The following is a 144,179-nucleotide window of genomic DNA, read 5'->3' on the forward strand; positions in this document are numbered from 1 at the left end:
ACTAGGGTGTATAGAGCTAAGTCACATGTAACTGAAGTTTGGTCAAATGAATCCTGCACATTTTGACTCAAATGATAATCGACAGCTGTTTTTATTGTACATTCTCCTTCACCTAAGTATTCAGTAGCTGTACCTTTGCATCAAAAGATCACACCATGACAGCAAGTAGTTCCCTTCAGATTAACAATGCGAAACATAACATTTGGGGCATAGATTATACGAAGAACCCTGTCTCAAGGTAGATGGAGTATCTCCAAAACACTGTGGTGCATTTAATTTGGCTGAAAAAGGGGTGGTGAGCAATTTAAGTGTCATCATGAAGAAACAATAACCTATTATAGATGCAGACAAAGAGGAAGCAAAAAGAATTATTTTCAGCTTGGAAAAAATTATACAGATAGTTGAAGGTATAGGTATAATTGTAAGTATAGATACAGATAGACTTTGGAAAGCTGTTCTTCACCAGTGATAAGAAAAATATTCAGGTAACAAACAAGCTTCCATATGGCAGAAGGCCAGATGATTTTACCTTGGAAACAGAAACAATATTGAAAATTACATATGTCATATACCTGGATACAATTCCACTGTGAATGAATTCAACCACCAGGAGCTATACAGTCTAGTTCCTCTGAACCTGAGTAACAGCTGCCCACTGTTCCTAGTGCTGCCCTTCAGACGCACTGCTATGTGTGCATCTCCTCTCTGACACCATTCTTAGGCAGTCTCATTTCCCTAACACAGCTTTTAAGAGCCAGGAGTGATTTAAATGCTTTTTTCTCAGTCCTAGCACTTTGAATTGTAGAACTGTGATTTTGGAGGAACTACATGACAATAAAGCAATTAATATGTTTTTTCTGGTCATATTTATCTTCTGCAGACATGTTACGCTCAAGAACAAAATAAAGGATCTTTCTGAATAACAAAGCCTGTCTTTAACACCTTTGTGTACCCCAAACCTGGTTAAAGCCTGTAAGCCAGACAGCTTTTCCAGCTGGCTTGCCCTTGCACTATTGTTTTAGAAAATACACCAATCTCTCTCTGAAAAAAAAGCCACATTTCCTCCTTTTGTATGCAATGTACTCTGAGAGGGAAGAAGCAGAACCAGGACACAGCTCTATACTTATTTCCCTTCCTTACCAATTCTCCCCTCACATTATCTTCAAGGTGGACACCAGTCAAGGGCAATGGCCCTGCTAATAGAAACCTCCTGATTTCAAAAAAATTGAAAGAACAGTTGTTTCCCTAGTTAGACCGTCACCTAGTTCCAGATATAGTGGGATTCACATACCCAAATTTTGACAACTGCAGTGTAGGTGTCTACATGGGAGTTAGTCACTTGGCTCCCTTTACAGGGAGTGATAGGCTCCACAGCGCACAGCTCATCTCCTAGGTGAGATGGCCCTAACCATGGATCTTCTTCTCCCTGATCAGAGCAGAGATCCAGGTGATTACCTCACATGTAGATGTCTAAAGTAGGGTGAGATGAATTCCCCGCATCTGTCTTAAATGATAGCAAGCCCCTAGAGCATAACAGCCTTTGAAGACTCACAAAAGAAGACAGCTCTTATAACAAGCAAATCTCAAATCCATCACAGTGTTGAACACTATATAAATCTGTAGCATGCAAGCTATTTTTAGTGAAAGCAGGAAAAGCCCTACTGGGCAAGACTAAAGGTCTGCCTACTCACGTTTCTGACAGTGGGCAGTGGCTGATGCCCAGGAAGGATATGAGAACACTGCAAGCAGGAACTGATGCTCCCCTGGCAAACTGCCAGAATACTTGGAGTCCTGCATCTCGATATCTTCCTGAGCCAGTGGCCATATTTTTTTTTTTATTTAATGACCCCAGATAAATAATTATTTAATGAATATGTTATTGGAAGTCATATATACTTGCAGCACCTACAGTGCCCTGTGGTAATGAGGTAAAGATTTCAATTAGAGGCTGTGTGAAGCCTCACCTCCTCTTGTGCATCCTGAACGTGCAGTCTGATCATGTTGTGCGGTGACTCTTTGCTCCTGTACAAAATAAAGCAAGGCTATTCTGTTTCTCCAAGCCACAAACATGAGTTTGTAGACTTTCATCATGCCTCAAACCTCACTGGCTATTTTCAGGGCTGAACTGTCCTAGCACATTTACTCTCCATGTGCAGACACCATTACATCATCTTTGTTATCACTCTCTCTGAATGTTTAGCTTTATTACATCTTGCTGTGCGAGCTAGCTCAGAACTGCACTTTCTAGATTGACTGCTGGTGGCAGTCAACAACACTGCAAAGGGATACAATTTTTTTATAAATAACACAACAACATGTGGTGTGCACTCTGTTAAAATAAACTGATTTTCAATTGATTAGTTGATCAGAAAGGTAAGGGAGCCCTTATACTCTGGAATAACACTTCAAGCATGGCATTATTTATCCTAATGCTTCGCTTCCTTGCCGTTACTCTCAGGTCTGGATCTTCACTAACTTTTTCCTCTCTCTTCCCCGCTCCCTCTCTCTCTGCTGTGGTTATTTTTGCTTTCTTGATATACAAGAGTTCCTTGCCTATCATGTTATCAAGAAATGTGTTTGTCTTTATACATGTTAATACATTAGAAAGTGCTTCTGACATAGTATGTCTAATAATTGTAAGATTTCGAAAGCAAAGATGGAAAACCACCAATTTGTTTATTTAATACATGCCTCAGAAGAAGATCTTTTTGGCTGTCCCCCAGTGAGAGTGGATGAGGCAGAAACTTTGGGATAGCTGAAGAGGAAGGAAAAGAAGAGTAAAACTTTGAATGGACGAATATGCTTCTGAAGGGTTGGAGGCATATACTAATCAGATCATGACCTTCCTGAAAGTCATGTACAGCAAACTAGAGAAGCTGATCCAAACCAAAAATAAGAAAGGAAATTTTGTTCCTCAGAACAATTTATGGATTTTGAAATTATATTTGTCTCAAATTATAATGAAGTGTAACACTCCCAAAAGTTTTAATAAAATAAAATATTCAAATTGAAGCAGAAATATTTTACGTTATTGTTTTAACTAAACATATCATCAAAAGAAAAATTATATCAAAATAAATGTATTTAAACTGTTTTAAAAATTTACTTTGAAAATGTAGATGAGCTTTAAATGTTTCACAGTTTCAACTTTGCTATGTTCAAAATCTTCAGTAGGAAAGAGCTTCTTGAACAAATTCTGACCAGCCTCACTCAGAAGAATAGGGAAAGCAGTTTCAGGATGGAAAATATTCAAAAGCTTAAAACAGTCCCCTCCCTCCCTGCGTCGTCCCACAGGTGCAAGCAGTTTCTGATGATCTTTGATGCTGGGCTACAGTAAGGAATCCAAATAGGGTGACATTAATCATCTGTGCTCTGGAATTGTGGACCTCACTAGCTGTGGATGTCATAAAGCTGAGGGATGAGTTGCTTAAATTTATAGAGCAGGTGCAAGCATTAACTAAACTTTTCAGTAGTCTTACATTTTAAGATGGGAGTCAGTGATCTGATTATTTTTCTAGTTTAGTAAATCAGCAAGTGACTTATAGTGTCCTTTTATTCTTTTTTATTCTCTTATTTGAGTGAATCAGTGAAAAGAACCAATATATATTTGCTATATATGACTTATTTTGACAGAAGTCAAGCAACAGAGCACCTTCAATCTAAGAGTTTCTCTTCCGTGAGAAATTGTGATAGTTTGCATTTGAGTTTTTTCTGACACAGAACCAAACATGACCTGAAACTTCCTTCAAAAAATGTAATGTTAATAATTCAGACTCATAATATCACTTTAGAATCATAGAATTGTTTAGGTTGGAAAAGACCTTTAAGATCACCCAGTCCAACCATTAACCTAACACGACCAACTCCACCACTAAACCAATTAAGGGTAGAGTAGCAATTTCATGTTTCCTGGCTTAGTGGCTGGATTATTTTTTAATGAAAGTAAAAACTAGGAATCATTAAGGTTGGAAAGGATCTCTAAGATCATCAGTCCAACCATCAACCCATCACCACCATGTCCACTAAACCATGTTCCAAAGTGCCACTTCTAACTGTTTTTTGAACGCTTCCAGGGATGGTGACTCCACCACCTCTCTGGGCAGCCTGTTCCAATGCTTGGCTACCTTTTCCATGAAGAACTTTTTCGTAATATCCACTCTAAACCTCCCCTTTAACATTAATAGCCAGAATAGTGGTTTTGATTTTTTTTTAAAAAAAAATACTTTAACCATTTTAGTTATATGTTATAAACTGTCATAAAATCAATTTTAAAACCAAAACCATTTTGAGAAGGAAAATCAAAAACAAGTCATTTCAATCAAAACACTCTTGCAAATAAAAACTGCAAGCTGGAACATTAAAATCAATACCAGTAATGCTACAAGCCTCTGGTAGTTTTCCTCACAAAATAAAAAGTCCCTTTGGGAAACTCTTTCAGCTTGGAAAAGCTGACAGTTTTATTCTCTACCTTCCCAAAATTAGTTCTCTGATGGCACCAATACTTTTCTCCCCAGGGTGCAGTAGTTTTATTCAGCAAGGATATGTGACAAAAATCCCACAGAAACCAAAACCCATATGACGTACCATTTATAAAGATGAGGTTTGTGTATCTGAAATCCAAACCAAGGAGCTGTGCTGTATCTGGTGTCTACGACCCCTCATTATTTAGTGACTTCAGCCCATAACACAAATCACTTCTGCAATCCGAAACCCACAAACATCACTCTGTAAAAAACAAGCAGTGGTGAAAGCCAGCAGGCAGGTGCCTTTTAGTTGTGTGGCATCCAACAAATACACGTTTCACTGATAGGCACTTGTAATAGACAAATTCTTATCTGAGCTTAATAAATAAATAAATAAATAAATAAATAAATAAATAAACCAACCAACCAACCAACCAACCAACCAACCAAAACAGCAGTCATCTTATTAGTGCATATTTTTTTGCACAAGGGAAAATAATGAGAAGGTAAAACTAATTATTTCCAGGGGAAAATACTCAAGCTAAACCACATTATTTGCATATTATTGTCTCTGCAGAGGTGTAAATTGCTGTCATCTTGGGCTTTATATTGTACTGATAAGGTGCTTCTAGGAAAGGGAAACTAGGCAGAAAATTGGCATCATTATGCATTTCTGAGATGTTTATATTTAATCATTACAAACAGCCAATCTTTGAATAATAAACTGGGGGGGATTAAACAGTCAAAAATAAATGTCTGCAGCTGCAGGGTTATGAAAACATCATTTGATGAATTACCTTGAAATGGAAAAAAAGACTCATCTCCCCACCTTCCCAAAAAAAACCCTAACACAAAAGCCACCTCAGCATCAATAAAATTAGAAGACAGGGAACTGGCAATAAATGAAGACTAAAGAAATTCTTATATAGTAGATCCATCTGCTTCCTTTTATAATGCAGGGACATTAGCAGAGAAATTTAAAGGCAATGAGCTTTAGAGAACTTGAAATTTGGAAGGAGCAATTGTAGTAGGTCACATTCCCACTTTCCCTGAAAACCTCTGTAAGATCCTCCACAAAAACAACAAGTGGTGGAGGGTGTTACTCACAGGAATTATGACTTGAGGTCAATCTCAGTTAATGCCTGAATTTTAATTAATCCACACTACACTGCAGTTGCCTCTTCATTTTACTGAAACCTTGTAACGAGGCAGTTTTCTCATAGTGAGAAATTAACAGTAGGTTAAATCCACTTTTACATAGCATAGCCTCTTATTAATTCAGCTGATTTACATGTATTACTAGCAGATATATTCATTTTCCCCTTTCTTTAGTTCAGGAACTTGAAGACCATCATACCCTAAAGAAGTGGCTGTAAACCATACATCTTGAAGAGACTGTGTACCTGACAGGTATCTCTGCAAGGGTTTTTCAACACTCTCTTCAGTACTGTACCTTTATTTCATGATCAAGTTCAGTCTATATTTTTTTTCAAAACACACTACACGTCAAATGTTTTTGATGGCATTATAATGGCATTAATGTAAGAAGTTACTATGATTTAGCACGCTTGTACATGGGTGCATCACCTTGATGCACCACATGGGCTGAGATCCATAGCTACAGTTTTTTTAAAGAAGAAAAGGAAGTTACATGTATGAGGAATTAAATCAAGAAAGATCAGTATAAGCTGTGGTGTGTCAGTTCCATGGTTTTTTTCTGGGGCTTTTTTTTTTATTTCAGCCAACAAGGTGCTTTATTTCTCCTTGAGGTTTTTGCTATGTGAGCATTAAAAGGATCTAATAGTAATAACATAAAGCCTTAATAGCAAAAAAATTTCCAGTTGATAGTATGATGCACAGTTGTACCTCACACTTTATTCTGAGCACTTTAAGATTTCAGGGTATTCTCTTGTTGGTTTTTGGTAGCTTGATCTGAACTGTAAAAGTTTATACACATTAAAAGAAGAGAAAGAATTGTAGAGCTTTTGAATATGTCATCATTTTCCACTATTTTGTTAATTTAGGAAGTAATTAAAAGCTTCATATTTCATATTCAAATTTTATAAATTTTCAGTTTATACACTGAACTAAAAGAAAAATTGGGGTTTTTTTTCTCTTTAAGATCAGCATTTCGACAGTTTCTTCATTGGTGTTAGCCTTTACGCAGTGATTCTAGGAACTGGATATGGTACTATCAGTCTGATTCTCACTTTGTTGCTTTATGAGGGAGAAATTACATGTCTGTTAAAAAAAAAAAGTATTTATTTCCAGAGATTGAAATGAAAAATATTGCTATCAAATAATACAACTAACTCTTTCCACTAGCACTACAACTGCTGCATATATAAAATTTAAACAATGATATTTCATTAATATTTTTTTCATTAGCAATTTTTTTTTTCTGTAAATTTGGGAAGAGGCAAGGTGTTAAATTTTTCACAAAAGACAAAAGTTAAAAAGTTGTAGCTCTGAATAGAAGAGAATGATAGTGTAAAAAATATATATTATTACCATTTTGACCAGTACGACATATTTTTGCTACATATGCACTTTCTCAGCTGCTAATCTCAAGAGTTTTCAACAGTTAAGCTGATGGATGAAGGAAAGAAAGGTTGCTGGACAGCCTGGTAATCTATCCAGAGAGGAAGGAACACTGTCAGTCAGGGTTCAGGTATTGGAAGGGCTTTTGACCAGCCAACCATCTGTACATGTCCAGAAGGCCAAGTGCTATTTTTCCCCACTACTCAGTTCATGAGAATGAAACCAGCACTGTCAAGACAACTGTTGTCATAGAGAAATTTCAGCTTTGTGAACACTTACTATGTTTCTATTGTGTTCAATAGAAATGTACAGAGTTGTGTAAACAGCACCACTACTATTGAAATGAATAGCACCACTCCCAGTTTCACTATCCACTCCTGTATCCTACACCATTACAGTGCTATTGTAGGCTGCACCAGAGTTGCAGCAGTATGATAGGTAATTAATTCCCCAGATGAATCTCCCATACTCCTGTACATCCCGCTGGCCATGCCTCCGCAGTGGTGGGAGTTACATTGCCACTGTCCTTTTGGCTGGAAGTCATGTATGACCTCCTGCCCGTATGGAAACACTGGTGCCTGACAGCAAGGGCTTGCTCTGCTTGCCATCAGGGAGTGACAAGCATTGCTCTCCTCTGCCCACATACTTACTTTTATGGTACTACACGCCTTAACTGTGTAGCCCCAGCGTAGCTCTCCATTGCATCCTGGTTGCCTCAGACTTGCCTCAAAGGCAAGTCTGGTACTCCTTCCCCCATCCTCCAGCCCACAGCCTGGTCTCCTCTGGTAGGAGATGAAGGTGCTGGAGTCACACATGAGCTGCAGGACGCTCCAGGAGCTCCCGCATCAGGGCCAAGCAACCTGGGCATGTCACACCATGCTGTCGCATGTCAACACAGATGTGAGCTTTGAGGCCTCTGTCTTTTTCCCAAAGTTAACTGACATTGGTAAAAGGGCTCCAAAATGGGAGATGGGGGGAGACAAACAGACATGTACAAACACACACACATGCACACACGGGGATCACACTGTTTTCAGGGCAAAGCAGCCTAGCAACATACAAATGGATAGTCCTTGTAACTCGAAGCTCTGTAGTAAGGTGTTGCAGCAAACCACACTGGCTTACAGGGGCTTTGACTCTGCTCAGTAAAAGGGATGTGAGAGAGGGATTTCAAAGGGATCAGAGAGCTGTATTAACATCTATCTTGTTACGGTCATAATGATGAAATGCACCCTTGTGCAGCAATGGCTTACATACTGTCCACAGCAATGCAGCGCCTGGGGGCTAAAGGACTACGTTCCCACATAGATGAGAAACAGTTGATATTTTTTCAACATGGTAATTGGGAAATGTGTACTTCTTCTTGGGAAGTTATACCTTCCAGAATTGGCATAAGGAATGCATCTGAGTATACCACTGAGATTGTGTGTGAAAAGGAAAGCTACTGCAGCCTATTTTTTTTTTTTTTAATCTGTGTAAACCAAAGCTAAGATATGGAAAAAGTACAGAAAATGTGAATAAGTGTCCTTGTGCCTAAAGTAAGGAATACTACAAAAAGAACATTGGAGAAGCACGTAAACACACGACTATCATTTATTGGTTCTCTCCCTTCCAAGAAGAATAAAATCTAGAATGAAATATGGTCGTTCTGCATGCACTGCTTCAACGTCACATAGCCTGTTCTGTCCTACACTGGTTACTCTCTCCTGAGAACAGCAATATTTCCCTGAAGAAAAGGAAATCTCTGTGAGGAGCTAGTATCACTTCTCCCTGATGTGGCATCAAAAGAAATGTCAGTGAACATGAGATGATGCTAGGAAACACAGTATAGAAGAAGTTAAGAGGCAGGAGAGTAGGAAATATCTTTGAGGGGAAAACGAGCTTTTCTTGTGCTGCATCTCCACATGATCTTCATCTGTGAGGACATTCACGACCAGCAGACTTCCAAGAAGTGATAGCTCACAACACTATTGTAGACATGGAATATGTTAGCTCTCTAAAACTTACTGTTGGATGGAAAGAGACACTCAGTATTACCAGAGAACAACTTACATGCTGATATACCACTCAGTTATTTCTCATTTTTCTTTCAAAACCTTGATGAAAATCAAGTACAGCTCATCCAATTAAAATGTCCTCCATATATATTTTAGCACAAGCAAGCCAGACAAACACTCCCATGTACAAACACAAAAATATATATGTATTTTAATTTTCATTTGGTCATATTTTATTTAACAGAATGTCATTCTTCCTCAGTAACGAACAATGATTTAAAGTAGTAGTACTCTCCAAAGCAGCCCATTGATCACAGAGAACTGATGATATTTAAATATACAATGTAGAGAGTAACATGTTTCACAAAGTTGCTTAATCTTCAGATTTTAGGTTGGAACACAACAGAGCAAAAGTAACCATCTTACTAGGTCCAAGAATAAAACTCAAACTGACAACAAGTTGTGAAAAAAGAATAGTTATTGAAACTATACATAGAGAGAACATGATTGATAGACTTGTCCTGGCTTTACAAATCTCAGACCCCCTGAGTCCTAACAGTACTAAACAGAGAAACAAACAAACAAATTTTATCCTGAGGATACAAGCACTGTTTGCAAATTACCCCTGTAATTTAATTTTTTGATTTTTGATATGGTGCTATAGTATTTTCCGTAAGGCTCCAAATTAGATCGTTGCATGCGGAAAAGATGTATTCAGTGGTTACTGCTATGCAAGTACTACAGATCACGGGAGCCTTAAGGCACAGAGAGCCAATCTAGCAATTTTAGATGTCACTACAACTAGCTGCTAATCATTATTCTCATCAAAGAGTTATATTAATCGATTATGTGAGTGCTTTTACATTTGCATGAGTACAGAATCAAGAGTTAGCATGAGTTGTGCACAACCTTCATTGGGACAGGAGTACTTCCATAATCTGCTGTTGCTTAAATGTTGGGGCAGTAGTTCCTACCTGAAGAGTGATAATTAACAGTCAGGGGAACGTAACATCTTAAATCACAAGAGCTGTCTCCGCTGACTCTCATCTACACCTGTGCAGACTCCTAGCCACAGTCTTTTTATCAGTCCTCTATGATGAGGTCAGTTATTGCTCTCATATTCCATTTCACCCTGTTACCAGAGATTTGTATAAGGGAAATATTTAAAATAGTGGTCCTCAAGCTCTGCAGATTATCAGGGTGTTGGGTTTTTTTACAGTTTTCTCCAGTTATTCATAAAGTACGTACAGAAGACAGGATGTTGTTGAATGCAAGAGTGTGGAAGAAGAAAGGATGCAGAGCTGGGAAAGTTTTGTAGGGCACGTTTCACACAACAGTCCATAAGGTGAAAGAGCTAGAGAACCAAATGATTTAAAAGAGACATCATTGTCAAGTTGAACACTAATTAATTGCAAGCCAATTTTTTTTTTAAATAGTGTCAGGTATTCTATATGTACCTCTCTGAATATATTCATAGTTTTAGAATCACATTTTCTACTATTTAATTTCCTTCTGCCACTGTTGTGTAAAAGATGAACATGAACCTCAGGGAAAACCATATTTAAGGGAAAATGATTATACACTAAGTCCCATCAAGAATACAATGCAACCAAACCCTGAAACTCTTTCAGTTATCATAATCTTAGGCATTACTTGTAACAATCACCAATTTAATATTTTTAGACGTTAAGTGTAATGCTTAAAGTTGTCAGTTTCCTTTAAATCATCTCCACTCTGAGTGACTAATGGCTGCAATTAACATAACCAGCAGAACTGTTTAAAGACACAGGACACAGATCACCAGCTACAGCTCAAAGGCTGCATAATTAGCACAAGACACTGAGGTGTGCAGGGGAGATTCCCACATTGCTTACACTCACAGCCTTCTACACAGAGTAGGTGCCAATATTCATGTCAGGGCAAGACAGGCTTTAATCTGAACAAGCGCTGAATTCTTCCACAAAACTATCTCTGCAGCAGGGACTCGCAGAATACATCCCTCCCTTCTCTTCCTATGGACAGGTTGGTGAATGTTATCTTTCCAGCTCCTGCATGCTGCATGATATCCACATCCCAAGAGCCACCGTTGAAACAGCAGCAGCAGCAGAGGCAGTTCAGGCCTGGCATATGCATCAGGCTTAAATATATCGGAAAAAAATTTGTGTTGGAAAGAGAGAAAGATGTTGTCTCACCTTTCTGATGACAGATGTGTGGTGGGGTTTTTAAGTCCTCTCATATTACAGAGCAAGTGAAAGCCTCCCTCACTATTACATTAAAATGATTGATCAGTTCACTCCAACTCTCCATTGATGTTTTCTCCATAGGCCTCCCACCTTTCCTTACGGGAGTGCAGCTCCTTTCCCTCTCTCCCTGCATGACTTCTTCAGCCAGGCAGGACGTGGCATTTCACATATTCCTTCAGGCACCGGGTCTGAGTCAGCCCAGTGCCCATCTCCAAGTGAGGACCTGGTGGCATGCACTGATCCATTAAATGATGTTCACAAGCTCAGCTACTGCACCTACAATTTCACATGGTAACTCAAGCGTTTTCTAAAGATTCAGGCAACTCCACCATGGCCATACAAGGTAGACCATGTGAAAAATGGGAACTCTGCTCATAATGTAGTTGGGGACACAAGACAAGCTACAGATTCACTTCACTTCTTGGAAGTGTTCATACAAGTTCACTCACATCATTCCTGCCATGCATATAGCTTTCCGCTGAAGGCTTGCTTCTGGTTTTTATTTTAATTATTGTGTTTTATCATCTTCTATTATCTTTTCCCTTGCTTTTTTCTGCCCTTAAATTTTTATTAACCAAGGGACCTGATTTGAGATGCCTGCCTTCAGGCACTGCTGTGTGTTGCCGATGATGCGACAGCCTCTTTAAGGAATCACAGCAGCATTTCCATATCAAATAAAAATCCTAATTAACCCCCGCTATTTGTCTGCTGCAAATTGACAGATATGCCAATTCTCTGGAAGTGAATTCTCTGCTAACAGCAAAAGGAAGCTTTGTCACACCTTTATTGGAGAGGACTACTTGTAAGTGACTGATTCGGAAACAACAGAGCTGCCTGACCACAGTCCCCACAGACAAAATACTTTGGCCATGTTTTTACAAAAATGTGTGCCATAAGGAAGCATCAGCATCTTCCCTTGGAGCTGTCTCTATTTTGCCTGTGTGCAGTGCTTCTCCTCCATTTGGATTCCACAGCAATCGACTCAGATTTTGAACTCACTGCAGAAACTTCTCTTTTTTTCTCTCTTTTTAAACTCATATCATGCAAGTCTGACATGTCTGTCAACAATCAAAGCAGCTTACACACACAAAACACAGGAGAATTAGTGACAAAGTAGTGGGAGCTTGTGACCTACGTTTCAGCTTCACCACTGCCCAGCATACCGCAAGTTGTTATTTTTTAACAACTTTGCAAATCGTGCAATCCATCAGGGGTCAATGCCATTTTGTGGCAACAGACCCATATGAAGGGAACGAATTTAAGATCCCAAAAGCTGATAGGAAATAATTCCCACACAACTGAAAGCTGAAATGCAGACTGAAGGGTATGTCCAAGCCAATGTGGTAAATACAGACCCTTGACACAGGATCATTCAAGGTTACAAGGCAATACAGGATGTGGGGTCCTATCTACCCAGCTTGCACTTTCATTTGTGGCCACTTAAGCATGCCTTTAAATAAAATGCTGACGCTCTTTCTGTAGTTAATGGGAAATAAGTATCTTTCAAAGCCCTTAAAAGGAGATCCTCCCTGACCAAGTTCAGAATTCTTTACTGGGCAGCCAAGATTTCCGTTTTGGGGGTCTTCAGAGTAAACTACCTTTTTTCAATCAATTATACAGAGAAGAAAGGCATTTCATTTGGGGGCATACTCCCTTTTTACCATTTCCTCAGCAGAAATAGTAGAATATACAATCAGATTTAACTCCACAGGAACGCAGATCACCCCTGTTTTGTAAAGGTCTCATGGTGACATATTTAGTTGAGTTTCTAAAGACACTAGGCATGACTGAATCAACAGCCACACATTCTTCTCACACAAAATAGGGACACATTATTTTCTCTCCAGCAGTTCAAACCAGACTAAGTGATCAAAGTGTCATTTTTGCCATATATAAACACAATGTGAATGTCTTCCATTGATATTTTAATGTCTCTAACTGCTTGTGTTTCTGTTTTGCTACCTGAGAAATGGGATAACTATTATTTTCTTGATTTCATAGTGTGCTTTGAACTTTGTGGGCAAAACTACTACTCTCAGCACCACAGATACATGCTCATAAGCTACTTGCAAAATGCCTTTCTTTAGAAGGACATGATACAGCTAGCCACGTGATTAAGTGATTTTTCAGTACAATCCTTTGAGACTTTTGCTCTTGCCTTTCGCATTGATACTTATCTTCCAAATTTGTCCTGGCACCCAATGCTGTCAGTAGCTCAGCAGGACATTCCCCATAGGCAAATAAAGATTATCAAAATGAAATTCAGTGCCCTCCCCAAATCCTATTTCAATATTCTAAACAAAATCCTGAACCCTGATTTTGAATTTTTCTCTCTTCCACACTCTGTCAAACATGACTTTTTCAAAAATCTTGATGAATACACACACTGGTAATAACAGAAACAATATGATAACAGGGACATGACCAAAGCTTATTGCAAAGTGATTTCCAGGTAATTCTAAATGGTAGTTCTTATGACACTTGGCAGACTTTTTAATTTCCCAAACAGAACAGGTAAATAATAAAAGGCATGAACAAAATACTGTCAGGTTACAATTTTGTCAGGTAATGTGCTTAGGCTTTGCTGTGACTGTGATTAAATAATACAAAGAGCATTCCATGCAAGGTACTGATCTAAAACAATTCTTTAAGAGAGACTTTAAAGTGATTCTGTTCCTCCATATATCAATGACCTCTTGAGGTCCCTTCTACTCCTATTTTCTTTAATCCATGTTTAGTTTATGTATGTCTCTACAAATATCTTTTGTGACTAGGCATAGCATGTTTGTAGAGTGCAAAACATCTTTTTAAATATGCTATACAGTAAATTTACATTCTGTAAAGACATCTTAAAGCTATTTTACAACTAATAACTATTGGGAGCCTGTGCATTTGTTGGAGCTTAGTGGGACTGACTACCTGTCTTTATAAGTCCAAGAGACTATTGACACCTCTGATTACAGGAGGAAGGCTTTGGGCATGGAAGTTTCCATAACTTTTCCATATATTTTTAAACATCTGTTTCATGGAAGAGACATCATGTATAAGGGGACATTTTTAGATCTTGTCAAAGGCCTGAAACTATCAATTTTTACACTTTTTTTTCCTCCCCCTTTCTTCTCACTTGGTTGCTTGGACAGGTGTATCCAGCTTTTCCACTAAGTTCCTCATATTGCAGGATAATTTTTTATATGCGTATTGGCATGCATAATTACAACAAGGTTTATTATACCCAATACACAACAAAGGTAAGAAATTAAGAGGAATTCCTCCCAAGCATTTGAATTCTACTTTTAGCACTTCAATTCTGCTATAAAAATTAGACATCAATTCCTATGATAATAACGATTGGAAAAAGTTTTCAATCCAAGTTTCATCTATTAAAAATTGACCTACCTATAAAAATTTTCTACAAGAAGCAAGGGAAAGGTGGAAACCCTTTATGTACCCTGATGTGTAAAAGAGACATGCCTTCAAAGAATACTGAGAGCATGTAAAGTATAATTATTTTTCTTACCCATTTTCATATTCTTATCCAATGTCACAACTGCAGTTACCAGTGCCAGAATTTGCTTCAGCGAAATAAAAGCTGCAGCCAAGAAGACCTGTAGCCCAACTCCTTAACAGTGAGGATCTTATTGGAAAAGTAGGTTTGCTCTTGGTGAAAGATGAGGTCCCAGTTACACAAAATTATAATATATTCTACTTTCACTTTCTGGAAAGAATATATTAATACTCATTAACTTGAAGCTGAAATCAGGCATCAGAAAACATTACATAAATTACGGCTAAGTGCATAAATAAAGGATTTGCAAACAAAACAAATTTATAAGCTTCAAAACAGATTTTAAGCTTCATACAGTTGAGCAGATACACTTTCCTATGAAGATGCTCTGTGGGGATGTAAGAGGCATTTGCATTTTCTGACCAGACAGCTGGTGTACTCTAAAATGAGCATTGTGCTGGTTTACACCAAGGTTTGGCCCATGTATCCAAAAGCATCCATGAAGATTTTGATCACCACTGTGTCACAGTTTGCATACATATGGAATACTGACTAAATCCTGAAGACCTTACAAAGAGAAAATTTCTACTGATGTTAGAGTTTTATCCGATAAGGATTTAAAAAAATCAGATCAATGGCAATATATTATTCTACTAACCATAAGTGTGGGCATATATAACATACATTCAAATATGGCACTTTTGCAAACCCTAGAGGCACATCTCACCTATCCAGCATGATGTTACAAGGTATGTGAAAAACAGGACTGCATAAAATAGTATGTAAGAATTCATCAATCTTTCAAGTCTCTCAAACCATAGAAGTAGTATTACAACAGTTTCTACTACTGAAAACTCGTAGGACAGACTAAAAAGATGTTCAGGCTCCATATCTTTTCTTTTTGCATTTCATAACACATATCATGAAAATAGAATTAGGAGAGCAGAAAGGCGGTGACTTGTTCAGACAAGTTCCTACAATGCAATGGCATGTTGGGGCATACACTATTTATCAGCATTTCTAATGAACTGCGAAGTAGGAAAGCTGTATCTGTGTGCTGCCTGGGCTAATCAAGGGTGACGCTGGAAGAGGCAGGGGTGTCTCAGCCCTGAGAAACGCCAAAGCTGCCACTGCAGCAGTTACAGCTAAACTCTGAGATGACACACTTCCAAGATTTCGCTCTCCGCTCTCTCTTAACTCATCCCAGCCTACTAAATCTTACAGCTGCAATCATCCTGGGCGAGGAGAGGTGACCTACAACCGGTGACCTTGAAACTTCAGTGATCACTGGAGTGATGGAAGAAATTCATTAAACTCTGGCGCATGGGAGGCAGGGGTGCTGTGAGCTATCTCCTCCATTGTGGTCAGTATATTCTTAACTAATCCCTGCATTGCCCAGACATGCTCTTACAATACCTCTAACTATTCGGATGTCTTGGTGGGTAGGTACCCTGTGTCTTCTCACTCTGATTGCAGAGTTAAGTCCTAATAAGAAATGGCATTCTTGCCTCAGGATAAAACAGGCTGCACACACATCAGCCAGCACACAACAAAGATGACACAGCCCCTGGGTTTCAGCTGATTTACCCAATCCCTAGCGAAACCTGTTGCCCTTTTGAGGTAAAATGTACTTCTCTATTATGGCACATGTTCAATATATACAGTTACACTACAACAAAAACAAAAGTGTCCTAAACACATAGGTTGAGATGTTTGACTGCAACTTATTCATATTAATCCTTGCTTGGAGTGGGATGCTGTTGTTCTATGGAAAGTTTTACTATATTAATAATGACATTGTCTCAATATACGATCTATAATATATCTAAGTACATTGAATAGGTATGATTTCTTGTATAAACCTTCAATTAAATATACTTGTCTAACAATGTCACCTTGTATGCTTGTCAGAGATTGGTAAAAATATATATATGTATCCAGTCTCCCAGTGCACAGGATTTAGTGATTAACTTTTAACCTCTGCTGCCAGGCTTTACTTTCAAATACCAGTTATTACGCTGTATTTAGAGGACTATTTTCTCATTCCAGGAGAGAACAGAGTTCTGGAAAAATTCTTGATGTGCACCCAAAATGCAAGAGAAGTAACTCCAATGTGTCCCACACTACAACACCCATTTAGGGTAACAAGCCAGGTTGCTTGCGAACTGTAAATGAAAAGTTAAGGAAGAAACCTCACAGATCCATACAGCCAAACAACAAAGCTGTCAAAGAGTTGGTTCCAGCTCATCTGTTATCTTTTTCACAATGCTACATGGTTTATGCTAAATCACAATCCTAAGCTATAACATTATTTGGGAAATCAGTTCCTACAGTTAAGAAATATTCAACCGATTACAGCATCTCCAAGTTCTTATATTCCCTCTTTATCTTTGCACACTACATGAGCATTGCAGAGAGAAAACAAAACAGCAGTCAGTATGCTAGCTGCAGTATGGCTTCCTATGAGAAGGCCAACATTTAATTGGCTTTGATATTTTATCTTGTCCAGTATGTGTTTCTCTGTGTGTATCTGTGTGCGTGTGTATGCGCACACACGTTTTCTTCTCTTTTTTTATGGTGCACTTCACTGACATATTTAATAGTCACTCGTTTCCATAGCATTTGTTTACCATAACTTACAAAGTCAAATTGAAGGATTATATTGTATTTACAAACAAGTTGGCACTTACAGAATAAATTATTGATTCCTCTTTATTTTTATTTCATTTTATTTTCCTTTTTTCTCCTCTTCTTTTTCACCCCAGGGCATCCAGAATTCAGGCAGAAGAGCAAAACCTGCTGCCTGCTGCCATTATGCTACATTAGCATGAGTAAATAGGATTCCAGCTGGTACGCTCTTTCCCAATGGTTTGCTTGTTGCTGAGAGGCAGTGCCTTCCACCTCAGTTCATGTCCGATGCTCAGGAACTGTTAGTCAAGTGAAAGCAAAGGCTGCATATTTTCTTCCTCATTCTTATCCATGCGTTTCAGCACCCCAGGATCCACAACCGACTGAGACCTGCAGAGGGATAACGTGTTTATTTGACATTTCTAGATCAAGACCAATGAGGGTAAACCTCAGCTTTCTTTTGTTTATTTTCATTTCTGCTAGGGCTTAAAAATAATGGTACAGCATTACCCAAGCATCTGATAGTTGCAAATGGTCAGCAAATACCCTCACGGAGTGATTACATGGCTTGAAAGGGCTGGTTTGTGGATATAGGAGCAAAAGGTGGAATAAAGTGGATCCTCTTTTTTTCAGTGAAATAGTAAAGCAGGGTGTATCCTCAGCACACAACAGCAGGCAAACTAAGCTGTCTTTTGTACTGACTTAAGCACTGACCCTCTCTACCAGAAGGTTATATGGCACTGGGCTGGTAAAGAAGGTACAATTCAGGCACCCAGCTGGCTAATGGCACACTGCAATTAGTGGCACGTGTTAGCTGGAAGCACAGGTTGTTTCTTTTCTGAATAGCACTTAAATGCAACAGTGCAAGCTCCTAAGCCCACCCTAGGGAATCCTGGCATGGCCCACAGGATTTCTGGAGCAGTGGACACATCTGTCAAACTCACTAATCAGCTCAACTAAACAGAGCAGAGAAGGATGGTAAGGGCAAATTCAACGATGATTGTAAAATTTCTCCAGATTCTCTATTCAGCACAGGAGCATAATACTGGTAGTGGTACCCTGCAACAGCCATGTGAGAGGGAAAAAGAGGAAACCCCCATCTCCAGCAAAACCAAAATGCTCCATTAAAAACAAAGTCTGAAGTGTTAAGATGGGGTCTTACATCACCTATGTCTCAGCTTGTCAAAAGCAGACACTTCTGGGGTACAGTTAAAGCAACCCTTGTTAGACATTTCCTTTAGTGAAATGAATCCCATGCTAGAAATGCCTATTTCTCTTCCTTTCTGTAAAAATTTGAGATGGCTAGAGCATGTGTACATCTCTACAATGTAGGCATCTATTTTTGATCAGTGGAAGCACACTGTGACTGCAGCATTGCTACAGATTTGCCCATTTGGAGGGCTACAGCACAGAGAAAATCTGTTATGAATTCTGACCACTTCTAACATAAATACACAGAGTCAATCCCACACTCTTATAAAGTGGCATCATCCAGTGAAACAAACAAATGAGGCTGATAGCAAGAGACAATTTGATCTTTCTCAAAAAATCTAAAGAAAACCTTCAAAAACTTAGGAAAAAACATCTGAATTAAAGCCTAAGTGAAAACTTTAAACACAAAAATATTTTCTAATAATACTTACCACATTCTCTTACTAATGCTAAAATCAAGAAAATTAGCTTTAAAAATCCAATGGTCTCTCTTGTGATAAACATAATTAAAAATTTTTAATTAAAACTGTACAATAACCCTCATCTAGAATGCTGGTCGGTTCCTCAGGCAGAAAACTAAACCACTGAATTAACATTGCTTTTTTAAAATCTTCACAAGCTACTTTGCCAATGCAAAGTTGATGGAAAATGTGCTGGTAGGAAGCTGCACTCCTGGAAAATCCAGTTCATCAAGATAAAAAATGCTGTGGAAGCATACTAATTTGAAAGAATTCTCAACTGAATGTAAGTACTAATAGGAGACTGAGCCTTTTCCTAGGCTGCCAATGTCTGAGCAGCCAAGGTTTCCAGTGCTCAGCTGGGGAACTGGAGGGAAGCTGGAAAGGCTGCAACCCTGGCCTCAAATTCCCAGGCAGTTTTGGCCACAAATTTCCAGGGCCTCCAAACTCCCTGATGCCAAGGCAGATGTGAAAATGAAACTGCACAAGGCCTGATCTATGGTTTGTAAGCTCAGAAGCTTAATTGCCTTGAAGAAGGAGAAATAGTTTTCATTCAGTTTTAAATCAACATTTTCTGTCATGTTTCATTCCATTCAGCAGCAATTTATGAATGAAGGTACGCAAAAGGAAAAACATTTGTGTAAGTCTATAGCACCTTCTATCTACATCTCCCAAATAACTTCGCAGATGTTACTGAATAAATTCTCACAAAACACAGTAGGGCAGAGTGGTACTACAAAGCCCCACGGCAGAGGTGAGGAACCAAAGCCACACAGAGATACTTTGCAAAGCTGATCAACACTTCAAGCATTGGAACAGGCTGCCCAGAGAGGTGGTGGAGTCACCATCCCTGGAAGTGTTCAAAAAACAGGTAGATGTGGCACTTCGGGATATGGTTTAGTCTAGTCTACCCTTGATTGGTTTAGGTGGGCTTGGTAGTGTAGATTAATGGTTGGACTGGATGATCTTAAAGGTCTTTTCCAACCTAGACGATTCTATGATTCTATGATTCTATGAACACAGACACCTGCCCTGCGGGGTTAGGTGAGAAGAGGATGCAGGTCTCCAGCTGGGTGCCTCAGCCGTGAGAGCCACGGGTGGGCACAGCCACAGGCTAAACCTGACTGCTGAGACAGCTGCAATGGTGCCCCATGATGTAAACACGTTCTCCCCAGAGGTCTGTGCTACAGGTGGGATTAATTCCTCCTTATTTCCACCACCATCCCCATGATCAGCCTTCTTTTCAAGCACTGATCATCCAATTCACCAAAAGTTCAAGGAGATCTGGAGGAATGTCGCTGGTTCATATCGGGGCAAAAATGAGTAACAAAGAAGTGAATTCGCAGCAGGATTTTGGTTTAAGAAGGATATTCTTTCAGAGCAATAAACTAATTTTAAAATGGCAAGCCAAATTAAACAACATAATTGTTGGAGATCTGCTAGACTCTTGTGAAATTTGTTCTAAGAAGTTAAGCACTTTTCATTGACTTACTGTCATGGGTTTTTATGTTAAAAACCTTCTTCTGCACTAATGTACCACACTGAGTGTGATTTTAAACTGAGAGAAACAATCCATCAGGTGCCAAATTCAAGTTAAATTTACTTTTTAATGAAATAGGGTTTATCTGTTTTACCTTAACTTTTCTATTTCTGTTTTAACACAGTCTGTGCATTTAATACATCAAAGTCCTGGACTTTCTGTCCATCTTACTAGTACTCCCTTCTAGTTGGTACTAGCACCGTAAGTCTACTTAGTACTTTTTATATCCAACAGCAGGGAAGAAGGATTCCAGGAGGTGCTGCAGACACGCAAGCTGAAAAAGAATGCGAGGAAGGTAAGGAAATTTAAGCTCAATAGTGTGTAGGTACAAATTTCAACATGCTTATTTTCTGCAGTATGTCTCCTATGTCAGCTAACCCAGACTGAAAGAATGTCATTTTGAAGTTTACACTGAAGTGTAATTCTACATGAAGGATATTTCAAGCACAGGTTAGATGAGAATAAAACAGGCAAGCATGAGAAAGCGTTCTTTGAGAAAGACTGAAGAATCTGGTCAATCCACTGCTTTTCCATTTAATAATGTTCTTGCCCAGGATAGTCTGGAAAAGTCTGCTTCAAAGGGTCTTGTCACAGACCTTCTCATGTTTTTTTGTTGCATCCTTGGATGAAGCTGTTTACTCTCATGACTTCATTTTGCAACCGTAAGACTTCTGCATTTCAGCTCCTAAATTCCACCCTTCTCTCCAAGACAACTTGTCTATTGTCTCACAATTCTTGTATTACATGCAAATCATATATAAATGTATTGCTCACTTTTCCCCTTCCCCTGGCTCTTTGCTGTCCCATTTTCTCTGTTACTTGTGTTAATTGCATCTTTGTCATATGGCTTCAGGACCTTTTTTAACTTCTTATCCCAGTTCATTCCCATCCAGTCCCTTGCTATTTCCCGCTTTCAATGCACTGTAGGTTTTTTTCAACACAAAATCCTTAAACTTCACTGCTTTTTTTCTTTTTTTATTCCTATGCCAATCTCCTGTTGTCTCCTCTCTATTTCCCAAAAAATATCTCCCTTTCAAATCACACTGTCCTCCCCAACCTATGCAACATTTTCCAGCCAAAATCATCTTCCTGACTGAGGAGTCTGAAAATATTTTATCCTGTTTGGTCTGCTTCCAGAGTCTCTCTCCCCTTCGAATCAAATACCATCTCCTAAAACTGAATTCTCAGCTTAGCATATTCTGACTTAATTTTAATGACTTTATAGATTGTTTTCTGCTCTGTTTGTTGTCTTCTGATTCATTGCTAGGCCTACGCCTTATGAGCTGCACTCTGACTTTTGCTTCCCTCCTTAACCTTTTCTATCACCCTGCTGTAATCTTTCCCTTTTTTCTTCTACTGCCCTGGCAAGGTTGGACCAGGTTTACCCCTCCCAAGTGAACCACCTCACTCCTTCCATAGTTACTGGAGAGGTAACTAACATTTCCCTACACTTTATTTTGAATTATAAAATGCAGCAAGCAATTATACTGTATCTTCTCAAAGAGAAGAATATCAGAAAGCCAGGATGTTTACCAGTCCGGAGCATAATGATTGGCACTGATTTCTGTCCTGGTTCTCCTCATTACTTTTTCTCACATAGTGTGCAGTCACTGTGACTGACAGTTCAGATGCTGTAAATGTCCTGGCACCTACAGGCTGGTGGATACAGGCACTGGGCTATGGGATGGAGGAAGCTAAGAGTTATCATCACCACCCAGCTGGATAATTGGCCCCAATTATCCTCTGCACCGAGACTCACTCCAGATAGCACTGTCTCTCTAATACTTACTGTAGGCTGGGGTGGGATATCAGCTTATTGCAAATACAGTACTGTATACATTACCTATATGGCACCATGGAAATAATTAGCTGTACTGAGCTCACAATTCACATGGCTAATAATGGACACTATGGTCTAAAATCAACAGTGATCTTAAGAAAGGAAAAAAACCCAGTCCTCCTATATAATAAACTGAGGTAACTGCCTGCAGCTTCAGAAAAGAAGAGGAAGACAAGTGTTAACCTTATGGCAATACTAGAAGACCACAGTACCTTTAACCCACCTTTTCATGGATTTGGGAGAGAGGTCCTTTTCTATATCCTTTGCAGGAGCATTGTAGGAGTCCACGTTGCATTCACTGTCATCATCATATTCATGGTCAAGCAGTGTTCTTGCCCATGTTCCCATGTCATAGGGGGGCAACATTCCTCCAAACTCTGAAGGCAGGATCTCAGGGTGTATTAGCTGATGTAGGCTGTTGAGGTTATTACCATGCAGGAATATCTGTATGTACACATGCAGGTAAAAACAAAGCTGTATCACAAAAATCGTCAAAGGCCAAATTACATCATCATTATTAGAGGATATTGTACAGTTCCAATATTCTAGCTGTGTTCAGCTAACAGAGATGGCTACCAACACACACATCGCCTCTGCCTTAAGCATGGTCATACTATATTCATAAACCTACAAACTGATTAACGCATAAATGACTTTAAATGTTTGCAGGACAAGAGGCCTAAGGAGGGTAAGAACTGACGTCAGGTAACTAGATGGACTGAAGATTAGACAGACTGCCTATCTCTTGTTATTTGCTTTCCCTAATCCTGTGAATTAAATTAACTGAATAAATTAAGACCATAAATAATAAATAAAATTAATATTCACCATATACATTAAGGAATATGTATTGACTTTCAGCATCTAGCCATGAGTTCTATAAATAATAGTTCAGTGTAATGAAAACTCCACTGGAAAGATTTTCTTCCTTGATATAGTGGTACTAGTAACTACCATTCATACTTGACAATATATGAAGTAAGTAATAACAACACAATTATTTCTGTGACAACAATAAGGGAATAGTTGATGGACTACTTGATGTTTTCCATCAGTGTTTTGGTAGACTGATTTATTTTCAGATATGCTTTACATTTATATAAATGTATATGTTCATGTTTATATTTAATCTTATTGTTTCTCCTCAGAGACCTGGAATGTGTGACCAATGAGCACTAGAAACAGAGCACCTCTGGATTTGGACAGCCTTTCCCACAGATACTAGGGACCTGCAGACCTTCCACTGGGAGGAAATGCCTGCTCTTGCGTATGGCTACGCAGACAGCTCACAGCAGCTATTTCTAGACTAGCAAGTAAGATGGGTCAGGATTCATTCCCTGGGACTAAGAGCAAGTGCCATGGCACAGTTCACATCCATATGGTTAAACTCCTTTCATCTCCAGAACAAGCTCACCTCATTCATACTGCTCACTGCTCCATGCCATCCCAAATTGTTCCTGGGCAGCATCTAAGAAAGCACCAGCTGGCACCAGCCAGTGCCATCCCAGAAAGTGCCTGTACAATTAAACAGGAGGAATGGCAGCGCCCAGTGCTTTTTAATTTACTAGTGCTGAAGTAACCAGGAAGGCAAGGTAGGATGGTGCCTCTAAACAGCTGTACGCTGCCTCTCGTTCCCCACAGGGCAGGCAGAGGTGCGTGCACAGCCAGACATCAAGCGCTGTCAATTCACATCCCACTTCACCTTGCAGGGATTTCTCTGGACAACTATACCCCTGGCATGATTTATCAAGGGTTACACTCAAAAGGCAGAAAGACAAAAAGACCAAGCATATCCTTGTCTTGTATTGCTTATTTCAGCCCATCCTCCAGTCAGCTGTGGAGACAGGAAGCTTAATATGACCGTGCAAACCCGATAATGTTCTTCCATCTCAGAAAGGAATTTATCCTTGTGTGAGAGAACAAATATTAATGGCAAAAGTAATCTGTTTTATGGTGCCTTTCCAACTGAATGTTTCACTTCTTAACAACTGTTTTTATACATGCCTAGTACTACATTGATCTGAATATAGATATCTGTTGCAAATCTACCAGACATATTAAAAACATACAAAATAATTCAGAATAAACACAACAGACAAATAACGAGCCTGATAAAATTCTGAAGAGAATTCTGTTGGGTCTGAGGTTTTTTCACAATCATTTGTTCAGTCTCTTATGGTTTTTTTTAAAGCTGATTTTAAATTTTATGTGCTGGGCATACCTTTCACATCTTAACACTAAGTTTTGGACTCTAAATTGGTATTTAACCACCTGACTACTTCTTATACGTATTCAGTATATATGTGAACAGTTGTAAAAGGTCAGCATTTCTGAAAATATATGCCACCGATTCAGGTGTCTAAATAAAAATTTAGGTGTTAACTGATAAACGCCCATGTTCAACTACTTTGTCACTTACTTTTAATGTTGTAACACACCCATGAACTGTACTTTAATCCCTGGTTATGCATACGCAGCACTTGACTTAAAAAGGCCTCAAACATTTCTGGCACTATAATGTTCTTTGTTGAAGCCGTAGTCAATAGAGTGCAACTGAATCCTGCAAAATGGGGTTTCATTTGCATATTTATAACAGATATTACATAAAAGCCTTTGTGATCTATAGTTCAAAATCTGTGAATACCAGAGGCCTCTCAAGCATAATCTGTCAGTAAAAAACAGCTAAACACCAAGGATCATTGTGGCCTTGTAGACTGTGTTTGAGGAGAAAAAATACAGAGTTGCTTAGAGAGCTGATCTCCCCCCCGCCCCCCCCCCCCCAAAAAAAAAAAAAAAATATCATCATATTCTTTGTAGCAGCTTTGTATGTGATGCTGATTGTGTTTTCCTGGATGACAAATTTCCTGTTACAGAAATAATATCATTCTATGTGCTATCACCACCAAGCTCTAACTTAATTGCACTGATGCAAAGGCTACAAATTCAGCGACATCTCGGAGACTGCTCATGCTTATGCCCAGATGCATGCACACAAATTTCCTTTCATTGGCTTTCATTCAAATCAGTTTTTTCAAACTACTATATACCAACTGTGTATTTTAGTTCATGCTAATATCAAGGAAATAACACTGGGAAAGGACTTCATACTCACTACCTCTGTTCTTAAAAGCAAGACACAAATAATTTTAACAGAAATTGAATAGAATTGAATTTAATAGAATCATAATAGAAACTGTAATGTTGGCAATATTTTTATATAACCCAGGAGACAGCATATGCTTACATTTTAAAAAACATTTAAGTGCGCGGCTTGACTGTGTCCTTAAAAGATAATGCTGTATATGTTTCTAAAACAGTTAAAGACACTCTTTACAATGCGGATGTATTTAAATACTTTCCACCAATAGCAAGCTGATACATTGTGTATATCTACTTTATTAGAGTACAATACATCTGCTGACTACAACTGTCAGGCAATGGACAAGTAAACAGAAGAATACCCTTTTTCGTGTCTTCTCCTTTAAAAAGGGCCGTATAACTGTGTAGAGGGCATGGATATACCACGGCTGATTGACGAAATGTATTCCTCCAAACCGAGCTGGAAAGCTATCCTGTATGTCACAAAACAAATACATACTATGTGAGTTGACTCTTAACAGAAGTTTCACATGCAGGAAATCATTTTTTTTATGCTGATTGCTTTCATTTTAATAATAAACCTTAAACAAGAAGAAACATTCTTCAAAACTGTGTCCTCCCAGCTGAGTTCCAACCTTCCACACCAAGCAGCAACCCACCCTGGACAGAGTGCTGAGGAAGGGTGCTGAAACAGCTATGGTATTCAAATAAAGGCATGGCATTTCTAACCTCCAGAAATGCTTTAAACGTTTATGATTTGCCCATAATCCACCTATGCAATGTATTTTTCTCTTTTCCAGTTCTACAGATTTTATTCAGTTTTAATAGTAACCATCTCAATTCTTCCACTGTCATTGAAGAGCATTAGAAATGTCCCTCTTGTTTCCACCTTAAAAAGAAAGTGTAAATCTAAACTACTATGCAAAATGTCTCCAATATTATTCATATCTCATAAAACTGAGAATGCATTAAACTTTATGCATAAACTGTTATGCAATATCCATGACAGTAATTCTTATCACATAGTCAGAGGCCTTCTGGGAGATTAAATGTAAGGATAGAATATCTGTATTGAAGCAATGACTTTTCCTTTTTCCCTGAAAAAGACAAGCAGCAGACAACTCACTAGGAAAGATTCTGATCTGCATTCTCAATTTCTAAGTCAAGAGAATAGACCAGAGGGCTTGGCAGTTCGAAGAGGGCAGCCACTCTGTCCTGGAATACTATTGCCAAATTCATCGCGTGTCCTCATTTTCTCTTTGCCTGGTTGATCATACGCTCAAACAATGCAATAAGCTGCTGCCCTCTCCAATGTTGCCTAGAGTTACAGCACTGAGCAAGGACGCAAGAGGTGTAAGCAGGCTTGTAAACTGACGCATGTCCCCTTTTGTTTTCACAGGTTATGTCAGAACTTTCTCCTTGTTTATGTATACAGACATTAAATTACTGGCTTTCATTTGAACCCTTATTCAACAGGTGGTCCATTCTAGGCAGTCAAGGCAGTCACTTAGATCAAAAACAGGTTCCTCACAGAAGCAGCAACTCCCATTTGACAACACAGGTAGAAACAAGGACATGCTTCCCAGCTACATCTCCTCCTCCTGTGTGGATGCAGTAAAGGCAGCTTCAGGTCTATGTCAGTGGGATCAGAGGCTCAAAGGGAGGCAATCAAATGGTTAGACAGGGTGCTCTATGCAAACAGACATATTTTGCCTCCTCTGGAGACAAGACAGAAAGCTATATTGAAGCATCCAACAGTCTAGATATAATCCACAAAGCAGCATTTGGAGCATACTGATTTAAGGTCATAGAGCACACAGTAAAAAAATGGTCAAGAACAAATCATAAGCTGTATCAACCAATCAAGAACTGTCAGATAAAGAAGTCAGGAACTGTAGGAAGGAAATCTTTAATGAAATGTTTCCAGATAGGAATATACTTTGAAAAAGTGCATGTGCCAAGCAACCTCCTTAGTTCTGCGAATGTGTACAGAGCTGTGGGAATAATGAAGCCTGAAGAGGTCCCTTGCTCCTCTCAAAAATACCATTCAAATACTGGCAGGCACTCCTAAGGCAGGGACTCTTTACATCAGGGTGCCACCTGCCTCCAAACTGCAACGACTTGATGGATTACCAGATGAAATATTTTCCATCAAGGAGCAATGCCTTACCAACATTCTGCAGGGAAGATGACAGCTACAACACACACCACTAACATCTTGCTGGCCACAGCACTACAGTCAATGCAGTTAACCGTCTATTTTACAGATTTTCTCCAGAAATGTTTGATTAACAACACCCTTGAAATAAAACAATCCTATTGAAAGACTGTGTTACAGAAGCCTCATCTTGCTAAACACCTAGTTCCTGTCAGCACTGACTAAATGTCAAACAGGATGGTTCATAATTTGACATGTAATTCACCCTGTTCAATATCATAAATCCCCAAACACCATTTTGAGAACACAACCTCTGATGTACAAAAGGTAGTAAATTACATCCCTATCACAGCAATCCAACGAATCCATTAGGAAGGATAAATCACTGGGTGACACCTTAACCTTTAGTTGGAGGAGATACCATTACAGGAGATACAGAAGGTTGTGTTTATCATGGCTGCTGCTTCAACAAAGAAGTCCAGTGCAGCATGCCATGTACCATGCGCAAAAGACCATACACTAGAGCTGCAGAAGACATCTTTTGCTAGTTTAATCTGGATGTCTTTGAAGATATCTTTGGAGTTAACACTGGAATGGTGTGTTAAGCCTCATGGGGGTCAAACACTTTGTATAATGTAGGCACTATGGAAGACAGCAAAGCAAACCAGCTGTTCCTGGCTGCATGCCTTCTTGCATGATTTTATAAGCTTTTAAATTAATATAAGTGCCTGAAAACTTACACATACCAAGTTATGAAATGTTTGTTCTTATTGCTTAGAAGATGTCTCACACAGAAACTGAGGACAATTTGTGAATGAGAAGATCTCAATAGGCAAACTGGTATTTGTATTCTACCATGGGCTCAGAATGGATGGCTTTGTCAATACTCAGTTATTTATGAAGATATTAAATTTCTAGCAGGTAAAAGGAGTATCTTTACAAAGTACCACTTTGACACTTGCACTACCTTTTTCTGCATCTTGGAATCCATTTACATGGAGGGTCATGAATATATGTGGAATGACTCTCAAACAGAAGATGCCACTTAATATTAAAAGCCAATTTGTCTCAGTGTTTTTCAATACTAAAGGTATTTTCCAGAACTGACTAAAGAAGTTGGGTATTTATCAATTCCTGTGACTGAACTGAGGTGCCCAAATTCAGGAGCACTTCCTAAGGTGTAATTAGGAGCTCCCAAAAATTGAGCGTGGAAAGAGAAAGGGTGATTTGGTCAGAATGATCCTGCATTGTACACAGTGCTGGGACTAGAATTCAAAAGCTGCAGAATGCGGATCCAAAACCCAATCTCAACAGCACCTGGTGAGAAAATAAAAAAGCGGAATAAGCAACTACAGATGCTGGAGAAACAGGTGTCAGAAGGTTGTCTGGCTCTTCTCAGACGTATCTGACTTCCGCATGGGGATTTGCCAGACAGATGGCCATCCTACACAAACAGCAGGTAGGAATTTCTTCCAAATCGCTGATTCTTGTGGGTTTTTACATAGATTAAGTCACAAGTGTGGTGGCAATTGCAACTGCCTCTGTAGGCATATTGCACTTCAACAGAAAAGTCTGTAACCCATGAATCATATGAATTCTAACTAAAAGGAATTCCATGCCAGAAAACAGTAAGAAACAGAAATCAGTCATGAAGTGAGCTGTGCATTTGACTGGAAAAGTAATAAATCTGATGGGGTATTACCAAACCACTAAAAAGAACTAATTATATATACACAGTGTGTGGATTTTTTTAGCGTTCACAATAACCTCTGATTATGCAGCAGAACACAGCCTAAGCATGCCTCTGATGAACACAGTCTGGGACACGGCCAGTTCACAGACACAGACAAGCAGGTAGTTACTGCTAGGGACCACAGTCCTTGTGATACAAAGCTTACACGTGACAATTAATAGTGTGCTGCCAAGGAAGAGGCAGTCCCCCACACTACTGTTTGCAGGACAGGGTGACTACCAGTGCACGGCAGTAACTGACCTCTCCTCTAACATCTATATAAGCCAGCACTGGAGAATGACCCCAAGCAAACTGCCTCACTGAGTTTCCATCTCCAATGACATGGTTTTGCTCACTCACAGCACAGCAGTTTTACCTCTCTGCTGTGCATAATTTATACAACCTGTCTCCACAAGCTGCTTCTCCAAGGACCCAGCTGCTGTTGCCTGCTACCACCCTTGGCACATGCTAGGAAGCCAGGTTTCTACTTGTTGGGTACCACATCCCACCCTGTGCTGGACTCAGCCATGACCTGAGCCTGAACTCTCAGGGTTTCACAGAGGGTCCCGCTCTCCACTGTGGCCAGCAGAAACACTTACAGCACATGCAATAACAGCAAAGCCAGTGTATGACATTTTCAACAGTACCTAAGAAAGGAAAGTGCCAAATTCCTACTGAAAATCAGTGTGTCTTCTTAGTGGTGTCAGAACTGTTATCATAGAGATAATAAAAATGACCCACCTTTTTCATTGATACCAAATGCGAAAAATTAAAGAACTTCTTAAAGCCCACAGTATTGTCCACTCCGTGGGTATCATTTAAACCTCTGAAGTCTACTTTTAAAGTATTAGCTCCCCCAGCTGAAATCAGTACTGAAGTCAACTGTGTTTGCACAACTCTTAGAAGTGGAGTCTTAGAAAATGCTGGGACCACTGTGTGCCCACAGATGCATTGGCAGCCCAGACACATCAGGTCCTCACAAGCATGCCACACATCACCTGCAAATAGCCCATGTGGACACACCTTGCCACATCTTTTTAGTGGTTTGGTAACACCCCATCAGATTTATTACTTTTCCAGTCAAATGATGAACCAAAATGTATCTTCATGATGGAAAGCTCCACTAGAAAGACACTGAAACGTTCTGTCTGATGCAAGATGCAGCACGACTAAACTTAATTTTCAGCATGTTAAAGAGGAAGCTATGGAAGATCAGAGAAATAAAAGCTCTGATTAGAAGGAATATTTCACTTCCTTAGTACTACAAGAGTTGAATTACCAGAGGAACAAAGAGCCTTCCTCATCAGGAAAGGAAACCCAAGTCTTGCTCCCAAACTGTAACATTCACTGAAGGTATGAAAGACCAAAGCATTTCTAATACCAAACCTCCTACAGGCATCCATCCATGACAAGGGTAATAGCAATGTCTCAAAACAAAGTAACTTGTGTGTCAAGACTGATCACCTGTGCTCAAGGCATGTCCTTAGACTGGGACTATATCCAGTGGTGTGGTCGGATAATAAAGAGATTGAAAACTGTATTTGTGGAGTCTAAAAGAATTTGAATTTTTGTTTATGAAAACAAATACTGGAAGGCAGATGCTATCTGTAGACTCACTAGGGAGAATAAATGAGAGGTGAGGAAAGACCCTTTCAAAACAAAGGACAGCACTGACACCCAAATGAGAAAAAGCTCACCATGAACACAGCTAGACTAGAAAGTGGTAGACAACTTTGAATCATCAAACATCCAACCAGTTTGGGGGGGGAATAAGCAGCCTAAGTCATTTTGAGACAAAGATTACTAAATTATGAGGAAGTTGAGTTTCAGGTTGTCTGTAACAGCAGGAGACTTCACCTCTGTCCCTCTGTGTTAAAGCTCTTTAAAGTTCAGATCCAAAAAAATTTTCAGGTTTCAATGGTGGTGAAATTTTGCTTGATCTCTGGAATAGCTGTGCTGGTGATTTCCTTCTGTAAGACTATGACATTGTTCTCTCCTAGCTTGAGCTTTTTATTTTTATTGTTGATGTTAAACCATTTCTAAGACAAACAAAAAGTGCCCAAATAAATTTTTGTTACTGTGTTCAACCAAAGGAATACTACCTAAACACAACTTAACGTCATTAAGTGACATTCCTACAAAATAAGATTTAATTATCTAGAGCTGGGTGTTGTCATTTTGCTAAGAAGCTTCCAGTGAAACGATTTGACTTCTGGCAGTCTTCCTTTTCATTTCTATTAGTCATTTTATCTTGCAGCTCACCTAGAAATATGTTAAATTCAATGAGATGAGGAGAGAGATGGTATCCATCCAGTGAGAATATTGCTCTTTTTATTGAAGAATCTGTTTTAATTTCAAATAATCTTCCATCTTTCATTTCAATATGCTACTCATAAAAATTATATATTGGTTAAATTAGTTAGGTGGATAGGAATTTAAAACCATCTGACCACATGTGTCTGTATGTGTGTTGGTTTTGGCTGGGGTAGAGTTAATTTTCTTCAGAGTAGCTAGTATGTACCTATGTTTTGGATTTGTGCTGAAAACAGTGCTGATAACACACGGATGTTTTAGTTGCTGCTGAGCAGTGCTCACACAGAGTCAAGGCCTTTTCTGCTTCTTACCAGTGAGTAGGCTGGGGGTGCACAAGAAGCTAGGAGGGGACACAGCTGGGACAGCTGACCCCAACTGACCAAAGGGATATCCCATGCCATATGATGGCATGCTCAGCATATAAAGCTGGGGGAAGAAGAAGGAAGGGGGGGACACACGTTTGGAGTGATGGCATTTGTCTTCCCAAGTAACCGTTACGTGTGATGGAACCCTGCTTTCCTGGAGATGGCTGCACACTTGCCTGCCAATGGGAAGGAGTGAATTAATTCCTTGCTTTGGTTGTGTGCACAGCTTTTGTTTTACCTATTAAACTGTCTTTATCTCAACCCACAAATTTTCTCACTTTTACCCTTCCAATTCTCTCCCCCATCCCACCGGGGAGGGGAGTGAGCGAGCAACTGTGTGGTGCTTAGTTGCCAACTGGGGTTAAACCACAACAGTATGTTTATATATAAAAATAATAAAATAAAAAATCTACATATAATTTGTGCTTCCACTATTTGGATAAAGGGCTCAGATCACTCTCATTTTTTTAATTAGTTGGGCATGATAAAGAAAATATTTTGTATAAAACCTCTCATTTGCAGTTGGAATTACTTTATTTTTGCAAATTAATTTCAAGAGGTTTTGGCCTGATTTTTTAAAAAGTTTTAATTAGACATTGTGTGAAATTCTTTTAGCAATTTTTGCTTGTTTTGACAGGGGCTTGGGGTTTTGGGTATTTTTTTTTCCTTGGCTCATTTGTTTAGTTTGAACCTGGAAAAATGAAGGCTTTAATTTTAAAGAGGAAATGAAAAATGCTGTTTTCCAAGGACAATTCTGTCTTCATCTACAAACACTGTCTATTTTTTAATTCTAAGTAACACTTCATTTGGAATGTGAGATATTAAAAAGGGGGAAAAAAAAACCCAGAACTTTTTCACAGCATGATGCTGTTTCCAAATTGGCAAAACCAGAAGGACAGTAAGAAAGATGGTAGAAGTAGGTTCTTCTATACTGTTTTCTTCTCCTGTGATGAAAATCTTTCTTTACAATAGGCAATTATCAGATGGCGATTTCTTCTGCAGAAATTCCCATAGGGGGAAAAAAAATCCATTTTCCAGGCAGTTTGTGAATGTCTTATTAGATTAAGATTACAGACAAATGGAAAAAAACCACTATCCTGCAAACTGCTGTGCATAAATATGGTAACTATATTTTCATAATGCTGGTGGAATAAAAATAATGCCAGTAACTACTGTTCATAAAAATGCCATACTCAAATTCCTGAAGACAAAAGTCTTTGGCCGGGGACTGTATAAGAGGAGATGAAATGCCACACCAGCATCTCAGCTTGTACCACCCTCATCCTGAAGTCACCCTCTTTTAGTCAGTGAGGCTATCCTGATGCCCAAACAGCCCTTGGTCTCTACTGAGACCACTGACCACAGGATTAATATCATGATGCTTTTCATCATGCAGAAAGTCTCCCAACAGCCCAGAGGCCATTTCAAAGAGGAGCATCAGTTACCAGATAGCACCCCGCCTTGTGCCTGACTGCTCCCAGATGTGAGTAGGCTAAATAGTACCTTATCTAGAATTGTCTTAGGGGAGCTACACTTATTGGTTCTGTTTTATTCAACCAAAATGTGATCTCTTGTGCTATCTCACATTTCCTTCATAGCAGAAGGAAGGAACGGAAATTTTAGGATAATGTTAAGACAAGGATTGAAAGGAACAATAACAAGGCAGAAACCATAGAAATAAGATAAATGTGAGAAGCAGAGGGAAACAGAAGAGACTAAATTAAAATTAATTCAGGGAGGGATATAGAGAAATTACTATGATGCGCAAGAGAAAAACATATTCATCATGTTCCTTTTCTAGCCTCTCTTCAAAACTTGCACAGAAAGGCAGGGAAAGAGCAATGTAAAGTATTGCTACATGGAGGACCTGTGTTTTACAGTCACATGTCAAGACTGATTTTGCAGACCTAAACTAAAATAAAACCTATGGATTTTTAATTGTGGATTGGCTTCAGCCAAAATTTGCAAGAACCTGCATTGAACTAACTATCCTTAATGGTATACCTGTACAGGCAATAGGGTGCACAGCTCTGCAGATGGAGAGGGTGAACAGAGATACTGTACAGAGGTAAAAATGCAAGTTTCTTTTTTGTGGCAGCTTTCAAACAACATTGTGTGGTTTTGCAGTGCCAACAAGTTCCGGAGTTAAAAGATACCAATTCTCCAACCAGAATATTCACCTTTTTCCCTGGAAAAGGAGAACTTCTAAACTGTTGCCTACAAATTTATTATCCAAAGTTCCTCCAAAAATGCAACTCTCAGTTCCAGACAGGATGCATTAAAATTGGATTATCACTTTATCATTTTCAATTTACAATAATACAATAGACTGAAAACTGTAGTGATTCAAGACTTATTTCATGAGTCATATGTTTCCTCATACTATGAGGAATCAATCTCTATCACTGCAGTAGACACTAAGAGCAGTAATCAGTTTAGCCATCCAATTTTAATCTATCACTCTATGCAAATGAGAGTCCTGAGAATTGAACTGAACTGTAAAATTGGAGGGATAGTGATTTAAGGAAAATCAGCTGAGGACAGCCACTGAGATCTAGAATGCAGCATAATTAAGCTTTAAATTACTTGGGAAATTGAATAACTGACTTGAGATCCATTAATAAGTATTATATTTTATTAAAAGTAGAGGTATCATGAGCTATGCAGCATACAAATTTTCAAGAGGTCAGTTCCCAGCAGTACAAAACTACTTCCAGTTCCAAAAAGTGTTCAAATGTCTTTGTGATAGTACAGAATGGAGATTTATTTCAGCCTTTCAGCTCCAAGAAAGCCTCAGTCTGAACTGCTCAGCTACATTTTATCGTTACAAAGGTGTTTGAAAAGATATGGTTTCCTACAAGGTAACTCCACCTCAGCTTCCCTCCTCTTCTGCACTCCTGAATGACTGCTGGTGGTACACAAATGTAAAATGCTCCTGGGAGGCCAGGGAATTTCAATATTGTTTGAGGGAGAATTGTCATTCCGGTTATTACTCTGGAGGATTGTAAATCACTGTTGTTGAATCGTAACTTCATGCATCAATCCCCTGTCTTTTTAAACCCATATAAGCATGGCTGTCTCTGTGTTAGCTGCTACAGAAGAAACCCTGCCAGTAAAAAACAGAGATTCACAACAAACTGGCAAATAAATAATTATTTGCTTTATCATACATATCTAGGACAAAGCCAATATGTTTATTTTGCTATCAGTATGTGTCAGTAATGAATAAATGTGGTGGTAGAGTCTATCCTAAAATCACACTTTCAGAACTCTTGAAAATTCATATCCAAGGAGTTGGAAGATCAAAATCAGAAATGCAGATCTCTTCTTGCTAAGATAAAAGTGGAACCCATGTGACTCTTTTCTCAGCAAGAGAAAATAACAGTAGCCTCATTCCACATTACATGGATACCCACAGAGAAAAAGAACTGAACTCCAAAACCATCCAGAGTGCTGGGTCCAGTGCTGAGCTCCCCAGTACAAAGCAGACAGGGACATACTGGAGTGAGTCCAGCAAAGGGCCTTGAAGATGACTAAGGGATTAGAGCATCTCTCCTATAAGCAGAGGATGAGAGAGCTGGGAATGTCCAGCATGATGGAGAGAAAACTCAGGGAGATCTTATCAATGCATATAAATACCTGAAGGGAGGGTATAAGAAGCCAGAGCCAGGCTCTTTTCAGTGGTGCCCAGTGGCAGGACCAGAAGCAATGGTCGCAAATCAAAACACAGGAGGGTCCTTCTGAACATAAGGGAACCATGTAAGAGTGCACAGTTCTGAACAAGTCAGACACTGATGAAAAATTTAAAATCACTGAGGTTACATGAGGTCTTTTTAGCTGATATTTTCTAAAAACACTTCACTTCCCAAAGCTGTGCTATTTTTGAAGTTCATCATCACCCAAAGCAACCAATGTGATGGCAGACTTTTCAAACTAAATAAAAAACTGATTTGCAGGTAGATGTTAATATTTACCCTATGTAATGCACTCAAGCTGCTTGGCTTGCTTGAGAACACTCATCTTTTCATCACAAGTGACTGCCCAAAATGTGCACAGCTTACTTCACCTAAACAAAGGCTTACCTTACTTGAAAACCCTGAAGCTTCATGCATCACACTCTCTGAACCAGGATTTACAAAACATAGCCACTGCCAAGCTGTCTGCACAACACCAAACAGGCTTAGTTTCCAAAGGCTGGGAACGAGCTGCTCCTCCTGTTCTGGCTCAACACCCACCTGCGAGCCCAGCTTTTCAGAAATGTCACAGAGGGCAATGCAGGCAGCTCACAGAGCAGGGAAAGCCTGCAACACTCAGATTAACTCCATTCATTAATAAGACCTCTAGGAAAGAAGTTAAATTTCCATTTTGAGACTGTTTACTGCTACGCTCTTAGCTCTACCTACCTAATAAATGGCGGTTGCATCTGAAAGTATGCCTTTTTCTAAATATAGCATTGTTTAACAAAAGATATTGCTGTTGCATATGTAATATCTTCAAATGTTTGTAACTGAAGTTTGTAAAATCATTATTGCTCTACTGTTAAAACTTTTTTGAAATTGTAGCATCTTAAGTCCAATGCAGTATACTAAAACAGTGTAACCTATTTTTTACAGACAGCTTAAGAATGTGCACAAAAAGATCCTACTTCCCTCTCCTTCCTTTCTACTTTTCCGACCTGGCCACCTTCTGATTTGCAGCCCTATTCTACGGCATGGCTTAAATTTTCTGCTTTCTTATATTACTGTCACTCCCATGTAAGTGGTTGATGCTAACAGGAGAATTAAATCCCCAGTACAGGGACGATGACATATGGTATGCCTGAATGGACTTAATGGAAGAGAGATACACCCTGTTAGCTGTCACTTGGTTCCCATCCATTAGCACCATACACTGCATCATGCCATGCCATCCAGCACATATATGCTATTAGTCACACAACCGTGCATCCGTCATCCACTTGTCATTCATGCTACAGCTGCAAATGCCCCTGCTGTGACCACCATGTGTACCTCAAAAGGAGCCTGAAAATACAGAACTCCTCACTTCAGTGAGAATATCGTTAAACATTAAACCTTAAACAAGCTTCTACCCTGCTTAACTGAGCAGTCAAGAGTCATTCCTCAGCAACTAAGAAAAGCAATGTATGACAAGCTGAAGCAAAATCAGAGCCAATGTTAATGCAAGTAGACGTGGCCTTTTCCAGCCTGTCCATTCACAAAAATACTTTAAACAAGCAAAATCTTCTGTTAGGTACTAACAGGTGTGGGGTCACAGCAAGAGACAAATACAGACCCGAAGTGTACAACATTTGCTAGACATAAGGTATTTGCAGCTGCCAATGAACAGAACCACATCAAAATCAAAAAATAATGTGTCAAATAGAGTGTGTGTCTGCGTCTGTGTATAAAAATCATTACACCTCAAACATCAAATTAATCTCTTAAATAATTTATTACCATGGATAATTTGTCAGTTTCCAGTAGCCCATTCACTTTAATTTAAAATAGATTGAAGAGCTCAGACTATCAGTGTAGGACAAAAAAAGAAGGCAATTCCTATCTAGGAACCAAAATAATTTTTTTGTGTCCTACTGGTAGATCAATTATGCATTAGAGCTGCTGCTGCTTGACTTTTAATCCACATTAGTTCACAGACCTTGAGCAAATTTGATGTTACCATATTAAAAAGGGAAAGCACTAGAATAAGCTATACAGAAAAAAAAGGAAAACAGATCAAGCAAGGGGCCAATTAATCAGCCAAATGCCAGCAATGGAGAGACAGGCTGCCTACTGCCAGCACACAGGGAAATAAGAAATGCGCAGATAATTCATTTAAATTCCCTTAAATGTAATAACTCCCAGTTGGAATAACCATGAGATCACCTTTAATATGTTGCATTGTTACCCTTCTTTTTGGCAATTCAGGCAAAAAAATCTGCTGATGCGTATATATGTGTACATTGTAGTACTATAGATCTATAATACCTGTTCTCATTCTGAATGAACAACATTTCGAGCCGCATTCTAGATATCAGACACCAGCTGTATGCTTAGCCATTTAAAGATCCTGGCTGTGTATTTACTGAAACGGATAATTTAAAGCAGTACTCCAGTCAGCTTTGTTTGTTTTGGAGCCTAGCTGATAAATCTTCATACATAGCCAAAGCGTTGAAAAGTCTTCCATTTTCTGAACCCAAATTCCTGCATCATCATATCCACTACAGCCTTTCAGCACTAAAATTAAAATCAGCATGAATATTTAAGTGCTTTGTGATAAGAATGCAGCAGCTAAATCTGCCAGTATACAAAAGGCAAAAGCAACCTTAGAATTTGAGTTCACTGAAATAGAGGATGGAGGGGAGGAAAGTAGATGTAAAAAAAAAGGGGGAAAATTATCTCAAAATGCTTGCTAGCTATTACTACTGCCCTAGGAGCTGTAGTTTGAGTGCTCTAAGCTTCCATTTCCTTCAAAAGACAACGTTATTTGGTTAAAATATTTTTCCAAAATGCACAGTAGTATCTCCTGGAGACAGGAACAGATACAGCCTAGAGGTAAATGGGGACATGAGGTGTCTGAATGTTCCACTCAATACTGGCAGCCTTCCCAAACTGAAACATTTCGGTTTTGACCCATTTGATATTTGTCTACGGAAAGAAAAAATCTCTAGAAGAGAGAGACTTTACGTAAACATTTTCATTTAGTCTTGATGGAAAATTTGTAACTCTTCTTAGAAAGGCTGTAGTGTCAAAAATTATAATGTTTCTGCTTAAATTTTTAAAAGAACTACAATGCCCTTGTTTGTGTGCGCATGAATGCTATACTAACAGATTCCACTCTGTTACTTGCCGTGATCATACAAAATGCAAGCTTATGCCAGGATTAGAAATTGAATTTCATGCAGATCTGATGTGGAGAGTTACATGATGAAATAAACTACAGGCAAGCACTATCCATGTGTCCCAAGACATCCTCAGTATTCAAAGAGATTGCTTTGTTATTTTGAGCTGTTACACAGCTGGAAACTTCATCACCCAGTTCTGTGACTGTGACAGACCTCACCTGCAAAGCGAGGCCATGCAGGTTAATCTCCAGGTGGCAGCCACAGTGCTGCACAACGGTGATTGGCACTTCAGTAACTGGTTCCTCTGCTTTGGACTCAACTCTGCCCCAAAGCTCCAGCACAATTGAACAGGCTTGGTGTGCTCGCTGGAGCTGCCAGCTTTCAGCAGAAAAAAGGCAACTGAGGTCTCGGTCACTTCTGGTTGTATAAAGTCCCATGGCACCACTGTAGAAGTAGTATTAACCCCAATGTCTTGGTCAAATAACAACTCAAGTAATCTCATTCCACCTATCTAAAATGTCTCCATACTTTCAGCTGACTCCAGCATTTTTACTGCAGCATTCAGCTGCCTCAAAGTGTCACCAAGCATTGAAAAACACCAGACATGACAATTTATTTGATGCAAGATGTGATTGTGTCATCACTACTTAACATTGAAAAGATCCATAAAAGTTAATAGCAAGTGGGTCTGCTCAGCTCATTCTGGTCCTGCCCCACCAGCCTGCAAGGCTGAGTGCAAAGATCTCCAACGCAATGCTCTTCATATACAGCTCACTTGAGCTCACTTGGGACTTGCACTAGTTTGACTGCATCAGGTGTACTCTACAATCGGTGCCTATGGAGACAGGTCTTGCCCTATTAAAATGTACCGGGGGAAATACCAAGATATGCAAAATAATGTTTTACAAAACCCAAGCAACATCTACACCAGGCATTTAACAGTACACTGAAGCACTTATATAGGAGAAACTCAATTATCTATACTGTGAAACTGTTAGAGCAAGTCAAAGCCACCTAGCACTCTCCCAAACAATTTGGAAAGTAGCACAAATCAGGCATATTCCCAAAACACTCTTTGGATGTAGCTATCTGTTTAGGATAACAAAACTTTAATAGCCAGGACGTAGCCATTCCAGCAGTAGAGAGCAGCCCTGGGTATGTCTAGTTTAATTAGTACAGACATAGTTACACTCTCTTAGAGACATTCTCCACTGGCAGCTGCCCGTTATCAAACAGCAAGAAACCCATGAAAATATGAAGTAATTTAAAATTATTATGTCTCATACAGAGCAAACATATTCACTTTCAAATGTAAGCTATAGACCTTTTAAATTCTATTGATTACACAGATTAAACCTTTTAAATACTACTAATTAAACAGAGTGGCTACTCAAGCACTATGAGGTCTATTGTGTAAATATATATTAGGGAGTCCTGGGAGCTGTTCCCACCCACTGTAGTGACCTCTACTGAATACCTTTTTTTTAAGAAAATTAGTATCACACAAACGCTTCTCTTCGTTTTGTCTGTGGCTTAAACTTCTGTTGTCCACATTCTGTATAGTTGAAATGCAGACTAGAAATGGCCGCAAGGTACAAACAATTCTCCAAGCAAAATGCTTTATAATTATTACTCTCTTATCCATCAGGTCTTCGCATCCCAGTTCCTTTCCTACAAGTCTGAGCAATGTACTGTATATTTAAGGTAAGTGTTAAGTAAGTAAGTAAGTTCTGTCCATATTCCCATTAACCCAGTAGGTAACTCAAAAGTTTCAACCTTAAAAGACTGGGACCAATAATGAAATTGGTACTTGGGGAAAGTGAGGGAGCCAAAAGAGCCCAGCTCTGAACATCAGCGGCAAGTGAGGAACACCAGTGCTTATTGGCCAGCAGATCTGGTGAGAATATGCGGGGGTTTTGGAGGACCTCAGCTACAGCAACGTAACTAGCTGCTTCTGAGGATCTGGACTCTGCATCAGGTGAGAATCAGGCCCAGACTGATTACACAATTAACAAATCCAAAGTTAATAATAAACTACATGTAGGGCTGTAGATGTTGACACCAATAGTTATTTCTGGTGGTCTTAAAGGGTAACTCATCCGGGCCGTGAGATTCTCCTTTTTCAAAACAACCTACCTGTCTGGAAACAGTTCTCCACTATTGAGTATCTACTGAATGCTTTTTCTGTATAAGAGGCTTCATAAGCATAATAATAAAAACAATTTATCCCCTATCATGAATAGCACAGCCCCAATGGGAATAGGAGCTAGGCTAACAGAGAAGCTGAATTTGGAGTAAATAAATAATGTGATCAAGACCTTTTCATGGTTTTGTATTTCACAGAAGAAAAATCAATTTACAAGTATTTTATTTTTTGGAATAAAGCTCTCCCTCATTGTGTTTTTTGACACAAAAGTAAATACAGGTGTAGATGCATTCACAAAAAATTAAATTATCTTTCCTGAAGTGCTATTGTTAAACAAGTGGTGACAGATTAATATAACCCAGTATCAATGCAAAAAGCTTGCAATGTGCATTCCACTAGAGCACCAAGTTTATAAAATAAAAGCATTGTGGCATGATTAGAAGGCTGTATATAGTTTTATATAGTCCACATAAAATATGATTCTTCCCTGATCCATATCTATCATACTGGGGTGCATTTTTCAGTATTACACAAAGCAGTAAAAATTACAGATGCTATTTACTATCAAAGCACGTGGACAAGTAAGAGCATCATCTACCATTGCAGCAGATAAAAAGTATTCCCAGTGAAGATCATACTGTGTTGCCCAGGACATGGCTCCCAGCCAGGTAGAGAAGATATTTTTTTCTTCAGATGTGGGATCTGAAATAATGCCTGAAGCAACAATCAAACTCAAAACCCAAATTCTGAAATTCAAGCAAGTAACTCTCTGTGCAACCTGGCATGCCTAGCTTTGTTTAAATCCACATCAAATTGACACCAACTCCGGTGATTTCCGTGGACAGGCGACCGCTGCCAGCTCTACGAAGCTGCAGGGCTTCAGGAGTGCAGGAGGCTGCACCAGAGCTCACAGATGGGCATAGGGGAAGAGAAAGCATAAAGATAGATGTCAGACAGAGAAAGACACTGGCATTATGGACAGGAAAATTCAGACCTCCTGTACTGGAGCATCTTGTGTAGCTCAAGAGGATGGAAAAAGGTGGCAGAGGCTTGGATCAGTTTTGGTGAAAGGCACCTGCACACTCACTGCAGGTAACCTTTGAGCCTTTTCTGCAAGGATGGAGACCAGTGTTCATTACCTTAAATGAGTTAACTAGAAATGTGATTGTTAAAACTAATTAAAGATGTTTAAAAGCTGGGTTTGACTCACTGTTATGTAATACTAAGGGAAATGAGATCTGGTTTAGGACTCTGAAAATGAGGGCAAAACAAATGGCACACACAAACATGAACCTCTACACCTGAGTCCCACTCGACAGCCTGGACCTTGCCTGCCCCCAACAGCTCACCTGTTACCTGGGAAACAATCCGGAGATTTGACTTTTCAGCACCAACTCGTCTAATTGTACTCCTGATGATGTTTTCTTGTGGTGACAGCTCCTATTTTCACCCCTCCTTCTTTTCTTTAGCATATAAACGCATAACAGTACGTTCCACTGTAAAATAACTCACTGTTCATCCCGTCTCTATTTTACTGTTAATGCTGAAGAAACAGGACGCCCTCAGTTGCTGCACTACCCATTTTCTCTGTGTCCTCCCCAGTCTCCCCATTCCATGCAAGCTGTCCTCCCCAGGTTTCAATGCTGTAGGTCTCTTTTCACCATCCCAAAGACTTAGCCCTTTTTCCCTCTTCTCTTCCTACTGAACATCATCCCTGGAGAACTCCCTTTACCTATGTGTGTTTCACTGCCATCACTGTGCCAAAATGCACGTCTCTCCACTTGTTCTGTCTTCCACAGCCAAGTCTCACTCGTCATACTACTTCGCTGAAAGCTCACTAACAGCACGAAGCTCAAATTCTCTCAGTTTTTATTTTCTATAGTGTTGCAGCCATCTCCACAAAGCACTCGGCTAGTAAACTCACATCCTTGAGATTATCTGTAAAGTCCTGTTGTCCTCTAATACCATGGTTTCCACTGCAAGACCAACACTTACCATGTCTTACCACACACAATGTTGTGTGGAACCTGACCCCTTTATCTTTACTAGTCTACTGCCATGCTTTTTATTGCCAAAAAAATTATTCATTTTAAGGGTTGGGCTTTTCTGATCAATTTGAGTTTGATGAGTCCAGGGCTGTGAATTTCAATCCATGTTGAAAGGATCATACCCAAGAGAGAAAGGACAGGAACGCATCTTCCACCAGTAAAAGCAGAGAAGGAAACCAGACTGACACTATTTGGGTGACCAGAATTGCTGTCTATGTGAATCCTGACTGACTCTGACTGAATCCCCTTTCAGTTTTTATTATGTGTTCAATAGAAAATCAAGCTTCTGAACAAGGAGGGATGAGAAGCAAGCAACACCTAGCCCAACGTGACGCACTAACAACAAAAACAATAATTTTGAAACCGTCTGCTTTGCAGCAAAACCTGCAATACAATATATGAATCAAAGCAGATTATGCCCGGGGTTCACTGCAGAACATGGAACAAAACACGTATCCTAAACCAACCGCCCCATGAGCACGCAACTGATGCAAGCTCGGGAATGCCAAATAAAAAGCCGAATGGCATGCCAGGGCTCCACTCGCTCCTTCCAGCCTCACCACAGGAAGAGGGACAGATGGTGCCAGTGACTCAGAAGAACTCCAAAAGGCTCCATCTCACAGCAATAACCTATGTCCCAGCCCTGTGACAGTCTGTCATCCATGCAAATGGTATTTTTCAAGGACATAAGTGTGAACTTGCTGCTGGTAGGAAAACAAGACAGAGTGCTCTCAGAGACAATTTCTCCTTTTGCAACCTGGGCAAAGATAATTCTATTCTGCAGTTTCACCAGTGTGCTCCTACATGTGACAAGGCAGGGCCTTGGGAAATAATGCTTGGCAACATAAATTACAGCTTAATGTACTACTTTTGACCAAGTTAAAATTGTCAAAAAACCTTTCCAGGAAGGAAAAGCCTCAGGGAAAGCACAAAAGCTTTGTGAGCAGGGCTTCATGACTTTAAAGGAAATCAATCCCAACTTTAAAATCCATAAAAAAACCCAAAACCTCCAGATTCTGCTTTTCTATTTGCTGGGGGTTTTTTCAATTAATGTATTTGCAAAATAAAACAAAGCAGTTGCAGCTCTGTTCCCTGCTGCCTCTTTAAAATCTTTTCCATTTCCAAAGTGTAAAATTATGGCTTTCCCATTTCTAGTGTAGGAAAACAAATATGAAATTGCAATTGTACTTCTTTTCCCAAAAAGTAGCCACACCACAGAGTGAAGAGACACAGGGAAGCACTGGCTCAACATCAGGACTGATTTAGGACAAGGAAATAGGGGACAGAGCTTTGCATTGGTAGACCAAGATGTGGGCAGACATGAACTGCTGAGAAGACCTGTGCCAATAAGAGCTACAGTGATGGTATTCTTAGAGCCACAATGCTGTAACGACATAAGCACATTAAGGTTCGTGGGGAAGAAGAATTTTCTCTTATTAGACAAAATAGCACAAAATGAGACAGTTACATATTGACCCAAACTGCTATTCTGGGGGGTTGTTCCACAATGAAAGCTTTAGATGGCACCTTTATGTCCCTGAATAGTGATGCAGATACTTCTACTCTTCCACTCTCAGCTCAGTGTACCAGGGGCTTGTCAGTCACAACCCAGCTTCCATTTGCCCTCCCAACTCGGAGTGGTTTCTCAAAAGACCCTCCTAATCCACCCTGCTTCGCATGGACCCCAAAGTACTCTGCCCTCAGTCCCTTTCTCTTCTCCCCCTGTGTCAGCCTGAGTGTGAGTTCAAACATCATCTCTCTGCTGGTAGCTCACATGGAGACGTCTCTTCTCCAGCCCCCCAGTTAAGTACAATCACTCAAAATCACAGCCTGTTGCTCTGAAAAATGTCCAGCTAAAGTCCAATGTAGCTGCTAAACTTGCCACCCTTACCTCCATTCTCAAACACTGCGCATAACAGGGCTGAGCCATTCATCATATTCAGGCCCTAGTGTCATATTTGATTTTGACCTCTCTCAAGCCCCACACATCTCACTTCTGTCTACACGCTGCAAATTCTTCTTTTATGGTGTTGCTTAGATGATCTACGTGGCTGTGAGAGTGTGCTCACCAATGCAGCAAATTATCTTTTTTCCCAAAAACACAGAGGCATGCCTGCCTTTTTTTTTTTTTTTAGAGAAGACATCAGTGCTGCAAATGCATGTTTCTTTCATCTCAGTCCTCACGTCTGCTTTCCTAGCCTGTGATTTAATGAAAGATTAAAAACTAGCTTATGAAAGTTCACCACGGCAACTGCTGATGTCATTGGGAACTGGATTCCCAGTTGGGGCTTAAAGAAAGATGAAGACCATATTGATAATTGACAATATTTCTGACATTATTCATCTAGCTAATTAAGCCACAACTCCACACCACTACATATGCTCAAAACTGAATGAGCAGAAAATGTAGCACCATTTGGTAGCTATTGGTGTTATATAAATTTAGCCCACAGAAATTAACTGTTCATGGAAGGTACAGATTATTTACTCCTTTCCCATTCAGCAGCAGAAAAACAGAATTATTCATGCAGCTACTTCATGATGCCATGCCTTTGATTATCCTACTGAAAAAAAAAATGTGCATTCTTCCTCAGAAAAGGAACCTAAGCGCTGTATCCCACATGCCATAAAATGAAACAAGGTTTTTATCCATTTAATTGCAAGCACATTTAAGCATTGAAGGAGAGGAGACACGTGTTACTAGCTTGGACAGCTGTGCATGTAAGGCACAAGTAGTGATTCTCCTCCTCGTTGCGTTTGCCATCTTTTTTAGAAGAGGTAAAAGTTTTGTGTGTGTACAAACACAAGAACAAAAAGCACATTTAAAGTCACCAGTGTATGTGTGTTCCCCTTTTGGCTCTTTCTGAGGCAAGTTACTGCTGAAATGCCTTTATGCTAGTTTGTTGCTTGCTCCATCCTCCTACAGCAACCCTAAAGCAGCGTACTGAAAGGCAGCCCCATGGCATGGAGATACACCAGGTAAAGGAGAATACCTGCCACAAAACCAGAATTCTTAGGGATGGAGCATGGGGGTTTGTTTAGGACTTTAGCAGATATCACAAGGGAAAAATGCAGTTAGAGGAAGCAAGGATCCATTACACAGCTTTAAGAAACACTAGCAATGAGTACAAATAGTTATGCTTTGTGTATCTACTATGAATACAAATATTTGAGTGACAGGAATGAGAATGGAGGTAGACGGACCACCTTCTCCCTGCATTTAAGTGCAAGCCCTGAGACCTGGGACTGTGCCCAAGTCCTGGACACACAGCCAAGAGGCTGTGCAGTTCTGCTACACCGTGTAGCTGCCATCCTCAGGGAGGGACATCAGAATTCATTACCAAAACAGCATAATGTTGTCAAAGGGGAGCCCTTAAAAGAAGATGTTTACAGTTGCCATATGAAAGTAAAACAATTCATCAAGAAGATTTAATGGGACAGAATATCAACAGAATGAAGAAGAAAACATATAATAAGGCTCACCTTGCAAGTAAGATGCTGCTCAGTGTAATTTCATTCCTACAACTTAAAGTAAGAACACGCATGGTCCAACCTATTCCCATGGATTGTCAAATGGATTCATTCTTAATTGGCTTTCCATGCAGCTCTCTTTAAAGGCTTGAGTGTTACTTTCATTTGATACTGTATTGATTTTCTCTGAAGCTTCCTCCTATCATGGCTACCATGATCAATTAGTGTGCTATAAATAGAGCGGTCAGATTCCTTTCACTGGTCTCATTAAATTGCACCCCTGCTGAATTTCTGAAGGAGAACAGATTTGGATCATACTGATAGCAATAGTATGAAGAGGCCCTCAGGTTTTCCAGTGAAAACCAATTGCTCAATATTCCTAACAAAAAGCTTTGAAAAGCATGACCCCATGGAGCTCAGCTAACGCCCAAAACATAGTCAAAACTTGCTTGCAATTCTGCATCTCTAAAACCCCCAAAGGTAAAGGATGGGAAAATAAGTGTTTAAGGGGCTCAGCCAGTTCCTCGCTGATATATAATCCCTCATCAGTCAGAACTATTTAACTGCATCCCCTCATAATGGAAATATGTTGCTGGAGGTATGCAGCTAACCCATATAATTCTTCTGGAAAGTGGAGTAAGTATTTGAGGAGGAACACAGTTGCAAGACACATTTGGTCTGTCAAAGTCACCATGTAATGGTGGTGTGCTTACCAACTAAAACTAGAGGGGACTGATAATATTTGGTGGTATGATATAGGCTAATTATTGCAGGTGTATGTCAGCTACGACTTCAAAAATGTTAATCTTTAGTTTGTAATGGTATGGCAGTATAGCTTTTAAAAATTTGTTTTAGAAATGACAATTTACTCAATGAGATTGGAAACAGCCATAAAATAGAAAATGGAATTGCCTACTTTGAAACGTTTCAAAATCCAATCTGAAGAGCAGCTTTTAGGCCTCCACTCTGCCCTACACCCTTCCCTATCCTTTCATAACTATGCTGTCTTCTCCTAACATCCTTCCTGTCCTCTTTTCTCCTCTGTTAAGCACTACCCTTCAAAATCTCTTCCATCTTCCTCCCAAAATGAAGCTACATTTTCACCATAGACTCCTGTAGGTTGAAAGTCCCTACTGCAAAGGCTGGGTTTTTAATTACTACACTTGAATGCTGAATGTATCCACTGTTTCTATATGCACCCACTGGTGTCTGGAGCATGATCTATGGGGTTTTTTGGTATGAAGGTCTGAAGGATCCATTGCAGACCTCAGAGGACTGGCTGTACCTCGCAAAGAATTTGTGAGAAGAGTGCTGGAGAACTACCAGTACTTGATGATTTATCCTGGATCCTTCATACTTAGCATGGTGGCTTTCAGCCAGAAGATGCAGTGCTCTAAATGATACTTGCAGTCAAATAGCTTAGGGCAGGATGAAGGCACCTCCCAACAAACTTGGAAGATTTTGTGGGTAATAAGGCACATTCAGTGCAATCAGGTAAGAATTAATGACAACTGCAGTTTAAACACCTTTAGGGAAGTCCTCTCCTGAATTACAGCAGAACCACTTTCTCCTTCCAGAAAATGTTTTCAGTGGGGGAAGTACAAAGGGTTGAAATCCAGTTCTTCTCAGACAGAAAGCCCTCCCCAAAATGATTCTAACACATGTAACAGATTCTTAAGAACCAACTTAAAAGAGCAAGAAATTAACAATTACATTTGAAAATACACTGATTAAAGGCTGCATTTTCCAGTGGCATTGGAGTCAGTCCTCATGAAATAAGGGGGCTGAATGCACATTTTACAGTCAGAACTCAAGCCTATACTGTGAGGGACAACATAAAATGTAACCCACGAGAAACAGCAAGCACCCTGACACAGCCAGAACTCTTATGGGTGAGATGCTGACACGAGATTTTCTCAGTGTCAGGTGCTGGAGTTACATTCAGGTTTTTTTGATTGAATGTACAGCCAAATTTCCATCAATAGGATTATATGTGCAGCCACCTCAGATTTCAGACCACATCCATGTTTGGATATTCATTACGTATAGACAAAACATTAGTGGTCATTCCTTTTTATTACAAAAGACACTGGAAAAGACTATAAGCACTATTTTCCTAGTCCACATAATAAAAACTTAGACATTTTTTTAATAACTTATTCTGATCTTTGCAAAATATGCAGGAAATTACTGGAGAAATGTATTTTGCCTGGGGTTTTGGGTGGGTTTTTTTGAAAAAAAAATACATTATTCAAGTTGGAGTATGATGTTTTAGAAAGAGTTTGTACTTAATTTTTCCTTAAGAAATATAATTTTCTTTGTGTATTACAAATAAAAACTTTGAGCTCCTGAACTACTTTAAATCACCAGAGTGGCACTTACTTAAACATAGTTATGCCTATTAAAACATGAGAGAATTGAATTGCCTTAATTTTTTTACGATTATGAAACATGAGATGAGAGAAACCATCACCAGCCATACAATTTCACATTTTTATGGTGCTTCCCCCTAAGGAAGTTTCCCATGTTTGTTTTTCAACATTAGTGAAATATCACAGCAGTGTTTTTCCTGCATGGCAATCACTTATAACCAAAGTCAAAATTTTGCTTATAACCAAAGTCAAATTGGATTCATAAAAAATAATTGTCATAGGAGCTGAACTCTTGCTGAGGAATACAAACAAAAATCACGAAAAATTACACTGTACATTTTGGAGAATGGGTACTGAAGGCTTAGCTGGTATCGCAGGGATTATGTGCAAAGGTGGTATGTACTGAAGATAATAAGATAAAGCCAACTGCAGACGGCCTGATAAGATCACAGAGGATTTATGAGCATCACAGAAAACAAAGGTTAGACTGATTTCAGAAAATAATTCCAAAAATGATCCAGCATATCCTTATGAGGTAAACCTGAAAGATGTGTATATAAAACAGATTGATAACACAGGCAGTTTGGGCAATATCAAAAAAAGTAAATTTAAGCTCCCCAAATAAAGAAGATCCCACTGATTTTCACCTCTCACCATCTCCAGTGGCAAACAAGACAGGAAAAGTCTCCAGGTCCTGATTCCAGATCATTGCTGTTACAGATAGATACTCCATCAAACAATTCCTTTATTTGGGTTACTGAGAGCCACACAACAATTCCTGCTTTGGACCCAACAGCACGTGGTGAAATAGTAAAGGGTTTTATAGGAGGTGACATCTTGAAATAGAAAAATTAGGATTAATGCTGAGGGGAAATCTGAAGAGCAAGCAGTCATAAAAAGGTTTCCAAAGAATTGCCAGGCCTGCCTTCAAGACTTTAAATTAAACTGTGTGAAGTACGAGAAAATATAATGCATGAGATAATCTTGTCTTAGTAGGAAGGTGAACTATGATCTTAAAACACGTCTTCTGTCTCTGACATTACGATTTAGAACAAATTAGTTTTAGTTCTAAGTGACCTTACGAGGAGGAACACTATTTATTCCCTTCATGGCCTTAAGATACTGAAGAAAAGAGAAATATTTAGACCTTGACTGAGAAAAATCACTTCTAAAAATAATTATATATTTTGAAGCTGAGGAATGGTCATAACCATATAGTTGTTGGCCTGTGGCCTACCAGAGACAACAGGAAGTCAATCAAGTGCCAAGAGTTAACTCCCTACACCAAGTTTGTGCTACAAGCCCTTCTTTTCTCATGCTGGTGCCACTCACCTTAGCATAATACTAGTTTTTCAGCTTAATCAGGGCAATTTAGTCGACATCTTTATTTAATACAGATAGATTCAGTTTCCCAATAAAAAGAAAGAAAACTGACAAGTGGTAGCATTTAGAAAAAGCTCATGAAATAGGCAGTCTGCACGTACAAGAAGTATCTCTTCTATTTTCTTTCTCTCAAGCTGCAATAATTTTAATTGGATGTTTTTCTCTGTTGACAGAATTGATGGAAAAATGTCAACTATGAGCATTTTCAGTGGCTTCTACACTAACCATGGTGACTTTGTTGAAGTAGAAGAAAACTTCAGATACAAAAAAAATCTTCTTTTCCCGGATCATACCATGTCATTCCACTACAACCCCAGAAGCTCCCAACATCTCCTGCCCAGCCCCATAAGCACTGAGTCGTATATACTAAGCAGACCAGCTCCAGTCTGAGGAATGTTTCCTTAATAGCCTCGTGGCTAGAGGACTCACTTGATATGTGAACAGACCAGGACTCAGTCTCTGGTGCCGCTTTCCAGAGTGGTATGAAGAGCAATGGGAACGCCGGTTAAGAGGAGATTTGAAGTTGGGAGATTTGAAGCTGATTAGATGACAAATGTGGAGGGCATTTGGACAGTGAGACCACAAAAGGCTGAGATCTCCTAAGCAGCCTAAGATGAACTTAACATGCCTTGCAATCACCCACGGTGACTGAGGTTTTGGAGCATGACGAGAGGCAATGGGCTCAAGCTGCGCCAGGGGAGGTTTAGGTTGGATATTAGGAAAAATTTCTTCACAAAAAGGGTAGCCAAGCATTAGAACAGGCTGCCCAGAGAGGTGGTGGAGTCACCATCCCTGGAAGCGTTCAAAAAACGGGTAGACGTGGCACTTGGGGACATGGGTTAGTCTAGTCTACCCTTAATTGTTTTAGTGTGGACTTTGTAATGTTAGGTTAATGGTTGGAGTGGATGATCTTAAAGGTCTTTTCCAACCTAAACGATTCTATGACATCAGGACACTGAGACAAAAAAAACAGATTAGTAAAGTACAAAGTAAGGCAATGTCAACAGGAGTGGGATGAGGAACCGGGGAAGCGGTAGGACTGGGGCAAAGGCTGCTCAGAGGGAAAAGGACAGGAGGAATGGGCAGAAGAGTCTATGCCAGTTAGATCAAAGCACCTGAATGAAAGCCAAGATCCCCAAAACTAATCACACCTTGCTTACAGCAAATATCTGCAAAACAGTGGCAAAGTGCCCACTCTCTTTCTTGTGTGGGTTCACACGGAGGATGACAACCTACTGCAGACAGTTACTCCACTAGCTCCAGTGGCAGTGTTTGGGTGGTGGATATTTAACTCCATTAAGCATCCTTGCATTTTTCAGTGAGATGTCACACGGCAGAGTTTCTGGGGGTGAAAGGGGAGTTCAGTTTACTGCTTCTTACCATTTGTTTCAAAGAGACAGCAGCCCATGTGGCATTACATGCATTCAAAGAGCATCTAATGAGGAGCTCTGAAATTAGGCCATGCTAGAATTCAGACTCCTGGCTTGGAGGTTCAGGATCAAGACTTTAGAAGTCTTGAATCCTCCTGATCAAAAATACATGGCAGCTGGACTCTGAACATATAAAAGCTGACTGAAAATCAGACCATGGCTTGTCACAGTGGGCACCCCAACTTAACAGACATTTTTAACAGCAATCTTTCAGTGGAATAGCTCTTGGATGAAAAAAAAAGAAGATATTATAGTATCCCCTCATCTTAAAAGTGTGTTTGTGAGAATAAATAAATTACCATTTGAGAGGCATTCAATGATTTTTTTATTGATGAGCATCATAAAAGAATCTGGCAAGAAAATTAATTATTCTGTCTTCAGATAACAGGTTAACAGCTGGGACCACACTGAATAACAGCTGTCTATACAGACATGCCTGTAAGCAACTATACTCCAGCCCCGGCCATCAAGTCCGTTCTCACCTGGCAGGTTAAGCCTATCCAGACAGCAGGTGAGGAGCTAGAACTAACAATCACTTCCAGTCCACCCTGTTTCCAAAGTAAATTGCTGGCAAGCCTCTTTGATGGTCTTTTTACAAGTAGAGGAGATCAAATTCTTGTAAAATAACAAGCTCTTAGTAAAAATATCCCATTCTGCTGCTGCTACAGAATATGAGTTGAACTGGTATGAAATTGTGCTGTTTACAAGTGCATTCCTCCACACTCTGGGTCCTGGGCTGAGGGGACTCTAGCATTTACAAACTGCTTAATTCTTTGATAAAAAAAAACTGAATGAAAGCAGCTAGTAGCCCTCCTGAAAGCAAAAGATATTCCCATTAAAATCTTGAGCCAGCTACTTTTTAATATCCTCCCAAGCACTACATGAAGTGTCAGGACCTTATTCTCAAAAACTGGTGGAAGACTCAAGCACTGAACGAGTGTTTTTTGTGGTTTTAAGTTTGGATGCAAAGACATTTAAAGCTCTTTTTTTGTGGTTTGCTGCTCACTGATACTCATTGCTAGTACTGAGTAACTGTTCCTTAAGCTCATTATTAAGTCTTATGCACTGCACAGAGCATGTGACCATGTAATTATATGAAGTCAAAATACTGTTTTCAGAGGCATCCTTAGTTCTGCAGTTCCTGACTTACGAATTCTTGACATTGCAACCTGCTGGTTGTATAGGTGTAGTCCAGAAATAGGTGGCAAAGTTTAAGCACTGTCTGTGGATATCTAAATAGAAAGGTGGACCAACCATGATGTTCAGATAAGATTCAATGTAAAGATACTGATGAAGTTCATGCTTAAAGAAAATAGGAGTAGGAAGTCCTCCTATCCCTTTCATCACCAGACTGTACATGCTCTGATCTCTGTTACTTCCACCTTACACTGCTGCAGCAAATCTGATTGGGGATATTGTCCTTAAAACTCACAAGAACAGCTGTTTGAAAGATGGTTTGGGTAGCAATAGTAGCTGCAAGCATGCTGTCTTAGTGTTCTTTCTGTTTTGCTTTCATGTTCACAGTAACGAGTTTGTTTTAGCTTATGAAGCCTTCCTTTATTACAAAAAAAAGTCACAATCAATTGAAAGACCTGCCTTGTTCCCCACAACACTCTTGCTCTCTTTTCCTGTAAACATCCTCAACCCGAAAGCAACAGTCTTCTGTCTCCTGCAACAATGCTGACTGTCCACATATGTTCAGCTCCCAGTTTAAATGTGTATCATCTCTTTTTTGCCAGCTTTTTATCTTGAGGAAAAGCATTAATATTCAGCGACCAATAACTACGCAGTTTTGCAAAGCATTTGGAGGTACTGCCTGCCGGAGTGACAACATGCAAAACAAATCTGTCATGTATGCAACTACCATTATGAGCTAAATAGAAATCAAGTATTTAAGAAGGATTTAGTGTTCCAGGTTTTAGAATCCTAAATATCAGTTAATCAGTTAAAGTGTCTTATGCATACCCGCAACTTTGCATTTTGCAAAGCTCATGTATAATTACCCCCAAAGCTGTCTGTCAGAGTTAGTAATAAAACCCAGCTTTCAATATGATTTTCAAATGTATTTTTTTGTCTTTGACACTGTTTTTACCTGCTTTGTGAAAACAATTGTTTCTTGATACTTAATAAAAAGCCCATATAGGTAGCTATAAAAGGACTATCACAAAGGAAAGAATCATACCCAGAACCCTTCCCTCTTTCTGCCCGAGTGTTACCAGCTCAGTGTTCAGGCAGAAGGTGCCAGGAGCAGTAAAATGAAAGAAAGGTTATTAAAAAGGTGGGGAAGGGGGGTGGAATATACACTTGATTTAATTATGTCCCACCAAAAATCCATCTAACTCCATACCCTGTCCTTAACAGAGGCCAAAAATGAAAGCCTAGAGCAGATACAATACAGAGAGCATATGTGATATTTCCACTCAGCATTCACCTCACCTCCAGCTATGTGCAGCCCGAGGAATTCTGAACTTTGATGTGGTTTTTACATATTTAGTAATCCTCAGTTCGTTTCTCTTCCATAACCTTATACATTTTCCCTGAACACAACTAAACTTTTAGCACCCACAATTTCCCACGGCAAGGACTTCCACAGATCACCCAGATACTGTACAAAGAATCACGATGTCACGTAAAGAGCCAGGCCTCTTGCCAGTGTCATCTGATGATGCCCATTTCTTAAAATGGAGGTAACAAAGAATATCTGCAGCTTATCCACTCTCTCCAGCCACCCATGACCTTGTTTGTATCCTGGTCTGACCTCATAAGGGACCCTGCTTTAAGCAGGAGGTTGAACTTGCTGATCTCCTGAGGTCTCTTCTAACCCAAAATATCCTGTGATGGTATGGGTTTATAAATACCTGTAGTTTCCCTCCACAGTTTTTCTTCTTCCATGCAGAAGAATCCCAGCCAACTTAGTTGTTCCTTACACAGAAACCAGCCCATACCTTTTGGGATTTTTCACCCTTCTCCAGTCCTACAGTAGTCTTTCTGAGACAGAAGATCAGAAGCGTCCCCAACATTCAAGATGGGAGTGATGGTACAGATTTTTGCTGTGGCTTCACCATGTTCCCTGTTCTCCATTCCTTTCCTTACAATTCCTAACATTTAATCTGCTTTTTAGACTAACATTATGTATTGAGATGATATTTTCATAGAACTATTTATCAGACCATAACATCAAGGTGTGATTCTTGTGTGGTAAGAGCTTAGAGTTCATCACTGTCTATGGAAATTTAGGACTGGTTTTCTTCTGAGCTCTCAAGAGCTCTCCTTTCTATGGGAAAAGTAGCTGAAGCACACAGATTGTATCCCCTTGCTGGTGAAAGAGGCAAAATTTTGCAAATTTTTTCAAAGTTTTTGAAAGGGACTTATTCAAGGCACTGAGGTGTTGCAGCACACAATGCTGTAACACTCCCTGGTTTCAGGAACCCAGCTGCTGAGTAACATGAGCTCCTTCACAAGCTGAAAATCAGTGCTTGGCTACAGAAATCAATGAATAGGGAGAAGTGGGCACCTAAAGGCTGGGATTCACAAACACCTGCATGCTGAATACACTGGGGAGAGCCAACACAATGTGCTGAAGTCAGGACATGGGTTTCAGTCTCACCTCTCAAAGAATGTTTTCCTTCTGTTCAGGTTTCACAGCTCTGACCTCTTAGGTACTCCTAGGCACCCAATCCAGACAGACCCTTCTCAGAAAATAGAGTATTACATGTTGCATTTGCTTATGTTCTTATACTTCACTACGGAAGGTATAGGGGCTCTAAGTGCAAATCCTCCTTCTCAGTGATGAGGAGCAACATAAATGCTGTAGCCACCAGCATTGGGAGGGAAGAGTATTGCTGCTTTTTTCCAAAAGCACAAGACCAGTGTATGAGCTAGGATGGGAGCATCAAGAGTCCCAGCTAAGTGCCGCAACCGCCACAGGAGGATTTCGCATCTTGGCTAGCACAACCATTTGATCTAAAAATCAGCACTGACCTACACTGCACCAATTGGTTGGTACAGCACTGTTGGGATGGATATGCTGGAAATTCACGTTAGTTTACAGATAATCACTGTCCTTGAACATTAAAAATTCCACGGCCAAAAGGCTCTTTTCCTGAAAACAACTACCTAGGAGGTTTTTCTAATGTATACAAGTCAGTCAGGGGTATGATTCTTTTCATGTTGCCATTTAACATAACTATGCAGACCAAGTGTATAGCAGAACTTGTCTTCAGTAGAAAACTATATATATTTACTTATCTTACTTTCAAAAGCATTTTCCTAAAAAATAAGCCGTTGAGAAGAGCCCATAAATGCCGTAGCTTCTAATCAACTCTCTTTGGTATGTACCATATTGAATATTCTGCTCACCATGGAAGTTAAGCAAATATAATGCAAATTTAGTAGATTTCATTCAGGAGGCAAAGGGATTTGGTTAACATCAAATTCAGTGGTCACTAATCCCACTTTCCCTGCCCCTTTCCACCCAAGTAACATAAATATTTAAATTCCCCAAATGGTAAAGTTCAGCATCTTGAGCCCTGTTAAATCTTATAAGCCAAAGTAAATTCCATTTCTCTGAATAAATAGAGAGTATTTACAAAGATCATAAATAAACAGTGTGTGTGAGTTGTTCTTGTTCTTTTTCATACCACCTGACTAAGCACTTTTTACTTTGACATCATTCAGAATGATGTTTCCGCTACACAATTTTGTCCAAAATAAAAGAAAAACAGTCCCTGTTGAGGGTAAGGGAATGTAACATTTCAGGCATGAAATCTTGCAAGAAGGTGCAAATAAACCTGTGCCTTGCCCAGGGTCTCTCTGTACCACCTTTCCGCCATGCTTTCCTCTTATTTCCTCCCTGATCGCAACTGGTTTTGAAGTGAGGCTCTCCCTCCAAGATGTTCAGTTCAGTTGTCTTTAGTCGCTTCCATTGATTCTAATATATCTTTACATAGAAAAATGTCTAAGTAAACGAAAAAGAGGGAAAAAAAAAAGAAAATAAATATAAACAACCCTCCAAGTAGTATAACTACTGGGAAAATATCACTAGAGAGTCAGCCAATTTTGCTAGTATAGGAATGTTAGCCCTCATTCCCTTAGTGGTTCTCCACAGAAAATTAATCACTGTATTATGAGAGCCCAACTAATTGATTTCTTCAAAAGACTTGTGGTAAAAGGCCTTGTAAAAGTTGCTGCTTACAGATAACAATACCTGTCACAGATTAGGACAGATTCCTCGAGCACTGGGAGAGTTTTATCTCACATTTGCCATTTCAGTGCCTTCTCATTCCCTCTTCTGGAGCATTTCATGCCCAGTTTTACATTTTTGGAGTGAACAGGACTGAAGACAGTGGGCACAAAATGATGCCCTGGGTTCTAGCCACCATCAGACTTGGGATATTCAAACATACAAAACTGGGGGCACGGGTAAGTTAAGCCAACAGACTTCACCTCAGCTCAGTAATGAACCAGTTGATGGCAGGAGAACACAGAGTCTCAGAGCCTACCTGAAGTTTGGTAGGTCATCCATCATATGTTCTGATGCAACTATCCACTGCAGCTCTCCTCAAAATAACTGTCTCTGACTAATGTCCAAGAAGAAACACCACCATTTAAAAACAAAAACTACTAAAGTATTTATTAATGTTAAAAACAAGAAAACAATGGCTAACTTTGAAAAGTAGCACAAAAAAGAAAACAACTTTGAAAGCAATAAAAGGAAATGCAGCACTATTAGAGTACAAATCTCACTGCTGCCTTCTGATGTAGTTCTCAAGACCATGGAATCACACCATTGCATAAAGAAACACAACAAAATGAAAATTTAGATCTTTGTCTCATGACTGTCACTACCCTTCCATGTGCAACAGCAGGCTGAATACGGTTAAGCCGTTTCAAGATTTAGATCAAAACTCCATACTACTGCTATACAAGTTTTTTCAAAAATAGCAATATCAAAGTGAAGAAAGTTCAAAGATAAAGCTGTTATTTTGTTTTATGAGTAATAAAAATGTATAAATCATAAAAACATCACAGAAAAGGAATATATGTCCTTGTAAAACCAAGGCATACTGCCACAGGAGTGAATTACTGGTATTTTTAACACAGCAACTCAAGCTTGCAAACAACTACTTTACAGATTCTGGTTTTTCATTTAAATAAGCATTAAACATCATAGGAGACAGCCAAGAGTTATGTAGTATCCTTTCCTCCAATGTGCCTGTGCCATGTAAAGTGCATTTAAAATGAGCAGAAAGAAATTTAAATCATTGTGTACTCAGTTCCAGAAGCTGCTGCTCAAATTAATCCTGACCCAGCAAAAGAGCCAAGCACATGCTGAACTTCCAGTAAGTAAATAGTCCCAGCTAACTGCCTAATCACAGTGCCCCGCACTTTTCAGGATAAATGATGTAGAGCCTGTCTCCAGTGGAATCAATGAAAAAAAACCAACCTGGCGTGGCAGCAGCAACCCATATTTCATTAGCCCTGTGCAAAATGACAAGATAAACTGATTACTTCTAACTTGTTGCTGCAGCAGCTATGGTCTGAATTTACAGGAAGCCAGCCACTTTGGAATAAAGACAGAAAAGTTACCTCTTATTTACGGCAAAGAAGGAGCCTAAACACCAGGAGTTACTGCACTTAGAGCTGAGTTCATGCATTAGCTTGAGACTGAAGCTTGTCTGTCTGCCCATACCTTAAGGTGTTAATCACCTTGCTATTCAGAAGTTCTTGGATTTTTGTTTTGTTTGGGTTTTTTTAGCCACCTAGATTTGTAATGAACTGCAAAATTAAGGAGAATCAGGAAAAGAAAGAAAAGAAGGTTACCTGAAGGCCCTCTATGGCTAATCTAAGCATGCTTGGTGTGAGCTTGGAGGCCTGCTTGAAGGTGAAGTTGCTCCAGTCTATAATCAAAACAAATCCATTCACTTGAAGCTCGGGGTCTTCTATCATGGCTTCTAAAGAAAGAAGTATGGCGCGCAAAATATCCACCAGTGTGTACCTGTGAATGTTAAGGGGAGATTCGGTTAGGAAAGGAGCAATGACCACGGGCATGGAGAAGTTCTGAGCGTTCTTCCTTTGTACTGCTTGTCAAAAGTCTAAATCAAAGGAGTGCAAACGTATCCTCAGAAGTCATGGGTATGTAAAGCTGGCAAAGTCTCAAAAGCTCAGTTAGTTGAACTCATCCTCTGGAGCAGGATTATGTACATCTAGACCATCAACCAGCCAGAACAAACGGGAATATAACACACCAAAAGCAAATTTGAATTTTTCTGTAGTCTCCTAATGTTCTTTAATATCTATGCATTTTATTAAATGTCTGTACAAACATATCTATGCAAATTGTATTTTTCTAAAATCATAACGGTACCAAAACCTGAGTCTGACACCAGAAGCCTAGACCCAAAGTTTCATCTTATATTTTTCCAAGGGACTGAAATAACAGCTTCTACAAAATTATCAGCTAAAAAAGGGATTTCCACACACTCCTCTTGTCCCTCTCTCTGGGTAACGTTTTCTCCTAAATCTATAAAGGGTATTACAGAAAGCGGATTACTCAAGGATCTTGAAAGCAGAAAGTAACACACACTAGGGCTTTGAGGTGTTTCTGGTTAAGAGCAATAGCAACCTTTGAAGAGTTACTGCCTTCTGAGTACTTTGTATACCCAAATTATGTGGTTTGGGGAGTAAGTTTGGAACATGGTATTAATCAGTCCTAGAATTTTCTGTTAAATTTGGGTTTACAAAGATGCCACCTACAATATGTAATTATGTGTTTTACATATATGCACATAATCTTTTCTTAGGTCAATGATCTTGTAAAAGAAGACATAATTACATATTGCCAAGCCCTGTTGAGTATAATCTTTCTTTTTTGAAGCTAAAGCACCTAATACAGCAGCTGAGTATCTTAAATATATACAGCAATGTACATACCAGAAAAATATCAGATAAGCAAATATTCCAGGAACAAAAGAAGGAGTTAAATCTTCAGTGTTTGTGCAGATATTTTTAAGTAATGTCCTTTAAAAATCTCCCATGATGGCATCAAACATAAAAGTTCTCAAAATTGTGAGTCCCCAGAGAAATCTTTATCGTACTGCATACACAGCAAAGAGCATGTGTGCCTATTTAGAAATTACATTAAATTATACTAAATTTTACTTGCTTTAATACGAGTGCACTGTCCCATTGTGTACATAACTATCTTTTGAAAGTATCTGTAAAAGGAAATAACACAAATGAAATTAATCTGCTCTAGCTGACTCCTCGCATCTTTCCATCTTTTGGTTTTTAGCCAACTAAAACTCAGTGAACTTCCCAACTATGTGTTCCTAGGAAAGGGACTAGAAAAGGACTCTCTTAATGTCAGCCTAACACAAGTGAACAAGAGAAAGTGTGTTTTTCCCAGAAAACATTGGGGGAGGCATTTTTTCGCTTGATTCTTCTCTTTGTTTTGGAGACCCTTATTTTGTTTTGAATTTGGTTTGTTTGACTGTGATAAAAGTTTTCTTATTCACTCATCTCCTTTTCACTTTTCTGAGATATAACTTTTATCTAAGGCTTTACTTCTCTGAGATCTAAGGTTTACAGGAAGTTTGGCATGATCCCTCTTTTTTGTTCAGGTTTTTTCAACTGGGATCAGAAACAACACAAGAAAAATTCTTCTCTGTAATTTCCCTATGGAAATCCTCAAAACGCTAAAATCCTCTATTTCCTTTTGGCAGAACAAAAGAAAAAAAAAAAAAAGACCATTTCTGTAAATGGAATTTTGTCCGTGGTGGGGAAAAGGACATGCCTTAAAACCTATTTTGAAGGAAAACATTCAAAACCTGGCTCCTTAAAATTGTTAGTGCAATTTGATCATCAAAGATCTGTTAAGCCAGGACCCTGTGTTTGCAGTAGGCACACTGGGGCAAACCTGGAGCACCCTTGCCTGCCCTGAACAAACCTTCCCCAGGGGCACAGGGGCTGGCATGGCAGAACCAACACCTCTGGCATGACGTGGCTGACGCTCCCCCTCTTCCTAGACAGAGCAGCTCCCCCAAGCTCAACTGCTGGACGCGTGGTGAAAATGCCACTGTCACTGCTCAGGCCTCTGAAAAAGCAAACACACACCCCCAGCACCACAGTGTGACGAGCAACCTGAGGAAAAATTAAATCATTCATCAGGTCTTTCCCAAACGAGCTTGCGCATGTAAAATGGGATGTGTAAGGAGTGTTTGGCAGCATGAAGACTATAGATGGTTTTACTGGCACTAAAAAGGTCTTAGTTTGCCTGGCATATCTGCAGACCAGTCTACCTATACAGTACAACACTGGTGCATGGACAGTGGAGGGCACCTAATCAACGTGGGAACTAAAAATCCCCTGTACGATCTGCATTTTGTACAACTGCCAGCATCAGGATTAAAACACGCACTTAGCCTGAAGGAAGGAGGCTTACAGGGTCATGTGCAGGGTCAGAGTTCAGCTCAGAGTGTGGCCAACTGCCTTTGAGCCCACCATTTACCTCCACAAGGCGGTGGAGATTTTTTTAATCACTTCACGAAATTAGATGGAGATACACCCTGTAAGAGGCCTTCCCAGGGAAAAGGTTGCAAAGGGAAGGAAATTACATCATGTGAGACATTGGGAGAGCATCAATGCCTCAGTCTGAGGAATATCATCTATCGGATCTCATACAAGAAACAGACATTAGAAATACCCAAATCCTAAAACTAGCCTCAACCCCACTTGACATTTATACTGCCCCATTCAGAGGATCTCATTTTCCAGAAGAACTCCACAAAGCAGAAAGCTGCTGCAAGCACCTTACATCCAGTCCAAGAAGATGGGTCCCAAATTCCTGATGTAGATCTCTAATGTCCTCCCAAGGGAGTTCAAGAAGACATCACATGCCTTGGATTAACAGCTCCTTGGTGGCACAAGGCTGTTAGAAATCTGGTGCATTAGGCATAATGATTCTTTGTTTATGAGGCCAGTCACGCCTCTAAGACTGGCCATAAAATGCTTTTATATTTACCTCAGTGATAAATATATAGATATATATATGTAAACCCACTGAAAAAGTGTTCACCCACTGAAAAAGACAAAAGGTTATCCTCTCAGTGAAAACAAGTCCTGTAGAACACAGGTCTAGCTAAAAGCAAGCAAGAACACTTTCTGCCAGAGGAAGGTATCTGAAGTACTCAAAAGCCACATCAGGAGTATACGGGGACATGTCACTAACAACCAAGCTTCCCACCTCAAATACCTTTCAGGGCAATTAGTTGAAGATAGGAGCTATCCTTCATTCTGTAATGGACCTCTTCTCTTGGTTTTGATACCTTACTTAAATACAGTACAGAAAACCAGACAAGAAAGACAAATCCATTAGTGGATATTTAAAGCAACATTTACTCTGGACATATGCTGAGGCAAGCCAGAAATGTAAACCTGATGTGATAGATAGGTGCTGCAAATGTCAAGGTGAGTATTGAAAGCATCAGCTAAACAGCCCAAGCAAATTAAAGAAAAAGATGATTAAAGAAACTATACTGATGCTTTCACACAGCACAGAGTTATTTGCATAAAGACTCATCTTTAGTCCACTCCAGCCCCATATTGTCCAACATTTCACCTCACTGCTACTACTGTTCACATCAGCATCAGGATGCACAAGCTCTGCCATAACATACACTCCATCCTTGGCTGGACTTTAGGGAAATGAAAATCCTACATAAAAAGAAGGTGGAAAAAATTACTCTGGATTGTGGTGCTGAAACTTTTATTCCACGCTGAAATTACTTTCCATATAGATACAGAAATATAACCAATCAAAAGTGAGAAAAAATGGATAAGATAGTGTGAAATAAATTTGGTCCAAGATGGGCTTTGAAGATGGCTTTGACTGCCTTTCTATTTTAAACAAAAAAAAGAAAAAAAGAAAAAAAATCAACGTATTAGCCTTTAATTTTAAGAGGCCATGGTGTCCAGTCTGAGGGAAACATGGTATTGTTTTATTCTTACCAACGTGTGTTAAGTAACAGCGTGTATTTAGGGAACAGCAAGCCGCTCATTTTGCCCTGGCCCCAGTTTTACTATGATTGCTCCAGTGCTGTCAGGTACGTAGGGTGTGCTGGGCCTGATTCACTGCAGTAGCTGCAGTAGTGGGGAGTTAGGCTGTGCAGAAATAAATCCTTATTTATTTATGGCTAAATTCAGTTGCATTAACTTGTTTAAACAGACTCTTATGGGACATATTGTAGCTAGCAAGGTATTACTAATTGCTAGGATAATCAAGAACTCACAGTTAATTTAAATGTATTTAATGCCCTCTATTTATAGAACCATGCTTAATTCAATGGAGAGCTTAGACAACTTTTTTAGCCCAGTTTTTAATACAAATAACAAATGCTGGAAATATGTTATCACATAGATAATGCACTCTTAATGTTCCTTTTCTATGTGAGTCCCAGCTTGAGTTCAAATGAGGTGGGGACTGGTGTGCAGACACACTCTACTACCTCTTGAAATTCTTCATTCCGGTTGACTTTAAAGCAATCAGCCTGGGAAGGCTTGACAAGTTAATAGGCACACTGACAGCGATTCCTTCAAATGCTTCGGGCTGGCTACCATTTCTACCACGACAGTGACAGAGCTTTCTAGGGTAATGCCTCACTGAGGTCTCAATTTCTCAAGAACAGAACAGCTCAAACAATTAACTGAGCATCCCTCTCTCTTGTAATTTAACACTGGCACCAATTTCCCCTTTACAGAAAAGTTCTTTGAGAATTTTCTACAGGACATTAATAGATTCAAAGTATTTCCAAGGATTTCTGGGAAAACCAGTCTGGCAGACACTGCTATCAACTCTTGGTAGTACTTCACTGTGATCTTTGATCACCTTTGCCTCTTGGTTATGTGGTCTATGCATCCTCTTCACTCCCAGAGGCCACTGTGATTTCCACCAGGCCAACAGAAAGAGAAGAGACAGGAAGAATGCAGGGAATAGATGTCTCATGTCAAATCCAGCTGTGTCAGCTGTTTCCAATATTTTATGTTCTTGATGATGGGTGGCATCCACCGTATCATCTGTTTAACCAGACTCTGGTTCCAGCCGATTCACATTTGCACTCAATAACTGATAATCTGATTTGGCAGAGTTTGCCCTACTATCTCTACTGCTATTTGCCATCTCCCCCCCATATCAAGAAATTTCAAGTTAATTTGAGAATTAAAACTGAGTGGCATAAGTCTGCCTCTCAGGATGCAAACTGTTAACTAGAAGAGATAAATGGTAGGTCGTCTTTGCTTGAATTTCAGCCCCGTCTCCTGAAGGTCCCAAACATGTAAGGAACACCACAATCTGTATTTTAAGCTCATCACCATTTGGACAAGTAAAGGTTTCTGTCAAATGAGCTCTTGTGCCACTGTGATTTGAAAGAGAAAGCTGGTCAAGTCTCTGAGCCATCATCCTATTTCTGACCTACTGCTCTGGCTTAATATTTTTAGCATTTCAGTGAAACAAGAGCCCTCAAGATACACAAAGGAGTACCTAGAAATGATGCCTCAAATCTCCTTGGTTTGTCAGTCTGGGTACAGATTTGAGTGCTGAAAAGATGGGAGATTGAAACTTCTTTTATAGCTATTCTGCTTAAATAGTGGCAGCATGCCCTGGGGGCCCTTATTCTAAAACCAAAAAGCACCACCAGTGTTACAAAAATGCACAGAAAAATAGAAACTGCTTCAAATATTTTACCAGATTAGCTTTTAGATTCAGATTTAATACCATTCATTACTCCTTATGTTAGCCCAGTGTCTAACAGTCACAGCCACGGACAAAGATTCAGCCAATCAAAATTTTGTATTAGCATTGATCAAAAAGATCCCTAGCCAAAACATTCACAGTCTAAATACAAGTGATAATAGGCAGATATGGATACCTGGGGGGAAGCTAGGAAACAATAAGACAGCATCAGTCAGCGGGAGAATCTATAGAAAAAATGACAGCGTTTGCACTAGTTAATAATTATTATTTGAAAGACATTACTTCCAAACAAAAATTGACTTTATTATCCAGGTATTTTGTTATTGTTATTATGTTATTATTGTTAGCATTGCTGTTTATTTTGCTACACTGTCTCCATCAGAGCTTGAAAAATACCCTGCCAATTCGCCTGTGGTTAATAGTGAGTTGAGGAGCAGACCAGCCTCCTAATAGCTACAGAATTTAAATTTTGATTTAATGGGAGGAAAAGAAAAGTTTCTAGCACTTCTACACATGAAAGCATAGCTTTGAAAGCAAACCAGTGGACTCCGTCTTTGCCCTGCTGTAAATCATCTGATGCAACAGCAGAGCTAACGGTAAGGAGAGCAGTGGTTTTGCATATTCACTGAGGATGGTGTGAGCTGACTGGGTCACTGTGACACAGACAGGAATGAGGCATTACTGCGCTTTTCTACCTCACTTTTCTACCGCACTTTTCTACCACACTTTTCTATTGCACTTTCCATGAAAAGTTCTGAGATAATTAACACAGGGAAAGATTTCAAATAAGTATCATCAAAATGGACTGATTTTCCTGGGGAATTTGTGTACAGGTGCCACAAAGCATATAGAAGTACATGTGTGACAACAGATCCCTTGCCTCTGAGAGTTGAAGTTAATTGTGCCATTAAATGAAAAAAACTTCACCAGCTGGACACGTTAAGAAAAAGTAGTCTTCAAATGCATGCACACACCTACAAGCCAAATGTAGTTATGAATCAACAATCTGGAAGCTAATAAGGAAGGCTGACCCTTCCCTGAGTGCTATCCAGCCTCCTGGCAGGAATGCCACCACCTTCACTTTCCCCATAGTAGAGACAGGATGGAGAGTTAGGCAGGGTCCCATTGAAAAGCTGCTGAGCTACTCAATGCATTATCCTTCACCTTTCCTTTTTTTGTTTGTTTGTTTTAAATACATGTCTGATTCAGTTGTTCAGATGGTAGGACATCTGGTACGGTTTTCAGGCCCTGCTATAATTTAATGATTTAACATCTAGTACGCAGGCTTGTTTTATCATAGGAATTTTTTGCCTCCCACGCTTTTCTTTCTAATGGGAACTATGTAAATCATAGGCTGCCGGTGCTATATAAATCATCTATAGTATGTCTGCTATTCATTTAAATAACAAATTGGAACTTTTTATTTCTAATTGTTACATGCTGGCCATAATAAGTTGTACACACATGCTCTATTAACTTAGTTTATGAAGCATACAAAGAGGTCCTAACAAGACAGACTTCAAAAAGCAATCCTCCCAGTGTTGCTGGAAGAGGAGCACTGGTTTACATACTGTAAGATCACAAGCCAGTTAAGGCATAAGCTTGAGACATACTGCGTAGCAGCTCCAGTATACATTCCATACACAATGCTCCCCAGATTCAGTTGCCGAACATCAGATAATGGAAGACAATTAATTAGAAAAGAAAGTGACCTAGCTCCATTCCCAGATCTGTCACTGACTTGTCATGTGCCTTGGAGCAAGCCACTCCCCGCAGCTGAGCTTCAGCTCTCTCCTCTTTGTCTGAGTGGTCTATCTTAAAGCAAATCCCTCGCTCTGGAGGAGAGGCGTACGGTGGGTGGGCCATGCTGAAGAGCAATAGGGACCCAACTGCAAACATGGCCATCAGGCACCCCTGTGTACCCCAGTCACTTGCCTATTATATCATAAATAATTGTACCAATAGGACTTCATTAAAAAGATGACAATAAATTTGCTGTTGTGTCAGCTGATCTCATGCAGTTTAAATATCAGCACATCCAAAATTAAGAAGAAAATAAACCTACTCTTTTCACATGGAAATTATTTTTTCAATGTTATTTTATCCCTGAACTGGAATTCTTGGTGTTCTCTTGACTAGGAACTAATGATCTGAAAAGTGTCACAGAAAGCTTTGGTTTGTTTTTTTATTTTTTATTAATGAGAAATAACGGTACACAGTAGGCCCCATTACCTGTAACAAGGGAACTTCTTCATCGGAGGCATATGACTTAATAAAAGGTCTAAACATTCATTTCTTTGCTAATTCTTCCTTTGGGGATTTTTAAGACTTTGTGGAGTTGTTTTTAAAACAAAAAGTTGAACTGATCCTTATGTGGGAAATAAGGAAGGTCCTTATGTGGGAAATGAAGCCCACTCAGAGAGTCCTTAGCCTCATCGCCACTGCTTCCTCACTCAGCTTCTTTCACTGCATCTGCCAGAAAACCAAAGCAGGGAAAGGACGCTGGCCCCAGCTGTGCGCATGTTCATCCACACTTTCTAGCTGGCAGCATGGTCGTAGGCAGTACTGATTTGTGCCAGACAGCTTTCTCCCAGTCCCTGGGCATGATTTACGGGTTAGCAAGGGCTAGGAAACTCTTCCTGTAGGCAGCGTGGATGTGGCCACCCTGTCTGGAGAGGACGAAAGCCATGGCGGGCCAGCGGCGCTCCGGGCAGAGACCCATCCCTAGCTGTAGCACCGACTGCTGCATGGAGCTGTGGGGTCACTCCTTGCAATGGCTATCGACACAGCCTGCAAGAGGACAGCTACACAACCACTTAAAGGGCAGGCTTAAGCATACTGATCCCCCAAATTTTGTCCTTCATATCCACACTGCTAGCTGTTTGTGCCCTCCCCATGTTTCAAAATAGCTGAGCTTGGGATATCTGCACTGAGCACTCAGCGCTGCCTGTGCCTAGCCTGTGCTGACTGCACAGTTTGGGTTTATGTGAAGGCAACTAGCAAGATTTTAAGTTTTCTCACTAAGAAGTACTTCAGATGCTAAAACTGCTCTCAGGTTGGGAGCCTAGGGACGCCATGCAGTGCTCACAGGAGTAGGCTTTAGCGAGTTCACTGTTAATGGATTCATTCATTTACATGTATGGGAAATCAAGCAATTTTGGTGACTGTAATTTTAGACTGCAGGAGAAACAGGACATGAGGTATTTAGAATAACCAAATAGTGTCACACCGTATTAAGCCGATTGCTAAAAGAAAGGGCCGTGATGGGAGACAGCTCTTGGGTCAGCCTGCTAAGTCATCTTCAGGCTAGAGTAGTCCCAAAAAGGATCAGAAATTGTGCCGGGGACTGCACTAGCCTCCTTCAATTTGCTACCAAAGTTTTGTAGGCTTGTATCTTGTTATGCAGGGAATTCACATAGAGCAGCATGAGTAGGGAAAAGAAGACGTTACTGTAACTTTCATCCTGGAATTTCCAGGTAGCTCAGGAAGAGCTTTCTTTAGCAGAGGGAAAGGATTTGGAGCCTCAGCTTCCTGCACTAGCAAACTTTTCAGCTCAAAAGCCATGATGGATACTCCTGTTTTCCACACAGCATTTCCCACTTTCTCCTATGGCACGTGAGCAGCTCTGTGTGTGCTGAAGCAGAAAGACCAGCACAGGGATCGCAACCATTCTTTGTCAGGGGTTTAAGACCATCATCTACCATGCCAGCTCACTGTGGCTGAGGGGAGGCAGAAGGGTGTAAACCTCATATCAGACAGTTGAGAAGAGCACCCGAGCAGTTCCTACTTGCCTCCCGAAATCCAGAGCCTAAAGGATGAGAAGGTTGAAAAGGCCCTAAGCCACAAAATACATTTCTTCTTTCTCTTCTCCCTCTGCCTTCCAGGCTGCTGCCCAGCCCGCTGTGGGCAGAGCCGGGTGTGTCCCTGCTGCCCACCCATCCTCTCTCTGGTCTGGCACAGCTTTTCCCACGCATTGCCCGAGGGAAGAAGGGGTTAAGGCGGGTGGGCAGCTCCGCATTTACCTGCTCTGGTCCCAGTTGGCAGCAAAAAGGACGAGGATCTTCCTGCCGTAGTGGTCCAGGTTGGCCAGCCCGCCGGGGAAGCCATCCTTCAGCGCCTGCTTGATGCCCGGGTCTGTGGCCTTGAAGCTCTTGAACATGTCCAGGTTCTGCTGGCGATATTCAAAGTACTGGGCCAGGAGGCGAAACGCCTCGAAGTGCTGAAACTTCCTGGCCCGCAGGAACCGCAGGATGAAGGCATCGTCGGTGCGGAGGAAGCCGATGTCCGGCCGCGTGATCACCATGTCCCGCACCTCCTGGATGTCCTGGTGCAAGGTGTCGGGGTTCTCGTTCAGCTCCAGCCGGGCTTTCTCCAGAGTCTCCGGGGAGAGACCTGCCTGCAAATGAGTCATGGCGCTGCCCTCCTCCTCCTCCTCCTCCCCGCCTCTGCTGCCTGCGCTCCTCAGCCTCCCGGCCGCTTGCCCCCCGGAGGCGGGGTGCCCCGGCACGGCCGGCCGCCGCCCCCCCGCCCCGCCGGGCCGAGCCCCGCCGCTCCCCGGCCCCGCCGCCGCTGCCAGGCCGGCCGCCGAGAAGCGAGGGGCTCCCAGGCAGCCGGGTCCCGGGGGGGGCCGGCACCGAGACTGGCCCGGGGCTGCTGGCGGAGGCGCGTTACCTCTCGGACACCGCCGCCTCCCCGCCGCGGGCTCCGGCGCGCCGCATCATCCCCGCAGCCGGTCCGCGGAGGCGCCGAAACCCGCCGGGGACGGGGCTCCGGGCTGCCGGCTGCCGCTCGCCGCTCGCCGCCCGCCCCCGCCGGTGCCGGTGCCGGTGCCGGTGCCGGTGCCGGTGCGGATCTCAGGCCGGGCTGCAGCGGCAGCGAGGGGCCCGGCCGCTAGGCAGGGCGAGCGGCGCCCGGGGGTGCTCCCCCGGCCCGGGGCTGGCAGGGGGGCTGCCCTCCCCGGAGCGGCACCATTTACGTAAGATCAGCTCTCGCCCCGCTTCAGAAGCCTCTCCCCGGATTTGAGGGAGGGTGGGAGGAGAAGAAAAAAAAAAAAAAAGCAAAACACACCGCCACCCCGAACCAAAAAAAGCAGCGAGGAGGAGGCAAGCCGATCCGCAGGTACTTCGCCGGTACCGGTGCCGAAGAGCCTGCCGCTCGCCGGCGCGGTGCCCGGGAGGACGAAGGGAGCCTGGGCCTTGAGGATGCTCGTCCCCCTCCTGCGCCCTCCTCCGCTCCACGCCCCGGCTCCCGGATGGCACCAGCCGGCGCGGGGCTGCCTGCTGCGCGGCCCCGCCTTGCACACCCACGCACACCCCCCCGCACGCACACGCACACACACACACACGCAGCCCGCACCCACGCACACGCACAGCCCGCACCCACGCACACGCACAGCCGCGCAGCCGGCCAGGCGCGCAGCGGCGCCCGCCCTCCGCCGCGCAGGACCCAAAACGCCAGGCGGGAGCCGCCCCCCCGGGGGCACCGGGGGGAGGCGGGCGCGGAGGCAGCGCGCACCCCGCTCCGCTCCCCCCCGCCCAGCGCCGGGCCTGGCCCCCCGCGGGGGTGGGGGGTGGCGGGGGTGCGGCCGCACCGCGGGTCTCCGCGGCGGGGGGGCTTTGCGCAGAGCCGCGCCGCGGCCGCTTGCGCCGGGGCTGCGCGGAACAAGATGGTGGCTGCCCTGCGGAGGGGGCGGGGGGCGGCCGGGGGGCTACGGGGGGCTACGGGGGCCCGCGGTCTGCGGGGCCGAGCGTAAGCCCCCGCGGAGCATCCCGCGGGAGTCAGACCAAGGGCCCGCGTAACGCTCGGGGTGGAGCCAGTGGCAAGGTGGTGTTCATAGAATCACGGAATGGTTTAGGTTGGAAAAGACCTTTAAGATCACCCAGTCCAACCATTAACCTAACACTACCAAGTCCACCTCTAAAACAATTAAGGGTCGAGTAATAATTTCATGTTTCCTGGCTTGGTGGCTGGATTATTTTTTTAATGGAAGTAAAACTAGGAATCATTAAGGTTGGAAAGGATCTCTAAGATCATTGAGCGTCATCTTTACTTGCAGTCCTCTCTTCTGACTGAATTTCTTAACACGAAATAGCTTAAAAACCTGGGAATAAAATATAGCGCCCCTCTTTTCTGGCCTCATATCGGAGGCAGCGTGTGTTAAGTTGCATTATATGCGAAAGGCGAAAATATCCTGCTTCTGTATATTGAATATTTCAGTGAGGAAAGATGCCATTTTTCAGGCAGGAAAGTTTGATTCTGCAGTCTGCTTTCAGGAAAAGTTCCCACTGAAGAACATTTGACCTTTGTCTGAGGCACTGGACCTTTCCAATGAAAATACACCTGAAAATGAAGCTTACAAGAAAGATACTGCAAACACGGGAAAGCCCATAACGTGTACCTCCCTCTCCTTCCCATAGGAAGCACAGCTCTTCGATACTGCATTGGGCTTCTTTCCCAAGATGACATAGCCAGAGCACACAGCCTGAATTATTGAAAAGGCACTGAGATCACTGAGCCGTGTGGAGAGTATATATGGGGAATACACCAGCGGGAAGTATACTATGTGTTCTCAGGCAAATAAAGATACTCGTAAAAACGTTTAAATGATACCCTGCATTTTCTGCAGGCCATCATCACATGAAACAGATGACCTCGGCAGCAGGAGGGAGCCCTCAGCAATGAGCACATCCTGAGCGCGAGTCTAGGCAGAGAGCAGTAGTTAGGTGGCAAAATCGTCACTCTTCTGGGTGCTAACGGGAGTTTTTGGGTTTTTACAGGGTTTTTTAGGGTTTTGCGGTTCTTCATCAGATCCCTTCTTTGTGCCAAGTAAGGGTCAAGTTTTACCTATTTCTTCATAGCTACCTGATCTCAAAACCCCTGCGGTGTGGATGGCTGGAAGGGCAGACAGAAACACCGGTCCTTACTGAGCTGGGTACCAGACTTCCAGCGGCCTAGCTTAAGGCAGAAACTGTTGGAAGGACCAGTCTGTTAGTGCCCAGTCATCGTGGCCCAGCTTTATTCCGCCTGAATTTCACTATGTGCTTTGAGATGCCTCACGAGAGAAAGATACGCAGTCTACCGAAGGACTGAATCACTCTCTAGAAATGCTTCTTTCTCTTTGTCTGATAAAATGCCTTTAAATTAGACCCCTTACATAGATGTGATTCATCTGGGTCGATAACCTTTTCTTAGAGCAGTCAATGCTCCAGAAATGGTTCGTGCTTTTTTGTTATTATTTTCCATTATCCTTAAATCTTCGTTTTCCTTTGCTCTTGCTATCTTCCTCTATATTACTTCTATATTCCTTAGCAGCGACCCTTTGAGAATAGCTGTTTCCGTCACCCCTAAGGAACCAACAACCAGACTTTTCCTGCCATCATTTTCCATTTCTGATGCTACTGCTCTGCCTTTTCCACTGCAACTAAGCTAATAAAAGAGTAGATCATGTGACAGGTGCCTTAAATTCACTCGGTGCAAGGTGAGCTGCAGGCATTCAGTGTCTTGCAAAATCAAGTCCACAATATATCCTGTCTATGACCTCCAGTAACACTTTCTTTAAGTTGCTTTATTTTTCTTTTGCAAATGGAAACATACACATGTATTAGATTTTCTCATGTATTCCAGTGCATAGATGCATTGAACAGAGAAAAGAAGTGAGCTGGCCAAAATTAAAATATTAACGATTTTGAAACTACAGAAAAGGTTAATTCTAAAGATTCTTAATTTGCAAAAAAATTACTGAGAAAATACATGGAATTTTATTTGAAAACTTTCAGTATTGTTCCTTTTTTTGGTTTTCCCCAGTTTTGACCATATTTAAGCCATTCCTATTCTTACCCTTTTTAAAATAAAAAAGCACAAAAAAACACAGGGGAAAATGTGGAGGAAGAGGATTAAAAAAATCTGGAAGCCAAATATATTAATTAATTTCATCAAAAACAATCCAATTTCTGTACTCTTCCATTTCAAAACAAGGTTCAGTCTCCATAAAAATGGATTTAATAATTTAACAATTTCTAACCAGTACTTTGCCACATTAAAATGAAATTCACAAAATATTAACAGCATTGCAAGAAAATCGTTTTGCAATGAATTGTTGAAACATGCATCAAAATGCCCTCGCCATGAAGGAGATGGTTTACACAGTTCTTTCCTGGACTGAGCAGATTTAGAACATGGGCATTACGAAAAGTGCATGCAGCAAGACAGCCTGAAGGGAGAGTAGGTCAAAGAACAAGATTTTGGTCATGTTCTACCCGAGCCACAGAAGGGGCTTATTATGACCGTAACATCTTTTTCAATATTTTGAGATCTTGCATGTAAACACATGAAAGATTTGTTTTAAATATAAATAACATGGTAGGAGCAATAAAAAATGTTTCTGTCATCTATAAGCAGATTTATCAAACCATTTAAATAGTATAACGAAGAAATATGTGTTTTCGAATATGTCATCCTACCTAAGTCATCAGGGGAAAAATGGAGCCACTAATGCAGTTAGATGCAACATACTGATGGCACAGTGTAATTTATTTATTGTGCACATGCACTTTTCCCTCTATAAAACAGTAGGGGTGTCTGACTAAATCCATTATGTAAATCTCAGCATCTTTTCACTTGCACTTACAAAGTATACTTTTATAGTCACTTTTGCCTGAACTTCATATAATTAAAATCCAAGTGCCCTGCACTCCTATAAGCACTACAGTTAGGAACCTGATTTGCAATAAAAAAACCCCACAAATAAGACACAAAGGTGTTTGTGTAGGTGTTTGACATGTTTGATATCAGAGATGTTAATTCACATTCAGAATGGAATTTTTTAAGATCAGCAATAGACCAGGGCATTCAGGAACAAAAATGGAATACAGGAATAAAACTAAACAAAATAAATACTAGATGATGGATAAGGAAACAACTGTATTAAGACCAATGTTGGTACCTCACTTTCTTTGGAGTGATTTAAGACTCTAGGCAGCTTTTGCTGTTGTCTTTGACTTACAGTTACTCTGTCCTCAGCATCCTGCTCTGGGTATTCCTTCAGGACAGCTATGCATATACGATCAAATTTCCAAGACAGTTTGTCCTATTTAGCTGTGATATAGCTAAAGAGATGAGAAATATGTTTGAAATTACATGTAACCAGGACTATGTGCTCATATCCATTCCTCTTCAGCAGCGTTTATGTTATGGTTAAGCGCGTCCTTAAAGATTTTGAAAAGGGCTAAATATAACTTTGTCAAAAGCACATAAATGACACCTAAATCAAAAACAGATAAATTCAAAGTCTAGAATTGATTTAGAAATTTCATTCAAATATTGTAAGAGCATAAGAACAACTGGAGGGGGTTCAGAACAAGCATCTTGTCAGCTTCATAGTGTGGTTTAACATGGAGGCCTAAGGAACACTATTAGTGTTAGGCTCCTGGACTCCTCAGATATTTTCTTTAGCATGAGTTAATCTTTGAAGTCATTCATTGACCACAGTGCTGTGACTTAACAAGTTCCCATATGACAGCTGAGACTTAGCAACTGATCACAATCTTGTCTCGCTGCAAGTGGCTGATAAAACTTCTCAGTTTGAACCTTGGTGGAAGCCACATGAGGCTGAGGATTCGCCTCAGATGTCATTCTGTAACTAGGTGACTTACGGGAATGCAGTCATGTGTCTGAGCGTGATGGTGATCTTTACTTAAGTGTATTTGTAGAAAATGTCAGGATGCTTGACCTAGAAGGTCCCATTATATCTGGAACAAGGGAACTTCTAGAACTGAGCTCTGTTGGAAATCTGCCTGTGACTTCAGATGCTGACCAGCTGAAAAATTGGCTTCTGAAAGCAAACTAGTCATCTGTCTTTTATTCATCATCATAGGTCTCTAACAACATAAGGATAAATAGCCCTGCAGTAGACAAGGGATAGCATCAGACCCTAATCAGAGAAATATTTCAGTATGACAAGCCTACTCACAGAATCATAAAAAATAAAACTGGAAGGGATTTTAAGAGATTGCCTAGATTATCTATCCCCGATCCTGATGGCTGTTTGTCTGAGTGGTATTTAAAAACCTCCAGCAGCAGATACTCCACAGTTTCTCTAGGGAGTCTCTCCCAGAGCTTCGGTATCCATGCAGTATGTTTTTCCCAATGTCTGGCCTATCTATCACTTGCTGTAATTTAGCCCATTGTTTTTTATCTTATCTACTGTAGACTGACAGAATAATTTATTTCTTTATTTGGAGACTGGTATAAAGTCTCAGGTAAAATCTGTCTTCTTTTTTTGGCTGCACAACCTCTGTTCTTTCAGTCTTTGTCATTTAAAACACTTCAGATGTACAGTATGAAGGGATGGGTGTGAGCAGGGCATTACCATTGTGGGGTCAGTATTTGATGGGCTTTCCTCTTCTATCTACATGAGATCTTTGCATGTCATTTTTACTGTTGGAACAGACAGTCTTCCAGAGGTGAAATTCTAAGTTGAAATAATTAACCTATGATTTAGAAAAGTCAGCATCTCACAAACAGATGATAGACAAAAGTAAAAGTTTCACCCAGCTTTAGTACCAACACAAAATATCTTAACAGCTGTATTAATTTGGGGGGGTGGGAGGGAAACCCCCCCAAAAAACCCCAAACCCAAACTTAGGCAACTGCAGGACTTTATCAAGCAAGTTCAAACATTAATTTAGTGTAAGTAAGAAGGTATCTGGAAATGTAATGAAGTTCATTGTTATATTAATACTGCATTAACTGGGAGCAAAGCAGTAAGACATATTTCACTGCTATAAAAATTTGCATATCAGAGATATGTAGGAAATAAAAGATAATGAATTCATAACTGAGCCAATAGTTTCAGTAAGCTTAGTTCAAATGATGAGTTAGGACATTAAACATTCCAAAATTTCAGTACAGAATTAATACAGAATGCTGAAGAATGCTAAGTTTGGAATAAATGCTCATTTTATTAAAAATGGATGAATGCAGTCATGGAACAAAATTATTCATTAAATCATTTTTAATGCAAGTATAAGACAGACATGTAAGTCTGAAAAGCTCCCAGTGATGATCTGTGCCTTGGCTTTCTTGAAGTCAATACCCAAACTTGCATATCTAAGTACAAGGTGATCAGTTTTGTCCTTGAACACATACCAGCACATGCAGCAGATGGATGAAAGCCACATTTGGATGCAATGTGGAATGACAAATCTCAGCTGTTTTATGGTACTGGCATTGCCTATGCCAGAATGACTGCTAACTTCATGGCATTGGAAACCAGGTAATGTTTGGTTTGGCTGCACAAAGTAAAGGTGCTTGTGACTCATTAAGCTTCATTCAGCTTACAGCTCAAAAAGCTGAGCACCATCCAAGCTAATATCAGTTATTTTCTTCAAATCCTGATGGGAGGGATGCTGTAGAATTGGTTCATTGCTGTGAAAGTACTTCCAAAAGTCCTTTCCCAAATCTGGGGACATGTTTTTGTCTTTTTAAGAGAGATTTTTGGGAACCTCAGTATCTCCAGCTTTAAAATCTCATGGTGGACTTGCTTTTAGAATAAGTTACAGCTTTCATCTGACTGGAAAGACTGCAGTGCTTTGTTTCATAAAGAATGGTCTTCTGTTGCTGAAAATCCAGCCTTTGCAAAGTTTTCTGTGGCTTATTACTCTCCCTGACCTATCTTTCTGTCTGTCTGTGTGCCTTTGTAACTAGTTATCATGTTTAGAGCCCATTTTGTACCAAGCAAGTAAACATTTCCCATTTGAACTATTATATCCTATTTTCAAGCTCTCATTTCCTGATATTTCTTTATAATATTTTTTAACTCCTACTTTGTCCACATGGTCAGATAACTCTATACTTCTTCACTGGAAGTCTGTTTTACTCGTTGTGTCACATGGATGCCTGCTGGTGCACACAGCATCACACATTTTATCTCTAGGTGTGGCACTTTGTACCACATCGTATTTCTTGATGACACATGGAATTTTTTTTCACTTTAACATAGCACCTCCTTTAGGATACTTTTCCCATGCTATGTGGTTTCATAAACAGTTTCATAGGTAGTTTTTAGGACAGTATTATTCTCAGTGTTCTCTGGGCAAGCTTAATCCAAATCATGCCCACAGCAATAATGATATATGTGACTCTGCCAGTTGCAAGCTGGATGCAATGTCTGATATTAATGCTACAATATCACCACACCGTTTCTGGCAGTGTTTGATCCCCACATCTAGACACAATAACAAATCCTTCATCATTCTCTTGGTTACAGCCACTGATCAGATTACTTGCTACAACCTACAGGTAAACTCTTCATGAACATTCATGTCACCTTCCACACACAGCAGCCATAAAACCACCTCCTCTCTGGAAAAGTCTTGTTTTCATCTACCATAACTATATAGTACTTTCCTGAAATTTTCTCAGAAATATCCGTCCTGATCTTAAAGGTCATAATTTATATCATTTTGAAGGACTGAGTTTGTGAATTTGGCTTGATTCTGTCAGTCACTTTGAAACATCAGAAATCGCCTGAAGGCAAAGCAATTGAATAAAGCTGAAGTCAGCCTGTTCTCCTAAGGCAGCATTTTCAGCTTGTTCAGCAAAATGTACTTGTACTCCATCACAGTACAAATACTCGTGTGGCAAGATAATGTAACTAACAAGGGCTATGTTTGGTGATATAATTTCATTAGGATTTTCCAGTTTTCTCCTTTCTTTGAAAACTTGGCACATCATCCATATGTTTTGTGATTTTCTTTTTGGAGAATATCATGAAGCGTGAAGAAGCTTGCTGCCCTTTAGGTTTGTCTGTAGCCTTTTTTTTCAATTAAAGAAATCGGGCTGTTTGAGAGCTTCATCTATTTACGAAGTCAAAAACAGATTGCACCAAAAAGCTATCGAGTAGCAAAATTGCCCTACGCTGTAACTTGTTTCAAAATAAATGGAGCTACTGAAAGTCATTAAACCAGAATGGGCAGAAAGGTGGCCTTATTTTCTAAACTTACACACATGGAGAGCTTGTTGTCACAGCATTTTACAGACAGTAATGGTAGCAGGCAACAGAAATCCAGTTTTCTTTGAAAGCAGTGATGGAAACAGCTCAATGCTAACAAATGTTGACACATTTGGTTTGGAAATTAAGTTAATTCTCCCACTGCTGCAGGTGAGATGATTTTAGCACCTTAAAAATGTTAATTTTAAACTTCACTCAGTCCCTTAGGATTCATTTCACTTGCCAAAGCACACACATTCAGAGTCTTTTGAGATGCCTTCAGTAATCTCACCTGGCCTTCAGATGCTCCCCTGGAAGGCACGGGTTGCCCGTAGCTCTTGTGTTCCACCGGCCAACCCTATGCAGATGCTATCAGTATCTCAGGGAATCTTGCACACTGCCAGACACCTGCCTTTTGAAAAACAAATTAAGCCCTATTAAATGGCAACATTGTAGGATTAAATGTTAATGACAACAGTGTAGAACTACATGTTTTCTTTCAGTCCAGGTTAAACATTTAGCTGTCTTTTGCCTGTTACACTGTTAGTGGAGCTATGATGAGGTAGGAGGTAAAAAGGGTACCCTACACTTGGTCTGTTAATCAGAGAGGCAAGCAGCTGCTTTTAGTTTTGTCTAAGTCTTAGGTCCCTTTATCACCAAGAAATTCAAAGAAGGAAAAGAGTGCAAAATAAGATGGTTGTTGAACACTTTTCATAAACTTTCTTGAGATTTTCCCAGGCACTGATTCACACTAGATGCTAAACAACCACCAAAGAATCACAGGTTGCATGTCTAATCTTCTTCCTCTGCAATGACCTTGCACAGAAGACAGGAGCAAAGGAGGAGAGGTGAGACATGCACTGAGGCACACAGAAATGCTTGCAGTGACAAAGGAAATCCTGCTTGTTGAACCTAGCCAACTGAAGTAGAAACCCCAACATCTGCTACAGTTGTTCTTGGTGACTGAGAGCCCACAGGGCAGAAGAGATGTGCTTTCAAACAGCTGAGAATATCAGAGGACTGAGCATATTCTGGGCTGAAGAGAAGAAATTGTGAGTTTATCTCCCTGTCATCAAGTTGGAAGTGTAGGAAAAAAATGGAATCAAGAGGCAATACCCTCGTGTGGCCAGGGCTCAGCAGGTTTTATTCTCACCAAGTCTTTTTACACTAGCAATAGTGGCGGGAGTGGGGGTACCTTGCTAACTGGTCTTTCAGTCTGGCCAAGTTTACCAACAGAACCTAGGAAGGACCTGAATCCTCTCCCAGTAGGCCCTGTAAATCAAAGTAAAATATGGTCTGTGTTTGACCAGTCTTTTGTATAGCCAAAAAGTGCCCCCAAACCCCTTTCCACCTCTGTAAGTTCTTTTGCACACAGGCATTCCCTTCTGGCCTTTACCTCTCCACTTGTTTCAGTGAATTACCTTACTGAGGTGAGAGCACAAAATCTGGAATGAATTTACTTCTTGTTACACATCAGTTCAAGGAATAATGTCATGTAGACATGAAGTCTTGATCCATGAAGTCAGGAGGACTTTTCACACTGCCCTTGAGAAGTAAGGGAATTCATTCAGTTCACAAACTTCTGTAAGTGAGGAATAATACTTCTTGCAACACAGGAGGTCAGCTTAGACTAATACAGCAGTCCCCCTCGCCTTAAAAATATATGGATTTATAACACGTAATGTTCATGAAAAGGTTAACTGCCTCACTGTTAGTAGTGAAATAAAAAGAATTAATGATACACCACAGTGCTGACTAAGAAACCTACTGCCAAGGAATTGGTAAAATTCAGAGAAAGGCAGAACCTGAATCATCAGATGAACTAAATGTGTTCCCAGAGTCTGAAAATTTTGTCAGAAGTTCATAGAATATGCATCTGAATGTATAGGAAATGCTACTGATGAAGCAGCAGGTGTACTTCCACAGGTTCTCTGCCTTTCAAGAGAAATGCTCTTAAAAATGAGCATTGTATCTTATAAAAAGGCACTCTGCTTATTGGACAAAAGGCATTTGATATTCCAGCACCATAGAAGCATTAAGTAAATCTTTGAGCATCTCCAGTCAGAATACCATCAGGTTTTAAACCATCAGAACCACATTAAATGAATCCAGGATATGCCCGAGCCTGTTGTAAAAGAACTTAGCAAGAAGAGTTCTGAAAGCCCATTTGGCATTAGCAGTTCCTCTGACTTTCATCATACGGCTTCATAGTCTATGGCATAGAGGTAAATTTTAGTTCAGCAGAAAAGGATTCATCTTCTTAACTGCCACAAATGTTAATGAGAATCTTTTGGCTAAACCTCTTCCCGCAAATTTGAAAGTTTACATTTAAAGGTCAGAGGGTTCCCGTGGCATTTGAAGACAATGAAATATATTCTCAGGGCACTATTTATTCTGCCTCAGAAAATCTAGTTGTTGAGACTCAAAAGTCCTCCCAGTTACATTTATTATGATTTATAAAGAACAGAAAACTACACTGGCTGTTAAAATAGCAAGAATCCAGCCAGATTCTACTGCACTTTACCCTGGAAATAATCACAAAAGCAAACAGAGACTGTATCAAAAATGACTGATTCAGAAGTATTTCTAAGTTTCCAAGTTTGGGTGAGACACGTGTGGTTTTGTACCAGTTCCTACCTGCCCAGTTTGTTTCTACCGTGAAGCAATGACAAAAACAACGCAAAAAGCCAAAAAACTCTTGCACACCCCAATGCTGTTACCTACATATAAGCAAGAAATAAAAAGACTATGTAGACTCCACCTAAGTGAGTTTGAGATTTTGTGGTGTGTTTTTATCAAAAACGTTTTATCCTCCAAAATAGTTTGAGGTGCACTGTTGTAGAGAAAAGGGTGACACACAAGTCTCTGTACTCTCAGGAGCTGAATATCTCCTATAATTTGAAACTCTATGGCCATTTATCTGGTTCTGAAGGATTTTTGAAAATTGGCTTCAGAAGAGTTGTGAAAGGCATGTAATAGTTTAGTCTTTGGAGAAACAATTATTTTATGACAGGTAGCTCCCATTTGGTGTCATTCAATTCACAGCAACCCTCCTAAGATGAGCTGGCTGGTCCAAAAGAATTGGAACAAGAAATGTGATAGCATATTTTCTATGACTTTTTCACAACATTATCCTGCAGAGTCTGTCCAGGCACAGATTTAATGTTGTATTCTTCAGATGGCTGCAGCAGCAAATTGGTTCTGTCTTTCACAACTGTTATGAAAAAGAGATACAAAAATATAATTCTCTTTAAGACACCCTACCAACATCTGTATTGTATGACCAGATGCCATGTTAAAAATGGAAATATTTCTTGAAGAAGCAAGAAAGAAAAGCAGATAATTGGATTTTCTTCTGCTTGTCAGGAACATACCACCCAACACCAGGCACTGAATGGAAGAGATACCACTGCTTAGTAAGTCATGGTAATTTGACAGCTGACCTAAAAGGCCATTTGACTGTGAACAATAGGTATCTGTTAAGGATTTATCACTGCTCCTGATTACATTACCAAAGCCTTGCTTAGAAAAAGTCACAAATGCTTAACAGGAGCAAGCACCTCCTTCTGTTATCTGGATTTACATTCATGTAACTCCACTAACCTTAGAAGAATTATCCCTGATTTATAGCAGTAAGAGATAAGAATCAAGCCAAAGATTTCCTGTTTAAGTTAGATATTTGTCCCATCTATTTCATGGGGCTATTTCAAACCGAATGAAAAAAAACCCATTATGTTCTGTTTGGGCATAAATACAGAATAAAGACAATCCAGCACATGTCCTTGTTGAAAACTGACACAATGGAAGATGAGCTGCATTAACTGAAGGTCTAAGATAATAAATGGTGGACAGTGCTGAAAATTATTCTGTCATTAGCCAAACAAAGCACAAGTGGAAGAAATCTTGTTCTCTCCACTAGCATTCTTGTTGTAAAGAAACAGATCCTTTTGTTAAATTTTGGATATCTAAACAAATTTCCTGGTCAAAAAGAAGTATCCATTCTCCAATAAACTTGAACTAAATGTGGAGATGAGGAACTTGAAAAAGAAATAATTATTTTTTTCTGTTATTTGCATTCTGCTCATTTAAAAATAGACTTTTCATATTTTTTTGTAATAGTCTCTGTTGTGCTTTTTATCAAAGAGGGTGCATTTTTAAATGTGATGCTTTCTTGTTTCATATTTCCTCTTATTCTTTCCCATATTTTTATCCCATACTTCTTTCTTTTCTTTGTCCCTGTCTCTCACCCCAGTCATCCCACTTTGTTTTTGGCCAGTTAGAGTGGCAGCTGGCACAGGAAAAGGACGAGTGAAAATTAAAAGAATGAGAAAAGGAAAGTGGAAAAGAAAGAAAGAGCTAATGCACAAGACAACGTTATAATGTAAGTGAAGTTAGGGAAAAAGGAGACCTTTTTTAATAAAATACCTGTTATTCTGAAAAGATTGGCTAGCTGTATTTTCTGCAGTCATTTAACTCCGGTTTCTTTGCTATGTATGTCACTATAAGTATCATAGCTATCAACTGTGAAGGGCAGTAAGTGCTAAATTAGGAAAACGGGGAAGACCTGGCATTTGCTGGCAGGTGGCTAGGCTATGGGCCCCATTCCCTTCTTGGAAGCATATCCCACACCAAGCCCACTACGCCAAGCAAGAGGACTGCCAGCTCTTGACAATTGTCATGACTGTGATAGCTACACTGAAGTCAACAGCTGCAAGGCACTCACCTATGGGTAACTGGAGTCAGCAGCCGCTAGGAAGTGTCCTGTCTCCCAGAGTCCCTGAGCATCAGCCTGAGTGGGCTGTGCCGTTTGCTGAATGCACAGAAGCCAGGTACTTCAAACCTCTCCTTTCCAAAGTGACCAGTTACGTGACAGCCACTTGCCAAGACTTTTGCAGGGAATCTGACTCACTGCACTTTCATCCTTTGTGCAGTTCCCTGCAAAGGCGTAAACTATTAAACTATTAAATATTATATAACATTAAATTTTAAACTATTGAATAACATTAGGCACATCACATTATTCCCACTGCAAATGTGGGCCTGCTATTGGTTACTTAGAAAAGCTCCCATTTAAGAATGCTGTGGCCACTCCAGCCAGCTGCTTCTGACTTCTAGGGTATGTTAGCTCTTTTTACCCAGTAGGGACCATCTTTTCCCCAGTTTTACTCTGAGTTCATATCTTCAGTACTGCAAGTTATTTATATGACAAGTTTGTTCAAGTGAACTTTATTTGCTGTTGAAGTGTTGAAAATAAACAGATGTTTGGAAAATTAAACTTGACCTTTCAAACCTGTGGAACATCGTACTTTGTACTACAACTCCTTCCCATGCAAGATCCAACTACTGATGATGTGTAAGCAGAAATAACGTCAACTAATTTAACACAATGCTCACATTAAAAAAATGTGAATATTTATCATCAGTTTGTTTATTAGGATCTACTGTTGTTTCACTTGTTTTGTCTCTATGACATATCTGCATAGACAGCTGACATATCCACATCAGCATTTGTGGCAAATGGAAGTGAAGGCAAGTAACCATGATAGGAACATTGAACTGAGTGGATACAGATGCAGAATGTCAGCTCTCCATTTCTGAAGTGGAGAGTCTCTGTTTTAAAACAAGAACCACTCAGAACAGCAAAAATTCAAAGGGATGTATTAACTAAATGCTGCAGTTTGATTTAGTTTTTATCAGTCAGTGGTTTATCTTTGCATAGTTACCCTTTTTTCACAGTGTGCTTATCTATATTTCCTTTGAACATTACTGTTTTGACTTAATTGGCAATATAACTGAATGATCAGGGTTAGTGATGCCAGCGAACATTTTCTTCAGAAGAACTACATAAAGCAGTATTGGATCAGCAACAGTAGAAATGACAACAGCAATGACTGCAAAAAGCTTCTTTTATTGTTATATAATAACACATACATGAGCTCACATGCTTCTCAGCTTTACTGAACTTGTGTTTCTAATAGAAAATTTTAGAATGTCCCTTGTTGCCTCATTTTTATGTGCTAGTGGAACAAGGCTTTTTTATATTGATCCTTTACAAATGCACATCAGTAGGTAAGTTTTATACAGAACTCTCATGATGGAAACCAGGGTCAACCTTCAGACCACTAAGGCAGTATAAAGAGCCTAATTGATTTCAGTGGACACTGCATCATATCCTAAACGCAGATATCTCTCCAGCATAGCTATGAAAACACTTGGAAACCAATTACACTTATCAAGACTTAAGGAGCTAACAGGCCACTTTCCCACGATTTCTATTTTCAGTTTATATAGTAGTGGGAGGCCATGGGATAAACTTGACACTTGACATTTTGTTTTCCTCCTCTGTGTCTTTGCAGAATTATGCCTGACACCCTCAGGCTGTTGCTGAGGTGTGTGCAGAGGGCAGAGCAGAAGAAATGCACAAGGGAAAAATGAAAGGTGATTCCAGCAGACGACAGACTCCTGTTAGGCTGTCAAAAGAATTTGTGCTTTAGGTATTTTTGCCACCATTCTTGTCAGCTTCAGGTTGGCGTCTTGGGAGTTTACAGAAGTCCTTGTCAGAATAATACAAGCAGAATTATAGAAAGATAAATGAAGGAGACAATGCAAAAAGAGAGACTTAAGTTTAATTACGAAACTGCGCTTTTCCATTTAGATGTTTTTTCTGCTAGCTGGTCTCAAGCTGACACTTGACTCTTGTAGGTGTCCTTTAGCACAGCTAGAAGTAGGTGGAAAACTGAGGGAGGAGAATTTCAAAGGCATGATGAGCAGTCAGGCTCTTCCTCTGTGCAGAAAAATTACCTTTCCTTGGAAAATCTTCCCCAAAAGGATACAGGCTAGTTAGGACTTCTTTTTTTCAGTTCTCTGAGTACATCTGGGAAAGATCTTTACCCCCCCACCAAGAATGTTGTTTTGTTCATATGTTAAAACTACAAATTACAGGCATATGTTGATTAGAGGTGGTAATCACCTGAAGGAACCTGAAAGGCATAAGTACCAATGAGGAGGAAGGCATGAAAGGGCCCCTAAAAAGAGATAAAGAGATTTTTTAGAACAGGAAAGAAAATGTAGGCTGAGAGCCCAAGAAATATTTCTTGACACACAGTGAAATGGCAAGTTCCCTGAAAATCTACAGTCTTGGACCAGATGAAAAAAAGCAGCAAAAGCAGATTTTTCAATTATACCAGTTTCTAGGATGCATTTTAAAGATGAGCTGTTTTGCTTTTTTTATGGTGCTTATCTATAAGTATTTGTCAGTCATTAATTCCTACACTCTCACACGTGAAAACATTGTCCTCTTCTCTGTACTTTCATAGCATCCACGTACTAATTAGAACAATGGGCTGTATGGAAAAATATTGCTACAAAATCCATACTTATAGGTTTCACCTATCTTGTCTTGAGGCAGATCACTTAGAAAAAAGGAGACCCGATAACCAGATAGCTCTCTGCAGAGTATCAGCAATTATTCCATTAATTATCAATAGTCCTTGGATTATATTCTGAAGATCACCAAGATCTAGGCTTCATTTGCCTTTTGTTTCTGTAGTTTTGGAGTTAAAAATGTACCTATTTCCCTCTTGGCAGTGATATGATATAAGTAGAAAGATCACTAACCAGACCAATTGACCCTCACAACTAGTGATTTTAAAGAAATTATTTCCATATCTATTGACAAAATATTCAGCTTATAGCAAACTTAAACCTCAGTCACTTTTGCAAGTCTTACAACAATAATTGATATTAACCGAATCAAACTGAGATTTCAGCTTGTCTGTTAAATAGGAAGAAGAAAGTTAAAATTATACGAAGAAGAAAATTTTGTTCAAGTTTCCACTTCCTCGAGTACAAAAGAAAGTGTTTACAAACTGGACTTTTAGTTTATCTATTTGGCTCATGTTGTCCTATAAAATGCATGAAATCTTTCTTTTCGTATTAGTGCAGGTAATTGCTTTACAAGTCCCAGTAGGTAAACTGTGTAGGTTATCCCAAGCTCCAGAACATTTGGCAGGGAGCAACTGTAACATCCTCCATTTGTGTAGGATCCTTGGGATTTTCTCAGCATGCACTAGTTTAAAGGCAGTACATGTCGCAAGGGCAAGGGGCTGACACAGTCCATAATCAAGATTCTTAACTCTCTACTCAAGGTAAATGGGAGACAATAAACTCTCATGTAACCAGAGGAGGATGAATGCACAGTATAAAAGTGATTGTAGCAACATTTCCCCACATTCTTCCAAAATTTTTGTCTCAAACTAGTCAATGGAGCTTTAAATTTGGTTTACTTCAATCTTTTGCAGGCAATATTGCAACACACATTCTATGATTTTGATCAATCTAGGACATGTTTATCCATTTGTGGTTGTAACACCTGAGAACATGTACCATAACATATAACATTTTATATGCTCAAAGTGACTCAAGGATACCATACTTGCATTGCAGTGCAAGAACACAGTGAAAATAAGCCATATGCAAGGAGGTATAGTTATTTTTTTTATCAGGACATATTAGTAGCATTTCATCTGGAATCAAATCCTTCTGGTGGTAGAGGCTTGAGGTCCCCTCTCTTACTTGTTGTCAATATCGGTCAGTTTGCCAACATCAGGATATCGACATCTCTGAAATACCACTGTAGGGCAGGAGGAAGGAAATTTATTGAACTTCTAGTTACTAGAAACAAAACGGTAAACAATGGCTCTGTCTACATTCCCATTTCAAATGCCTGTGACTTGTTAGGAAGGGAGGTATATACAGGCCATTAGCTGTCTTTTCCTCCAGAAAGGGCAGGAAAGGTTACAGCATATTACACTGCAAGTAACTTTACATTAAAACACTTGTCATTTCTAGGAAGGAAGGCTTTCCATTTGGGCGAGTTTTACTGTATCTGCCAGAATGGGTCTGGCAGACATCAGAGGGCTGCTACCAAGATGCTTTACAATTTGTAAAAAGAAATGGGGGAGTTCATTTCATCTATGCAGTATGGAAATAAATGGTAATATAGTCAGGAAGGATAAAGTGGAATGAGCAAGTGTATAAAATAGAGCTGACAAAGATGGTGTTAAAATCTCTTCAAGAGGGGTTGAGGGCTTCTCTTTTTGCAGGCAATAGTATAGCACAGTGGTATAGCCAACAGTGGTACTCGATGAGACAAAGAATAATTCACAAAAATCTCTTCATTGACATGAATAAACACACTTATATGACTAGTGGCGACTAATCCAGAAATGTTTACATAATGGTCCAGGAAGAAAAACTGACTTCATGGCACTGAACTCACATTTAGTTCTACTTTATTCATTCTGCCCAGACATCTATGAAACTAGATGCCTCATCACCCTGCTATTTAAGTAGCTGCATCTAGCTGGGACTATAACCTTGACTTTTTTTCTCAAACTAATCTTATTTGATACAGCTTTTTTGGCCAGAGGTTGTGAAGTCTCCGTCCAAACCCAGCTAGCTGGACACGGCCCTGAGTAATATGGTCTATCTGGCCCTGCTCTCAGCTGAGGGGCTGGGATAGATGATATCCAGAGGTCCTTCCAACAAATTATTCTGTGATTCTGTGATCTTTGGCCTTAGGATAATATTACTTCCCACAAGTTCTCTTTCCTAAAGAGAAACACAACATTCACTGTTCCAGTCTTGTCTTGAAAATTGAAGGAATAATTCTCATGGGTTATTTCACCTGGGTAAACTTTAGTTTAATCTTTCAAAGAAAGTGTATCTCATAGCTCTGTCAAGAAGAGATGTAGTCAAATATATTGTTTTAACAACTCCAATAAAGAACCTCCTCAAACCCAGATAAGAACAGGGAAGAAAATCAGACAGTAATCAGCAATTCTACAGGATTCAAAGAAATAAAGACATCCTCTAACCCAGTCCAAAATCTCTTTATGTCAGGAAATCTCAGAAGATACTCAGATGTCGTTAAGAGTGAGACAGCTTGCTGAAATCTACAGATCATGTTCTCTCAGACACAATTTTTATTCTTGTTCATGTGATTCTAGGAGAGAGGTGTAATTTCTACCTATGATTATTCTCACATTGCCCAGAGACACTATTTTAGTGAGCACAATATTGGAGACATTCTTTACATACTACTGAGAGAGCAAACTTTCATTAGTTCAATCTTATTTCCCTGTAGGTTGCCCTCGGTCTGTATCCATCTCTCCGCCCAGTGAGATTTAATATTCCAGCTTTTGCAACAATGTCTGGAATTACATGGCGATGACCCCATGCTCTTACAGTAACCTGGTTCATTCTTTTCTATCTTCTCCTGCTCCTCTGAATTGATATTTGTCTCTAGAGGAAATGAAACTTGAACATTAACTTTCCTGAAGGCAAGTGCTTTTTTATACATTTTTTAACTGATCACAAGGGTTGTTTTATTACTTACACATTCCAAGAATGTAATCAGTATCCCCCTCTGAGAGTCATAGCTACTGTTTCAAAGAGAAAATCAAATACTTGTCGAGACACCAGTGTTGCCCCATTCTTCCTGCTATCAGGGAAAAGATACAGGCAGGTACTCCAGGCTGTTTAAAGTCAATGCAACTTGGGTTCTTGGATCAGTTGGATGCTTATAAAAAGTAATGTCTGAGAGAGCTGAGCAGAAGACTGGAGACAATCACATGCTGTGGTCATGGCCCTCAACCTGGAAGTTCAAAAGTCCAGGAGTCGGTTGTTTTCTATGGAGAGTAGATGCTCTCAGTTCAGATGCAGCTTCTACCTCGCCACTTGCCTCTCCAAATCTGTAACATGCCTATGGCACTACTGAAGTCTTCAGAGATGCTCTGTGAAGTACCAGTCCCTGAATTAAGCTCGTGAGTTATAAAATACCTCATAAACCTTGTGATGTGATATGATATGGCTGAGCACCAACTCTAGGCCACTTACCACACAGCTGTCAGATACACAGTCAGCGCAAGCTTCTACACTTTAGTACAGACCAACCAGTGCTCCTGCCTGTGGGCTCTCAGGACAGACACTTCCCCTGTGGCCTTCAGAGAGCTGGAAACCTGAGCCAAACTGCTAGTATGAGCTTGTTGGACTCCAACCATAGCTGTTCACTCTGCAAATACCCTCTCAAAGAAGAACACCTACTTACAGCTTGACTTTTTAGAAGGCATAAAAACCACAGAACTTTAAGCAGGCTTTGCACAGTCTCCACTGGCCTTTGGTTTTTGATTGTTTCTTTGTGCATTTGCCTTACCACTTGCTCATGATCATTCCCAACCATGACCCCAACCATCAACCAGCTTTATAGCATGCTTTCTTGTCTCCCACTACTTAATCCACGTATGCATCACTTGCCTCTTTACCTGACTTGATGTGCCAGCACATGACAAGGGAAAGTAAATTTGATTTCAAAGGGCTGCATCCCACATTGGGCTGCCTGCAACAAGACACCCTTCTACATATGGACTGCCTCTGCTGATTATGTAGAACTGTGTCCTATTGTAGTTAATGGCAAAACCCATTCCAAGTACAACACAGTCAGCCTAAGGGAGGATCACACCTATTTAGAAAAGAAACAGATGGGCTTTGTTGAGAAAAGAAAAAAAAAAACTGGGAATACTATTGCTGTAATGCTTTGTACCCTTTATATTGCTTGTAAAAGGCCTGAAGACTTCCAGAGTCTTTGCAATTATTGGAGAAGACAGCAGGAAATAAAAATGTGTTGCTTAGAAAGAGCAATTTTTTTTTTACCTTTATAAATAAACCTTCTGTATCTTTTGACACCTGCAAGCATAATTTGCTTGGTTCCACACATCACAATATTTCATGCTTCCTGTTAAGCTTTGATCTGCCTGAAAACACACTACATAAGCAAGCTAAGAAGATAAACATAGTTAACAATCAATATGATTATTTTATTCTCTATCATTTTAATTTGAAGAATTGACAAAGTGTAAGAACAGTTTTTTAAATATTGTATAAGCAATAACATAACCAAAATGCATGGTACAAGAAGTTATTATGCATGCATAACTAGGAAACACAACAAAATGTGTTCTGCTGTTTAGACAGATAGCATGGGGTTCAGGTTACTTAACTTTAGCCAATCAGAAATTAAACATCTTGGCTAGAATAGCAGTCTAATCATGGGAAAAAGAGAAGCACATCCGGGGCAATTCACCCACTCTGCCCTGAGATGGATGTCTGAGGATGTCTGCCTTTCTTGCTGAGAAGAAGGAGCCCAGACAACGATCTTAGGTCACATACTGACCTTTTATGTTAGCTAGCATTAGGTGAAATTAATCCCCCCTCCACAGGGTCTCACCTTTCCCAGGGTTTTACGTTGCTCCATGTGATAGTCATTGTGCATGTAAATACAATATGAAGGCCAAATGGAAACATCTTTGTCCATGGGGTTCCTCCTGGAGATTGACTTGGATTTCCATAAAAGTCAGTGGAACGAGGCCACTGACTCTGAAATCACACTGACTGTAGTCCTATTCATTGCTCATCTCCCCCAAGAGCAGCAGCCTCAGGTTCTGAACCTTACCACTGCACATCCATCCAGGTTCATTTCATGTCCTTTGTCTTCCACGTCTGTCAAAACAGCTGCCAGGATCTTTCACTCCAGGCTATGACTATTGTACACTGCCTCAAGAGAGGCCAGACAAAAATATTCTAAAATCCAAATCCTTATTGATTCTTTTAGGTATTGTGAACAATGATGATTTTTGTTCCTAGCAAGTGCTTCTTTGATCACCTCAGAAAAAATATGGTGCACGTAAATATGGACTTGTAAGTTCCCTTTACTTGAGAAAATCTGCTTGTCTATATCTCAGAAAAGGGGCTGATTGAGCTGCTTTATGGCAGCAAAACTAATTACTCTTCCCTGATACTGCAGCCAAAATAGCACATATTAAGCCAAAGTGGATCTGCCTGGGCTTTCTTGGGGTAAAGCTGGACCCTGAAAACAGTGCTCAGCCTTTAAGTAGTAGTCTTTAAGCATGAGAAGGTCCTAGAAAGAATAAGCATCTTTTATTAGACACACATGCTTTTTTGTCATAGCTAGTGCTTGTTAGTCCTGCAAGTTATTAAATGAGACCCTCTGAGCTCGAGGGTTATTCTGCCCAGCCAGCCTGCAGGTCAGTATGCCAGCAGCATGTTCTGTTTTGAATTCCCCAGATTTCACTGAAAACTTAACACGTCCAACAGCTTGGCTTTAAAAACAGTGCTGCAAGGTACAACCCCTTGGCTCTTTCAGTCTGATCCAATACATTCACCATTTGCTCTTACTGTAATTTTGTGTTTCATTTGTAAAGAAAGAGGCACTGTGCTCTGATTTTTGTTTGTCATCGTCAGCCAGGCTGAAGTTCTGAGATCCTCAGAGATATTCAACTTTTCAATGCAAAGGTGAATGGAAAAAGCAGGGCCCTCAGACTGGCAGTGGCTTGAACATTTTTGTAGGCTTTGGTAGTCACCACTTGCAAAGGAGAGCCTGAAATAGAACAATGAAGATGCTTTGCAGACAGATCTGGAAAAAATAATTTTTAAAAATCCCAACACATTTTAAAAACCCCAAAATTGTATCATTCCAATAAAAAGGGCAGCACAAGATACTTGTAGGTAAATTTAAAAAACAAGTAATGGAGGCTGTAACTGTGGGGTCAGTGGAAGCAGTTTTTTACATTGTCAATCCAAATAAAAGATGACAAATAGGTTACACTTTTAAGGAACTGGCTGTAAAGATGAGTAGTGTAAACCTGAAGCACAAGAAAAGAAGTAGTACAGCACACAATTTTGTCTAGAGCAAAAATTAAATACACTAAATACTGTCATGAAAAAATGGAGCACTGATTCATTCTACCTCGTTTATTGGCTGATATTCCATCATACAGAAAAGAATTAGCAAGAACTTAAAAAATAACAGACAAGTTAAAAAGTTAAGCCATTCATGGATATGGCATACATAAATGTATCCCAATATCACTTATATTTCATCATTTCTTGTAGTTTCAGTGACATGGAAGACAGTAATTAGAAGGCTGCTTCACTGTTCTTCCATCTGAAACGCTGTATAAAAATAGAAATTATTTTTAAATGGAAGTTACAAATTAATATTTAGCCTTTTTCTTTTATCAGGAAGTCCACAAATCCTGAAAATGAGGAATGCCTGAAACAATATAGTACAAAAGGAAAGCATTTGCATGCAGTATTTGAACTATCTTTTTTCACAACACTGTATATGAACCAGGAGAGCTTGGAATTGCTCCTGTGTAGCAAAACAGCAAAATAGCTCATGAGTCATTTCTTTAATCTAGAAAAAGTTTCATGTTTATCAGTGTCTTAACTCAGTGTTCCAAATCAAAATCATAATACTAAAGACATCCAGGTCTGTAGAGATTAATTTCCTTCTAAAAAGAATAAATCTAGAAATGATGGAATTGATGCTACACTTGTCTTTTTCCCCAATAGGCCAGATAGAGGAAGAAAGCACAGAATTGAAGAGCATATGAAATTACAGTGGATCTCTTTGTCTGAATCCAGTGACATGTTATGAAAAAAACATGGCCTGCATTTGTAATTTGATTACAGGAAAAGAGAGACTTAGAGAAAGAAGTTTGTTAGAAGTGGTAGCCAATACTCTGTAACTAAACACTCGGTAGGTTGCAAATTTTTTAGGTTACAAATGTCTCTCTTACACTGGGGTTTTTTTCATTAAAAATGGAAGCCAAAATATTTAGACAAAATCCATATTTGTAATGTATTTCCTGAATGTTAAGGTGTATTTCTATTAGGAAAAGTAGTTTTTACAAAATTATCCAGAGTCGCTTGTCAGTAATTTTGAAAATGTTACACAGTGTCCACTGTAATGCTATCAATGTAAGTGTATTATTTTGTCTGTGTGATATATTATATATGTCATGATTTTGTTGAAAATCATAATTTATATAGGATTTCATTTGAAATGTGCTTTTCCTGAACAATTTTACATATTATTACACTAGGCAGTGTTTTGTTTTTACTTAGGGAAACCTTTCTCACACAGCTATGTGCTATGCAGCTTACAAAGATAACAATGGGAGATGTTCTTTTACATACATAAGGATCAAAATACAGGTGCATTTCAGTTTTTTTCTGGAAAGCCTCTGGAATATTATAAAGTAAGATGAGCACTGTGACATGTTCAAGTTGCATCTCCCTTTTGCTTTTCCTAAAGAACAGTGAGTGCTTGACATTTTGTTATCTTTATTGTGTCTCAGCTGTAAAGCTTGAGTTAAATTACAGTTTGAGATGTTAGCATTAATATGTTAATTGCTTGAACATCAGTTTTTAAAAATACTGTGACAGCTGCTGAATAGCACAAACTGTGTATGTATCTTAATGCACTTTTTCTCATATTCCTGTATTCTTCTAATCTTGCCAATATCTTTGAACAAAAAAGGTTTATTTTTAGAGAGAACATGTTCTTCTACAGGTTCTGCTTGTTTAGGAAGGTATTGACATAAATGGAACTTGGAGTCCTTTCAGTTTCGGAGAGGCTTTATCAGAGAGATTTTAGAAATCATATTTACCACTCTAAGTTAAATATACATTCATTACAAAAGAAAGGTCTGTGCACTTATTGACAAAGCTCTTAGCAAACTCAGGCAACTTGTACATGGGCTTAATTGAACTTTGTTTTTATATCTGTGCTGAACCTGTGCTTCTAACCATACCAATGTTGTGTGTATTCTACACGGTCTAAAATAACCTGTGGGTATTTTACCAAAGCATTGCTGCAGTGAACTGCCTTGTCTTGTCCCCGTTGTCATCTTCCCCTGCGTAAATCTACTGCTTCTCTCCCTCTCTTCCACCCATATAAATCCTCCACTCTTCTCACCCTCTTTCTCACATTACAGCTGCTCCTGAATACAGCAAGCTGTTTCACACAGAGAAGGAATATAGAAAATAAGAATTCTTGCCCGTCCAGTAATTCCATGGCTTTGGGTCTTGGACAAAGGCAAGAATTACCCTGTTGAAACCCACCATCTATGTGTAACCTTAACTTTGGAGGACGAAAGAAAAACCTTTTTCCTTGTACTTCATGGGAGAGAGGAAAGAGAGTTATCTCTCCCTGCTGCACATGTACAGATATTAGACTGGGACAGAGGATAACCTATTTTCAACATCCAGGGCTCAAAGTAAGAGTCCTGGGACAAAACAACAACACCAATACAAACACAATATGATTTACTACCACTATGTAGGAAAGAGATTCTGGGTCACAATATAGCACTATGAACATGTCATCTCTGATCAGCAGTGGTCAAAAAATCCACAGACAAAAGGATCACAGTTCATGACAACTTCACATCTTAACTTCTGAGTGCACCCTGGCTAAAATCTCTTAAAATATACAGTTGACTTGAAAAGGGGAGCAAAGAAAGGCAACAAAGATAATGAGAAGTGTGGAATGGCTGTTTAGGGGAAGAGTCTAAGAGAAGAGACCACATAGACCTTGACTATTCAGCCTGGAAAAGAGGTAAGTGAAATAAAGCCTAAATTCAAGGTCTGTACAACTGAAAAGACAACACAACAGCCAAGAGAACACAAAATCTACTGATCAGACAACAGTTGCACTCCACACATAACTAAATTGGGAAAATCACTCCCAGTGTCAAAATTATTAATGGGCTTAAAAGTAGATGAATAATGGAGGGCCAATTTCATTTGTAGTTGTTAAACATAATGGTCGTAATAAAACCTCAAGAAAACCCTACGCCACAAACTGCTGGGAACTGGGAGAAGACCAAGGGAAGAAACACTGCACATTTGCTCAGCTCCACAGCATCTGCTTCACAGCATTGAAGGAGGCAGGATTCACATTTGGATAGAGCTTTGATCTAAAAGAGCAGGGCAAATATTGCACTCATGATAACCTATAACTGACGAAGTGCTTCTGCTGAGACTTGTTTAAATTCAAAACACTATGTAAAGCAGCCACCTGGTTCCCTTTTCACCATAATGGTTCTGGTGACAATTGGAAGACTCAAAATGAGACAGATTATGTTTTATGTCTTTCCCCAGAGGCCCTTCCTTCTCAGTGCAATAGTACTCTGCAGCCTATTATGATGTTCCCATCTGTCTTAGTCATTGTGCAGCCAAGCTATTTGTATTTAGCTCCTTAACCTTTCCTCATGAATCAATTTCTCTAACTCGGTAATCAAGACTGACTGACAGGGAGGGAAGGTAAATCTTGGATTTGGAAATAGTGCTTCACATAGCAACTCCTGCAACAAGAGATGTAGAAATTCTCTAGGTCCCTTGCACTACCTTTGTTTGGATAAACATGTGTGCTTACAGGGGGAAACAGTGAAGCAAAAAGGATTGGCCATGTTTGGAAAAAAGTGGGCACTGGATAGGAAAGACCATTGAAAAGTCTAAGAGCAAATGGTAGGATTAAGATGTGTTTTGTTCTTTCCTGGAGGCTTATGAAAAAGCATCCATCCATCCTTCTGTTCTTCCTTCCTTCCTCTGTGCCTTCCTTCCTTCTTTCCTTTCTTCCCTCACTCCTCCTTCTTTGTGCTATGGCTAGTCCGTGGCTTTGAGATCTTTTAGGAGCACTTTGAAATTTTAGAGATTCATGCCCTACTAGGCAAATGTGGTGTGGCAGAGACAGTGCAAACCTTTGGTTATTCAATAGAAACTACCTATATTTCAGAATGTTTATTTCAAGTCAGTCTTTTACAACTTTCTTGACTGTTCCCTTGAAGTTGTATTTTAGATGAACAAGAATCCCTACATCCTGCATTACCAGCATTTGAAGTCAATTTACAGATGTCTTTGATAGCACTCATTTTCATGTTCTGTAGATTACTGACTGTTTAAGATAATGAATTAGAAACAGTATCAATAGTTCTGTTCAAGGTATGGAGGTGCTGATTCTTATACCATATACTTTTTTTAGAAAAGTATGCATACTGTATACCTAGTATTATATTTTTCCAGTTAATTTTGTCTTTTTAATTCATTGATTAAATAGGACGTACATTGTCCAAGGAAGTTTTCAGTTGCAGAATGCCACAAATCTTGATCTGATATCCCATATATTTTAGGAGGCTAAATTGAAACAAAAACTTTTTAATTATGAAGAACATGCTGTTACTAACTTTGATATTGACTTTGGTCTAACCAAAAGTATACTTCGGATATTCAGATTAATGTTCACTCAGTGAATGTGTATAGTTTGCTCAGTTATAAAGGTTATCCTGTACAGGCTCTTGTTTAGCACCATGCTGTGTAAAAATATGAGTGGCAGCTTTCAAGACAATTTTGAAATCAAGTTTAAAGCCACAGACTTCTCATGCGCATGAACTAACGAGTATCTGTCATCGCCCAGTAGTGAGAGTAGTAATTCACGAAGCATTAATGAAGCTAAATAACTGTTAGAGTTGCTTCTAACTTTGCTGAGTTTTAACCCTCCACATTCATTTGTTTAGTACTTGTCTGCTTGAGGGTTGGCTTCATAAAACTTAAGTAAAAAAAAACCCACCCTATTCAGTTCCAAAAACAAAAGTTAAGGCAAAGATATAAAATTGTTCTGAAGCAATTCCTTGTATTCGAAGCAAGACCTCCTCATGATTGCCTCTCCATGGACAGTTTGCCTAGATTAAGTTCATGATTGTCTCAGCAGCCTTGTTTCAAAACAGTTATAGATGAACTATAGAGAACGGGGTAACTGAGCCCCCCTAGCCCCAACAGCTAGTGCCAAAGTGGGAGATTAATGGAACAAGACTCAGGGTGAGATGTTATGGAAGGAGAAGTGATATTCTCTCACAGGTTGCAGTTGCTCATCTTCTCAAACCAACACACTCACAGGCAGCAAGACACATGTGTCCAAGCTGTCTCTCCAGGATTTCTTGTGTGCAGCCCAGAGAGCAAGGGACAACAGCTGCTGAGTCCTCACTGTGTCATCTGGGTTTCTCTTGCTCAGCAATGACAGGTTGGTGTTTGTGCAGGCATTTTAAGGCTCCCTTTAGGAGCCAAACAATTATTACAGCAGGATCTTTCAACTCAGAGTATTGCTTACCTCATCCTCCATAAATCTTAGACAAGGTTGCCAGGCACTGCCTTTGGTTGCTTCTTCTGGGTATCTTCGTGTCTACCATCTGCCTTTCGGCTTGGAAGAGGAGAGCACATGCAATGTGACCAACACATTACCAACACATAATGACCAATACATAAACTCCCTTTCAATGATGGAATTGGTTGGGGTTTGGGCTGTCAAAACTGGCTTTTCTCTACAACATGCTATGCCGAAGAGAAAGTTGGTATCTGCATATAAATCAATGCTGCTGCTTCTGGTCTGCCTCCCTCTCTTCTAATGGCATGATCACTGCCATAATCTTGGCAACTTTACCTGGATATTACTGGCATAATTAGTTCTTCCTTAATGCACCAAATGAATTTGTAAATGAGTAGCTATTAGTAGGAGGCATAGTGTGGACAGGGGTGATTTAGTTTAATGCAGCCTTCCCGAACTGTATTTTCTATCCATTTCATGTGACATAAACTGTTCAATAGCTGAAAATCCCTTAGTTTTAATATTAGGAAATTTTCCCATTAATAATGGGTAAGTCTGATGAGAAGAAAAGATGGTTATATGAAGGCCAGAAGTGAAATAGAGTAATATTTTCTTGATGATAAACCCAGAATTTAGATAGTAGTAAACTCTGATGACATTTTGTGCATAACAAAGGACGGGAAAAAGGTGTATCGTAGCCCAATATGCAAGGGAGTAAGAGGAATTGTAATAAATATGTCTTTATAAAATAACATTTTAGTAATTCAACTTGTGACAAATTACAGCTTTAAAAATCTGTTAATATTCTGACACACTTGCGTTATTTAAAATTTACCTTTGCCACTGAGCAAACAATACTGTACTAATGGACACATAAATCTTTTTTCAGAATTATTTCAAGACACAAGGATTGGAAAAATCATTAAATATTTGATGACAGTTGCAATATCTGCCTGATTTAGAAGCAGATCTATTCCCAGGAAAATACATAGAGAATGATAAAAAGAAGATCAATAAAACTCTGCTTATATGTATCATATGAACGAAATAAAATGAAGATACAGTAGATACAATAGATTCATAAATGAAACTTCAGATGGAATATAATTTGTTTCGCTCATATTTGTTTCCATTGAAAGAACAAACCCAAAACAAATTCCTGAAAAAGATCTAAGGTAAAAATTTTACCCCACTAAAGTCAAAGGGCATTTTATCACTACCTTCAGCTGGGATGGATCATCAGTTATGCTTAGCTCTTGCTACAACTGGATCTTTATCTTTGTGGATGTAAAAAAATTGTTGACATGATATAATTCATCTACTGATCTCTCAACACAGTTTTCAATCACTTAGCCCATGTTCAGAATAGAAAGTACTGTAGCATATTTCACCTGCTTTACAGTGGCATAGCTGCAGACAATGAAAGTTGAACTACAGATAGGGTGAAGGTATATCTGTTGTTGTTTCATCTCATTCTACTGAGGTAGCTAGGTGAGATTAAAATTATTTTAGTCAGAGATGCATGCGCTTCAAATCTGTTAACATTAAGCCTTACACATTATTTATTCCAGTTGTACTGATAGTAAAACCTGAGGTAGGAAAGCAGAATGCCACAGAGCAAACTAGAGCTGGGACTCAGAAGTTGGTTTGTGCTTCTACGGTAAACCCACACTACTCATCTCTTTCATACCTCAAGGCCCCAAGACAAAATTTTCAGAGTGGTGCTCATTTGTTGGGGCTTTTTTGCATAAGGAAACATGCTTATAGTTCTTGGCTTGAAATGCTACACAATAATTGGCCTATGAAAAGTTTCAACTGCTTATTTTCTTCCTCTGTGCTTCCATTTCTCTTTATCTAACTGACCTTTCTTCACCATAATATCTCAGTATCTTATTATGAATAACCAGAATCACAAAATAAATTTGTTTCCTACCTCTTAAAAATAGCAAGATTCTCTTCTTTCTTAAGTATACAAGCAATTTAATTTCTTTTTCAAGTTCAGAGCAATTTCATTTGGCTGCTTTGGTTCTCAGATAATTCATAATTGACTTGGAAAAAAATCAAACTCAGTTTGGATCTAATCCACATCACAAGAAAGAAAATCACAGCTGACACCCTTGTTAGCACAGTCAGCAGAGAAACCCAGAGCCTGCTCCTATAAACATTACTCAAGCAGAACTCCTATTCTGAGGAGTTTATTGTTAAGAATTTTGCTAGCATAAGGACACTAGAAACTAAGACATCCCTCCCTTGAACGAGAGCCTATCTGTTCCCAAAATTGCACCAGTTTAACCAAAAGAGTGCTTTTGTAACAATTTTTGTTCAGTGCTTATGTAGGAGTTGGGGTTTTTTTTGGTTGAAGTATGACTCCTTTTACTTAGAAATAAACAGAAATTAAATATTTGAAATAATCTGCTTTCCATCCAAGTAAGAATATTGACAGTGGTTCTTGTACTTATTTTAATTCAGTTGCAAATAAAAGCAACCCACTGAGGTAAGCTAAGGCAGGATCACTTCCTTGGTAGAAAGGTTAATTCTGCCAGGAGAAGGATGATGATTGGCCTTGTATCTAATCAAGGCGCTGATAAACTCTCATTAGTTTTACTTAACCCATAAGACAAACTGGAAAGCCAGAGTTTGTGGTGTGCCCAGCTGAAAAATTGATTGCTTTCCTTTTCCTTGCTGGTAGCTGGGTCTACTGTGCAGTTACACAAGCTCAGCTACATCAGATGTCACAGGATCCTATGTGCAGCACCGGTTGGTGCTAATGCAACATGCTTAAGCTCCTTATCTCCCTTCATTCCCTAACCTTAAATTCATGCTGGATATTTTACCATTCATGTTCACCCCTTTTAAAAAAAGAGAATAAAAACCAGGGGTTTTTAAGTAATATTTCTTCTTTCCTCCCCTCTTCTTTGGTTTTAGTACTGTCCCCCTTAATTGCTCTCTTTCAATTGAAGGTTTCCAGACTTCATCATGCCAGTAAATAAATTATTTTTATTTATAACTCCAAATAATCTGTTCATAGCTGTCAACAGCTAATGTATTCATTTGAATCCTGAAAGGGCCTCAGACTGCAAAACCTAATTAATATTTACTGAGCAGCAGAAAAGTGCATGGAAGAAAGCATTTCTCTCTAGCATGTATAACGTACACTTGTTCATTCTGCCTTTCCTTTTTCTCTGTCCTTTACCTGTATTTGAGTGGATTTGTGGTGACTCCCTTTTCTTTAGACATGGCACATACAGACCCCATATTCTGTCGCAGATGCCACTGAGTAGGCATCTTCCTGAGAGCCATGAGTGTACTGGTGGCATGGAAGGGCTTCCCACAGGTCTCAAAGTTCAGCGTGAGCAGACATGAAGAGTCATGGCACAAGCTGCATTCCTGTACTGCTCCTGCCGGTCCCACAGTCATTTGTATGAGTGGCTCATTTAGTAGACCAAATTCAGTAGTTCAAATTAAGATCTCATTTAGCAGAACAGGAAACCATTCTCTGGTGGTTCCAACCACTTGAAACTATGTTAATTCCATTCTGGGGGGCACCCCTCTGACTCACTGCAATAGGCAATTTTTTTTCCCCTGGCAGTGGACAGTAAGCAACCTAACATCCTATCCCTAAACATCACAGAGATACAGGTTAAGTGGACTGCATCCCATGGTGTAAATGCATCCATCACAGATCAACGTGGCCCCTACTATTCAGCTGAGACCTATCCCATCTGCATAGTTTCTCTGCTGGGGCTCTGGCAGCTGGAAACTTGTCCTCTCCCCACTCCCACCCTGCTAAATCTAATCCTAATAGGACAAATTCTCTTAGCATTCAATATCAGAACAATGCAGATGGGCCTTCAATAATTTGGCACTAATTTAATACCATCTCTCTTTGTTGGAGGCGCCTGGAATTTCTGTTGTGATAAAAGCTTTCTCAGATTGAACTTTGTTCTCTTGCCAGGTTTTTTGTTTGGTTTTCCTTTTTGAGAGTGGCTTAGCCAGAAGGATTGATATGTACACACACCTACTCTGCTCTTTCACAGGCAGAATTTATCCGCATGAGTGTGAGAAAATTCAGTGATCTCTATTCAGTTTTCAGCACCAGTACTACCTTGTCTGAAAGTTGTGGAGGCACAGCCTACAGGAGAACCTGCTCAGTGTCATCAGTTCAAAAAAAGCCAAAATAAAGCATTTTAAAAATTAAAGAGAGGCTTCCTTTCTACAGCATGGTCTAGTAAAATGGTTTTGCAGAGACATAATCCTCCAAGTGCAAAATGTAAGTAACTGCCTTCCTAGATCCAGGCCCTGAAGACCTATCTGTTGTTACCTACAGAGATTTGTTTGGGACACTGATGGAAGGGCAGATAATAAGATAGGAGTCTAGTAAGTTGAGGTAGGGAACCTACAAATACTTTATGAAGAAATTAAGCTCTTTCTGTGAGTTTCAAAGCTGAATTTGGTATGCACAAGAGAAAGCAAACATTTTCACTGAAGTGAGTTAATGCTTTTGTCCATTGGAATTGGATAATTATGATATAGTTTTAATTCTGGAAAAAGAACCGATATTAACAAAGGAGTTTATTGATTATTTTAGCATTTAAAGATTTCATCATCTTGTCTTGCTTAAGCTGGAAGTTCACAACCCATTAGACAGCAAACCACAGCTGAAATGTCCGTCCTTTCTTTTCAGTGAGACTCACTAAGTTGTCATAAATCTGTGAAGTGCAGCTCTACTTTCTTTATGAACCTTGGACAAGTGTTCCTATGGCACAATTGTGATTTAGGTTTTTATTTGCACATAAAAAAAATAAATTTTACAAAAATTCTTGCAACTCAATTTTGTCCTTCAGAGGTCTAATTCCAGAGTGATTCTCTTTGTAAATGTTTAGAAATTAACTGCTTTGCTATTTTTAAGATGCAAGATTAAAGAAAGAAACTACTATTTTTATCAACTTAAAATATTTTGTCAGACATTTTGTGCTAAAATAATAAAAACTAAATGTTATAGGCCATTTTTTTATTACTGATTTTACTACTGTAATGTAGTGAAAATGGAGAAGCTGGAGAGGTGGGCCTGTGTGAACAAGGTTCAACAAGGCCAAGTGGAAGGTCCTGCACCTGGGACAGGGCAACCCCCAATATCAATACAGGCTGGGGGATGAAGAGATTGAGAGCAGCCCTGCGGAGAAGGACTTGGGGGTACTGGTGGATGAAAAGCTGGACATGAGCCGGCAATGTGTGCTTGCAGCCCAGAAAGCCAACCGTATCCTGGGCTGCATCAAAAGAAGCATGGCCAGCAGGTCGAGGGAGCTGATTCTGCCCCTCTACTCTGCTCTGGTGAGACCCCACCTGGAGTACTGCATCCAGCTCTGGGGCCCTCAGCACAAGAAGGACATGGACCTGTTGGAGCGGGTCCAGAAGAGGGCCACAAAAATGATCCGAGGGCTGGAGCACTTCTCCTATGAGGCCAGGCTGAGAGAGTTGGGGTTGTTCAGCCTGGAGAAGAGAAGGCTGTGGGGAGACCTTATTGCGGCCTTCCAGTACTTAAAGGGGGCCTACAGGAAAGATGGGGACAATCTTTTTAGCAAGGCCTGTTGTGACAGGACAAGGAATAATGGATTTAAACTAAAGAAGAATAGATTTAGACTAGACATAAGAAAGAAATTTTTTACAATGAGGGTGGTGAAGCACTGGAACAGGTTGCCCAGAGAGGTAGTGGAGGCCCCATCCCTGGCAACATTCAAGGTCAGGTTGGACAGGGCTCTGAGCAACCTGATGTGGTTAAAGCTGTCCCTGCTCACTGCAGGGGGGTTGGGCTAGATGACCTCTAAATGTCCCTTCCAACCCAAAGCATTCTATGATTCTATGATTCTATGATTCTATGATTCTATGGTTCTGTTCAGACAGATTAAAAAAAAAAATCTCATGCTGCATCTAAAAAACTCATAGCCACCTCAGGCCTGAATCACCAGTCTGCATACGACACGGCTGGCCATCAGGTGCAGCCTGTCTCTGTGCGGCTGTTGTAACAGGTGTAATTCAGTTTTATGTTGTAAATCATTGCCAACAGCATCCTGGCCTGTACCAGGAATAGTGTGGCCAGCAGGAGCAGGAAGGTGATTGTCCCCCTGTACTCGGCGCTGGTGAGGCCGCACCTGGAATACTGTGTCCAGTTTTGGGCCCCTCAATACAAGAAAGACATTGAGGTGCTGGAGCATGTTCAGAGAAGGGCAACAAGACTGGTGAAGGGTCTGGAGCACAGGCCTTATGAGGAGCGGCTGAGGGAACTGGGATTGTTTAGCCTGGAGAAGAGGAGGCTGAGGGGAGACCTTATCGCTCTCTACAACTACCTGAAAGGAGGTTGTAGTGAGGTGGGTGTTGGTCTCTTCTCCCATGTAGTTAGCAATAGGATGAGAGGAATGGGCTTAAGCTGCGCCAGGGGAGGTTTAGGTTGGAAATTAGGAAAAATTTCTTTACAGAAAGGGTGGTCAAGCATTGGAACAGGCTGCCCAGAGAGGTGGTGGAGTCACCATCCCTGGAAGTGTTCAAAAAACGGGTAGATGTAGCACTTTGGGACATGGTTTAGTCTAGTCTACCCTTGATTGGTTTAGAGTAGACTTGGTAGTGTAGGTTAATGGTTGGACTGGATGATCTTAAAGGTCTTTTCCAACCTAAACGATTCTATGATTCTATGATTCTATGATTGTTTTAATTTGTAAGCTTGAACACCCTTGCCTTAATAATCCCTATGTATAACATGAGCAGAAAGGCACTGTCTCAGAGAAACCTGGCAATATGCTAGAAACAAAAGTTCAGTGTATGAAGCATTGAGAAGTCAACAAAAACTTATTTTAAAATTAATGTTTTAAGTCGGTGTTTACGTATTTTCTTGAGGACCTAAATTTTAATAGCACACTTAAGTAGAGAAAATAGTATCAAATGGATTCCGGGGAGGAGGATAAGGTACAGAGAAAGAAGCCACTGAAGCAGAAGGGTATACAGTACTGGGCAAACTGATTAAAACTGAGTTTCAGTTTACCTACTTTGTAAGGCATTAGCCAAACTGGTTGTCTAGACTCCCTGTGCATGGAAAGAATACCCAGAAGGCAAGTCATCTCAATTAATTTAGATACATATCTTAGACTGGGATGAAATAAATGTGCTCTGAAGGTATCCTTTCTCTCCACCAACTGTAGAGGAACTTAAGCACCTGGTTTAGACTAGATATTTAGCTTTTAGACAGCAAAGTTAGGTGAGATGTATGGCATGCAAAATGAAAATGGGAGCAACGTAGCATCCACAGCTGAGAAATAAAAGGGAGGTGAACTGCAAAGGGCCTTTGGAGTAACAGGAAGGAATATGGAAGACGGGAAATAACATAATTAGGTAATCAAGTGGGGCCACACAAAAGGATTTGAAGAGTAGGGCAAAATGATTTTGCAGCAACCAGGTGAATCTGACTGGGCTGCCATATAGTATAAAAGAAAATAGAAAAGGTCGCTAGGGCAAAGGTTTGCAATAATCAGTGCAAAAGTCACTCAGTGCATGAACACAAGAGTCTCCTGTAGGGATGCAAAAGAATTGCCAATCTTTGGGATATTGTGAAAATACAAAGGGTATTCAACCACATTATCTTCAAAAGATGAGAAAGGCACTGAAGGTGAAAATAGGTTGTATTTTTACTGTACTGGAGATAAAAGATACAATATGCAAAGTGTAGTGAGAAAAGACATTTTTTCTCTTTGAACTGGATCTAGACCTCACAATGAGAAATAGTCTATTGCATGGTGGTATGTATTTTTTCTGGTTGCCTATTGTGGCAGAATTGCTGACTGAGATACTTGAAACATTTAAGCCAGAAATCTTTAATAGTACACTATCAAAGGGAATCTATTTTATTGAAGGAATAAATAAAATTGACATGATCAAATAAAGAAATCTGCTCCCTGATTATGCATTATGTCACCTAGGCTTAACAGTCTGACTACACATTTAATACTATTAATGTGTAGTATAACAATAAGTATTACATGATCCAGACTAAGAAATAGCAGAAGATTTGATTCAACCAAATCTTAATTATGAACTGATAAATATCGAGTGACTGCAATGGCTTCCAAGGCTGGCTCATTTGGATGTTTTGGGAAATTGTGCTAAAGTACTATAAAAGCCATCAATACCCTGTGTTATTTGAAACCAATCACGAGGTAATCAAAGGTCCTATTAAAGCAAATTACTGGTTTGTGACTCTTACTTAACTAAAACATTTTTATATTTTTCTTGCCCATCCTCACAGCTCAAAATCTGAACCATACTTCTTGTGATTCTCCAGGAATTAATCTAGGATTCCTATTCTTCTCTGTGATGTTTTGACTGTATTTTAAGCATAAATATTATGAATCCTCTCCTGTCAACTTTTGATTTACCAAGCATTTGGCCAAGTCAATGAACAGATTAAGCTCACTACATAATACCAGATGGCTTTATGGTTTTGTGTCCTCTCCTGGGCAAGTCCTGCTGTCATCTCTGAGCATCTGCATGGAGCCACGAGGGATGTGTGCACTTTTCATTCATTCAGCTGGGTCACTCATCATTAATATTCAGAGGAGGAAAGGAGGTGTCAGACAAGAGAATTGGTTCTGGCTTCTGTTAGCACATTGACATGTCAATCATTCACCCTAGAGGCTGCCAGGCCCAATTTAGAACAAAAGTAACTGCTGGGCTGAGCACATTACAAAAGGAGATGAGATTTCTTTGTGTTAACCAGTCCCTTCATGGGGTGGAAACGTAATTAGTCTTCCTCACAACCAATCACACATGAAACCCAGTGATTAGCGGGACCTACTTTGAGATAAAATCGCTGACCTCAATCATGTTATGAATGATTCTGCTGCAGTCGTAAGGTGTTCTCAGAATGAAATTGTATTTAAAGCACCTCTTAGGAAAGCGGTCCAATCCAGCACAGTGGTAGCTTGAATATGTTAAGTTCCTTGCAATTTCTTACATGACAGCTTTGATCATTCATAAAAGGTACTGTTGTTTTCCAAATTAATATAGTCACCTTTAAAAGGAAAAACAGCAGAAACAAATTAATCCTCCAGCTGTTTGATCTCAGTGCAATTTCCCAGCAGCCGCCTGTGTAATAGCCTCTTAGTGCACCCTACTGGACTCCCTAAAGAATGCCTCCTGCTTCCATGGAGCAGCTTTAATGGGAAAAAGGTGGGGACGGTGGCAAAGTCCACATGGGCTGAGCTGCTTAGACTAGAAAACAGGAATTCCTGCTCCATAAACCCTTCAACCTTTTCTTGCAGCATTTTGATCATTTTTGGCACCTTGAGTTAATCGAAACAAATGTAAGCATCGGCAATAAAGAGCATTTGCTATCACAGTTCATAAGTGTTTACCATCAAAGGGCAAAAGTTTCATTTTGCTCTGGTAGGCAGCTTCTCTTTCAGCAGACAGGCTAACACAGGTCAGCTTTCCAGTGTCTACCGTTATAATAGCAGACTCAAACTTCTCAGACACCAGGATCCGAACATTAAAGCTAGCTTCTTCTCTGGCGTAAGTTGAACCAACATCCAGGCTGCAAATATTCTGAGGAAGGTTAAATATTTATTCTATTGATCAGCTCCACCTCCATGTGATATCACCACCCAGTGATAATCAAAGAAACATTTTCTCAAGACAAGCCACATGTAAACCAGTAAATCTTTGTCAGAATCAATAGATAGACACCCTTCCATACCAGCCGAAGAACTGGTCTATTTAGTTTTACTATAAGGTTGTCAAATATGTGTTTTCTTCCCTTATGCTTGCACTTATCTGCTGTATGCTACATGTGACACAAGCAATTCACCCTGAACTTCTGTCTTGGTCAGAAGGTTGGAAACCTTTCACCTCCAGCATTTCTCATTACAGATAGTAATTGTTTCATATACTTAATTTATTTCCTCAAGAAAAGAAAAAACATTATTTCAGTGTCCTCAATTCATTTATCTCTTTTAGCCCCAATGCCTATATCTGACTGCATCGTGAAAGCTGTGTTCTTACTGTGGCCTGGTTTTGTACTGAAGTTTTATGGCCAGTTGAATTTAACCCAAAGTATGAACCTTACATCTCTGTTTCAGATCATGCAGAAAAAGACATAACATCATCAGCCAAAGGCTGTAGCAAAACTGCAGGAGTAGGAAACAGTGACAGTGGGAAACAATAAACCACTTCTCTTTTAGCTCTCATAGGTGTATATTACTAATGCTGTTTAGTGATAAATTTATTTGAACGGCTGCAACTCATGGGCAGGTGAGAGGAAAGCTAGATTTCCCTTGTCACATAGCCATCCTGGGTACAAGGAGTGAAATACCATAAATATTTGGCTTTGGCTGTTATATATACTGCTACTTTATTCATACAGTTTTTTTAGTATTCAAGTACCTAAAGACTGATCGTATGGCTGACTACACCAATTATTCTCCATCTCAAAAATCTGGCACCATGCCCACAGAAAAGATGACTACAAAGCAGTTTGATGAACTTGTAAGAGTGTGTTTTGATCACTAGCATAAGACCATTTCCCTTTTATATTCTAAGAGACTAAATAGGCAACACAGCAGCATTTTTACATGCCTTAATGAATGTTACTGTTATGTAAATTATATTATTCCTATTAATAATGCCACCTTCAAATAACATGTTCTTGCCTATTTTATGCAGGGCTGTAAGTTTGCTGAAAGGATACAGCACACAGTCTGGCCTAAATATCTGGCAACATCAGTGACGCATATGTCCTGGCTAAAGAAAGAGGTGCAGAGGAGCTTTTGTGCTCTCTCACAAATGGCCAGAAGTCACTGTGTGTCAGTCCAGCATCCTCTCCAAAGTTGTCTCCTCTAAATTATGTGAGGGGCCAAGGAGCTGATGTTCACCCTTTTTTTAAAGGTAGTTCCTCAGCAAAATGCTGATCCTTCAATATTTCAGCCAAAACTATTGTGCAAAGACTCTATGTACAGCTTAAGCCATTCTTAAGCCTGATTTTCCCACCACCTGCCACAACATGAAGAAACGGAGGCTAAGTACAGTACAATTCTGGATAAATGCCATTGCTGATAATGTAACCCATTTGCATGGTAAGTAATTCCAAGTGCAGTTATGCCAATATATGTCAAAACTATGCCACGAATACACGCATATGTAGATGGTATATCAGAGAGGAAGAGCAGATCAGTGGTAACCTGTCAGAAAAGACAGGTTCAATTGTTTGCTCAACAGAGATTTTGTGTGTTCCCATTTGTCCTCGTCAGTTCCTCGTCTCTAAAATTGGGATGGCTATTTTTTTTTCACGTCACAGAGATGTGTGAGGTCCTTAGAAACAATATTAATAGCATTGGTATAAATATCTTTGATAGATTGGGGGGTGGTAATTTAAATTGTTTTTCCACAAGGAATGCTGTTGTTTCAGTATAAAGATGCTCCAATTTTCAACATGCTTACAATATTTTGATTAGTAGAATTGTATTTTCTTGCCCTTGTTTCCGTCATCCGTCAGCATGATTTTTACATAAGGTGCAACTGGTCCCTCTGTAATTCTCTCCATACATTGCATTTTCATAAATAATCTTATTAATTCAGAGACAAATAGTTTGAGAAGGCTGTCTGCTTTCATTTCCATCATTCTCCATGTGCTCTCTGCTCTGAGGTATGTTATGTTTAGCAGCTGCTTAAATACTAATCCCAAGACTGAATTGTCTCTGCCACTTTAAAGGAAGATAAGAACTCTTTTTATTATGAAACATTCTATCTGTTGCAATACAGAAAAGTGGCATATATACACAAGGTGGGCGATAAGCTTGCATTATTGTTCACTCAAAGGTCTAGGGAGTTATTTTCATCTTTAAAGAAACTGCATGTGCAAAATAACTGTATCAGAGTACTGAAATAAGCAAGATTTCTGAGTCAAATTTTAAAGAATGGATATTACCTAAGAAAACTCAGACCAAAGCTTGAAAGACAGTATGCAGTATTTATTCAATATTCAAAACAGGTTTAAGAAAATGTCCAGTGGAGACTTCTCAGCCACAAAACAGAACTTATGTTGAAAAAGCTAGGAAATAAAGTTAATAAATTGAAGAACATTTATATACTACTTTGATTGGCAGACGACAACAAACTGACTAAAACCCCTACATTACAACAATATTGAAAATAAATATAAAGCACTTACTGTTTCTAAAATCAGTTAAAAGTCATTGCCCTGGTTTCAGCTGGGATAGAGTTAATTTTCTTCCTAGTAGCTGGCATAGTGCTGTGTTTTGGATTTAGGATGAGAAGAATGTTGATAACACACTGATGGTTTAGTTGGTGCTAAGTAGTGTTTACACTAGTCAAGGACTTTTCAGCTTCCCATGCTCTGCCAGGTGAACAAGAAACTGGGAGGGGGCACAGCCAAGACAGTTGATCTAAACTGACCAAAGGGCTATTCCATACCATATGACATCATGCTCAGTACAGAAACTGGGGGCAGTTGGCCAGGGGGCTGCAATCGCTGCTCAGGAACTGGCTGGGTATCAGTCAGCAGGTGGTGAGCAATTGCACTGTGCATCATTTGTTTTGAATTATATTATTATTATTATTTCCCTTCCTTTTCTGTCCTATTAAACTGTCTTTATCTCAACCCATGGGTTTTACTTTTTTTTTTTTTTTCCCAATTCTCTCACCCATCCCACTGGGGAGGGGCGGGGAGTGAGCAAACAGCTGTGTGGTATTTAGCTGCCTGCGGGTTAAACCACAACAGTCATCTACGGGACTAACAAAAACATAGTTTCTTTCAGTGGGGGTTTAAGAGAAAACTGTCTCCAAGAAGGCTATACCTCTTAATTTTTGACTAAAGATATAGTCACAGCAATCTCCATCTTCTTAATATCCAGGGTGGATTAATACTCCTCATGGTACTGCCTAATGCACATGCTGAGATTAAAAAGAGCTTCAGCTGATGTAAATTCCAGCAATATCTTTTAATGGTAGTAGCCACCAAGAACATGACCCCCTAACACTCTGCTCTGTAGCATGACTCCAAAGCTAACAAAGAAGCCAACTGGCCTTCTGTAGTACAGGGCTGAGCTAGCTGGTGTGCTTTCTCAGGAGATGGTCCAAGAGCTCCTTGCCAGAAGAGATGTTCATCACACTGGCAGAACCAGAGGCTATATTCACAAAGGGATTTAAGATCAGAAATTCCTCTTCAGGTCCTTAAGTCATTGGACATAAGCACCACCAGCATTCACGTCCATGACTAACACTAGGTCCAAGCTCCTCACAAATAGATTTTCCTGTAACACTGTGGGTGGACTCCTTGGGGCGGTTGCTGTAAAACAAACCTCACCTCAACTGGTATCTCTAAAAGAAATGCACCATATTAAGATTGTCCTTAGTCCCAACTATGCTTACTATAGGATCATCCTTACTATCCTAAATAACTTATTTTCCTCAACCCTACTCCTTCCTTTTTAAACAGGAAAAGGCAGGGGATGGGTTGTAGCACTAGTAAAATCCTGTAGACCTTACTGCGGTGGGCCTGTGAAATGCTAACAGCATGGTACCACCTATGACACACACACCCCTAAGCCGTACTGGAGTCCCAGCCCAGCTGTCCCGTCCCTGCAGAGAGGTGCACCCCACGGGTCTGGCAACCAGCTCAGACAGCACCAGTCTCCTCACAAGATGGGGTGGAGGGCAGAGCGGGGTGCTCCCTCATGCGTACCATTGCAAGGTCTGCAGTGCTCCTCCACAATGGGGATCTTCCAACCACCCAACTAGGGCCTCAGCTCTGGGTGAGGCTCTCATGGTCTTTCCCATGGTTGCATCTGCAGACCTCCGGGGTTTGGGATGCAGGGAGAAGGCAGAATAGGAAACTCAAATCCCAAGTGGAGAAAGAAGGGTGGCAGCTGCTGGCAGAAAGCCTGGAGAGGTGGCATGAAGGGAAGGCCAAACACAGGCTGGATGGCAAGCAACTTCTGGAGGCCAGGCCAAAAGAAATGATGTTGCAAGAGAAGAGATGGCAGAGACTGGTGCAGGAGGAAGAAACCAAGCACAAGGCAAAACTTGAAACATCAAAGCTCTAAGGTGAGTACAGGAAACATTTTCATGAAAAACAGCTGAGAGAGAAGCAGAACAGGGAGAAGGATACTACAGACTTGAACCATAATCTTCTCAGAGGCAAGGCTGCACAGACTTTTGAAAAAAGGTGTTTGAAAGAAATTGAAGGGAAGAAGAAGACAAAAGAGTTGATCCAGTACAAAAAATACAAGACACAGACACCTGAAGTGAGTTAATCAGCAGGTCAAAGTTTATGAGCTTTAGCAAGAGACTTGCTGTGGAACAAAAGCTTCAAAGATCTCAAGAAATCCTTGATCAGCTGAGGGGGGAAACGATTAGGGAATCAAAAGGAAAAGTACTAAAGGAAGAAGAATGAAGTTTTATGGCGAAATTTAGAGCAAAAGAGAAAGAGGAAGAGAAAAGAAGACACAAAAGTATGTTGCTAAATATAGCTGAGAGGAAAATTCAGCAACCCCCAGACACACTGGCCAAAAGTATTCAACAGAATGTAAAACGTATCAAGGAAAGTAACTGTCTGAAAGAAAAAAACCACCACTCTCAAAGACAAAACTTGATGATGACGAAAAATGTCAACTACAGGAAACAGAAGAAGCAATCAGAAGAAGAGATCAGAGAAGTGATTTAGCATTAAATGATAAGCAATCTGTTGCAGAAAAAGGTAGAAAAAATACCCAGAGCAGCTTATGGCCTGAGACAAAAAGTGAGAGAACTGATGAATAGCTAAGCAAATTACTAGAGGGCTTCAGATGCTCCTTACAGTGCAGATAAATTCTTAAGACTTAAGGAAAGATTTCAGCCATTTTTGTGCCCAAAAGATAGCATGCAATTCATTCTTTTTGTGATCTGGAAAGAGTTCTGGGTTGTATCACACTAAAGGCGTTTCATTTTAACCTTGCTGTAACCAATGAATATTCCAATCACCACCTGAGCCACCTCAGTTCTGGCAGCCTGGTCTATCTGCTTGTTGTTCTCATGTTCTTCCATGGCACAGCACTTGAGCATGTGAGCCTGGCATACCTTTACAGCAATGTTCTCTACCCAGGTAATAATGACTCGCCACAACACACCAGACCAGGTGAGTTTACTTCTGCACTGCTGTTCGGTGTTGGTCCATTTCCATTGTTGTAGCCACCTCCACAGGGCATTTGCCACCATCCAGGAGTCAGTATAGAGATAGAGTACCGTCCACTTTTCTCATTCAGCAGTCCCTAGGGCCAGATGGATGGCTTTCACATCTGCAGACTGACTTAATTTTCCTTCAGTGGCTTCTGCGACCCATTGCGTGAGACTCCACACAACAGCTTCTTTCCACTTCTGATGGTTTCCCACAACATAACAGGATCCATCGGTAAACACAGCATATTGCTTCTTATGTCGTGGGGCCTCAGCACAAGCTACTTCCTCGGGCAGTGCTCCGAAATCTCTGCTTTCTGGCCAGTCCATGATCTCTTCCAGGAATCCTGGGTAGCTGGGTTCCCCATTTGGGCCTGTTGCATGATTTACACTACCCACTTACTCCACATAGCTTCAGTTGCATGATGTGTAGAGGGGACCCTCCCTTTGAACATCCAATGCAGCAGAGACAATCGTGATGCCAAGAGGAACTGTGCTTCTGTACCATCTACTTCCAAAGTGGCTCAAACCCCCTCATATTCTGCTAATATCTTCTTTTTAGACAGGTGTATTTTGTATGACATTCCCATGAAATATAATTTAATTTACAAATAATATATCATTAAATATATGTTAAATACATGTAATGAAAATACATTTCAAATATTTAGTAAAATTGTACTAGATAACCTAGTTTAGTAATAAATATCTATTATTATTATTATTATCTGTTTAGTAATAAATAGGTATCTTTTCACAAGTAATTCCTACCCCTCATTAACTTTTGCAGCTTTGAGGAGAATGAATTGCTTATATCTGTCATGTAGGTGGGCTGGTTTTGCCTCAGTAATGCAACATACACTACTAATGAAGCATTAACATAATACAGAAATATGTTCAGGTTCTTTCTCAAACTAGAAGAATTAGTGGTCCTAAAACAAAAAAAACAATTATAGTTAATCTAACATGTAGCTAGCCAATACACAATCTGAAGTGAAATTTAGTTTTATAAACTGTTGAGTCAGTGAATTAGATGACTCATTGCAATGGTATTTTCTTATTATATGTTTTATATTGAGTTTCAGTAAATTATTTTTTGCAGTATCTTTCATTTTGATTTTGAAAAATTGAATTACTGTATCATTCACAGCATGCTAGATAGAAGATACAGCTTTCAGTTTTTGAGGAAAAATCAATCCCTGTGGTATGGGACCTAAAAAGTTAAGAATAAATACTTTGGAGGGGGGAAATTCTGTGCATTTCACTGAGTACACTATACTCCAATTCAAAGGCTCCAACGTAGACCTATGTGCTTGAACACTTTTTGTAATCTATATTTATGTGGTTGAATATACCATTAGTCAATAAGCTAGGACAAGCAGCAGTGTCATCTGAAAAAGCAAAGAGCTTTCTTTCCTAGGAAAGGAAGGCTGAAACAAAGTTAGTGGCATTAGGCTCTACGCCTTTGTGAGGAAGACCAGCTGAAGATCCCAAAGAGCTGGCAGTTTCAGCTGGTGTCAACTACACAAGTAACAAGTGATGAATGGGAAACAGACCAAATTTGAGGGCAAGCCTTGATCTGAATGTTATCAGAGATCTTTGGGGGATTCTGCCTCATGAAACCAAGATTGGGTTTTCCCAAGCACATGGTTCAAAAATAATGTCTCTTTTCTAAAGAAGAAAAAATCTGAGCAAAGCAGGAAAAAGTAGCAACTGATAAAGCCTCGCCCTTTCACAGCCAGTGCTGGAACATCATTAAATTAGATTTTTTTAAGAGCCTGTGTGAAATTTCCTAGCTTCAGGCTGCAGCCCAACAATTCAAAAGCACTTCTTGCCAGAAAAGAAAGTAAAATTGTATTTTGCCAATATAAACCAACTATGATTTGAAAACTTGTTCTTGCTAAAAATTCAAAGAGATTGTAGAAGTGAGATAACCTAAGAACCCTACAGCTGGAAATATGCCTGCTCCCAGTAGAACTGAGGAATCTAATTTGTAAATCATTAACAGTAAGGTATTTGCACACTTAGAAATCTACAGTATTTTCTACACTTCTTTAGAATACATTGTAGTCATCTGCTGGGAGATTTCGGTTAATCTTTCCTACTTTCAGTTGGAATCAGAAAGGATAATAGTCTGATTCTGATTTCTGTGTGCTGAGTCTCTAGAGAGGCACAGGCAATGGCCTTGTTTGCTGCTTGCCACCCACATAGCATGTGGTACAGAAACTCACTCCAGCCCAGTAAGGAACACTCTAATACTATGTAATTCATAGTATTTCATGATAAATGCAGCATTATAACTGATCTCTCTCTTTCAAAGAAAAGGTGATGTTACCTCTTTCTGATCTGAGCAGGTAGCCAAGAGTCTGGGGTCTTGTAAGCTATTTCAAATGGAGTTAAACTGGCAGAGTCCGGCATATCTTATATACAAATTAGTTTATTACAAAAAGTGTTCAAAGTCACCTTTTCTGAATGCAAGAGAAATTAAAACAGCAAGGGCAGGTTTCTCAGCACACAGGTCAACATCCCTTTCTGACCAACACTTAGACCAAAAATTCTCTCTCCGTTTTCACCCATGCCTGTTTCCGATTGCCTCTTGTAGACTTTTCTCTCAGCTATTTCCATTATTCTGCATCTCACAGATCTGAAAACCATCATATAGCAGAACCCATTCATGCTGTGTCTTTATTTTAGATGGAAGCTGTTTTCATTTCAGCTCTCTGAATACCTACAGAAGCATAATCATTTCTTACCTTTATCCCTCACAAAGGCCTGTTGTTAAACCCAGAAGCTTTTAATGACATCTAGCCAACTATAACAGCATCTTGGTTTTGAACACTTAGCAACAGCTACAAAATTTCTCATTGCTGTGAACAGCAGCCATATACAGCCCTGTGTCCCAACATTTATCTTCAGCAAAAGGCAGATAAAGATAAATTATCCTGGTCTTTGGAGATAAAGAAACAGCAGCATAATAGTTCTTATATGTTTTAGTGCTTCAACTTCACAGTGGTGTTGTGATAAAAAGGAATTGACTCAGAGCGGCCACGAGCAGACAGCACAACCAATGTGGGTGCTGAAGGAAGATGATCTCACTAGTAGTGCTGTCTTTGGAAATCCTGTCAATGGGTGAATGTCATAAAATATACAACAAATAATAGTATTGATTCATGCTTAGTAAAACCTTGAAACGTGACATTACTTGTCTTTCATGGTGCATTGCTGTAATACTGTTTTCTTTGTTCTGTAATAAAAAAAAAAAAGCGGCTTTTCCTTATTAGCCTTATCTGAGAAGAAAACCCACTGTTCCTTCTAGTTTTGAACTACTGTGGGCAGACATCTATCCAGATGTCTATGAGTATGTCTGCAGTGCATGTGAGTATCTTGAAGCCTTGATCTTAAAGTGAACTCTGCACAGATTCACCTGTAGAGATGACCATGATATACTCAATGCCAAAACATAAACTATCTCCTGGTTGGTTTTGATATTCTGACAAATGCTGCAAATCTTCAGTTCAGGCTTGGCACAGTCAATCCACATACTTGGAAACAGAACATTTTCAAATCACCATTTGAAAACATTCACTTCCAGTAGCCAACAAACAAGCTATGTATTTGGGGGGTTTTTGTTGTTTTGTTGTTTTCTTTTTTTTTTTAACAGAGATATGTAATATTTACAAAAAAATATTTTGAAATATAAAATAAAATCCATGAGGGATTTTGAAGCAATGTTTATAATTGATTTGGATAAACTCAGCTTTTAGGATTACTTTCTGCTTCTTTTTATAAAAACTGGATTATCTGAAGGATGAAGACATCTTTGACCTATATATTCTAGTTACTGTCTGTCTTTCTTTCATTTACTTGTCTTTAAAGCATATTAAGACAAGCTAACCCATATAAATGTCTTGCAGGATATAAGATCCAATTTTAGTCATGCAAAAAGTACCTGTGTACCAAAGGAAGACAGATGGACAGACTCCTATTTTAGCACACATTGCATGGCAGAAGGAAACCAGTGGAAAGCAGGACTTAAATTTCTCTCTACCTCAGAAAATTACAATCACAGAATTAACTCAGAAAATTACAATGAAATAAGAAAGAGACAAAACAAAATAAAACCAAAAATCTTCTTGCCGCTTATTCTGATACCTCTCATATCAGTCTTGGTTACAATGCTCATCAAAGCTGTCAACTTAACATATTATCAAGGAGAAAGGACAGACCAGAATGTGGCAGCTTAATTTATCAGTGAATTCTACTTCCTCTAGGGAGGATGTGACAAGCAGATGAGGGAGTAACACATGGGGAAATTGTTCTTTACTAGGAAGGAAACGAGACGGATGTTGTGTAAGTAAATATTATTGAAGCACTGATCCAAGGATGTGAAGCGATAATCCTTTTGCAACCAAGGACCACAGCTAGCTCAGACAACCTCTCCCAAAAGTCTAAAGAATCTGAGTCTCTTGACTGTACATCAGACCTTCTTGCCCTTGTGTGGGACTGGCAAGCAGTGGCATGAGGTGAGGCTGCAGGGATACAGTCCCAGGGCAGACCGGCAGTGGAGATGGTGCCCCGGCTGTCCGCAGTGCCAGTAAAGCCATCTTAAAGTAGCAATGAGGTGAGCCTCCTGCATCTGCAAACACAACAGATCTTTTTCTTCATTCTCCTGTATCTTGTCTCCACCACCCTTACATTCCTTCTTTCTCTGATTAAAGCATCGATTTAGACAACATACCTAGCGCACCCATCCTCTCTCATCCACGTGAAATGCACAGCATGTTCAATGCTAAATGACCCCAGATGGAAGAATTTCTCACTGGCCTAGAGAGTGGTGAGCTTAACCGTTGACTTGAGCTCTTTTTCCATTTGCCATTCGCTGACATATTTCACTGAGAAGTCACTATTATTAGAGCACTGGAAAAAAACGTGCAAAATAGAAAGACGCCACATGCACACTCCTTTTGTGCTCTTTGATTTCTCTTCCTCCAAATGAATTAAATGCTCCGTTACCCACTTCTGAAACAAATATATTGAATTTGGAGAGAAAACAGCCAACGGTAATATTTCATTTTAGGAATAAAGTCACAATTTTATTTTCTCAACCGCAGATGAATAGTTCCCGTACTAGATGTAGGCATTTCCAAGCTGGGACAGGGGAGGGCACTAAAGAGTTACACATGGATCTGAAAGCTGAAGAAAGGTTTTGTCCAACATGTAAATTGGCTCTAAAATTATTTCAGGCTCATCATGTATACTTCTTGAATGAACAAGTAGCATTGATACAGCCTATTTGAGTTGATTGAACCACTTCCTTAATCTTTGGGAAAAGCTGCTGAAGCCAAGCATTGCTTTTGTGTTTTATCATCTTTCAGCCAAGTAAGGAAAAGTACATCCTTCTCAATGGTTTTCTGAGAGCATGCTGGTCTCTGACAGAAGTAGAGACATGGTGTGAACCAGACTGTAGTATGTTTAGGCATTAGTTTTATTTGTCTCTAGTTCAGTCAAATTAAGTTTTAGGGTAAAAAAATATGTTTCTAAGGTCCTTGCTCTAACTGGGCTAGTACCACTAAAGAACTGATACATTTAGATAATGGACTGCAACCCTCTTTGCACTTCCGAGAAATCTACTGCAAGGTTATTTGCAATTTACTACACTTGCTCAGGACTTGGCTCCTTATGGGAAGCAACGATTCATCTTCATGTGCAAAGGGAGTGTGTTTTGTCAACAGAAATGAACAACACACATCTATTCACATAATTAATTACCATCAAGCTCACAGTAGCTAAGAAGCTGAGACAATTCTTCCCATTTCCCACCTGCCAGAGTGTACTAGCACAACTGAGAACATGCACTGAGGTCCTTCTTTGTAAAAGCACATCTGAATGAAGACTCTGTTTTAAATGTAGTAGCAACTTCTTTTTTTTTTAAGTAGTGGATAATTCTGTAACCAGTGGTAACATTTGTAATGATGCAGGCTATCATCAGATCTCATGCATTAGTGGAAAAATTTATCACTGCAGAGATCAGGAAGGCTTTATGAATAGATATTCAATGGCTGTACAAAGTTCTATATTTCTCTGCAGACCTTTTACACTCCCTTTCATACTACACAAGATGTAATAAAGATGGAGTAAATCTGGGTGTGTTGGTCAATCTCAGGATAGTTATGAGGCAACAGTATGCAGGACCTGCTAGTTTTAGGGCACCTGAGGAAACACAATTCTAACAGAGAAAAAGAGGTCTGAATACCACTTTACAGGCCACTGATACAGTTCTGGTTCACTGTTCTGGTCAGCCCTGATCAAAAGGGTGAGATAAAAGTGGAGCAGATCAGAGGAAGGCTATCAAGGAGCCCTGAAACACTTGAGCTGCTTGATGTCTTGTATGCAATGAACACATATATACACCATCCTTGGGCCTGATCTTGATGTTCATCCAGCTCTTCTCCACATTGTAGTTTTCTCGAAAAGGAAACCCATCTGCATAGGCTAGACAAGAACCACATTAAATGGTGCTTCAGGAAGAGGTTGGCTTTTTGGAAGTCTCCAAGAGAAGTCTGGGAAGGAACGATTGCCTCCTATAAATACAACAGAAGGCTAAATACTGGAAAAGGGAAAGACTAATTTAACTTACGCAACAATGTTGTCACAAAAACATATGGTAAAAAACAGATGATAAAGAAAATGTGGCTGCAAATTAGAAAGCAGTTTCTGATAATTCTCAGAGGTGTGCAGCATGAGATCTCAATTCCCAAACAAATGTTTACATTGTCACTGTCACTAGCACAACTGCATGACAGCAACAACAGACACTCTAGGGTAGGTGGGGTTCCTCTTAGCCACCCAGATGACACCCTCCTTATTGATGTTTTAGAAGGAATATCACACGCAGCAGACATGGAGCTAGGGAACAAAGTGAGGCATGGAGGAGCATGCCTGCCTGGAGAGTCCTAGAAAACCCCAGCCTGTACGAAGGTGTGGTGGGACACCATCCAGCAGCACAAGCCTTCCAAGAGCTCACTGCCCCACGGCCAAGCTCTGCTCTGGTTTCCAGAGGAGTACAGGGTTGCTGCCTGCCTTCATGGTCCAGACAGACAAGTCTCCTTAATCGCTCACGAAACTTGTTTCTCTCCATGATCGCAGTTACCCATGACAACCATGTTTCTCCACAGGGACACTACGTCTGGCTGCCAAGAGATGGATGTTTGTGAGTGCAGAAATTTCACAGGAGATGGACCCACCCCCAGCAAATGGAAATTATTCGGGTGCTCATGGTGTCCAAAGTATATACAAAGCCTTCGTTTTCCCCAGTCCATTTTTCCACTTTTGAAACAAGCGACAACCAACACTCATTGCAAACAGAAAAATTAAACTTCTTTTGAATATCAAAATAGAACAAACAAGCTATCACTTTCTCTTAAGATAGTATCAGGAACTTGCAAGAACAAGGACAAGCTGTGCGTATGTACCCATCTTGAATTTGTGGGTGGAACAGAAAACTGGAATCACAAACGCACACCGTGTGTTACAATAATTTTTTTGAAAGAGATCCGGCAGCTGCGTTACTGTATCAACACAGACTCCCCAGATCAATTCTAAGGACCTCGCCATGAAAAACAGGAACAAGGGAAGTGCTCTGGCTGCTTGGCCTTCCCTGGAGCTGCCACGGGTTCTGCAGATGAGCCGCCCCCCAGCACTGCGGGGGGACTGTGGGTTATTTCCTCACCGTGCTGTGCTGCCCTCGCCCACTCCTTCCGATTACACACCCCGCTTTTGCGCACCCCAGCTTGCGGGGGGGAGCGTTTTGTGGTTTTGTTCCCTTCATTACCATGCAGACAATATTCGGCTGTTCTCAAGGAAGGTCTGGGATCCCTGCTCTTTTCCCAGGCTTTCTTCTTGTCCATGAAAAGAGGCAAAACAACGAGGAGCCTGTTTGGCTCTGTCTGGCCGAGCCGTGGGCTGACGGTGATGTAACGCCGAGCCCGGCGGTGACTGGCTGCAGCCAAACTGGTCATGCTCTGTCCATGCATGGCGCGGCCATCGGCTGGCGGCCGCCTCACACCTCGGCCCCCGCCGCCGCACAAAGGCTCCGAGGGGGGAGCATTCAATGGCAAACAAAGCACCAGCCAAGCATGAAGATGAAGGGGATCTCCCCCTCGGCAGAGAGATGGCTCCCAGCCCTCACTCCAATGCCTGCCCGGAGCTCGCACGCTTCCTGGCTCACGCAGGGGCACCCACCTGGGGCCGCGGAGATGATGATGATGATTATTATTAGCTGGTGGAGCGGGATTTTGTGAAATTGGGACTGGCAGGGCAAGTAAGGGCAGAAGGAAGAAAATTAAATTTGTTTTGTTTATACAAGGCCAGATCTCAACTGATGTAAATCAGCATAGTCTCATTGCCTTCAGTGGCAGACATATTCAAATATATATCAGCACAAAAGGTGGTCCATGATGTCAGATAACTGAAGGCTGTTTAACTCTACAGCTGTTGCATAGTTCCTTGCTGGACAGTTAGTAAGCTAAATGCCTACTAGCATCCATTTAAACAGAAACATTTAGGCAGTGGGTTTAAAACAAGTTTGCAGTTTTTTGTCATCTTATGACATTTCATTTTGCCTAAAAAATATTCATTATTCTCAAATGAAAAAAAAAATCCTCAGTCAAAATTTGGTGATTGTTTATGATCAACTTTTCAGTTTTAATTTTGAAAATTAGTTACATTCTTATAACTAGAGATAGGTTACCACAGAAAGACACTTAATAATGCTCACGCTTGTTGTGTAATCTCACCAGACACTTGACACAGAAAGGTCTTCTTAAATATTTGCGGTTCCTTCACAGTAGAAGGTAGTAAATACAGGATTTGTGTTTGTTAACTAACTCGTTCACTAGCTTTACATTTTCAGTCTTTATTCTGCCTTCACTCAGCCCATCAAAGACTGACTCCTGGGGTGACACATCCAAACACTTTGTTGCTCACAATAGTTACAGCCTTTTGACAGATCCAGGGGGAATGAAAAGCAATGGAAGCCTGCAGCTTGTTTTCAGAGGGGCAAGACACTGAAAGCATATAACCAGATTTTTCCAAGAAAATATTAGACCTTAAGTGAAAGGGGAGGAGGATGAATTGAAAGGATTAAGCACTCCATGTTATCCGAAACATCTCTCACGTTAAAACTGGATCAACTTCCAAAGTACCAATCAACTTACCTTTCAGATGCAACTTCCCAAGACATGGTATCATTTAAACTTGCATAATAGGTGTCTCACAGCATGCAGTTTCATCCTTTTAAATGCCTTCCAGAGTCTTGAGTTTGAAACGTGCTGTATTTAAATTCAGTCTAATTAAAAGTTGGAAATTAATTCATTAATTGTTAATTATAATGGAAATAAGTGCCCAGATACTTGATCTGCATGCCTTTATACTCATTAAAACATAGAGTCAAAGTACAAATAAACAGTAAAGCCCTACTAAGTAAACGCACGCTTATCACCCAGCAACACAAATATTCATTAAAAAAAGCCTTCCCCTCAAGTTTTTTATCAGCCTTTTTAAGTGCTTCCAAATACATTTGTAATCTTCTTTCTATTACAGGTCATTTCCCAAGAGTATGCAGGTGCTGCCTATTTCGGCAGCTCAATGACACAAAGTGCATGCACATAAAGGGTAATGAACATTTTCATTCAGGAAATCAGAAGTTGCCTCCTGGGCAGTTCGGTCTCTCATTTCCAGGTACTGGCATTTGGAGATTGACACATAAAAAATGATGAAGCCAAAACTCAGATATTACGGAAAACCCATGCATCCACTAGTACATTCAGGGTCTGTCTCTCTTTACCTTGATATATCTCATACATGCACACACACATGTGTTTGTGACAGCAGGAATTCTATGTAGAGGGACTGCAATTGCACTAGTAAAATCAGAAATTAGAAGTGATTGGAAAATGGAAAGGTTTTCTCTATTAAAAACATAAAACTAAAAATAAAATAGCTGGAGAATTCCATGAGCATGTTACATGTTACACGGTATGTTTTTACACAAAATGGAGCTGGGGAGAGGAATGTTTGGGGGTGATTTGTTATTGAAAGGAAATTAAAAAAAAAAAATCAACCTAGAAAATTGGACAGTCTTCACCCAAGCAGTTTTCTTTGCTAATTGATTTGTCTTCATCATTAGACTTTTTTCTTTTCCTGTAATAACAAGTTATGTTGTAAGACCTCTCCCTTTTTGTTCACGGTACCTTTAATCTCAGGGCTTTGCTCTTCACTACTGCTAGCTAGCAAAGACTACAATTAGCACAAGGTATTACCTGCAGCCCTGTGCTGTTAGGATTCTCGTTAAGACTTAGCAATTCAACCTGATTTTACCTTACTGCCAGTAATTCCTTGCCAAAGCCACCTTCCAGCCATGAAATCTGAAAACAACAGCAACTTCTTCAAGGCTTGAATCTCTAGTCCTTTTCTGGGGGTTATCCAAAGCAATGGCTTCTCTTGTATTTCTTCCACCACCCCCAGTTTTTCACTGGGTCCCCTGTTTACAAAGTCAAGGATTGCTTGAGCTATAATTTTTAACAACTAAAACACTTCAAGCAACATACAGAAAACGTGTCCAGAGAGGAAGAAGATGAGGCCTGTGAGCTGCAACATGGCTTTGTTTTTATCTACTTTGTTATTTTGCTTACAATTGTCTTCTGTATTGTAACATTTCCTATGCAAAAACTACCCGGTTTTGATTCTGATAGTGACTGAAGAGCAGCAGAACAAACAGAAGATCTTGAGAACAGAGTACATTCAAAGAAACCACAAAAGACTTAAATAGGGCACTATGCCAGTTGTGAATCCTGGTTTGCTCTGGTAAAATTTGTAAACAATGTTAAAAAAAAGAGAAAAAAGTAAAGCCTTCATATGGTTCCAGAGAAAAAAGGCGGCATCTATCTGTACTTATATGAATATGTGTTTGGTTGTTTTTGACAACAGTGGTTTCTGTTGCCGGGGAATAAACATTTCCAGTTCCAGAGAGGAACCCTTCACACTTCGGAAAGGCAGAAGGAAGAAGAGGCTTTTCATTCTGCTGCGAGATGCTGGGTTTTGTACTTGTTTTGTGTGTGGGGACCCAAGCTTTCATGCTGATGGGGAAGTAAAATAGTTCTTTATGGAGTATTTTATAAAGGACTATCAATCATTCCAGTATGAGTCTGTAGCAGAAGGGGAGCAAAGGAGAGGTCATGCACAAAAAAGGTTGTGCTTTAAGCCACGCAACGAATGGAGGCTTGACTGTGGGAAAGGAGATTCACATTCATGCAGCCCCTGAACTTGACCTTACAGAGCAGATAAGTGCTTCTTGTACCTACAGCGTCCTCTCGCTGAGGTCTACCACCTATAAAATAAATCCTGTAATGAAAGCAGATCACGTCATAATGCAGTCCTGGAAGGGGTTGATTCATCTAATATCTCTTGCTTACAAATGTACCGTGGGGTTACCATAGTTCAGGCAGCCTCATTAAAAGCAGTGCAAAACACGCAGAGCCTGAATGGAGATGAAATAAAAGCCCTATAGATGGCTGTTACACATAATCCATTTGTTACTATGCTTCAGGCAAACAAAGGAGCACATTGTTTACAGAGCTGCTTTCTGCCAGCAGCAGGACAAATTCTTATACGATTCTAGTGAATATTTTACAACATTCAACAAAATGAAGAGTGTGCCTTCTTCATAACACTAGTAATTCATAACTGGGAGAGGAATGAAGACAGATTAGAGAGCGTGAGAGTAAAAAAGTGAGATCAGGTAATTAGTAACAGCCGTACAGGGAAACTGAAATTCTTACTGATTCTGAGCACCCGGAGACCTGCAATGGAAAAGAGAAGGAATTTTTTCATGATTTTACATATATTGCATATAGTATGTATAAAGTTTAGAATCTGTTCCCTAACCACTAAATTCAGGTGGTTTATAATTTTGCATAGCAGTGGGTGACAAAGTCTCACCAAGTTTGCATAGACAAAAATAAGAGGATATTCTTGAAAGAAAAGTTGGCCAGACACTGAAAACCACAATGGCAGACACTGAATGAAACAATGAATTTAACAAGGACAGAATCTGCCTAGTTACACAATGAAAAACTTTAAAATAAAATTGCTGTTTCTAGTTCTACATTTGGCATGTATGTGAAGGCTTTTTTTTCACCCTAACATATTAATGGAAAACATATTTTGCAGTCTATATATTATTTGCTTTCTCATAGCCTGTGTTAAATGATGTAGATGCAGACTTCATCCTGACCTCACTGGAGTTGGACCAAATTCTAAGCATGCCAACCTAGGTGTCAACCTAGCCAATTAGCACCGGTTCATTCACATTTTTCACCACACCCTGCTTTCTTTTCCAGGAACTATGTCTTCAAGAGTACACTCTCATCACTCATATACGTGAACAAAACAAAATTCCTGAAGTCAGATTTCTAAAAAGACACTAAACACTCCTTATGCTGGCATAAACTGAGAGGTGGCTTTTACGCCTAAACAAAGGAAATGCGTAGAGATTCTTATTCAAGCTGAACATGCAATACACTACACACAGCTAAACCCTTTGCAATTTAAGCATAGGACCCTGGTCTGTCACCCCGCCTACACACATACAAAGTGTTAGGAAAAATGTATCACCTGAAAACAAACCTTAAGAAGAGGGGGTTCAGAGACATAGTCCAAAAAAAACTATCATGAAGTTTTGTTTAGCAGCAGTATAATAACAGTCATCTAACTGCAGCTGAAGCAAGAGATTTTCACCTCCCCTGGTCATGATATGACTTACCCCAGCTTAGAGGCGAAGGGGCAGGGTCTCTCTCAAATAGCCTTAGCTCTCCTTCAGAAGGGAAAGCAAAGCAAACAGACCCTGAATGCAGTTAGGGGCCTCAAAAGGGAATCAACGTATCTGCAAAGGAAATGGCACAGTGTGAGGCCCTGGCTGTTAATGTTATCTTTGTCCTGTGAAGAGAAGTGGCAGCAAAACATGGCCTGGTGTAAAGATGTGAAGACAGCACTAGGGCAGATATGCAAATTTCTGTGGGAAAACATCCCCTCTAAGGCATTGAGAAGCACTGACATGTTTTCATATAAATCATTAGGTAAGACAGGATTCTATTTTCCATCCAAACGGCACTCCAGAAGACAGGGGGAGCTGAGGGCCATCCCTTTTCCATGCACAACCGACCACTTTCGCCTCTACCCAGCTGATCACACAGCCATTGCTTTTCTGTATAATTATATTAAAGTAGCAAATATGATTAGGGTATAGAAATACTTTCTGTTCTAAGGCTTTTATTGTTTGTGTATCTGGGGTAAATACTGACAATCAGGATACAGGAAGAGCCACGTTCAGATTTCCTAATTACTCATTTTTCTGGACTCTTAAGTTCACAAAATTATTTCAGGCAGCTGTTTGTGTCACAGGCAGCTGATGTATTCAAGAATACAAACTCCAGTGTGCTGGATTTCTACTGCAGCTGGGAGGTCTTATGGCCTCAGTGAGTAAGTAAATGCAGCGAGTGAGTGGGAACTTTTTGACTGTTTTGATGGGTCAAAGCTTAATTGCTGGCACATTCTGAACAGGGGACTCCACTGAAAATTTGGTTTGAACTGATACTATGCAAAAAACAACAAGTAATAGCTGTCATCTAGCAATTAAATAAAAGAGGAAATACGATTCAGTGACAGGGGAAAACATTTGACCCTAGAGGGGTAATTTAAAGTGGCTGAGTAGAGTGATGGGCTGAGGAGAGGGGTGGTGGCCGCCCAGCTGGTGCTGAGAGTGGGGAGCTTGTGTTACTGCAATGAGCAGGGGCACCTACTGAGCAACCAGCGGGTCTCCAGCACCAGCGCACACGCCCAGTGGAAAACCGCCCAGATGCGTGCCCTAACGAGCCCAATACACATATTCTGCTCTCCCCGGGGTGCTCTGCCAGCCTGCCTCCGACCCCCTCCCCAGGCAAACTCTCTGCTCCTGCTCCTCCTTCCCCTGACGGGACTGAAAACACCTGTCTCCTGGTAATAAGAATCCCTCCATTCCTAGAGCCTCGCATGGCCACGCACACTACCAATAACAAACTCCGCTTCCCCCATGGGTCACTCAGGGGAGTGCTTCACCCATACAAATAGGGAGTGCTTCACCCATACAAATATTTAGGAACAATTTTCAGCAGCAAATTCCCAGAATCACATTGGATGGGACTGGGGCTGGGGGCTATACAAGTGATTAATGGATCTTCTGCAGAACAAAACCTCCTCAGCTCTGTCACAAGATAGTTGCTATGGTTTTTTGACACCGCTTAGCAGAAATCTGCTTTGGCCAGGAGATTGGAGGAGGGGAGAAACACAAAAAATACTATAGAAAAGTCCTCCATTGTACACTGGCAATTATTCTGAGCAAATCCTGTGCCTGTCTAGAATTTCAAGCTCTATATAAATACTTTAAATTAGATTTAAAAAAAAAAAAACAAATGAGGAGACTTTGTTAAGAACAGACAGCTTGAAACATGTCTTGTTAGCTACCAACAAAGTCTGTTAGACATGTTGGAAGGTTTCAGATAGGTTGATGTAAAAACAACATCAAATATCCCCTCCTGTGAGACGAAGTTAAATGTTCTTTGCAGTGATTCAGTTAAGCTAGGTAAAATGCACACTTCGTTGCAATCAGCTGCAACAACATCAGAATCTTTTAGCAGGATATTTTACCAAAGTCTCAAGTTTCAACTGGTTTAAAAATGCTTTGTGGCAGATGGCAATTTTTATAGGTGTAAAATATTCTAATATATGGGACAAGTTCTGCCTGAAACATCCAACAAGGTAGGAATGAGAAGTTGGCCAGGGAAGGCTTTTCAAAGTGTCTAAAAATGGATACTTCCCATTTTATAAGGCATAAAAAAGCCAGAGCAGCATGCAAGAGTTTTAAGGTACCCTACCCATCTGGAAGAAGAGTCTTTCCGCATGTATTTTGAGCGACACATCTACAGGCTTTTAACACCACCCCCACTTGAACGAAGATCTTGCTAGACTGAACAGTGGAGATTTTGGAAGTTCAATGCTTATACAAGAGCCTAAAGATATTGCCATCCTTTAGCAGCCTCAGGAATTTCTAAATTGTCTTGTGAACTCCAAAATCCACAAGATGCAGAGTGCCTCACCTCCCTGGAAACACTGTTATAAGGGTTGTCCATCAATAGTCAACAAACATCAAACCAGAAGACTTGGGAGCACAATTCATTTGGGTTTGTACACTTACGTCTGTCGGTATGCATTTACATGCCATAAACCAATGCTATACAGGCAAACATGCAGGGTAGCTTGGAAGGAGCAGCAGGATAGCTGTGTTATCACATCACTCTGGGCTACAGGGGGAATTATTCCAGGAAAAGCACCATACTGATACAGCTACTCTACTGCTTCTACCCGAGTCTGCTTGTTCAGTTCCAGGTGGGACTGCCTTATATCACACAGAAATATTTTTTTAGGTATTTTTGAAAACCCATTCCTTAATCTGAAGTAGGATTATTCATTGCTTTATTAATTAATTCATTGCTTCACTAATTTCAGTGGTCCAAAGTCAGTTTTTACCAGCTGATCATCTGGCTAACACAAACTTTCAAAAATCATAGATTACATAGGACAAAAAAGGCTGCTGCAATGTATCCATTGGCATGTAGTGTGTTGGACCGGCAAGGTGTCAAACTTTATAGCATGTAGAAGTTCTTGAGAATTGCTTAACAGTTTTCAGTGGAAAATGCTACGTCAATATCAGAATTTTTTATATATATGTAACAGTTCCAATGAAAATTTTGATTTCAAAAGTTGTTCAGTTCCAGGGTAGAAGGAGAAAGCATAGTCAACACCATGACAGATGCACAGCAAGTGCTTGAGGGGAAGGTGGCAGGCTCAGGTGCAAATCCCCACTTTGCATATCTCCCTGCCTAAAACCTCAACAAGGTCTTGGTTTTATTCCAGTGGGAAATCTTGAAATCTCAGGAGGCTTCTCAGGATGGGAAAAACTTTTTTTGCCCAGCTCTACATCTGAAACTTCTCCAGCTTAATTATTCCTGATGTCTCAGTGGTTGCTTTAAAATCCAACAAAGAGTTTATAGGGTACAAGAACAGAGTGTCCAATTTTCTTACCCAATGCAAGCTGGAAGACATGATGGAGGAATATTTCAGTAATTAGCTGTAACACATCTGACAGGTAGATCAGATCACAACTTCATAGAAATGCAGGTAACGGAAGGAATTTTCCAGACAGTCTTTCAATATAGCTCTACCACAGAAGGCAACGTAAGTTGCACTTGAAAAGCTATAATTTGGCCACATTTATAAGCACACCGGTGCTCTTTCCGCTGCTTCGCTAAGTGCTTGGGGCTGGGGTTCGCCACATTTCCAGTGGTTTTGCTTTCAACATTTTTGGTTTTAAGTGATTCCCTTGTTATGATTTCAGTCATCCACCTACTGCACATTCCATCCTACTTGTGACCACTCTCCTGATACCTACTTTCACAGGAATTGATGTACAGTGTTCAGTAGCACACTGGCGATGTTCATTAAGTACACTGCCTTTACCATTCCCACAATCATCAGAAACTAATTAAGCATACATATGATGGTTAGCATTTTTGGTTATTTTTTCTCTCTGTGTTTTCTCTGAATTTCTACAGTTGTGATATTTCACACACAGTATGAAAACAACATCTATTTTACACTAGGCTTCTTGCAGACCAGCAAATAACAAAACTGGTAGAATTCCTAGGTATGATGTTCCTCCAGCAGAACAAGAAAGCTGGGCTAGTGAATATCTAAAGCAATATTTTCTTGTTGAAAGCTGTAGTGGTAAGCAGATAAAAGCTAGTCTTCAGCTTTTGGACAATAAGGAAGGAAAGCAACTATCTTGTTTAAACAGTTACAGTCCCTTTCTTCATTGACATTGTCATAGTTCCTGTTGACCGGGCATGAGAGGGACTTCCACGAGGTTTTATTCTTAGACCGATGTGACAACTCACCTTCTTGAGATGTCTTTTTTTGTTTCCACAAAGGGAACTTACATGACGGTGTTAAACTAGATACTTATCCTTGAAGATCCTACATGCTCATCATTTGTCCACACCGGAAATGGACCACAAGGGACTACGTGTACTTAGTTACCTATTTCTGTCTTTAGACAATTTAAGTTCACCACCTCAATTTTACTAACAGTATGTTCACTTCACTCACTGCCCATCTCCTCCAGTCATTTCAATTTCTTCAGACTAGCAAATGAAAACCAATAGAAATTATGAGATCACATCCAGAAACTACTGAGTGCCCCAATCTAAAGCAATTAACATTGGCCTCTGGGTGCACCTTCACTTTAGTTTGGCTCAGGAGCAGACCTTTGAACAGAGTTTACTGATTATCCCCACTTACTGTGCTTTTATTCATGTTGCAGAGTGCTCTTGGACAGTGCTCTTTCAGATGCAATGCCATTGGCAGCTGCACTTCAAGGGTACATCTAACATCCTCCAACTGCTAATGAAATGTGCAGCAGTCACTTCAGCTTCTCAGCACCAACTCTCCTGTTAAAAAAGGCACTTCTATTAGGCTGCAGTACCTCTTAATGTAGACATAAGCTCAGAAAATTAACTCCAGGACAGAATTAAAGCACAGAAACTATTTGGAAGGAGACACCAGCCTGCTTAGGGATAGATCTTTGGTTTCCATCTCATCCCTTTTTTGCTGGTTAGCTGAGCTGGACTCTGAGGATCCCTTCCATAGGCTCCAGTTCTTCCCTGGAGGTGGGCTGAGACCTGTACCTACCACAGGGTTCAGGATCCATCAAGTTACATGGCCTCTAGGAGCCAGCAACCATTTAATACCCAGAGAAAGTGTACTACATGGCAGTACTGCTACAAAGAAGTATCAGTACTTCCTTCAAAAACTACTTACCTTCAAAAACTAGAAGGTAAATCCTAGAATATTTGCGAAGTTACTCTCCTTGTTTATACGCCTCAATTTAATTGTAGATAAATGAAAAGCTTTTTACTCCACTAGGTGGTGTAATTTGTCTTTCTGTCAAATGTGGCCTTACAAATGTTCCCCCTAATCCTTCATTCCACATGGGGCCACAAAATACCATACAAAAAAGTGAAACAGGAATCTGGTCTACAGGAGTCATCAACTTTATCAGGTCGTCTTTCTTTGGCATTTTTTATGATTCCTTAAAAAATCTTCTGTCAGGAAAGGATAACTCACCTTTGGAACACTCCTAGATCCATGAAGGAATAAAGCAGGAACCTGAAACAAAAATACAATGGTCGCCCTCTATTTCCCCTTACACCAACGTGCCATCTAAGCTGTTCATGTGATTCATCTCAAGTTTTTTACAGTGCAACATTCCTAGAAGCTCTCTCCTTGGTTTATGTCAGAGTTACAAGATGATGCAGTCAAACATACTCCTGGATCTTTCTTGCCCAATTATGCTTGCACTTGCATGAGTAGTTACATATAGGAGAAGCAGAGAATGCTAGCCTGCCTAACAGGATGTATCTTGCAGGATATACCTTGGCTAAATGTAACCCTGGTGGATATATCCCTCTGGCTGAAACAAAAACAACCTGCTTGGCTGATGCCATCCAATTCTCAGCTTCAACTGAAGTCCAGATTAAAAAAAAAAAAAAAAGCATGTCTGGATCATAGCTTGCTACTTAAGACATTTGTAGGTGTTTATTTGTTCAAGCTCACTAAATAACATCTACTGACACACATACAAAAAAAAAAAAAAAACCTAGGAAGCAAGATGCCCAACAACCTATCAGCAGCACACCATTCTTCCTAGGGTTCTGTAGCTACTGATCTGTTACATGGTTCAGCTCTCCATAAAGTTCAGCAATAAAGAAGTCCTCAAGCTGCATCAGGGGAGGTTTAGATTGGATATTAGGAAAAAATTCTTCACAGAAAGAGTGGTCAAGCATTGGAACAGGCTGCCCAGAGAGGTGGTGGAGTCACCATCCCTGGAGGTGTTCAAAAAACGGGCAGACGTGGCACTTTGGGACATGGTTTAGTGGGCATGGTGGTGTTGGGTTGATGGCTGGACTGATGATCTTAGAGATCCTTTCCAACCTTAATGATTCCTAGTTTTTACTTTCATTAAAAAATAATCCAGCCACCAAGCCAGGAGGCGTGGGGTTGCTACTCTACCCTTAACTGGTTTAGTGGTGGACTTCGTAGTGTTAGGTTAATGGTTGGACTGGATGATCTTAAAGGTCTTTTCCAAGCTAAACGATTCTATGATTCTATTATTAATGGAAGAATACAACTCGATAATTTTTATAGTGTTTCCAAAATGTCTTGTAGGTATTATGCTTAAATGGAAGTCATAGAACTCACAGAAACAAACCAGTATGGGGAAAGAGACAGTTGTTCAAAGCACAAGACTGAACTAAACAAAACCCATCTGGCAAATTGGAGGAAGACCAGCTATCCTATCAGCTGCAATTACCCGTATGCTATCCACCCACAACTTTGCTTGCTTGCCCTTGGAGAACAGATACTGGTAACACAGGCATTTTTTAATGAACAAACCCATGAGAAACCAAATCAAGAAACATATCCAACACAGACGGAATCATCAGCTTTCAGCACTGAAACTTTCTGGTACTTCCTCACAGTCTGCACAGAACCCATGTTAACTCAGGTTATTTACATATCCTGATACATTCAAGATTAGCCAGAGCAGATAGCTCTAAAGAGTTTACCTCTCCAAGCACAGAATTTAAAATACAGGACCCCCTACTGTGCATTATTAATGGCATTTCGAAACATTAGTGCCACTGGAGGATTTGTTTCTGAATGCAAATTTAGCAAACCAACCATTTCCTCTGTGGATGATTGATGCATGAAAAATCTGAGGTATCTGCATCTGCAGTTGTGAATACTACATACTTAGAAAATTTGTCCGGAAATATTCTGCTAAGTATGTCAAGCTTGGGTAGAAGCAAAACCAGAAAATTCCTCAACAGCTACAGTGAAGGCTTTAGTCTCATGAAAATAAACAGTTAGCATTGGATTTGTCTTACAACCACTCCTACAGCTCCAGTTACTCTGGAATAATATTATCTAGAGAAGGGTCTGTATGGTATTGCATTGACCAAAGGTTCCATAAGTACAGCTCTTGATGTGACAGAAAAATGGGTAAAGGTCCTTCTTGGTTATACACACTAGATAAACAGCCTTCTTAATATTATCATCTTGTGCACACATTTAATCACACAAAGAGGAAGAAGTGGTCTGTGCAACTGTAAATTCATACATGTGATAATCTTCACATTAAGTATGATTCTATGACTCTATTAGACTGCTCTATGAAAAAGAAACCCGGGAAACACCATGACAAGTGCATGTTCAGCTGTGCTGCACAGAGAATGTATGTGCTATGTCTAATTGGTGATGTTGATCAATTTAAACCTGATTTCTGGTCTGCTGCAAAATATCATACCAGGAGACCACTTGATAGCAGTACCAATGCACATAGCTCTATCATAAGAAAAAAGCACTTTGCACTGGGCAAACACACACATTCTGAGAAAATACATTAAGTATTTACAGGATGGAGGTTTGTGATCCATTAAGTCACTTTCATGCTGTCGTTTGAATATGCCCCTGAACAGAGGTGGGTTTAAGGGGTTAAGAAAGAAAAGGAAACTTGGCACAGGGAGATACCTAATGCTGGCATCGCCATCAACAACATAACTGCACTCCACTCTCAGCAAATGTGGGTTTTGCAGACTTCAGTTTGCAAATTGTGACAGCAGGTGGTTGAAACCTGCCCCCATACAAATCCCATGCCTGAAATGGCATTGCCTACCTTTACACACCCTGAGAAAAGAGACTTGGATTTCCAAAGAACTGAGTAACGTCTATTCCCGCATACTGGGATGCCTGTTACAGAGGGCACAGGACACTTGAAACAACAGCAAAGTATCTGGTCACTATTACATAGCCAATAGACTTTTATTTAGATGTGGAAGGAAACCATGTTCACAAGAAGAAAGATCTAGGGAGATTTATTGCTCCCCTGAAATTCAGAGAAGTCTCACAGGCTCCCTGTCAGCATTGAGTGCTCGAGCAAAAGGATGAGCAGGTTCTTTAAATCACAGGCTAAAGTCAATATCAGCATAAATTGCACGAAGACTTCATCTCCACGCTGCTTCCCGATTGAGACAATCTGTGTATGAGGAGTAATCCAAATATTGAATTGCACATATTTGGCAGGTCTTGCACCCCTCTTCACAGACAATGGTTTTGTCATAACTCACAATGAAGTTACTGTAATACTGTTCAAACAGTGTGCTGTGTGGCACAGACAACTGCTTGGCCATTTCATATAGGCTTTCTGGCTTCAAGTCTTCAATGCCATAAGCTTTAGTGAGGATGTATTCTAATTTCCAGTTCGATTCATTTTTCTTGTTGGCATCTCTGAGGTCCAAATAAAACTGCCAAAGATCCTACAGTTAAAAAAAAAAAAAAGAAAGAAAAAATAGGCACGCCTGTATTGCTTTCTTCCCTGCTTCATTAAGTCTCTAGAGTGATATATTGATTAGGAAGCTGTCACCCCTCATTATTCACAACTGAGTAGAAGGTCACGTCCTACCCCAAGAGCTGGGCTTACACCCAAAGCTGGTACTTGCAGTGCAGTAATGGTGGGGGGATGGGGAAGAGGAGAAAAAGGAGCCACAAAAAGCAGCAGCAGAACTGTTAAGAGGTGTTTCCTGTCCAAACTGTAAACCAGACTCCACTATCCTCACCTCTGCTTTAAGGAATGGGGCAAAAGGGCGAGATCCAGAAGTTTCTTTTCTGCGGGCACTGCTTGAGGGGTGGAATGAACAGAAAAAGAACGGCCCAGGGAGAATTTAAGGGAAAGGGAGAAATGGAGATGCAGGAGTGAGATCTGCACAAGAAAGGCGCAGCCTCTATTAGCATAGGTCTCCAGAGAGAAACCCCAGTCCCAGTCAAGCTGCACGATGCTTTGTCACTGAACTCAGCGAGGTCAAGATTTTACCCTGAATTACAGAGAGAATATGCGAGTCATTCAGAGCCAAAATAATTATACAGGATTCACTTTATCTCCAAAAATCACATGAGACTACAGAAGTATTCTACTTCTTTCCTTCTAAATTTATCTATAATTTCCCATAACAAGTATGAACTCTATATAGGAAGGTGCATGATTACAAAAGACATCACATGGTTAAAAGTGCTTTTCTTCCTCTGCTCTTCTACACCCTTTAGAAGCATTTCATGGACTTTATCCCAAAGCTCAGGCATTCACTAGCAAACAACATTGGTATGTAAACAAGCCCAGGATTTAGGTGGACCTTTTTCACCATTGCAGAGCTCCCTGCAAGTAGTTTTGGATTCTGCCCAGAAAATTTCTAACTGTCTTTGATTCTACAATGTAACAGCATTCCAGAATAGGAAGTACTGGGTAGTCCTGCAGGCACTGAGAGACTGACCAAGTTCTCTTTCAGATTTCCTTTGCCCAGGAAGTAAAATAAGAGTAAGCACCAAAGTTCCACCGGTAGCCATAATACCACACAGGCTGACTCACTGTAATTTTTAATGACACTATATTTAAAGTCTTAAAGAATGCTTTAAAATCTTTACTTACCAGCAAGCTATAATCAAGAAGATCATATTGATACAATCTGACACCAGGGTTATTGGACTCCATTTGCCATACATTCTTTACTGGGGTTACAGCAGGTGCCACGAACAAGGAATTTACTGGCTTTTCTGCAGGAAGAGGGAAGGTGAGGAAACAGTTTCCTTTCAGTCATTTCTTTCTTAAATGAATGTTTTTGTAGAGAACTAACAGAGCAAGAACCAGAGTGACTGGCTTAGGTACATTAGCATTTTTCTTTCCGTCAATTAGTTATAGCACTGTGAACTCCTTCTATACTTCCACTGGACAGATCTGTGTAAAATACCACACTACACATTCCAGCGTGTACCAGTTAAGTTTGTCTATACTAGAGGCTTCCCACCAATTCAACTACCTGTGCAAAATGGTCTTGCCTATATGTAAGGTCTCCGCATTTTGCGTATTTCTACTGAAGAAACATTAAAAACTTTTAGTTGCTGTCTCCATGCTGTATTTTACATGTTACTTTATGGGGGTTTTTTGCTTTATGTATTTATGATGTTATTAGAAGCACCAGGGTATTATCACCTGACCCTGACTTCACTCATCTAGACTAGCCCAGCACCTAGTATGTGAACACTGATCTTTACGGAAACTGAAACATGAGGATGTACATGGATTTTAATTAGACAGAATATGCAGGTAAGTATATCGAGAGGTTCTCTGTGGAACGAAAAAGAAGCCCTAACTATGCCTTTCTCTGACAACATCACAGCAGTGAAATCACAAGGTCAGTCTCCACATATAAGCAGAAGCTTTGAAAGCTTGGAAATCAGTAGATTCTTCTGGAGAAGATAAAACTGACCTCTGCATCTTCAGTACACTGATGTTGGCTACAATATTACAGTTATCTCAAATTCTCTGGAATTTTGTCAAGAGGACAATGGAACAAATAGAAGACAGCCTAAAATTGTACAGATAAACACAAACTGTATTGAGCTACATGCAATTTCACTGTTAAATTTTGTCAAAAGATGCAAAATTATTAAAATAATTTGGAAGCAGTTACTTGCACATGCAAACTGTAATGAGAAGGCACCAAGATCAGTCTGTCCTCAGTGAAATTTGCACTAGAGGTGATGATTTCATGCACAAATGGGACAAGGTACAAAAATATGTAGGTATAAGACTGCCTTGACTGCCATTTTAAAAAAATATAAAAAGCCATTTCTTTCACTAGGGCTAGATTCCTTTTTACTGGAGATTAATTCCATGATAATGCGATGTAAACAGTGAATGATTTAGAATACTGTTACCCCAGTCAGCATTTTGGTCATTGCTTTTATGAGTTCATGTAAAACATAGATAAAGAGCCAATTAATATTTGGTTATTTTACATAAACCAAAGCAATGGACCTCTTGCTGTTCTATGGTACACACACAAATATTTAACCAGTTACTTGTTAGAGATGTTAGAGTGCTCCATATGGCCACGCCCATGCTTAAAACTACGCGTTTCAAAGCAATAAACAACATTTTCAAACCCGGGTGCTTTTCTTGAAGGGAAATTAGCTGATCTAAGATGCAACAGGCAGAGACTTTCTTTCCCCTGCCTCCTGCTTACCCTTATCTTAATTAACTTTGAAGCAGCAGGGAACTCAGCAGAGAGGCACAGTAATGATGCAGGAAACACAAGAACATAGAGCATGTCTAGTTGGCCTGAGAACATTCTCTTTGACACATTACACAATAGCAACTGGCTAGTATAATTTGCCCATGTCACTGAGAGAGTGGAAAGACTAGAAATTCTTGTCTAGGCATAAGCATTCATTAAAAAAAAAAAAAAACCAGGAAACTTGGGGAGTCTTTTCTGACTCCAACAAAAAAGACAGTCTGCCTTGAAAGGTTCTCTTCGGAAAAAAAAACTGGAAGTGTGTGAGGTTTGAACTCTTGTAGATAAATAGCAGTATTTCCCAATTTCCCTTTTCAATTATTTATAACAGAGGCTGACTAGTAAGAACATGCAAGACAGTATTAATTTGCTTTTAAGCAAGAAGAAAAAGATGAAGGATTCAACAAGCATCATTACCTTCTTCATCCAGGAGGACCATGATACTATCTCTATGCGTATGTCCAAAAAACTGCCCCGCAATCACACTACTGTATTTGCGAAAAATCTTTACCAGTCTCTCATTGTAATACTCCCTGATAGCTGTAGTATTCCTTGCATATGGCAAGTATCCTATTGGTACATGTCCTATTATATATACCTAAGGAATTAGATACAGAAATCACAATTAGCACCTTCACTTGAAACTTAGACTTCTAGCTGTAACTTAGCATTATAACAAAACTGTGGTGACCGTTTCTATCTTAGAAATGGCATTCTGAAAGCTATAAATCACGAGAGTTTTGTTACACAAAATACAAACAGTAAGAATGTTTAAATTCATAATGAGAAAATAAAATACATTTGTTTTTTAGTGAATTCAGTATATTCTTGGGAAAAAAGTTCCGATAAATCTATGTGTGATTCTAGGCCAAAGGAAAATGTGGTCAATTCTTTGTAATGAAAAGATAAGCTACTAGGGCAAGACTTATGATTTGGCATCTCAAGGGGATAGTAAGAAAAACTTATGTTAGAATATTACAGAGCCTGCATAGTCAGAGAGTCACCAGAAACATGAAGAACTGGTTAAAACCCCTCTGTCTGAGGTCGAGACTTGGTTCCCACTGCACACACTAATATGCTGCAGGGTTTTATGAGGAAGGGAGATCTCTCCTTTCTCCCGACTATAACATTTTTAAAATTACAACACTGTAGCAAAATGTAAATATGTTTCAAATTAAACACTTTTTTCTGGTCAGATGATGATCCAATCCCCGCACCAATCAATCAAACACAAGCCAACAATTTGTAACCTCACTTCAAAACCTGAGTATTATATGACAATTTATTATAACACTCAAATCACAGCAATTGCCGCAGCTTGGCTAAGTTTTGTGGTTGACAACCTCCTTTCTAATTTCTATTTTTGATACTTGTAATTACATAAAAATGTAAATGAAATATGCTAGCTTTTGTCTCAGGCCGAAGGTGCACATTTTAAAATTAAAGGCTATGAGTAAAAAGAGTCAGAAACAAAAGTGAGAGTATGCTCATCCTGACTTCTGCGGTATTTTACATAGTAGGAAAGAAAAGGTATTTTACTGTATAATTTGAGAAACTGCATTCCACTGTTTCATTAATTGTTGTAGTATAATGTGCATATTCAAGGAAGATTATTAAAAAATGAAATTGCGATTTTGCAGTATCTTTGGCAGCATTAATATTCTTCTAGAATCGTGTTTATATTTTCATTGTCTCTACTTCTTATTTCTTTAATTTCTTTTTTTTTTTTTCCAAAGTTTAAACAAATAACACTGATGGGTTCTCTTCACAGCTCCTACCTTTTCCTTCTTTTGTGAAGAGGTTTCTAGTATTCCCTCCAGCCAGGCAAACTGGTTGGCTGGGTCAGTGATATTCACAGTTACATAGTTGGGGCTGTAATATAAATTTGTGTTCAGACTGATTATCCTGAGTGGTTGAGGACTATCACTGGATTCAAACAGCTGTGTGTAGAAGCCACCTGTGAACATAAGACAAACATCACCTGAAAAATGAAAGACTTCAAAGCACAACTTTAGAATAAAAGTACAGCACTGACAAAATACCCAGCCTTACTCTAACAAAATAGAATATGGCATGTTTATTCAAGCCATGCATCACCTTATCACAACAGAACATCTTAAAAATCTGTTTTTAGCAACATTTTAGTCGGAAAAGTTGCCACTGAATTTTTTTATGAATTCTTGCCCGTAATTGCCTTTCTGTTTATTTGACAGTTTTCAGATGCAATTATCAAACTGACACGCAAGAAGTGCCCTGTAACATTTCTTCCACGCAGAGAGATGCAGTAATTGTTAAAAAGTCCACATTTCTTGAAATACTGCAAACATATAAGTTCCTCCAGGAAGAACTGTTGAGTTTAGTAGCCTTGTACTTTGAAAGTCATTTAACTTCAGACTGGAATATGATGTAAAGCAAAGATCACGTTTTTCAATCCAAGCTCCTAGAACTCTCCATGGCATACAGAGCTTCTTCAACGGGTGCAATTTCATAGTTCATGGACTTCAGTGGAGCCATGGCAACAGAGTTATAACAATATACCTTTAACTTAAGGGCTGCCCTTTGAGTTTTATTTTTCCCATTAGAGTTTCTACTTCCACTCTTACCCAGAGTTCCTTCTCATTCAAGCCACAAAAACACAAATTATACTTCCAAATCCCTAGTATTTGAGTGGATTGGAAATTGGGTTGAACTTTTCAGTCCTTTGCTAAAAAGAAAAATCATGGTTAGGATACCAATATTCTCCCAGTTTAGTAAGCTGGACACAAATATGATGCAATTAACAGTATAGCCACCAAGACTATGAGCTATCATAATTTGAACAAATATGTGCCTATTCAATATGCTCTGAAATACATACAGTATCCAAACAGAAACAACATTTCATCAATTTTTTACAACCAAATTTAAGTCGTCTTGTGCATCATACGCTTTTATCTAAAAAGTATTATGATGTCTTGAAGGCAATAAGATATTTCACATGTATTGGTAGAAAGCCAATAATAGCGTACATGTTCCAAGAAACAATAATTATTGCATCATAAGAGAATAAATGTACCCTGAAGATAAGCATTGCTATTCAAAAAGACAAGTAACTTCTTCCAGGAGAAGCATTACAGATGATCCATTGCACTGATTCATCCTACGAGGCTTAGCTAAACAAATGGGACAAATCTATAGAAACATTAGTTCTCTACGCCCTAGCTTTACCATGCCTCTTACCTTTTCTGAAGGTATTGATTGCTTCATCTGTTAGCCAAGGTTTCCAGAAATCTGCTACAGCATTGTAAACTTCACTGGTAGTTACAGGAAGCTGATCCTGTGAGAGAGCAGAACCTGCCTAAGTCTTAGCATTCAGACACACAGACAAAAAAAATCACTAAATTATCCCACCTGACCTCTCACATAACACGTAAGTGTATCCAGTCATCACTAGGAGGAACTCAAGAAAGGAAAAAAAAACTTCTGAACATCAGTATTGCTGATCAGGAACAAATGCCTGAACTTAGTCAGAAATGACTGCATGGCCTTGTTAATCCATTGATAAACTAATGCCAGAAATATTTCAAGCCTTAGGAGCACAGCAGAGTGGAAAACCAAACATTCCATAAAATTAATAAATATATAAACTGAAAATTCAAAGTCTAAAAATAAAGTCTCTTGGAGGAAAAGCTTGAACATAAGCTTCTTTTACAGAAGGTGAATTTTTCAAGCAACTTGGGGTTCATAGCAGCTCCCCAAAATTCCACTACAGCCCTCAGAAACATTCTGGTGAAATTCACAAATATTTCCATGGTATCCTGTAGTTCTAGTAACAAAGCATTTAAAATGTAAAAGAAAAGTTTTGTCAATGTTTTCTCCCACTGGTTCTAATTAGGACTGTAGCACTCTTCAGTCTGAGCCAAGCAATGTCCCAGTGCCACAGCCTGGTAAGAGCCATGCTCTCATCTAACCCTGACAGGAAGAACCCTGCCTGTCCTTGCCTTTCCTAAAATATCTGCTTGAATTCTTGGGGCTAGAAGAAAAAAAACAGAGGTCGAAAAATAGGAACAGTATTACAGTGCATGTTTTCTTAAACATAAAATTTGACCTTTCTCATATCTTTGAAACTAAACCTACGTTATTAGAGGCTTAGGCACTAAGTCTCTGTCTAGGAGTAGTGCAATCAGAAGCGTGTTCAGACATTTGTTGCTTCACTGCACAGATACCAGTTATTAAGAAAGCTTTAAGCCATAACAGTTCAGCCAGAGTTAACAAGTCACTAACAGATACAGCAAAACCTGATCTCAGATAAGAGGCCATCTTATGGGCTGAAGGTGGTTTGGACCCAGGCAAGGCAGTGCTCTGTGAACTTGTGGATTAGACAGCAGCTCGGGAATTTGTTTTAAGCAGGCACAAGGATGTGAAACAAGTAAGATTATGCAGAAAGACCGAGGTCACAATACACAGTCCGAAAGGTACCCCAATGCTTGATTAATCCGAGTAGTATTTTTAATAGGCTCTGCAAGAAAAATCACCCAAGACCGTTAAATTGTTAAGATGGACAAGTCAGAACAAAACAGAGAGCAATAAAGTTCTTCGGTGCATGGTCGGCGCGCAGCTTTCACGCTTGCTCTGGAACAGCCTACAGTGTGTGGCTTGCTCCACACTGCTTCCAGTCTATGGGACATATGCCAAGCATGTCCATATGAAAAACAGAAACGTCAGCAACATTAAAAAAAAAAAAATCCAACAACCTGAAATGACCCCATAGCGGGGAATTTCTGATCCCATGGTCTTTTTCAAACAGCAACAGAAAAGTGTGTCAGTTCTGCACATTGGTGAAGCCTGCCATTCAAAAGCAAAGTATCACAGAAACACTCCTGTGTGGTTTTGTGCAGAGAGAACTACAACAGTTATTCCAATTAGCAGCCTGCTTCAAAATATTATTTGCTGCCTGTCTGCCCCTCCTGACCATCTTTTTTCTATCTTCAGATAGAGCAAAATAAAATATTTGTTGGACAAACAAAACTCGTATTTGTCGGAAAAGTCACTACACTCTTTGTCTACGTATAGTTTTATTTCTTCTACATCAAAGACGACTGCTGAATGACAACCAGTCTCTGTTAAGCCTTTTTAAAAAACAAAACAAAATGAAAACAAAACACTGAGTGAGACTGCAGTTGAGGTGTTATTTATCAAAATACTTTACCAGTGATTTCTGGCGAACCAACCTGGCCCCCTGTCAGTGCATATGACAAGCTGAAGCTATACTACCAGAGTAAGAACACAAGAGACTGAAGTCCCAGCTTGGTTTGGGCACTCACATTTCCAAGATGTTTAGCTCTTACTTTGTCTCTCATATTTCCCTTTCCCCTCTCCTAGCACCTCTGTTACTCCCTGATGTGGGAATCACTAACTCCAGCAATGATACAGGCAATGATACAATCACCTACTACACCAAGATACACCCTGATAGGCCTAATGAATAACACAGAAAGCTGGAATAAAAGTCTTTGGGGGTATGAAGGAGTGTTACTGAATTCCCATTAGGCATTTCAAACAAAATATTTTAGCTGACCTTCCGATCCCCTCAGATCCAATGACAGAATTTGCTTCTCAGTCCTGTGTGCTGCCAGATCAACCCACGATTTGCTTTAAAGGACACATGAAGCAACTGTTTACTTTTGAGCTATGCCAAGAACAATATTCGCAGAACACCAAAAGTAAAAAAGCACTGTCCTCAGCTGCAATGGCGCACATACCCATTAAATCATCAATGCAAATATTTCTAAGTGTCAAATAAGGAAAGAAAAAAAAAGACATACTTTTAATAATAGTGGCAAAACTGTGGGAACGTTACCAAAATTCTACCATTAGTCTGATAAAAAAAATCCAGTGATGTCAGCAGACAGATTTCCCGTAGGCCTTTCAGTATGTCTTGAATCTTGCCACGAGCTCACAGATCCATTAAAGATATCATTTCTGTTAGATTAAGTTATTGTACACACATGCATGACTTACAGAGCAAGAAAAAAAAAAGTGTGTATTAATTGTGATGAGATCTGGTGGTTCTAAGCCATGCGGAATGATTAGCTGTAAATTTGCATGACCTCAGGCAACGTACAGATTTTACCTGGCATCAACATTTGCTTGGGTAACTTAACACAGAGACAGAGATGTACTTTCTGTTCTTGATTGGAACTATTTACAATTTTAAATGCTCCTTGGAGAATTGTAGAATACTGTTTCCAGAATAACAGTTACACAAACTTAACTCTTACTTTTCACACCTACTTTGTGAGGGGTTAGGAACACACTCAGTATGATATATAAACAAATTTCTAACTTGTCTTACCTGTGGCCAGTAGTCATGATTGCCCAAGGCCGGGAAAACCTGAAGATCTGGAAAGAAATTACGAATTGTAGAACTCATATTGCCGATGATGCTAATCACCAACTTTGTTGAGAGTTCTTTTACAGGAACATGAGGAGGGCTATCTCTGAAAAAGGACAAGGCTTTATTAACAAAGGTTTATTAGCAACATAAGGAAAGGCAAAAAAATCTGCAGACACATCTACATTCTAGCATGCAATACTACTATAGACTCTTTAAGTAAAAATCATAGCATTGCCTGAAAGACTCTCTGCAAAGAATTTAAAAAAAAAAAAAGTAGACTAATGTTTATCCCATGATTCACATTTATCATAACTAAGTTTTCTTAGAAATTAAATTAATTCAACTCCATCACTTTGAGCTACTGTGCAGTTTGGGTTATATATCTTCCATCATCTGCACAACCTTGTAAGTTTATTTTTCCCCTTTTAACAACATCCTGTTGAAAATTAAGTACAAGGAAGTGAAATAAATTAATCACTTGTTTTTACATATTTGTATTTCTTAACACCCCTCCCCCAGCAAAATTAAGTGACATAACATATATAACCTTTCCAGCAAAAGACCCCATCATTGATAAACAAGCTAGTTCTCACAAACATTCAAAGATACTAGTCTCTTTGATAAATTATCCATTGATGTATACCATAAAAAATTACGTGATGGTAGAATGGAGAATTTTGCTATGGCAGAGGGGTAAATTAATGCTATCTTTTATGAATACCTAGAAAGTAACAGGGCATGGTACTATCAAGCTGCTCATATGCCTCCCTTTCACACTTCTTTCTCCAGTCCCACTGCTAAGGCATGCAAAGCCTCACAGATAACACCTGTGAGAGAGAGTATTATTATGCCCATTTTCTAATAAGGAACATTGGCACAGAAAAAGTAAACGTTTTACTCAACAGGGAATGCACATATCCAAAATAATGCAATGAGGGACTGTGAAACCACACTTTCTTTAGAAGCACATGCAGCTATGAGTGATAGTAATGAAGAGAGAGACAGCAGCATCTGCGACACTGTTATCCTCCCCCCCCACTAGCCCCTGACCCAGAATTCATACAGGCACTGAACCTGAATGGCAACTTTATACACTTTAAAAAAAAAATGCATAAGCTATAGTATTGCTTGATTCTAGTTACCTCTTACAGAACCAAATAAAATACAGTCAAAGGGTATCTTCTACAAAGGGATGCACTTTAGATTTAATGACCTTAAGACCTACAAAATCCAGTACCTCCCATAATAATTCATTCCAGTCAGTTATTCCTCTGACCATTCTTTTTGCTTTTTCCGCTTCCCACCCTCCCCGCACCATTTCTATTAACTTAGACTAATACAGTCATGTGGTAAACATCCAAATGAACAGTCCAACAATAACCAGAAATGATGAGAGACACCAAAATCTGTTCCTGAGGCCTTGTATTCTCACTCAGTCTCCCACTTACAAGCCATTTGGGCAACTACAGGGACTATTTAAAAGTAGCAGTTGTGAGACAGTAAACTCAGATCTGTTGGTGCAAATATAAACTTGTGAATTACTGCACTAGGTATCCAGCTGTTAAAAGCTTTAACTGCAGACTTGAACACTTACCCTGTCCAAATCATGAATGAAGCCTGCTGTTCTGAATCCTTCATGAATGCAAATGCTGACAAAATAAGTTGATATGGAGAATCACACAAAAAATCTCCAAAAGGGCCTGGGTTGGAGGCATT

General features: G+C 40.0%; 2 protein-coding genes across 2 annotated transcripts in view; both read right to left on the reverse strand.

The window, feature by feature from the left end:
- Positions 1 to 17,679: 17,679 nt before the first annotated feature.
- Positions 17,680 to 68,944, reverse strand: CLVS2 (clavesin 2). Its single transcript, XM_009492956.2, has 5 exons — positions 68,556 to 68,944; positions 58,608 to 58,782; positions 25,889 to 25,999; positions 22,651 to 22,871; positions 17,680 to 17,767 (listed from the first exon to the last, which is right to left on the reverse strand). The coding sequence occupies exons 1-5, from the start codon at positions 68,942 to 68,944 to the stop codon at positions 17,680 to 17,682; spliced, it is 984 nt and encodes a 327-aa protein (XP_009491231.2).
- A 64,023-nt stretch (positions 68,945 to 132,967) lies between these two features.
- Positions 132,968 to 144,179, reverse strand: part of SMPDL3A (sphingomyelin phosphodiesterase acid like 3A) — a 13,023-nt gene continuing 1,811 nt past the window's right edge. The window contains exons 2-8 of the mRNA XM_075708097.1: positions 144,058 to 144,179; positions 142,422 to 142,566; positions 139,307 to 139,403; positions 137,866 to 138,044; positions 136,505 to 136,685; positions 134,443 to 134,567; positions 132,968 to 133,279 (exon numbers count right to left, since the gene is read on the reverse strand). The exon at positions 144,058 to 144,179 is cut by the window's right edge and continues 92 nt beyond it. Coding sequence (XP_075564212.1) covers positions 132,968 to 133,279; positions 134,443 to 134,567; positions 136,505 to 136,685; positions 137,866 to 138,044; positions 139,307 to 139,403; positions 142,422 to 142,566; positions 144,058 to 144,179 — 1,161 coding nt within the window. The remainder of the gene's footprint in view (positions 133,280 to 134,442; positions 134,568 to 136,504; positions 136,686 to 137,865; positions 138,045 to 139,306; positions 139,404 to 142,421; positions 142,567 to 144,057) is intronic.

This window comes from Pelecanus crispus, chromosome 3 (genome assembly GCF_030463565.1).
Source record: "Pelecanus crispus isolate bPelCri1 chromosome 3, bPelCri1.pri, whole genome shotgun sequence".
NCBI classification, from domain to species: domain Eukaryota; kingdom Metazoa; phylum Chordata; class Aves; order Pelecaniformes; family Pelecanidae; genus Pelecanus; species Pelecanus crispus.

Coding starts and splice junctions, on each gene's coding strand:
- CLVS2 (XM_009492956.2), bottom strand. CDS start 68,944: ATGACTCATTTGCAGGCAGGTCTCTCCCCGGAGACTCTGGAGAAAGCC. Junction 58,783..68,555: donor GCCAACTGGGACCAGAGCAG/GTAAATGCGGAG, acceptor TAACATTCACAG/GTACACACTGGTGGATATTT. Junction 26,000..58,607: donor TAGCCATAGAGGGCCTTCAG/GTAACCTTCTTT, acceptor TGTGACATACAG/GATAGCTTTCCAGCTCGGTT.